Genomic DNA, 144,179 nt, shown 5'->3' with positions numbered 1-144,179 from the left:
GTAGAAAAAAAAGAAAGAAAAACATCTTGACCGAAATATAAAATTATATTTTTGCAGTATTTTGTATACCATAGAAATGAATATCTCACAGGAGTCCATGGCCTTAGTTTTGGCTCTTTTTATTACCCTTTTTGTTTTTTTTCATTGCACACTAGCATCTCTTTCAAGTATATGAACATGCAAGAGAGGAGAATTTCAATTATAGCTATGAGGTTTTAATTTTCTTTTTTTATGCACTATTTTACAATTTGGTGCAAATGTCCAGATCTCGGACAACAACCACATTGAAACTAGGTTCACACTAGGGGTATTTATTGCAGCACATTTTTCTAAGGCTGTATCCACATGGATAAGTGATTTCACTTCGATTTTCCTGAGTGTGCAATGAAACGCGTCATTTGAAGCAGAACTGCACCCATGTGAAGAAAGTGCATATGGTTCCAATAGTAAAATGCTTTAAAGATGGATCACACTTGCTTGAAACTCGCATAGCATACTAGTGCGTTGTGTTTTTTTTTTCATGCACCCATAGACAGTAATGGATTATTGAACAAACATGCAATATCTTTTGTAACTTGGACTATGGGTCAGTGTCAGAGACAAAAATCACTAGTGTGAATTAACCCATTCAAATAAATAGCTTCTTTTCCCATACAAGTTATATTCATCTTGGAATTGGACAGAACTATAGCAGGAAAATCACCCACATGAATACAGGCTTATTAGTATTTATGCTTTAGTTCTCCATTTTTTACACATTTATAGCTGTGCTTTTGCTATGCTGTGTTTTTTCGGTGTATGAGTTTTAGTCTTATATGGGACTTTTCACATGAGCAGAATTAGTCTGCAGCATGCATTGCAAACCATGGTAATTTCCAAAATCCACACTGCACAGAGCACATTTTGATGCAGAAATGAAAATTGCTTAATACTGCCAGCAATTCTGCATCAAAATCCACAATGAGACTTGCAGGTTTTAGATCAGAATTTGCAGAAATGAATTAAGGTGTGGATTTGAGTGCGTAAGGTGGACTAATTCTGACCCATTCGAAAGCACCCAAAAGAGTGACTGGTATCAAAGTTAGGATCAATAGTAATGTAAGCTGCACCACTAGGGTTGCTCTCTCACTGGCTTTAGTAAAAAGTGCGTTCAACAGCATTTTTAACGCACCCCATCATTGCAATGGGTGATGTGGTGCGTTTAAAAATTGCTGAAGGACACTTAAACAGACAGCATTTGAAAAGTGCTGCATTTCTAACACTCGTCTAAGAAACGTCATTGAAATCAATGGAGGCATTTTACAGCGTGTTGAGCGGACGTTTCAAATGCCCGCTAAAATGCTATAAAAAACGCCTGTGTGAGAGCAGCCTTTAAAGCTGGATTCACATATGTCAGTTGTGTTTAGCCAGTTTGTTATATGACTGAGCAGACACAACTCATAACCTTTTCGTGCACCTTGGCACTAGTCTGGCGGCCATAATCAGACTTAACCAAAGAGAAAAATGCTGCATGTATAGTTCTTCTGTCACAGCCGTTTGCCATCACACTCAAAATAAAAGAAAATATAAAATTGAAGTTTATAAAAAGATGCAAACTTATATCATTTTATGCTTCAGATCTTCATTCAGTTGGAATCAATGCTTGCATGATTTATTATATTTCATTTTAGTCATTCGCTTCAAAGTTACATGACATAAATGTTGTAGCTACCAATAAAATGCCATGGAGTATTATACTTCTTACTGTGAAATGGGACGTTGACCTCGTATCCTCCTAATTTATCCTCTTCTCACTTTGCCCAATAGGTGAGTTCATAGTTTAGGCTGTAATTTGACTACTGTCCGTAAAAATTGTGTGTGTGGTTGTGACGGTGGGGGAACCCAATTACGATGGGTTTCTTAACCTAGTTCTAAATATTGTTACTGTGGTTTAGAAATCCTCTTCTCTGATTACTGTCCTGCATAACGGGTTCATTTTAGACAATTTTCAGAAAATAATAAAATATACTTGCAAGGAAATAAATGTTGTAGAGTATTATAATAGAACACCAATCATGGCCTCAAGCCTCATGCCCGATAACATTCAGAAATATGGTGAAAATAGAAATTAAATTTGAACACAAAATGGATATACAGTGTAGTTTCTGCTAACAGGTCCATATTACTTTGCTTCAGTAGTCTTTACGCTTTTTGTTTTGGTGCATTTTCAGGCATATATTCTACTTCATATTGCAAATAAAACCGAGATCCAAAATATGCATCTATACTACAGACCACTTTTTTCAGGCTCCATTGATTTTTATAGTGAAATTGTTGCTATAATATGTCAGTCGAAAACTTAGTTATACTGACTTTATGTGGAAAAACGCCAAAGCATATGAACATATGAATTCCCCAACTAACCAAGAGCAGATTCCCATTTGTTTGCAGTATGGTTTTTTTTTGCTTTGTTAACAGGTAAAGCTGATTGAAAAACTAAAGACAAATTGACATTAGTATTAGAGATGAGCGAGCGTACTCGTTAAGGCAAAATACTCGAGCGAGTATTGCCATTTTCGAGTACATGTCCACTCATGCCAAAAGATTCGGGGTCCAGCGCGGCGGGGGAGAGCAGGGAGGAGCAGGGGGGAGATCTCTCTCTCTCTCCCCGCTCCCCTATAATCACTCCCGTAACTCACCGCCCACCCCTGCCGGCCCACGAATCTTTTCTCACGAGCGGGCATGTACTCGAAATGGCAATACTCACTCGAGTATTTTCCCTTAACGAGTACGCTCGCTCATCTCTAATTAGTATGCATCAGTTTTTCAGTTACACAACTATTGACCCCAGTGATGTAAAATATATACAGATCACGCCAAATCTTGTATTAAAAACGCTGATCATTTCATATCTGATGCATATTGGCAACAGTTTGAGTCCCATCAAAAAGCATTCATCATAAGTATAACTATTACTGGCTCAGAGCATGAATCTGTACATTTACAGAAAACAAAAGAATAACTAGTCAAAATATCCACAACTTGCTTTATACTTTTGCTCTGATTAGGATGCGCCCCCACCAGGTTTAGATTAAGGTCAAATTGCGGGTCCGGATTCCGCCTGTGGAATCGCGCACTGAATCCAGCCCTGACCACAGCAGGTGACCTGTGTACTTGTCATCTTCAGGCTGCTCTGTACTGAGGATGGTCCGCATGGCTTGCTGCCGAACATACACACTACAAATTTTCTTTAAACTCCTGCTTTTCCCGCGGAATCCGCGGCCCATCCACAATGTCACTTGCAGACTAGCCACAGGTCAGACGGTTTCCATTGACTTCAATGGAAGCTGTCTGTGCAGGAACCGCAGAGGAATAGAGCATGCTGCGCTTTTTCATCTGCAAGTGGAAACCGCAATTGGTTTCCGCTTGTGTGCATGAAGAATCCGCAATTGGTTTCCGCTCATGTGCATGAAGAATCATTTTTTCATATCATGCTACAGAGGGTTATTGCTGCCGAATCGGGAGGCGGACGCGCACTCCGGATTCCACAGCAAAAATCTGCACATGTGCATGAGGCCTGAAAGAAAAAAAATAAGTATGTGCTATATAAATGTGTAAAATAAATACTGCACAAAAATTGTACCATGTAAGCAATGTAAGTTTACACTTTTTGCTTACACCGACACAGAGAGAATGAATATTTATAAAAGAGTGCTTAGAGCAGCACTGTACTAGTGTAGTATGTCTCCACTGGAAGTATGGGTTGGACTGCCTCAGCTACAGGTAACGCTCAGGTCAAGGTCAAAAGCTTCCCATTGGCTCCCGCACACACACCTTCTCCGCACAGCCATGCCCACCTCTTGACCTGAGCCTCCAAAGCTCACTCAGCTCGGCATTTTCTCCTCGTCCGTCCGTTCCTCCATTCGTCTTGCCCTTCATTGCCCGGCAGCAGCAGCTGCATCCCGTATGGGGCTCCACGGCTCCCTTCCTTCCCTAACAAAGCCGCCGCAGTGTTTACCTTGAGGATGATGCCGCCACCCATGTCCTTGCCTTCCCGGTAATCCTCCTTGCAGGCGCCCCCGCTGCCACTGGTGGTTGTGTTACAAGAGGCCCTTCTATCATGCCTCTCCTCCTGCCCGGCCAGCAGCTCTCCCTGCCCCTGTTTCCACCATCTGTGATTTGTTAACTCCTGGCTAGCAATGAGGCCAGTAAGCATCCTCACTGCTAACTGGGAGTTATCAATCATAGATGGCAGAAGAAGGAGGGAGAGCCGCTGGCCAGGCAGGAGGAGAGGCACGAGAGAAGAGCCTCTTGTAACACAACCACTGGGGGCAGTGGTGGCCAAGAATATTGAGGTGTCAGCCCCAAAACTAGAGAGAGCAGATATTACATATAGGCTACTAGTGGAGCATGTCTCCACTGGCATGCTCACCAGAAGGTGTGTGTGCGGGAGCCAATGGGAAGCTTTTGGGCATGATCTGGGCATTACCTGTAGCAGAGGCAGCCTGACCCATACTTCTGGTGGAGACATACTGCACTAGTACTGAGCATCACTTTAAAGAAGGTTTAAGAACGATAATATTGATGGTGGGGGTCTGATGTTTAGCACCCCCACTAATCAGCTGTTTGTTAGAGTCACTGTGCACCTGCCAGTGGTGCTGTGTGATGAAATTAGCACAGCTTCCAACATAGTGCAATGGTTCTGCATGATACTGCAAGCTCAGTCTCCTGTAAAGTGAATGGGACTGAACTTGAAGTACCATTATAGCCCACTACACAGTATATGGAGCTGTGCTAGGTCTGGCATGCAGCTGATCAGCAGGTAAACAGGCATTGGACTCCCACAGAACTGATATTGATGACACAAATTATGATTCCTCTACTTGGACCATGTATGTGTTCCTTTATTTAGAAGTAAAGTCTGTGCAGACATTCTAACATAAGTATGCACAGAGGAACATAGCAGATTACACTATATAGACAAAAGTATTTGGACACTGCAGAAAATCAGCAAATATGCAACTACTGAGTTTGCCGAACAGTATGCTGGGAAGGCCATGGGTAAAATAAAAAGCTGCTCATTTTGTAATAACTTTTTTCATTCATCCGATCGAGCGCTTGTGGGACGGACTGGAGCGACGGGTACAACACTGCCACCCACGCCCATCCTCACAACAATCTCTTCTCACAGCCTTGCATGAGGAATGGCGAGCTCTTCCTGCCCAGACTTACAAAGAACTTGTGGAAAGTATGCCTCGACGTGTTACAGCTGTAATACAAGCAAAAGGAGGGCCGACACGTTACTAAATAGAAGAATAAAGCACTGTTTCTGAAAAACATGCAGTGACCAAATACTGTTGTCCATGTAGTGTATATTCATTGTTAAGCTTTCCTGACATTTGAACTGACTGTTTTGCTAAGATTCTTAAAGGGAGCCTGTCGCTAAGACAGACCTACGATAAGAACACATACGTATGACATTCCTGATAGTAATATTGACTATATTGGTGGGTACAACGACACACACTGAACAGTCCACAATGGGCCAAACAAAGAACTTCTTTTGTGAATCACATGGTTCATTAAATGGTCCTTCTCAACCAGTCGACAGCTCTGAAAAAGGTCATGTGATGCTGTCTGTGGCTCCTGCTTCTGAATAGTTGCAAAGTGTACAATTGTTAAGTATGTGTAATTATAGCCAGTAGTACAACTCTAAGGCCACATTACACGCAGCATAAATGCTCTGGAAATTCCACAGCATTTACAGTCCAAGCCATGTAGAGGGGATTTCTAAAATCTCCTGCACATTGAGTGGAAATTTCCACAGTGAATTCGCAGTGTTTTTGAAAAACGCTGTAGATTCTAAATCTACTTTTCTGTGTATTTCAAGCCTTGAAATTCTAGGGTTAAAATTCGCAGCCAAATCTGCACTATTTAGGAATATATTTGGCCACTATAAATTTCCAGCGTATTTGCTGTGGGAGGTCCACTATGAAAAGCCCGCAATGAATGCACTTAGTATGCCTTTATAGGGATATTATACTGATCTCCATATAGGTCTGCCATGGTGGCATGATGACTTTTTAAATAGGACTGGTTAGTTCTCTTGATATGTCTGTTTATATACATACTGTATCTGTATTTCCCATTAAAAATATACAAATTAAGGAGCATTCTTCTCTTCTCTGTCGCTTCTTTTTTATTCCTTCAAAAAGTGTATGAATACATTAAAAACTTGAAACTTCCATTGTCCTGGTCATTTTGGGCATGTACACTGTTTCCCCGAATGTAAGACCTACTCCTAAAATAAACCCTAGCCTGATTTTTGTGGAGTCTTGAAATATAAGCCCTACCCCAAAAATAACCCCTAGTTACACTACATTAGGAAAAAATCCATTACCTAGCAGGCTTGGTCCAGGTCCCTCCTGCTACTTGATTAGAGGTTCAGCGCGGTTTGGCGCAATTGCTTCAGTTCTGGATAAACCAATCATAGCCATCGCATTGGTTCATCCAGTGCTGCATTGATTGGCTGAGCAGTGGTCAAAGAACCAATGACAGCTATCACTTCCTGGAGGCGGGATTTTGAATCCCGTAACCAGGAAGTGATGTTGTATGAGCGGCCAAGGACTGTTGGAAGTGCATCAGAGCTGTGGAGAGCATTGGGAGGGACCTGAACCAAGCCTGCTAGGTAAGTGCTATAAGACCTCCCTTGAAAATAAGACCCAGTGCTTCTTTTGTGGCAAAAATGAATATAAGACAGGGTATTATTTTTACGTGGAAACACAGTATCTACACACTCTGATAGTATCCAATCAGTGCTGACAGTGTAAGACTCTTCAGAAACACACCCTATTAGGGGAATGCTAACACCAAATTGTCTCTTTACTCATATATTTGCAGAAAGGATAACAGCAACCAAAATTCTAAGGAAAGAAGCTCCAGAATGTTTATTTTCTGTGGAATTCAATATTTACTGAGAAAGACATGTTAGGAGAGCTGATGGGTCCTCCTTAGGGACCACTCTAGTATTATTTTTTTCCTTCATTGTGTAGCTATCCCCTCAGTATATATAAGTTCGTTAGTGTTACCTTGGTTAATTCTTTCTTTCTGTCCGAAACTCCTGGTCTTTTTCTCCTTAAATAGTAATGTGATCTCAATTCTGACGAGCTCAGATCTACTTGGGGTTACGCTGTCCGAAACTAGTCAATTTTGCATTCTGTGTGATGCTGTTACATGAACGCTACCACAGAAACTGCCTAAAAGGGAACACAGGCACTCCTATCATATTTACTGATGATGATCACACAGATCACACAGGCATGGTATAGCCTCTATCTAATGCTGTGCTTATGCATCATGGGATTGATTTGAAAGGGAACGTAAAAAAATCGGACTCTCAAGATGGAGCCTGATAAGCATCAGACATGAAACTGCACTGCAGGGAAATGGCTGTAATATACAGAGGAGACCTCTAGAGTTTGTCAAGCAATCAAGTGAGGGAACAGGTATAGAAAAATGTGTTTACTCCTCCTCACTATGCTTATCGGCCTAAAGGACACTGCTCTCTCCTGGTTTTCCTCCTACCTATCTGACCGCTGATTCAGTGTCTCCTTTGCTGGCTCTACCTCCCCTCCTCTTCCCCTTGCTGTTGGGGTCTCCCAGGGCTCGGTCCTCGGCCCCCTCCTTTTCTCTATCTACTCAGCCCCTATTGGACAAACCATCAGGAGTTTTGGCCTCCAATACCACCTCTTTGCTGACAATACCCAGCTATACACCTCTTCTCGTGACATTTCTGCACCTTTTCACCAAAACATCACCAACTGTCTGTCCGCTGTCTCTAACACCATGTCCTCTCTCTACCTAAAATTAAACCTCTCTAAAACTGACCTAGTGGTGTTTCCACCCTCCACTAACCGACCTCATCCTGACATTTCCATCTCAGTGTGTGGCGCCACCATAACTCCCAGGCAGCACGCCCGCTGCCTTGGGGTCATTTTCGACACTGATCTCTCCTTTACCCCCTACATCCAATCTGTGGCCCAAACATGTCAGCTGTACCTCAAGAACATCGCAAAAATCTGCTCTTTTCTCCCCGTGGACACGCTAAAAAAGCTTATTGTTGCCTTCATCCACTCTCGGCTCGATTATTGCAACTCGCTGCTGATCGGCCTCCCCTGCACCAGGCTCTACCCTGTCCAATCCATCCTGAATGCGGCTGCCAGGCTCATCTTCCTGTCCAGCCGTTACTTGGACGCCTCTGCCCTGTGCCAGTCACTGCACTGGCTGCCCATCAAATACAGAATTCAATTTAAACTCACTACCTTCATTCATAAAGCCCTCTACAGCGCAGCACCCCCCTATATTGCCTCCCTCATCTCAATCCATCACCCAGCTCGGGCTCTCCGCTCTGTTAACGAAACTAGACTGCCCGCCCTTCTAATTCAAACCTCCCATTCCCGCCTCCAAGACTTCTCCAGAGCAGCACCGGTCCTCTGGAACGCACTTCAAAAGCCTATCTGGGCAATCCAGGACTCACAGAACTTCAGGCGTGCTCTAAAAATGCACCGCATTCCCTAAACAAACCCCTCTGTACTCCACCTGATAACATGCTCCCTGACCTATTGACTGCAATCCCTGCTAGCCATCATCAACTGCCCCTGCAGTCATACCGATTCTGCCATCACACGGCCAAATGTCTGACCCCACTCTCCACCTCGCTATACCGTGCACATCTACAGCCCCTTTACCTTCTGTATCACCCCATTACTTGTAGTATGTAAGCTCGTTGGAGCAGGACCCCCACCCCTATTGTATCAATCAACTGATTACTATGTAATCGTGGTTCTGTAATTTTTGCACTTTTGTCTTTCTGTATTCTCCCTGTCTATGTAGGCGCTGTGGAATATGTTGACGCTATACAAATAAAAATTATTATTATAATTTTTGCCTTAGTGGCCTTTAAATAGGTTGTACTAAGATTAGCTCTTATCACCGATCCTGAGAATAGGGGTCCTTTTTCCCTCATTCTCCTCATTGCGGGCTTTCTACTCTCCCCACAGTGAAGAGAAGATTGAATGAAGCTATGGCTACGCATACACATATGCTTAATCTATTCATTTTTAATAGGATTGCCAGACATAGCGGAGTACAAGCGCTCAGCTATTTCCAGCATCCCTATTGAAACAAAAAGAGCAGCAGTCACATGTGCGTGGTCACGCCTCCATTCATTCTGATGTCTCTGTGGGTGGGAGAAGTGACCCCCACAGTAACAAAAAGAGGGAGACACGGAACCCCCATTCTCGGGATTGGTGGGGATCTCAGCGGTGAGATCTCCAACAATCACACTTTTATCACCTATACTGTAGGATAGGTGATAAAACTGTATCTTGGTACCGGAACCCACCCACTAATGGAGTTGCCTAACCAGACTATAAGGCTTGCGCAAATAGGTACCCAACAGGCGAGCATAATCCACTACCCGGACCACCCACACCCCATCTCCCCCCCCCCCCATCCCCCTATGGGCTTCTAGGAGCCTTACCCTTGTTTAACTTTTTGCTTTCATTGTATGTTTCTTGGTTTTGTTCTGTTCCACCTCGCGGTCCCCTACCCTGAGGTGGGACCGACTTCTGTTATTTAAAAGAAAAAGACTGGACGGAGGCAAGCCAGCAACGAACTCCACGGAGGGGAGGTGGTGGAGTGGGAGAAGGGGCGCATCAATAAGTATGTATACGTATCCACTGTACCACTTTATGTGATGCTTCTATGGCTTAATTATTGTAACATGCTTGTCCGTCCAAATAAACACTTATTTCTGAAAAAAAAAAATGTATCTTGGGAATACCCCTTTAGGCCTCATGTCCACGGGGAAATTATATTTAGCTAATCCGCATGTGAAAAAACGCAAATCCGCATCCCATGGAAAAGCATTGACCATCCACAGTTAATTAAATAGCCACAGATGGTATTTTAAGTGATTTGTGGATTTCACGCACGTGAAAAAAACGCGACATGCTCTATTTTACTGCGGATCACGCGTGTGGGAGCTCATAGAGCTCATATCACAATTGATCTCCCGCATGAAAAAAAAGAGCATATAGAGCATCCGCAGCAGAAATCCGCGCGGGCCTGACTTTCCCCATGGACATGAGGCCTTAAGCTTTGTGCATGTGTCCTTATCTATCACCTTTAGTAATGGTCAAAGGAAACAGGAATGTGTAGATTAACTCAACATAAACAGCAAGTGATGTCTGTTATGTAGTGAAGGACTCATGTAATAATGTAGCAGCCTACTTAACAATAGACTATCTCATTGAACTTTATATTTAGCCACTTCTCATTGCTCTGTGCTGAGTCTTCAAAATTATATTGTTTGGCTTTTAGTGAAGACAGACTTGTAACTCTGTATAGTTAAATTACAATCAATGGCCACATTATTATTGGCACCCACCTAGTAGCACATTGCACCTCCTTTGATCTTCAGAGCTACAGCAGTTCCTCATGGCATAGATTTTACTATGTGCTGAAGTCATTCTGCAGGAATATTGGGCCATGCAGGCAGGAAAGCTTCTTGTAGTTGCCACAAAGTACATGACATGCTCTGAAAAGCTGAGAGTTAGGGTTCTGAATTCATCTGACCAAGTGATATTTCTCCACTGCTCAGGAGTCCAGTTTTTTTTGCTGTTTTGCCCACTAGAGTCTTGCCTTAAAGTTTCTCTTAGACAAATATGGCACTTGAATTGTCCACCTGCTTTTATAGTCCACCTGTGCTAAGAAACAATGAACTGCATGTTTGGATACGTTAATTGGATCACCAGTATTGTACTCTGCTATAATTTGCTTGACTGTCCAGCACCTCCTTAGCAGAACAATTCTTGACATCCTCCTCTGACCCCTTTTGTTGACTGGTTGCCTACATAGGCAGGATCCTCCTTCACTGGATGATCCTCCTCTATCACACCATTCCCATTACACTCTCTACTGTGTTGCAATAGGAAAACCCACAAGGTTGGCAGTTGGCCCCTGCTAGTCTAGCACCAATGACCAGCTCAAAGTCACTCAGCTTGCTTGATTTTTCCATTCAAATGTGGATTCACACTGAAACTGACACGAAAAACCCGATCACTTGATTTTATGCTGCATTCAGGGAATCTCCAATCGTGAAAGGGATGATGTTTCTCATAAAGTGGCCATTCAGTGTATATGTCCTCCTTAGGCTTCCTGTTCACGGGTGATATTTCATTGCATAACCCCGCAGCGATAATCCACACGCGGGTAATGCAATAAACGCTTTCCATAGGATAACTGGAAAGCGCAGCCCGATGTCCACAAGCAAAAAATCGTGGAGATTTTCCGTTCACATATAAAAATTTGTGTGACTTTCCAATTTTAACTATCAAGCCAGAGCCGTCTAGCAATTTAAGGGAATACTTGGAGTTGTATGCAACTGAGTGAGCCGCTACAATCAGAAAGTTGTGCTATAAAAAGTTTCCATGTAGCCCCAGTCTGATTTATATCGCTTGACTCACTGATGCACCTGATTAAGTATTCACCAGTCTATACAGTATAGTGGTAATTAGAGATGAGCGAGCGTACTCGCTAAGGAAAATTACTCGAGCGAGTACTGCCATTTTCGAGTACATGCCCGATTATCTCAAAAGATTCGGGGGCTGCCGGGGGGCGTCGGGGGAGAGTGAGGAGGAGATCTCTCACCCCCCCCCCTCCCGCTCCCCCGTGCTCACTCCAGCAACTCACCGCTCACCCCCGCTGGCCGCCGAATCTTTTGAGACGAGCGGGCATGTACTCGAAAATGGCAATACTCGCTTGAGTAATTTGCCTTAACGAGTACGCTCGCTCATCTCTAGTGGTAATTTGTAAGCGATGTACCTATTATTCTCTCAAATGTGACAAAAATTAATCTGAAATGTCTATTATCATTATCTATTTAGCGCTCTCCACTTTCATAGCTCCTTATGACATAGCACAAAATTAGGGTAAAACATTGGCGGAATTAATCAACATCTGAGCACCACTCTATTGGCATAAAAAGTTACACGCTATATTTGCAGTAAAATTTGTGACTTCTCTTTCCTCTCACTATTTTTAAAGAGTAGCAAGAAAAGTGGCCAAGGTTAACTGGAAGGGGGTGGAGCCAGCAAGTTTCTGACAGATTTAGCATTATTAAAGACAGAAAATTGCATACATTGTCGCACAAAACTATGTGTGTTTATAACAGGCATAGATTTCATTTTTTGTCTTTATAACAGTCCAAGATGTTCCACATTTATTAAAGGGGTTGCCTAGGACCATCACTAGTCTTTTTTCTATTGATGACCTGTCCATAGGATAAGTCATCAATAGATGATGTGGGGGGGGGGGCAATGCTCGGATCCTCACCAGTCATCCACTGTCGCCATGGAAAGCACAGAAAACAGGTGACACCAACCGTGTAGTCTGCTTCTCAATGAATTCAATGGCAGCTATTCCTGCAATACAAACCAGGCTGCTGCTTTATGGTCAGCGCAATCTGCTTCCTGCTCTTTCCACAGTGACAGCAGTGCGAGTAATCAGCTGAGCAGCGGGGACCTGTGCGGCGGACCCCCACCAATCATCTATTGATGATCTATCCTGAGGACAGGTCATCAATCCAAAAAAAATCCAAAAAGCCCCGCCTCTTAATAACTTTTTGTGCATTTCACACCAATGAGCTTCAGTTTAATATTGGCATGTGAAATAGCAGTCTTAATAAATCTTCTCTGGTGTTTCTATTACAAAGAAATATCGGTTTACAAGATACTTTTGGAAGAAAACCTTCTCATACGAACATATATATAAACATAAATCTATAAGGAACACAGAATATATAAGAGTTCGAGGAATTCACATAAATGGCGTAGTCCATCTCTCCTTTCTGCTTATCCTGCAATTTGATGCACCAAATGCCCCCTAATGATCAGCAGAAGACAAATTTATATGTGAATTGTTTAAAAATATGCTCATCTTAACTTACAACAAGAGGACATCATGGCCGTGGCCGTATTACAACTCTGTACAACCTCTGATTTGCATGTAGCCATAATACGGCACCCATTGACTTCTATGGGGCCTACTATACCTCTGTATATTTCTGATTTTATGGAGGCATATGAAGTTTTCTTCCTGTATTCTGTGTAAATGCAGCTGCAAAAAAAAAGGATTATAGTAAGCATTGCTTCTAGGGGAAGATAACCTTTTAAAAAGGTACCATCCAAAACACTATACTATAGCATATAAAGGGCCTATGTCTTCATAATATGAAGTTGCAAAGATTTTGAACAGCCTCCTGCATATGTCTCTACCATGTACGGTATATGAAGACTTATTGTTAGGTTTATAGTACCAAAATGATCATATTTAGGTCCACCCACATAATAAACCATATTACAGCCTCATCCCTTTCTTCCCTTTTGTTTTTTCCTTATGAGTTCCTCTTGTGTTCCCCCACTCGTTACTCTCATTTATGGTTCTCTAATGTTTATTCTGACTTATCTGATTAGGAGTTGCAGTAATTGAAGAAGTGAAAATTGGCACATTACTTTTAATTTACTTTGTATGTTTATTAGACATCTGGCAATGTTACTCCTGATTTATCAGTTCAATCTACTTAAACCATAGGGGCAATAGGCATCCCTGTCCCATGATTATGCTACCTGTGGTATGGGCAACAGAAACCTGATGACAGAATGCCTTTAAAAATATTAATTGTAATCTGCATAAGTATTGCTAAATAAGCAAACCAGTTATCTCCCACTGGAGTTACATCTTTCATTCACTCATATGATACATTCTCTACACTGTTCACAATTATGTCTGCACTGTGCACAAAGTGAGAAAAGGACATTCCGTCCAGAATTTCACTGCGGCAAATCTGCTTGAGGCCGCTAATCCCGGGATTAGCCAGCCATGTGGACGAGATTTCTGAGAAATCTCGTCCACACGAGACGACGAATCCGTCGCAGCGAAGCCGGCACTGCGGCGCGGAATGGCCGGCCGCAGCAAGTCCATTTTTTTTTCCCATTGCGGCCACGCTCTCCTCTATGGGAGCGCCGGCTGCAATGGAAAAGCTTGCGGCCGAGCCGCTCCAAAACCTGCAGCTAAGTGAAATCTATTGTTTTTCTGCTGTGGCCAAACCGTGAGATTTTCGCCGGGAATACACCCTGTGTGAGCCCAGCCCTAATGGGACATTAGTAGATGTCCAGTGTAAACGTGCGGTAATCCAATGGAAAACAATGCTTGTTTATTGTTGATAACATCTTTATGTGACCTATTTGTTTGTCGGCAGCGCATTCTCTTGTGTAAACAGGAAAACACTTAAAAACCATATAACTGCAAGTATAAAGGACTTGCTATATGAACAATTAGCGCTTGTTACAGGCAAGTTATCTATTCATGTAAAAGGACCCTTAATGTCATAAATAGGCTATTTTCTGCATAAGGGTATTATGGCTTGCCAAGTTATTACCTATCTTATGCCCCTTTTACACGAGCCGATTCTCGTTTGAACGAGCGAGTAACGTCACCGCTAATTCATTTTCAGTTGTTCGCGCTCATGCAGAATGTTTAGACAGGCAGATCATTGTTGTGAATTGTTCACTTCTCTCTCAGTGCTTCACATTCCTGTGTACAACACCGAGCGGGGAGCATTTATACGTAACGAGAAGTGAGCGAGCCATCGATGATTTTTATGCAGTCTGAAGCCGAGTGAAACGAAAAGTCAACAAAAATTGCATGATGGTTCGCATTTAGATTTTACGATTATCGCGCACTTTCGAGCATTTTTTGAGTGAGAATTGCTACGTGTATATGGGCCTTAGCTCTGTAGCTGAATACTTCTATAAAAAAAATCTGCTGTTTCCTGTAAAGGCTCAATCAGCCAGGAAGAGATTAGTTTACTTCCACTATGGCTTTCCCGATGATCACTGCCTTATCTCACATATGTCCGGGTCTGATAACCACCAGAAACATTTCCATACATTTGAGTTTATGATACTGTCTGATCTGTTTATACACTATTCTTATATACATTCTATTAGATTTAGTGTCCTTTGACCCATATAGACAACTGCAACATTCATGGTCAGGTCCCAAGTTCTCAGATGATAATGGGACATATGAGACCTATGACCAGACAATGTCTCCTGAAGCTAATAGAGCAGCAGATCACTTACTGCTTCACTTTATTACCTTGTTTAGGTTATTCGTTAAATAGCCTATTAGTCACTGTTGGTGAAATTGCCTCGGTGTCCAATGATAAAAGACACATTCACCCTCATTCCCGATTAATGCCCAGTGTTTAGGTGCCCAGCTACCAAACAACAAATGATAAATTGCTTGTCACTCCTTTGTTGCATCCTTCATGCAGGCCCAAAAATGCAAATTTTCCAGCAACGTATTTCCTTGTGTAAAAGGTGTATTTGCCACCGATAATAAAGGTTTATTCGCGCAGCTGTATTTTCTGTCCATGAGCTGTCCATATATTCCACAGACTGCACACAGACTCATAATAGTCAGTAAGGCTATTCACATGACTGTTTATGTCACATAAATTGATGACTTTTGGGGAAAAAAATTACTGTATGTCTTATTCGTATCTGTTTTCACAGATAGGCCATGCAGTGTATGGGCCTCCAAGAAAATCTGACAACAGACGGATGGCACATCTGCATGCTGTTTGATTTTTGTGGCCAATTTGCTGGACCGAGCACAACAACGTCCGTGTGAATAAGCCATATTGCAAACTGAGTCATACAAACTATTGCCTGAATCATCATTCATACAAGCCACAACACAATTATTGCAGCAGGTAAATGTAAAATCAATGAGTAATATCATCATTACTTGCTATATCATCTATCAGTTGCCATTGCAGGCACTAATTTGCATGTGTTAAAGAACACCTAACTCTCTGCTGCATATAGTTTAGCAAAGTTCATGCAACGATCACTGAGGTCCTCATCTCCCATAAAATATACTGGAAAATCATCCAGATTGGACATCCTATGGTCAGCATCAAATGTGGGTCCAAGAGCTCTGACTCCCATCCAGTTGACATGCAAAGTCAGCCAAACGAGAGGCAACCATCTGTACACAGTACTGCTTTGGAGTTTTTGCTCCTCATCAGTCATGAGAAAGGTTCTGTTTGGCTGAGTGAGATGCCTTTGAAGCGGCTCTTGCGGTTTGGCTGAGATCCCTAATCATATTTCTTTAAAGCTCTTTAATGGACCAGACATTGACTTATAGGGTAGCTGGCTATAGGTGGCACCAGAGAGAGTTTTCTTGCTTTGGGAGGAGAGCTCATTTACATGTCTTCACCCAGGGAGTATTGCAAATGATTCCCTACACCAGCTGTATCTCCTCAAGAAGAACCAGTATCATCCAAAGCTGTGTTAGAGCCTTCAGCCCTTATGACAAGCTGTCTTTTATTGCATATCTACTTGATTTGTCATAATATGCATAAGGACAGTAGTTGTTCATGGAACAAGTGCTTTTAGTCTCTTTCAATATGGAAAAAAGTGAAATTACATTACAATGATGACAGTATAATCTTCACATAGTGCCAACATAGCACACAACACTTTGCAATCAGGATAATGTATTTAGAGAGAGAAAATCTATTTTATAAACAGATCAAAAGAACAAGTAAGTAAATGAAATACAAGAGTAGATTTCTTCCCAACTTTTGGCTCGCCGATATAAAATGCAAGCAGTAGAGACATGACCAGCATGCTTTGAGCTTCATCAGGGCGATGCTGTATATAAAAAGGTTTATACTCAGCTTTCAAAAATGACTCCAATTTCACCTTCTGTGTGGTAGACCATGCTCATTCATTTATGGTGATCTGCAATGCCCGTCTATATACAAATGTCTGGAACACACGTTTTCTACTGAAAAATGTCTTTTCAAGGATCTTGAAAACCACACAACAGTTTTAGAAGGATGGTTTGGGAAATCATATGGGGGTATTATTAATTTGTTGTGTTAGTAACAGAATCATTTTCACTTTTTGAATTCACTTCTATTTTCAGGACCTAAAATAAGTTGAATTAGTTTGTTGGATTCTGTAAAAGTGATCACCATCTGTCAAAGGAACATTTATTATGTTTTAGAGACCGTAACCTATAATAACAAAAACAAATCCCCAACTTTATAGTGAAGGTAGCTTTATGCATTTGTGACCGCCTTAATTTTTATGTTGCTTTTCAATATCAACAACATTTCCCATAGTATTTAGAAAGATATCTGTGTGTTAAAAGCTGAGTTCACACTTGCGTTTTTTAGCAGAACTGTATAAAATGGAAATGAATGGAAAGCATTCTTCCTGGTTTTTCGGCGATACGTAAAACGGATCCATCAAAAAATGAAATGTATGCTGCTTTCCATTCATTTCTGTTTCATTTCCATTTTTCAGCAATTTTAATGGATCCATTTTTGTACTGTTTGGCTTGTTTATCTTTCCATCCCTTCCGGATGAAAATTGAATGCTTTCCTTTTTTTTACTCTCCCATTGACTACAATGTAAAAAAAAAAGGATCAGCATTTGCTTAGTTCTTCGAACTGGAAACAAAAGCGCAGCAGCCTGCACTTTTATTCCAGTTTAAAAAACGGAATATAGACGGAAAATTGAGAAACTGATTGAAACTGAAGGCCTTCCATTTCAATGCATTTCTATAGGTAGGAAAAATGAAACATTTTCTTTCCGTTTTGCTGCTCCCACGATGGAACAGCTAGACGGAGATCAAAAACGCTAGTGTGAAATTGCCCTTATCCACTGAATCCAGCTTCACTCGCCGTGCATTAGTGACAACACCCATACTGGTTTATAGCTACTAAGCCATGAAAACATTGAAGTTGAAAGGTCCGTCTGACTCTTCTACCTGAGTATAATTGAACATGAGCAGCACATTTAGCCATTCAGGTAACTTCCTGAGAATATTCCTAAATATTTGCTCTATGACAAACTTAAAAAGAAAAGCCCAATTTATGGCAGATAATAAATCCTCAGAACAGCGACCCATTTAAATGCTTTACCATGATATGTTTACTGAAAAAAGGGCATGTCCACTTCTTTGCATGAAACAACTCTTGTTTGACACTAGGACTAATTTTTTTTTTCGTTTTTACAACTGATCTAAACTGACAAGAAACTTATACTAACATTATATCAGTTTACATCAACTTTCAAACCACTTTTTGGATCCGGTTGTATTTACAGCACCCAAAGATGCAGCATGGAATTGAGTAAGGGTTTTTTGTGATCCAGTAAAAATATAGAGTGACTAAACTGATAAAGTTGGTTCAAGTTTCTATTCAACTTTCCTCACCAGATTACAGCACTATTCTACCCAATATACAGCAATGGAAACCTGAGAGATGCGTTATGAGACAATCAGAGAGAAGTAAAAGAGACCCGACATGGCTCCTCTAAAAATGGAAGTCATGAACCTAGTGTGAACAGAGGCATCGATCTGAAATAAATTAAATCTGTTAGGGTCCGTCTACACGGGCATTTTCATGTATGTTTCATGTATGCAAGAAACGTACATGAAAAACGTGTAAAAATGTATTTTTAAAATCGTATGCGCAATATATGTTTTGATATGCCTTAATCCACCTTGATCTGATTCTGATAAAAAGCACATAGATACTTTTCACTACAAACTCTTTTTTTCTTAATAAAATTTCGTAATTCAATATTTATTTCCTTTAAGGCATTTGATCACAAAAAATGTATACATTAAGTGCATGGAGACGTACAGTCATACGTTTCCCTGCATGTTCCATTGACTGTAGTGTAAAAAAAAAGTACACGTTTCCAATATACTTTTGGGGGACAGTAAAGCATAGTAGGTTACGCTTTTCAATTGCACAAAAAAATGCACAGAAATATACGGTATGCCTTAATAAATGTAGTCAAACACATGCATTGTTTGACTATGTTTATCCCACTAGGGTATCCCACATAGGGTACTATGGGTCCGTTATATGCTACATTTTTATCCTTTTCGTTTGAGTAAAGTGTTTGCGTTTCACAGATAAAAACATGACAGTGCGAATGGTCCCCTACAGCAAAATTACCTCCATGGTTTTAAAGGACAACTTCTCACATGGTGGAAACGCTGCAGAATTTATGCAGAAATTCCACAGTGTTTACAGTACGAGCTATGTAAAGGGGATCTAAGAAATCTACTATGTTTGGTGAAAACACTGCAGATTGTAAAATCGCAGCATGTCTATTTGTGCTGTGGAATAGTGCTGCGAAATGTAATCCTTGAAATTAAAGGGTTAAATTACACAGCTTTTTCACAAGTAAAAACATGACTAAATGATGCATTTTTGGTAACTGTGAAATTCTTGTGGTATCACTCATGGTATTCTTTTATGGAATGCCCGCAGAGATTCTGCTATATGAGAAGGTGGCCTAAAACTAGCATGAAGCAGTCATCATGTTAATTAAATTACTGTTGATACAATGAAATCAGGGAACATTGTAATTTAGCAAAATTATTGAAAACATTAATATATATATCTGTGTGTGGGTGTGTGGGTGTATATATATATACACCGTGTTTCCCCGAAAATAAGACAGTGTCTTATATTAATTTTTGTTCAAAAAGGTTTAACTTTTTTACATGTATAGCTGCCTGGACACTATTTAAATTGACTTTTTAAATGAACTGTTAGCAGGGCTTAATTTTGGAGTAGGGCTTATATTTCAAGCATCCTCAAAAAGCCTGAAAAATCATTTTGCATCCTCAAAAATTCTGGAAAATCATGCTATGTCTTATTTTCAGGGTGTGTCTTATTTTCAGGGAAACAGGGTATATATATATATATATATATATATGTGTGTGTGTGTATATATATATATATATATATGTGTGTGTGTGTGTAGAATCTTTTCTGTCTTGTAATTGTAAATTCTATAAATGTAATTGTACACTGAATCTATTGAACATTTTGCTCTACTAGTCTCAATCATGGTATGCTACTGATCATAGCAATAATTGCACAGTGTAAATGCAGAAAAAAAGATCAATGATAAAACATTTATCATTGATTTTAATTGTTCGTTGATATGTGATAATTCTTATTTGCTGTATACTTTAGGTGTTCATTATCTGTTCATGTACCTTGCTGCTACCATCAATCTTGGAGGTTTGAACGTTCTTGGTGTATAATAGACGTTTTACAGAGAGGGTTATAATGATGCTTGCATGTAGAAGAATCGTATGTAATATATTAGGATCCTTTGAAGTTGTGGAAAATATCTAAGACGTTTTATGTTGATTTTCATTCGGCATAGTATGGTGACTTGTATTTGGTAATCTGTGGACAATAATTGACTCGTGAACAATTTGATCTTGGGCTGTCAGATAATCCAGCGTGTAGAAACCATTCTCAGAATTGCAATTAGTTTTTTCCTTAATGGGACATTGATGAAACAGTGGTGCTCGGATCAGAAAAGTTTGAACCAATTATTGCTTAAACAATGTGTATTTATTCTGTGTCATTATGGAAGGAATTCATTTCTGTAAATGTTTACCCTATTATTTTACTCATTACTGCGGAGACTGGAGTAAACTCTGCATAACATTATGCCTGCATTGAAGAAAACACAAGGATATACTTACACAATTACTTCTTCATACATTGCTATTGCTTATATTAATATTACCAAAAAAAAAGTACTTTTCCAGTTCTCTGGTAGAACGAAATATCAGTGTGTATGTATTCATCATGTGTTTGTGACTACAGCCTTGGTTTTTCCAATTCCAATTGAAAACACACAGAGACATCTAGCGGTGAAATTTTGAGTTGCAACACCGAGAATCACCTTGTGAAAGGAAAAGCTACACTCTTCATATCGGATATGTTATTACGTGCTAAAAATTCAAATCATTTATAATTTTTCCCCCTGCAGTAGAAGTTGACACGTGCTGTATTGTTTCCTTACTAAATCTAAAACATTCATAACCTTTACAGAATATAAAGGTGCTTCAATAAAGTAATAAACATTTGAGGATAATAATAGTTGTTATGTTAAAAACTCTTATATAAAAACTGACTACAGTATTATGGAGGTGAAACCGTTACTGCCTAATCAGAAAAAAGTATATATGGAAGCTTTAGAGGCTGCATAATGCCCCTTCATCAGCCTAAAGTCAGAATGTAGCTGAGGAAACATTTATACGCAATAGATCAGATACACGATGTGATTAATTTGCTTTTCAAAAAGGCAGGATAACAAATTACAGGAAAAGCACAGTATTTAAATGATGATAAACTAGAGGTATAGGACTAAAGATTGTGTATTAAATGAAAGGGGAAGAGGTGATGATTAGGAAATCGCAAAAAAAAAGGTTGATGCGTGTGAAGTGTCCAGATATTAGGGAAATAGTATAATTAATTCATTCTAGACCTGGAGAGTCTGAGCTTTTTTACATCACTCTTTTTTTTACAGGACCTTATAAAACTATAGAGCTTATTCAAGGATGTACCTTATACTCAACTTCATTGCGAAAACAGTGTGTAGCGCCAATAATATTGTACATGACAAAAATAAAGTAGAAACAAAAAGTATAGCATTGGAAAAAATAATAGTTCCACCACAAATTAGTTGCAATAATTAGATTAACTCTATTAATTGTATATTAATAAATAAAATATGTATACCAGATACATACAAGGCATAGCAAAATAACAGCAATGGCTTTAGTGACTTTGCATCTGTCACTGTAGAGTTTTTATGTGTATTCTATAATTATAGTACTCAGTGCATTCACGAATGCTGCAAAAGAATATGACACCAACATATTTTCCGTCAATTACTTACACAAAGACGTGCTTTGAGGTAGAGACCATTTTCAATTAAGCGAACAAATGTAGTTTTATAACTTATAATTTACACATCGTTTCTATGTATTAACTGTAAATCATAGAAAACTCAAACGTTTCGGGGTTGGAAAAAGAGTTTTGAAGTTTGAAACAGATGTATGTTTTGTGCAAAAGCAGTTACTTATGGAAAGCTGTAAGCATTAGTACCAGTAACTCTTCGTTCTATGCAACTATACTCCATACATTATACCCCCGTGTAGTTTATATTCTTAATGTGGTTTAAGGGGTTTAGTAGTGCTAACGTGTGTGTGTAATGTTGCATAAACATTTTAGCTTTCGTTAACAGGGGGAGACGTTTGCCTTGTATTCGATACATAGAGACTAAAAGAGTATGTATGTGTGTGTTTCAATTTTCCAGAGGTAGAAAACCTCCCTGGATCCAGCTATGAACTCATTGCTTCTCTGTGTTTGCTTTTTGCTTGTGGTATTCGGCTCTGACTGCATATTTCACCAACTAAATATTGAAATTAAGAAAACTGCATTTTAACCATGAACAGGATATTGCAGGGTCTGAGGGACAATCTGTAGCACAAATCGACATGAAGGAATATGTATCATGTACTTCTAGACAAACCTAACGAAGCAGCTCTGATTGCATATAACTTCTCACTTAATAAATCTGGAAATTTCATTAAACTACTTTTGTGAAGAAGGAAGGCAATGGTTACAGCCTGTGCTCAGCCTGTAGATAGTTGGATGGATGGTTAGATAGATTTAATGTATAATATGTTATATTTTTTAATAACAACAAACTGTAACAATATCAATCTTCAGTTTTACCTTGTTCCAAGCCACGTGACCTTACATAATCATCACTCAATTACCTATGAAAGCATGCCATACCAATTAGACTGGAATGTGGGTTAATTCCTTAAACAATGCTGCAATTTGCACTGGATGACACAAACTGATACTTGCATTGCTTCCGCTCTGTAAAGTCTCAGTGCTTCAAAAATTAAGTGCCCAATATCATAATTTAATTTGTTGTGTATGATTTTTATTCTTTTCTTTTTCTCATGTTTGCAAAGAGGATCACAGCATTACAGAAGAGATCCATAAACATATTGCTGTTTTATTTAAATAATTCCAGACACATACAGCACAACGCTTCGCCAAGGTTACCTTTATCAAGCATATTTTTTGTCTATTTTTCTCATGAATATTGAGGTAATTTACAATGTATTTAGATAATTTTTGTGAACAATGACTTCTTTAACTGACCATTTAGGGTGCTGGATGTGAAGTACATGTGCAAGGTGCACTGCAGAGGATTTCCGCTCTCCCCCAATGAGGAGGAGGATGCTTGGAATATGGGATCATAATAAAACTTGGGAGAAAGAAATAAAGAACAGAACATAAGATGGAAACCCCAGAACCTCTAGAAAGCAGACAAGTGGGTTGATTGCTCTCTGGGTTTAATTCCATTCTGAGACCACGTGGTTGAGAGTAACCAATGCAGCTACTCAGAGCTACTGCAAACAGATCTGTAAAATGACTCCCCCCACCCCTCCCAATCTGAAGTTAGTTTTTATAAACGTTACCACAATGATCTAACCTGCTTGAAGGGATAACAATTTCCACTATGCCCCGCTCTGGATTGATGCAAGAGTGATGTGCAAAGCTCTGAGCAAACGCAATCAGTGGGAGATGGAAGGATTGAGAGGGGGAGAGGGCTCTTCTAGTAACCAGTGCCGGAATTTCCTCTCTTCTCCCGCTGTGTTTGGCACTCCCTCCAGCAGAACAGTCTCGGGATTAGCCTACCCTGGCCCTGAGAGATCCACATCTACTCGATCGGAGGCCACCAAAGAAGGACCGACCTGTCCAGCTTCTACTGGGCCCTCAGCCCCCTCTCTTGGATATGGTTACCACTTTGGAAACGGATATTACAGTTGTCGCATGTCTCATGGTGTAGGTCTGCAGCAAACCCCTTTAAAGTCCACCAGCCATGCCTCCATAGGAAGTTTTCCAGTGGAGAAATACATGGACGTGTCTAGTCTGGCGAGTACCAGTGTTCCCAGCAGTGAGGTGCCTTCAAGGGCCAAGGAAGTATCTTATTTTCAGGGCTACACCAACCCCTATCAGCATGTGCCTGGATACTTAGATATGGTATCAACGTTTGGCTCTGGGGAGCCCAGACATGAGACCTACATATCAATGGAGGGCTATCAGTCATGGACTTTGGCTAATGGCTGGAACGGTCAAGTTTATTGTCCAAAGGACCAGCCTCAAGCCCCTCACTTCTGGAAGTCGTCCTTTCCAGGTATGTGTAAGTGAATGTGGTGTGATGGCTTCTGTGTGCTGTATTGAGTTGTGCTTTTTTTGCTTGCTCTTTTGTAAACAAAACTACTTTCACAGCAAGGGCTATATATACATTTATGCAAGCTGTGCCCACCTCCTCATTATACAATGGTATACACAAGTAGTGTAAACTCCTCTCTGTCCCTTGTATACTTATCCTCTCTGAGCATGTATATATAATTCTATTCTTCCATATTTACAAGTATCCATAATGATATTTAGTTTCTCCATCTGTACAAGTAGTGTAATCCCATAATTACAGTCTATTCTTCCATATCTGCAAGTATGTATAGCCATAATTATATTCTATTCTTCTATTTGTAGAATTAGTGTTTACACTTATTTTCTTTGTAAGTTGTATTTATTTAGTACATACTTGTAGGTTTAGTATATACAGTACTCCTATTGGTGTAACCTAAGTTATGCTTATTTGCTGTATACTCTTTTTGTATTCTATTATTACTTGTTAGTGTACATACGTTAGCTTAGTCTAATATTACTTATTTAGTGTTATGTTTACTTACACTTTATATTTTAATATTACTTGTTAGTGTATGTTTAGTAGTGTACTCTATTATGTCTTATGTTAGTTTAGTGTGTTCTCCAAGTAAATTCTATGAACATTTCTGTTCTTTTAGAGCATACTTCTTTTAAGTGTATGCTGCTATCACATGTGCACATTTTCTTCATACAGTGTATTTTATTATCACTTGTGTACAAACAGTGCATACTCCTTGTTAATATATTACTTTAACACCTCTGTATTGGTAATGCAGACTTCTCATTTTCTTTCAATCTCACTACCTCACTACTGTAGTAGTGATGCACATTCTAGTTTATTCTATTATTACTCCTGTACAGTAGTGAGCATTCCGTGTAATCCTCGATTATCATACAAGTAGTGTATACTCTTTCTGTAGTAGCACTGTGCAGTATTGCTATGTAGTACTATATAGCAATACTATATACACTTATTATGTCCTAATATCACTCCTGCACCAGTAGTGTATAATGCTCAGTGTACTAGATTACTACATTTCTGTACAAACAGTGCATATTTGCAAGTGCTTTCAATGCACTGGTATATGTGTGGTGTATAGTTATAATTGTATGATGTTATAAGTGGTATACGAGGAGCTCATAGTCACAACTGTATTCTATTATCTTTGTTATACACCTTATGTATAGTGTTATTACAACTGAACAATACGTGTATACTCCTGATGTATTCTATGACCTCTGCTATACGATTTTTGTATTCCTTTATCATTCCTGTACAATAAGGGTACACACCTTATGTATACTATATCACTGGTATACACCTTATGTACCTTTTGTACGAGATTTGTATATTGTTCGATATATTCTGTTTAAGATTTGTGTTTTATCAATCCTATAAATACAAACATTGTAAGTATAGCTATTAGGAACACTTTAATTGAGAACTTTTATAATATTGATTAGCATTTGTGTTCTTGTGATGGGAAATTTCTTTAATCCACTTTTATTGTTTCCCTCTTTATAGGAGATGTCGCCCTAAACCAACCAGATATGTGTGTGTATAGACGTGGGAGGAAGAAGAGGGTGCCTTACACCAAGCTGCAATTGAAAGAACTAGAAAACGAATATGCCATTAACAAGTTCATTAACAAGGACAAGAGGCGGAGGATATCAGCAGCCACCAACCTTTCTGAAAGACAGGTCACCATATGGTTCCAGAACAGGAGAGTAAAGGACAAAAAAATAGTATCCAAACTAAAGGACAACATATCCTGATCATCAACAAAGCACTTTTTACTGTACGTTCACAGGAATCAATGTCACTATGTCTGCGAGGTTTTTGATTCATCCTTCATGGCCTCATATACTTTAACATGTCATATTTTTCCTTTTTTCCCTCAGTCGGTTTCAAACTCCTGGTTTCGGTCCAGCACTACTTGCATGGACAATCTGGTGTCTGCTCTTGAGTTTTTTTTGTAAATTATTGTATTGATCACGAATGTTATATGTTGTCCATCAGTCTATACTGTTCTGTCTCAGGAAACGTGTTAACAAAAAATAATCTACTATTCAGGATATCACCCCTATGAAGTTATAAATGCATGTTTTATGTCGCTGTATATTCTAGTGCCTTTCAATAATTATATAGGGGTTTTCATTGCCACCAAAGACTTTGTACAGTTATGTTTTTTTCATCATCCTCATTTGGTCTATTTAATTAAAATATAATTAAATTACATGAGTTCAAACAGTATTTAAAACCATAATAAAAAAAACGTAATGGTGTCATAGGTCACATGGGCATTTTCAGCAATATTTTGTAGATTTACCTACATTCTCCTCTTGATGCTACATCAATACCTGATGACATTTGTGTATACATAAAATGGAAAAAAATCCTATTTTTCTATAAAAATATTTTTCTTGACCAGGAATATTTATTGTTGACGCCTCCCTTGACGTTTATGAACTATGCAATTATTGTTGTATACATTTCACACATTGGATAACTTATGAGTAATGATTTTTTTCAGTTCTAAATCTTTCTGACTACACCAATATATAGCATTAAATGCAAGATGTTCATTACATTAATGTTGATAATGCAGCTGCTGTCATAGTCTCTGCATTAAAGAATTAACTTTGTGGCACTTGTATCGTTTTCAATATACTTTCCAAATGAATACATTGAACATTTACTATTGTGACCTTTGTGTTAAATAAAAACTGTATTTCAGTTTGTTTAATAAAATTGTACAATTCTTTTTAGTATTTTGTAAGATTACATTATTTCCAGTATTTATTTCTTTACATATTTTGACCAAGATTCATACATATTGTTGTATGTAGTTAAATAAGTACAACAGTTATGGCAATAAAACATTTTGCTGACAAGGGTTGCTGGGTTTTGTAGTGCTATGGGTTGCTTTAATGAACATGTTGTACAATATAAACAATAACATAAACATGTCAGGGTTTCAGTATTTGGTTTTAAAGTTTAACTGTAAGAGAAAAGCAAAAAATAGCTTGCTAGCCAAAACAATCTCAGTAATGTTAAATACCCTTGCATAAAAAAAGCTAAAGTATTATAGAGGTGATACCTTTATTTGGTAACCAGAAAAATTATACATGCAAGCTTTCGTGGCTACTTATCAGGCTAGCTATTGAAGGAGCATCAGGCTAGCTATTGAAAGAGCATTCAGTGGCCTCAAAAGATTGCATTTTTCTGTTAACCAGAAAAATCATATATGCAAGCTTTATATATGCAAAATGATATATGCAAATTATATATGCAAGCTTTTGAAACTACCTAATTCACAGGCAGTAGGTAGCCTCGAAAGCTTGCATATATAATATTTTTCTGGTTAGCCAATAAAGGTATTACCTCTAACTATACTTCTGTCTTTTTTATAAGAGTGTTTATCATTATTGTAAAAGAAAGAAAAACAAGGAAAAATGTTTCTTTGATGGCACCCTTTGGTTATATGGAATGCACAGTGGTGCAAAGGGAAAAAAAGCAAATATAAAAAAAACGCATACTTGTAGTTAGAATCTATTTCAGCATCAAGCCGCTTGTGTGAACCTAGTCTTATACCTTGAAGTTGTACATTGCAGTTGTTATAAGCCGAGTAGCTGTCTTTGTGGGTGGAGGACATGACAATGGAAGGGGATTTGTTTCAAAAACAAGTCTGTGACTGAGGCAGGAGACAAGCTACTAGGAGGTATTTATCCCCGGGCTAAACTTGTGTAATAAACCTCACCAGATAATGAAAGAGAAAATACTGCTCTCTGCTAGGAGGCCCAGCTTTATATTCCCTTCTGTGCTTTGATAATTGAAGAATGGAAAGATCCCAGTGCTCGTTCTTTCCTTTTGTTTTATGTGTATCAGATCTTTCTTGTAGAATATTAATTTCCAGTACTTAAATACACAAATATACAGGAACGCAAAATGATAACCGATGAGAGTGTAAAGCATTGCCGAGCAAGATAACTAGTGGATGCCTAAGAATACGACAGTTTTTGTTGATTTATCCAGGATTTAGCTTATATTTTCACGTATGTATTTATTTTTTCGCCTCTACTCAAATTCAATTGCTAGGCTCAGTTCCATCCCTGATTTTACAAAGCAGGGTGGAAAGAAAGTGATGATTACATGATCTATGGTTTTGGACGATGGCCACAACAATTCACATAGTTTGCATTATTTGTAGCACCAAAGGTTTTCCGGAGTCGAATTTTGCGTGTAGTAGTCTTGCCTGGCTGTGGACAACGCTTGGAGCAATGCTTTTTTAGTTGGGTTTAAGTGTGTGCAGGGATATACGTTATCTAGAGCTATGTAAAGTATACATATAGAGTAGCGCTGTACAATCCATAGAAGCATTCATATATACACACAAAAATATTATCATACATACAGATCAGTTTGCAGGAGAGGAGTGTAGTGGCACAGTAAGTACAATACTTGCCTTTCAGAGAGGTCTAGACACATCTCAATAACTGTTGATTTACAAACAATATTGCAAATCACTAGACAGCTGTAAAGCTAGTGTGGAAATGTACCTGCCTATAGTGTACTCCAAGGGTCCATGTGCAAAGTGCAAACGACAGAACATGCAAGCAATGGCTATATATATATATATATATATATATATATATATATATATATATATATATATATATATATGTTATGAGACAGGTTGCATGACCCCAATATACTACTGGTCAAGAGAATGTACATAGAACAATTAACCTGGCAAATATACAGCGTTTGAGAGTTTGGCAATCTGTACAGATAACACATTGCAGTTTCAAAATCTCTTTAAAGCATTCTGAAGCTTGATGAAAAGCCACGTTGCATGGCAAGGACATTGTGATTCTCCACTGCAAAGATGTTCTTTCAAATACAATGTTAATTAGTTCACTTTATGGAGTATAAAATACTACAAGAAATGCAACTTCCTCTGTTTATAGTATACATGACTGTGGTATATAAAATACATTATTACATTAGCTATTGCCCTGTATTTATTTCCAGATACTTTTAAGTCACTCTGTATCTGGCAAAAATCAACCCTTTTGGGTGAAAAACCTCTTCAGATATTCTGGTGAGATAGATCAGCTGTTTGCCCAGTAATATCTCATATGATGTAAGTGTATGTAATATGCATATATGTTTTTCATCACCATGCAAAAAATAAGCCAAAAAAGCCATAATCAAACAGAGTGATGTCATTTATTTTTAGTGAATAATTTGCTATGCGATGTATTACTACAATCTTTAAGTCTAAATTGATGCCCTTGACCTTGCAGAATGAGATCTGTATTTATTCTTTACATATTGAAGGCTACTTGGCCTTGAAACTGAACCTGGCACTTCTGCAGCAGACAATAAACACTTCATGGCAGTATATATAAAAATCATATTAGTATACATAGATTTCCTAACTAACATCGCTTACTATTATTATTGGTTTTCATACAATTATAATTTTGGGGAAAATGCATCCAGCGGTCTCACCATCTGCAGATACGCCAAAAATGTAAATTGAACTCTGGAATTTGAAGTAGAGCGGTACAGAAACTGCGAACTGTGGAATCATTCCGCCACCTGCTGGATGCACTGTGTAATTACATTTTTTGTTTTACAAAATATGTCCTTGTTCGTGCAATACCTTCCTGTTATAATAATTTCATTACAAGTCTACAAACGTAGCTTCAGTTGCATATCGTGGGCTTTTTTTCCTAAAAACAATCTCTACCAGCTTTATCGTGCATACATGAATAGCAAGTGCAAATATCTTAGAAGCATTGAATCTTATACGCCTTGAATTCTTCAGTTTCCCTTATTGTTGAAATTCTCTTCATCTGTATCATTGTACTTGATTTCTCTGTAAATATACAGAGCTGTGAAAAAATCTAGATACCGCCAAAGTTGTAATCAAGTTTAGTATTCGTGTTTCTGCCATGGAAATGTTTACATATTTAAAATTAGCAGTATGTCTATTAAGGGGGTTATTTAAATATGTATTTTATCATCGAAACTGCCAATCAGTGAACAGTATTAATATGATTCACATGTATAACTAGTAGCGGCTATAAGGAATTCCGATATTTCAAACCGAACAATTGAATTGAAAACACCGAAGCTTTAAAGAAAATAAGACACTTGTACGGTGATAGATAAGTCAATATACACATTAATCTTATCTATTTATCGTCTATCTATATACAGTATGGAGTATCTATTCATTACTGGTCTATCTATTTAATAGCTAATCTATGTATCTATTTTTATATAAATATATTAATTCATCCACCTCTATTTGACTGTCCATCCATCCATTTTCCTCTCCCAATAATAATATCTTTATATAGAGCCATCAGGTTTTTCAGCATTTTACAATTAAGAGGGTATATGTACAGACATCATTAACATTTCTAACAAGAGGCGTCATGGTCCTGTTCACAAAAACTTACTATCTAGAAAAGGCATTATCTAGCTACTTATGCCTGGAATATATCTATCGCATTATGTCATATATATGTTTCTATATATTTAGTATTCATCTATCTTTGTCGTTTACAGTTTCCCACGTTTAATGCTTAAATTAAATAGATAAATACATCATTTTACTATTAATAGCGTTGTTGTTATTATTATCTATTTAAGTTGCTCCATAATTGTTCCAATGGCACTGTGTAATGTGAAATAAAAAGGTGAATAGATACATACCGAAAACAATGTGCATACACAGATGAGCAGACTACACGCCTGTCTGTCTATGTATCTGTCTAACTATTTATCGAACATATACCTTTTATATTAATCTATCCGTCCATCTATCGTAAAATATACATTTCTAATATGTATCTATAATGATATATAACTTTCTAATCTGTCCATCTATTATACAATCATAAAGTATATCTAATCTCTTCTGTCTGTCTATCTATCTATCTATCTATCTATCTATCTATCTATCTATCTATCTATCTGTTTCTATTTATTTGTCCATTGATCTCACGTCTATCAGTCTCGAATGAATACATATATATAAGACTGCTAGACACGAGATCAATGAATAAATAAATAAATACAGATAGATAGATAGATAGTACATTACAGAATCTGGAGGCGGCCAAGTGAAATTGAATCCTTTAGTGGATTCCAGAAGTCATTTTCAGAGGGCGGTCTTTGTTCCATAAACCTTCCTATTAGGTGGTTCATCTTCCTTTATTTCCTGGGTTATTTTAAGGAATTGAGGGCTTAAATATGGAAAGGCTCGTGTGCCATCTTCTGTCGCCCACATGGCTCACACTTTATATGTTGACACGTGCTAAATTCCATACATGTCATTTTCTTAAGTATGTTTCTTACCATTGCTACATTTGCCCAGATAGACGGAGTGTCTATTAGGAAGGCCCATTCGTTCTGCAGAAATTGGATCATAGCTGGAGAGAACATTATTAGGAGCTTCTGGAAGATAATGCAGCTGTCTGGAACTATCATGTGGTCGCTCTTATCAACTATGGGAAAAGAAAACAAATTGATTTTCTTTAAGAAGCGAACTGAATACTGAACTTTGAGTTTTATATATGGAGGGATTAATATAACTGACCATAAACAAAGATATACGATGGAAAAAAATACAGGAAAACGATTTGAATAAGATGTCTGCTTGGGTCTAGTGCTTTGTTTGCGCTGAATGCAGTGAGTCTAAAGGAGAACGCCAGGAATGCAGTCCACTTGAACGTGACTGGACAGCAGCCATCACAGGACCATGCCTTTGGCCTTTATATAAGGACATGCTGTAAAATGGAAAACAAATGTTGTTTCCCCATCATACGAGTGTCATATTCTTAACCATATACATCTGTGGCTAAATGTATCACATATAGCTACACTAACATGTATATAAACATTTTTTCCTGTTATTCTTAATATTTTCAATGTCTAGTCTTTGTCTTGTTTTATGTCCATTCAGTCTGAGAGCTCCCTACCCCCACTACACTCCGAGCCTCCTTAAGGAATATATAGAGACAATAGTAAAAAGAAAGAAAGACAGGAAGAAAAGACAAAAAAGAAGAAATAAGTAAATAAAAATGGGAGTCCAACTAGATTATTGATAGAATTTGATGTACAGATCGAGCACTCATGAATCGTTCATTAATATGTTTAATTTGTGCATATGATAACTTGTAGTAAGATTTACCTTTATAGGACCAAAAATAACACATCACGATTTCTAAATTGTCTGCCAAATGACAAACTCAATTCTGCCCAAAGTGCCAAACTTTGATGAGTGATAACGTGGTTATTTGTCGATCTATCGTCAATTTATGTAGGACGTGTCGTAGATGCAAAACATTTTAAAGATAGTCAAGTTTCCACTTTCTCTATCTCAAAATGTTCACAAACCAACACTTCTAATAAATATTTGATTTAAATATGTCAGTTAGCAAGGTATAGTTGTCTAGATAGATAGATTGATAGACAGATAGATAGATCCCTGTAATGAACACGCACAATAAATAAATAGTAGTATAAAAGTTTAACTTAATTATGTTCTTTATAGTTTCCTTGGAAATCAAGCAGAGCTGTTCGGATAAGGATTGTTTTGATTAATTTGCAAAACGTAAGAAAGAGATTATATGTAAATAAGGACTATTTTAGGAAATATTTTTATATACCATTTTACAAAATGTTTTTATATGCCACACAAACTTAGTCTAATCTCCTGAAGAAGATAAGATTAAGTTTGTGTGGTATATAAAAACAAAAATACAGTTTCATACATAAGATATACTGTATGTGTGTGTCTCTTGGTGAGATCATAGTCATATATAGTCCCTATTACAGCCAGTGTAGTGCTTCCCTAAGCCCTTGTAATTAAAACTGGCAGAGTGCTTGGTCTGTCATTAGTACATACACAGAGGTAGTTGTGTCCCATTGACTTTCCCTTTGCCGTTGCACTTGGTAAACAGTTAAATGGTTTTACCATGTGAAAGTTCAGTGTGGGTGTTGTGTTCAACTTCAGCTACAATAAGCTAAGTGTTGTCTCCGAAAAGCCTGTTGTCTTTGCTGTCTCGAGCGCCTTGTAGTTTCATAAATGGTCTAGTCCCCTTGTGCAAGACTACTAGAGCCCTTAGAAAAAAATAACTGTATATATATATATATATATATATGCATATATATATATATATATATATATAAAAACATGTGTGCATACATATATCTTTTTAGAATAAACTTGAGTGTATGTATATGTATATATATATATATATATATATATATATATATACATGTATACACACACTCAGACTCATGTATGATTTTATGTGTATATGTACATACAATATATATGTGTGCAAATTTAACTATCTGTGTATTTATTTGTGCATATACACATATATGTGCATACACACAAATAAATACATGTTAGACATGCCGACACACACACACACACACACATACATTCACTTATAAATACGCCTATGTATATGATACACAAACATACCAACTGACAAATACGATTGCAAGTGCAATTGGAACTCACATCTATTTAACTACTGTACGTGTGTGTATGTGCATGCAGGTATCACACTACTCCATCAACGTTTTCCATGATTTACATTGTAGAATAGTATGTACTCTTATAATAATTAAATCCTTAGATAATCTTCGTATTTCACATTTTCATGGCGCAACTATAGTCTATATATAGATAGCGCAGATTTTGTGAAGAGTAAATAATAATAATACTATTAATGATATAATAGAGAATAACATTTATCTCCCAGTTAAGTAATTCTGACTGCTTAGTGTGTTCAATATAGCAAAGTACAAACAAATGTACAATTGTATTTACAAATACTGTTTTTATGTCGATCAGTGACTATTATTTCAGAAGACAGATATATGATGGATAGCTAGGTATATAGTGTTTTCTTGCATTTTAGATAATATGTATAAAGTTGTGGGAATAGATGGATAAAATAATATAATGAGAGATTAGTAGACTGTGGCCAATAGTAGAGAAAGTCAGGCAGAACTAGTCTAGACTGTGTACAAGCCTTAGCACTTGGGGGCAGCCTGGCAAATGGTGGAAGTTGCATGTAGTGTACAGCTGCTGGTCTCCACATATGTTTAAGTGGTAGAAGGCATGGTGGCAGTGGCAGCTAAACAAGCAGAAGCCCTAGATTGTGAGCAGGAAGGGGGAAGCTTTTCTTGCAGAACTGTGGTGCAATAAATGAAATGACTCACAATCTCTTCTCCAGTCAGTTTTTACGAGAGCAGCCAGACAGCGTCTGTTCACGTTCTGCAGATACTGGGGGCGCCATAACAAAGTTAAGGTCAAGTTAGTGTCTTATCTTGGGTGGCACAAACTAAAAGCTCCCTATCTCCTTTACCCCTATAATATATATGCTAGTATACACACACTCATACATACTATTGTTGTCTGCCAGCACTTGTAATAATATTGATGCATCACTAGCAGCCAGGAAAATGTCACTGAGACCTATATACCTGCTCAGTGAGAGAATGCTTACAGAAGTTACATCAAGACATCTAAAGGTAACGTGTTTACTCCTGTACTGTTTTTATATCTTGTATGTATGTATGTTCTATGTGTCACACATGGGTTCATAATGGAGAGTTCATATGAAGCTGCGTGCATGTTTGTCTTGTGGCGCTGCTTCCTCTGCAAGTACACAGCCATAATGGAAAATACACATCATGTACACACTGGGGCACCAGGAGAAGCTTTCATTAGATTTGGTCTGAGTTTGATCGTTAGGCACACGATTCACTGGTGTATTAGGGTCATTGTGTAATCATGAGTGTCAATTAACTATAATGTTTGTAATTAAAAATTAAAGCACTCTGTCTACCTAGGCTGTGTACTAGTATATGTAGAATATATGTATTATATGTATGTGTGTATGTATGTGTGTATATCTGTATGTATGTACATATGTGTGTGTGTGTGATTCTACAATACTAGAGCAAGCTTATTTACGTCGAACTGTTTTGAAACAGTTTTTTAAATGTCTTAAGAATATTGATTTGTGGAATCTTAGTACTTTTACATGTGTTTGTGTATGTCTCTGATGTACGTAGCATGTATTGAGTGTATATTTATGTATACATGTATTTATATGGTACATATAGCGCAAATATAAAGCCACAAGTCTCATCAAGGCTGCGTTTGTGTGTAATATAGCGAATATTTTATTCACATTCTAACAATCTAGCTATAATATATATATGGACACAGCAGCTATATATCCATCTAAATATACTGTATCAGTGTATATATCCTTATGCCTATGCAAGATCTATGTACATAATATGCATCTACTCCCCTATTTGATAGATATTTATATACACTATTTATAAATGTGTGTTAGCGGTATATCTATCTATCTATCTATCTATCTCATATCTATCTATCTATCTATCTATCTATCTATCTATCTATCTATCTATCTATCTATCTATCCTTGACTGCCTAAAGCTGGATATCCATTTCAGGTTAACATTGGCCACCATTAAGTTAATCAGTTGTATCTTGAATTGTTGTACGATCAATCTGTCTATGGACATAGCAAATCTCTGTAGTATATCTACACAAAATCGGACTGCATAGATATTTATGTATGCAATGCAATGTTTATCTGATAGAATATATTTTTTTCTATACAAATGTATGTTCTTAATATTATCTATCTATCTATCTATCTATCTATCTATCTATCTATCTATCTATCTATCTATCTATCTATCTATCCATCCATTCATCCATCCTATGTCGAGGTGTCTTTTTGTGTGGCTAAACTTGATAAACATGATTCAAGGACGCATGTAGCATGTTGAAAATTCTCAGTATCTCAAGATATTTGTATACTGATGCATTTAATCATCATTATTGTATGTAGATTTTAGAAGAGTAAGATGTTTAAAAGTGTAGCATGTACAGAATAATGTGTGCTACACATGTAGTCTGCAGAGCTGTTGGTTTCTGTTCTAAAGGCCAAACCTGGCATGTATACATGGAATATTAATTGTGGACGATTCTTCGATTCTTTTTAGACAACATATATAACATTACCTCTCTAAAGTCTGTTTTATATATATATATATATATATATATATATATATATACATATATAATGTGTGTGCATATGTATATATCAGACTACACACACATATATATTTATTTAGTTATTTATTTATTTATATACACACACACACACACGCATACATATTTTGCCACGGATTTTCGAATCTTGATTGTATTTAATATCTATGCCATGTCAAGTAATTTACCCATTTTACCCACTTTTCACAATAATACGTGGATATCCATTGGGTTTTGACTATGAAAGGCTACGTATGAAAAATAATGATTGTATGTATGTGAAAGCATACATACATTGTTGTTAGTGTATCTGATTTTTTATGATCTATCAGATTTGTAGATTATGTGTTTTTGAGTCGCCAAAATCAGGGTTCTGGGTAAACATGTGTCTACATATGCTCTACACTATACTTATGCCATACACTATACACATATCACGAATATATTCTTTGTTTTGCTATAAGATACATGAAGCAAAGTGTATAAAATGTTCTAGATGCTCTGTTGCATAACACTTGTAAACATGTATCCTGACATAAAATCACTACACACACATACATACACACATACATGCATGTATACATACATACATACATACATACATGTGTACATTATACCCAGACGAGGTGCCATGGTGTTCCATGCTAGAGGGGCTTGAGCTTATATCTTTACTTTTTTGCATCTATTTGGCTTAAAGCATTTGCTAATATAAGAACATGTATCTGGTTCTTTAACGTTGTCATACAACAATACTTGTTTTTCGTAAATATATAAAATTATAATACTGTGTATAAAATACTATATAATATAGTGTATGAATATATGAAGTGTGATGTTTCTAGCCTTATATAGCTATGATACATATTTAGCTAAACAGCACTAACTTTACCACGCTATATCCTTTTAAATGATCTTTGGACACAATGAGCTCTCTATCTAAGGCTGTGTAAAGACTGGAGTAGAAATAAATGTATATTTGTGTGGCAGAGCACACACAGTGTAAGATCAGAGTGTTGCACCTTTGTGTAGTGTGGAGGGATGTTGCATTCTGCAGGCTTCTTATAGATATCAGGACATTGTACATGGGGATCACGTGACGCAATTACCACTAGAATCAATCAAGATGAATTGCACGTCAGCAGCACGTTCAGGCTTTTTTCTTTAGTTGATGCTGTCCAAGCCCCTCTTGAGCAATACATGGATCTTGTTCAATGCAGTGAAATCTCCTTGTTGCTTTCAATCGCAAAAGGGGAGAAGAGATGACTGAGTTTGAGAATTGCAACAACAGTGCAACACCCAACATGTATCTGCCTGGCTGTGCTGCTGCTGCTTACTATGTCTCTCCATCGGATTTCTCCAGCAAGTCTTCGTTCCTATCCCAGTCCTCCTCCTGTCCTATGACTTTCTCCTATTCCTCCAATTTAACTCATCATGTGCAACCTGTAAGAGAAGTGGCATTCAGGGAGTATGGCAGCAAGTGGCAATACAGGGGCAGCTACCCTTCTTATTACCCCAGTGAGGATGTCATGCACAGGGACCTCATCCAGCCTTCGAACAGGAGATCGGATATGTTATTCAAATCGGACTCGGTGTGCAACCACCATGGACCCTCCAGTGCCACATCCAACTTCTACGGCACAGTAGGGAGGAATGGCATCCTACCTCAGGGTTTTGACCAGTTCTATGATGCCAACCAAAGCTCTTCCTACCAAGTGGATATGGAGGAGCAGCCTGCAAAGTCGGAGCTCAAAACCTCCAACCCAAATAGCAAAGTGACCTCTGCACAGGACAAGAAAGTGACAAGCCAAAATAGCCCCGATTCCCCTTCTCCAGGGGGGGAGGCTGCAACAGACAAGAGCAACACTTCAGGTAGGCATCAACTGGGGGCAAGAGTACAAGGCCAGCACTTTGTCAGCCTCCTTTTTTATGTGCTATTTTATAAGCATTCAAGGGTTTTATATATCCTATAAGGTTCCCTTTACCGCTGTAAAGAGTGTGTTTACGACAGGGAACTAATTTAAGATGAGGATGGTCTATTGTTGAGCATTTTCTATTATGTTATCATGTTTTGTTGATCACCCTCCCACCACCATTACTAGTCAAGTGACATAAAATACATTAGTATGGATTGTAGTGTTCAATAGCTCTCATATTTGCAATACCTATATTCCTATTTATCAATGTCCATGGTCGTGTGAGTACATGTACAATATATATATATATATATATATATATATATATATATATATTTATATATATACACTGTATTTTGATACAATGTATCTTTAATCATATGCATAATATATATATATGTGTGTATATATAGGTATATATCATGCATATGATTAAAGATAGCGTGATATATATATATATATATATATATATATATATATATACATATAGTTAGTTAGTGTTCCTGTATCATTGTTATGTCCTTCAATTATATAATTATATTCGGCAGCTTCCCAGCGACTTAGGAAAAAGAGATGCCCCTATAGCAAGTACCAGATTCGGGAGCTGGAGCGGGAATTTTTCTTCAATGTCTACATCAACAAGGAGAAGAGGTTACAACTGTCCAGGATGCTCAACCTTACTGATCGCCAAGTCAAGATCTGGTTCCAGAACCGAAGGATGAAAGAAAAAAAACTCAATAGGGATCGACTGCAATATTTCACTGGGAACCCCCTTTTTTAAGAGGAGACTGCACAATTTATACTGAACCAAGATACTTGTGGATCCTTATTAACATTGTACTTGGACCATGATATCTTGAGGATTTCCAAACCTCTGGAGGATGCCTTCGTGGTAAGGAAAGGGTCTACAAAAACGTCACTTACACAATGCAGCCAATGGTGTGTTTTTTTTTTCTTTTCTCCCCTTCCCTGAATCTATAACACTGTTTATACAGTATTTTAGACTGACTGCAAACAACTAGGGTGGCTCTCAGCTCCAGTGACTACAATGACTACAATACACATTTACTTTTAAACGAATGCAGCTTTATCACACATACATATATGTACTTACATATATATGTATGTCTACATGTGCACGACAATGATGTTCTATTGTGAAAATTGTTTTATGGTAAATCGGTGTTACCTTGGACACATTGCATGAGTTCCAATGTCTCAGAGGTCTTTAAATATATATGTCAGTCATTTATTACATTATATATAACCCCATCTGTACATATTTATTAAATTTTCAATGTTATTTTTTAACCAACCTGAATACGTTTTCTATGACTATAGCCTCATTTTTTCCATAGCAAGTTAACACGGAATACATGCACGTTATGAGGCACAACTCTAGCAATTTATCTCAGTTTCTACAACGATTCTGCCCATTTTTATGTCGAGTTGAGTTAGGATTGTGACATTTGGTGTATTTTAGGATCAAAAGTCAGGGATCTGGGCAATTTCTTTATCTGAAGAATTTGGTAGGGGCTTATTCCATTCCAGTTTATATAGCGTGACCTACTGGGCTGTTTACAAAACCTTGAACTGTCTAGACAACACAATAAAAGTAGGGGATCCAAGCACTATAATTGGTTTATATTAGACACCTTCTGGTGGGCTAAAAGCGATTTCCGCAAAGTGCAATAAAGGAAGAAGTGAGAAAGGAGGCTGTTTTCTTCAATGGCACTCAGTGGGCGTTATTATCCTGGCACAGAACTCAGGCAGACAAGGACTGAGGAACAGACCCACAAAAAAGGAACTGAGAACAAAGACACAGAGAAAAATATATTGTTAAAAGAAAAAATTCCTTCAATTTGGGGGGAAAAAACCTAAGCAGTTGCCTTTGAACTTCCAAAATGTCAAGGTCATCACCTTTCACCTTACCAAATAATTAAATACCCTAAAGCTCTCTTATTATTTTTCCTAGCTGCCACCCAGTAGTGTGCATTGAAATATCTAGATATTTTATTATAGGAGAAGTAAATTACGTAAACAACATTATCCCTTCCTTCCACTTCTCCTTCCTTCCCCTCCATACCATTATTTTCTCTTTTCTTCTTTTTTCTTTCTTTCTTTCTTTCTTTCTTTCTTTCTTTCTTTTTTCTTTCTTTCTTTCTTTTCTCTCACATGTTTCTTAATTGAAATGAGGTTAATTGTGAACTATTTGCCCATGTCATAAAATCTGAGTGATATTCCTCTACATTGTTCCAGATCCCCCATAACACCGTTTTAGCTGTTCGTAGTATAGTAAGATTTTTTTTTACATTAAAACAACAAAATGTTTATTTTCGTTAACTGAAATTACATACAGCTAGTAATGTTATTACTATATGTCAATAGCAATACAAGACTAAATCATTATAATTAATGACAGGCTTATGAATTAAACGTGTTTATTGCAGGGATAAATGTAGACTATGGAAAAACAATGCCATTTCTTGGTATATTTCTTTAGTTACCTTTTTTAAAAACACAATTCTTACACCTTGCGCTTCACTGCAGTCACAGAAATATAAATGCCGCATTGTGTGCTATATCTCAAATGTCCACAAGAGGGCGACTGTTGCACTGCAAATAGCTAAATTGTTGCAGCTGAAAGCGCAGCATTGTCTATAAATTAGAACCCAAGTCACATAAGGATTCTAGATTCTTCTTCATAGCAACAGTTCTGTTGAAATATAGGTTTAAGTAATAAGTATATCGATACCTGTGCTACGACCACATGGTGAACTTTGAAATAATACCCAATAGAAGAGACAAGAAAATATTATATTACAAATATACCTAGTCATAGAAAAACTGCTGCGATCATTCATCCTATGAAAAGAATATGCTCATAGAACAAATATTTCCATAGGTTGTGTGTACATTTATATAGGGAGCTGTCAATATGTCTGCTATTTAAGAAGAATAAAAAAACTTACTAAGGACTGCAGGGAGTTTATAGTATATAATCTCCTAGAAGCAGTGCTAGAGGATAAGACTTTTGTACTAAGGTATTTATGACTAGATATATACCGCAGGCTGAAAGAAACAATGTTTAGTATTTTCCTCTGAAGTAATACCAACAGAATTCCAAAGTCACCAATACTTAAGTATAATTATAATGGTTCTGTTAGCTCTGTTACGAATATTTTGCGTAAAGAAAAATAATAGTGGATACAGAAACAGTTTTACTCACATTTTACTGTAGATATTGCTGTGTGAGCATAGATTTATAAAATAGCTTAAGTTGGGCTTCACTTAACAAACAAGGTATGCACACAAATATATATCCATGTGTGTGTGTGTGTATATAACAAATCCCCCCCTTTGCTATAATATATTTGACTAAATACTCATTACTAAACACTTACCATATATTTATCTTTACTGTCATATACCATATATACTATATGTCTCTGCTACCATAATCCTGTCTAAATAGATGTGTGTGCATGAATATATATATATATATATATATATATATATATATATATATATATATATATATATATATATACACACAATGCGTGTGTGTGTGTATGTGTGTATATATATATATATATATATATATATGTGTGTGTGTGTGTACGCATGCAGATACATACACATATATAGTCACACATCTATTTATATAGAACTAGTAGACAAATATAGTAAACCACTGGCAGGGAGGAATTTGTTAGTCCCTGCACTTCATGCCAAAAAAAGGGTATACTTAAAATAAAAGGTAACAAAAAAGATATATTATCAATCTTTGTCTCCTATATTTATCCATCGGTTTTTTTATTCACCTAATGTTTATCGTATGTATCTATGTGTGTGTGCTTCTCTGCTTAACACACATATTTTCTATCTATCTATCTATCTATCTATCTATCTATCTATCTCTTTCTACCTATCTGTGTTTCTCTACCTAACACACACAGTTTATCTTTCTAATCTTCTAATATTTTAATTTGACAACCTGTAAAACATATACATGTATATGCATGCCAATGTGATCGCTTTATATCTCTGTGTATATCTATTTTCTGTCTCTCGTTCCGTCTTCTATTTATTACCTACCTGTACAGTAATACAACAAGTCTCCGAAACATGAATATTTTCTTATTTCCTTATGAGAAATAAGTTGACCCTTAGAAAGACATCTGTCCCTGGTAGGAATATTTGGTGCTATTTGGGAACTTATTCCGTTCATTTGCACCCCATGCTACATCAACCATTTGCTTATGAATGGAGTGTAAAATATTCTAATATATTCTATTCCTGGTACAATATCTTGAAATTGCAGTCTTATATATATTAACAATTATAAAGTTAATTGAATTATAAGGTATGTAGGCAATCTGTTTAAGGCTTATTAAGCTCTATTGTTTTGATCACTGAGAATTGCCAATATCTCATCTAAGCTAACTAACTAACTCTGTCTAGGAATAATAATATACAGTTAGGTAGCTTTGAAGATAAGGATACCGCGAATTTTATAATGTCACAGCTATTTGTGCCATAACCACTTTCACAGGCTGATTACAGCATTGACTGTATCACGCATATGTAATATATTACATAAATATTTGTACAGGTGTATGAGGTATACATCTATTTTATATATATATATATATATATATATATATATATATATATATATATATATATATATACTTATCTCACACAGACCTATGCAGGTAGACGCTCCATATGCACACGATCGCTAGATAGATAGATGGATAGATAGATAGATAGATAGATAGATAGATAGATAGATAGATAGATAGATAGATAGATAGATAGATAGATAGATAGATAGATAGATAAAATATATTCAGGATGTTAATTAGCTTTGCATTGCTATATTCAGAAATGTATACACCACGGCAACAGTTTATTGCAAACATATATATTTAATAATGAAGCAATCAATACACTGACATGTGAACACCGTTGAGATAACTGTTCTTAAGTTTAGCATTTTTTTCTATGACTTTAATAGGATTGAAATGTAATACTTGATGTGTTAAGGAAGGAGCCAGGACACTGTTTTAGTTATAAACAAACTTTTCGTTTTTAGTTTATTGTACAAAAATGTTCCTTCTTAAACATGACAGACAAACTTTGTGCCCTGTGTACTGTAGATAGCTTAGGGTAGAACAGTAATAGGTCTAATAATTAGGTGATTGGTAGCTGCATAACATGTCCCAATGCTCTCTGTAAATCATTAAGTTATTCTGCGATATATAACAATATACAATCGTCTCATATTGGGAGATATGACATCAAGGTTCATGATCTAAAAAAGATTAAGGAATAGTTAGTCTTTTCTATACAGCAGAAAGAAAATGTAACCTTGTAGGGAAATATGTATTTTTACCCCACTATACAATGAGCAAAACAAGTCCCAGCTCTTTATTTTCCATATTGCAGTTGATATCCCGCGTGAGCATGTATGAATGTGTAAATATATATATACAACTTATGTACAACTGCAGTTGCTAAAGCCTGTGTGCTGTTTCATGGCTAGTATGCAGACATTTCTACACAAACAGACACATATATATTCAAACATGCATATATATATATATATATATATATATATATATATATATATATATATATGATGTATATGCTCAGACACACAGACAGGCAAAGACACTACACACACAAACACTCACACATACACACACACACACACACACATATATATATATACATATATATATATACACACACATATGTAATATAAATGTGTGAGTGTTTGTGTGTGTAGTGTCTTTGCCTCTCTGTGTGTCTGAGCATATACATCATATATATATATGTGTGTGTTTGTGTAGAAATGTCTGCATACAAGCCATAACACAGCACACAGGCTTTAGCAATTGCAGTTGTAAAAGGCAGTGGCTCTTAACCTGACAATGATGTTGTATTTGAACAGCTGCGAGAGGCTTCCATTTTATCAAAGGTCTGTCTCATTGCCACAAACCCAGACATTTTATTGTTTTAACTGCATAGGAAATAAAATGCCTGCGAAAAAGGGGGTCTTAAAAGAGCAATGGCTCCTGGAATTCCCTTATTCTAAACAACTTCTAATAACACTCTTAATTTGAACTAACTTTTTTGTTCACCATTGAATATGTGTATGTGTGCATGTGTATGTGTTGTAAATACCCTATATATAGCATGTACTGACTATGGATAGTAATCTGGTAACTTGTTATAGTATACTCTGGTAGAAATTTTAAAGACAAACTTCTAAATGAAAAAAAGTAATGCTGGGTTTCTTCCACTTGACAATTTATATTAAAATAAGACAAATAATCCCCTTTTTCTTGCAGTCAAATAATGAAAATCAATTAGATCATTTTCAATAATTCATATGACGAATTCCATTATGCTAAATTTTACCTATTAATCTTCCCCTTTACTAAGTTTCGATTGATTTGTTAATAAAATATATGCTCTTGTATGGTACCAATGGGTATAACTCTTTAAAAAACAGTAACACAGGCAAAAAAAAGAGAAGAAGCAACTATCCAAGGAATGCAGATGAGATCAGTATTGATCGTCCTGATTCTTTTTAATATGAATTAATAAATTGCACAACCTTTTACACCTTCCAAGTTGTCAAAAATGAAGGCTTTTACCTAATCCATAAATAATAAGGAAAACAACAACGTATTTCTCTGCATCATGATGATAATTCTACTACTATTGCTGCTAACAATAATTAATATCATTGCATAAAATCATGGAAATATTGTTACTTGGAGCATTGTGCCAACTTTAAGGGGCATCACAGGACATTGTGTGTGAACTCTGTGTTCTGGCTTTGCCTCCCCATAGTGACTGTCTTTAATTCTCTTTGCCTTGAAGTAATGGGAGTTCTTTAGGTCAGCTGCACACTCTTTGATTTGAATATAAAGCATTAAAGAAAGGGACTGGTGATTTCAATTGCATTACTGTATGTTTCTACTGGGTGACGATGATATCAAAGCTGTGAATGAGATCTGCTGTATGTTACCATTACATTTAAAGCGCAGAACTGTCAGTGTTTCAGTGTAAAAAGGATCATCTTGTAGGTATATAAAAAATAACCTTAAATCAGCGCAGTGCACCAGGGCTGCTGCCATAGGAGAGCTGCTGGGCAGCACTTTCACTATGGCTTTGTAGATGTCGCTGTTGACCACAGTTGAACAGCAGCCCAGGCTGCCCAAGCACCATGTGACCTGCAGGGAGGTAGCAGCTCAAGGCCATTTTCAATTCTCATTGGCTTACTTGTCATGTGGTTGTGCAGAGGCATCCACAATTACACAGGGAATGTTTTCCTAGAGATGTCAGCCTACAAAGGACACAATCTCTCTTCTTCAAATTCCTCCCCAAAATGTCCTTTCCAAACAGCTCTCCTGCTGCAAATACTTTTTTAGTAGATTCTTTGATCAGTGCCTGTAGAAGTGACAGTTTCTATTCTAACAACGCCAGCATGTACATGCCACCTAACTCAGACATTGGGACTTATGGGATGCAAACCTGTGGACTGCTACCATCTCTGGCAAAAAGAGAAGTCAATCACCAAAACATGGGTATGAATGTACATCCCTATATACCTCAAGTAGACAGTTGGACAGATCCGAACAGGTCTTGCAGAATAGAGCAACCTGTTACACAACAGATCCCCACTTGTTCCTTTCCTACAAATATTAAGGAAGAGACCAATTGCTGCATGTATTCTGATAAGCGATCAAAAGTCATTTCTTCAGAGGTGCCACCATACCAGAGGCTGGTCTCTGAGAACTGTTCTGTTGACAACTCTGAGGTTCCTGTCCCAGGATATTTTAGGCTGAGCCAGACTTACGCCGGTGGGAAACCCCAAGAGTACAATAATAACCAAGAAACCAGTTCATCCTTAATGTTACAGCTAAACCCCCGCGGCAGCTCCAAACCTCAGCTATCTTCTCCTCATCAGATGGATAAGAAAATGAATGAAAACCCGGGCAGCCAAGAGTCTTCCAAAGTCCCCTCAGTGGAAAGTCCAGAGTCCAAGGCTGCCCTGCAGGAGGACAGGAGCTGCCTGGCTGAGGTGTCTGTGTCCAGCCCTGAAGTCCAAGACAAGGAAAGTAAAGGTCGGTATCATTACAAAGAAGTTTTATAAAGCATTGATTGCATGCTGTAGTAGTAACTAGTACACGCCAGCACCATAAAACACTGTGTAAAATACTAGCATTGCCTCCCATAACATTTAATGGTAACTACATGTCAAGAAGGAACTGCCCTGTTTTTTTACTCAGGTATTTAAAAATAACATATCCCCAGCATACATCATCATGTATGAACATCAACCCAACACATCTCATGCACGTCCAGTATTAAGTGTCCATTATCAATGTCTATTACTACAGACGCTAAAGTTGTGCGGAATTTAATCTCCCTCCATTATTTTTAAAGGGTTAATTCTAAGGATAGTAGCAGGAACATATCACTTTATTCCATTTTAGGGTGAGGACAATATTATTCAGATTGTATCTATTATAAAACAGATACATTCTATAAAGTTATTATAATAGAAAAGACTGCTAATAATAATAGGTTATTACATTTAATAAACCCATTTTCAAGCTAATAGACAATCAGCAATTCTAGTGACACTTCCAATGGACACTGAATATATGCTTTTTGATTATTTGTCTGATAAATCTGACATCTAAGCTTTGGTATAATACATACATTTTAGCATTTCAGTTATTATATATTCTATATTAGATATCAGTATGGGCACTGAATACGATGAAGCTTGGAATTAAAGAGGGAGTCTTTTGTATTACTGTTTTTCTGTCCTTTGTGCGCTTAAATATGTGTACACCTTGATTGCTTTTACATTTTTTTTGTTGTGTGTCTGTGTATATTTTTTCTGTTCTATATAGTTTTATTTTATATAGATATGTGCTTATATAGACATATTCATGCATGTATTACTTTTCACATCTATCTATGCACACATATGTACGTATATATGAATGTGCACATATAACAAAACTTTCTATCTACCCTCTCTCTTTCTTTCTGTCTACCTATCTGAACATGCAAAAATAGCTTGAAGAGATATAATATATTGCTCTCTCTCTCTCTATATATATATATATGTATATATATATATATATATATCTTGATGTAAGAAGATCATGACAGACATTTTTAGAAGGGTCATTGTCAAGTCTGTTCATTGTAGAGACAGGGCATTCTGGGGGTGTTTTTTCTAATTTATTTATTTATTTGTTTTGTTTTGTTTCATCACAATAGAGGAAATCAAGTCTGATACTCCAACCAGCAATTGGTTAACTGCAAAGAGTGGCAGGAAGAAGAGGTGCCCGTACACAAAACACCAGACACTGGAGTTAGAGAAAGAATTCTTGTTTAATATGTATCTGACTCGAGAGCGCCGCCTAGAGATCAGTAAGAGCGTCAACCTCACTGACAGGCAGGTCAAAATCTGGTTTCAAAATCGCAGAATGAAGCTTAAGAAGATGAGTAGAGAGAACCGAATTCGTGAACTGACCGCCAATCTGACTTTTTCTTAAAAGCAACCATTGCTCCCCAGTAGGAGAGACTGTGAACACCCCACATCCCATCCATTTCCTGTGATCTAGAATGTGATTCCTCATTTTATAGTGCTGCAAGTGTCTCTATGTATTTTCATGGATATATAAACAATAATAAAGTTCTAGCACATGTAATTTATTATTATTATTTTCACCGTATGGCAGGGTAAAAAAATGAAGAAAGTTTATTATTTGGTCTTAAATTATTGGGACTGGTCAAACACATCCAAACAATGTGAGTTTTTCATGTTTTTTCTAAGGAATAGTCTTTTTGCGTGTTACTTTATGGACCTCAGCATTTTAATCTTCATGTTTATTCTTATTGACTTTTTGGGACAAAAAAGCACATTTTCTGTAAATGTCTCTGCTCCAAATAACCGAGAATCTGTTCGTCAATGTGTAGTTTATTTGAGTCGTATTCCTAGTAGAACTTTTCTTGTGATATGTGGCAATATCATTGAGACAGCTCTGTGTCCATATTGTGCATGTTCTTTGCATGTCTTATGCAATAAACTGTCTGAACGCTCAGTGTTCTCGGTTTCTTTATATTTGATAGCTGTCTATAGCTACTTTATTGAATATGGTGAAGGCATTCAGTGTTGGTATTGTCCAGCGTGCTGAGGGTTGTAACCATAATGGTTATTTCTGTAGATAAACGTATTCATGTGTTTCCTCTCACACATTACACTCAAAAGATTGTACTAATATAAAGTAGTATAAGGCTGCTATAAAAGTACTTCCAGGTAAGTAACTTGAAAATAATTAAATAAAACACTTTCTGTAAGGCTGCTTTCACACAACAGTATTTTGGTCATTGTTTTGCTTCAGTATTTGTACGTCCAAACCAGGATGGGTCCAAAATACACATTAGATGCAAATCTTTCAAATATTTTTTTTTCTCTGTAGGCTCCACTCCTGGTTTTTGCTTCTAAATACTGACGCAAAATACTGACCAGAATACCGTGGTGTGAAAGCACCCTAATAAGCCAAGTTAGCTTTCATGGGGAGGAAATAATACAACAAGAGATATAGATAGATAGATAGATAGATAGATAGATAGATAGATAGATAGATAGATAGATAGATAGATAGATAGATAGGATTAAAGTGAGTGGCAAAACAGCATAAATAACAATCATAAAAATTAACTCAAAACCTAGAATGGATTATCATACTTAATAGTACAATATCTTTCTTGATAATGCTCCTAAAATACTAAAATATCTGTAGGAATTTTAAGTCTGGCGAGTGGCGACACTTCAATTACTGGGCAATATTATGTGTGCGTTTGTGTATATGTTGTAATTGTGCTATTATGCCGAAAACCTTGTGAACAGAGACTTAAATGAATGGATAAACAGTACAGGAATAATTATGCATCTTTTTGCTGCTCCTGCAGCAGCTCTTCTTTAAATTCTAAATATGTGCATGTATATGTATGTGTGTGCATTAATTTCTACAAACGAGCTGTAAAAATGTGCATTGCTGAAATGCCCATTGTGCGTTACAATTCCATTCTATACCAAACACAGCAAATTAGAAACCTCTATGTATCTCTGTATTGATCTCATCTCCCTGGCTAATATGATATATACATGGGAGGAGACAGGAATTTTTCATCCTACTGCATTCTCCTCATATCCGAGAACCACAATAGCTTAGGAGAAGGACTTTATAACAGGACTTTACAGCATGCATCTCCTTTCGTGTAAATTGTGGACACTGCCCGGAGTGTTGTTTTTTTTTTACATTTGTTGTTTCCAAACATGGCTGTTTATGACAGAACTGCATAGACCCTCTGTAGCTTCAGATAAACTCCCTTTTATTTCAGGAAACAGCCCCAATAAAGTGCCCAAAAGAACATCACAGCCCCACTTAACGCTGAGTTTAAAAATTCTTTATAGCTGAGATCCTCAGTGACTGCGATTAAATCCTAGTTACTCCTCCAGTGTTTCATGTAACAGTAAAACTAGTTCAATAAAAAGGGAATCTCAGATTTCCCTTCCCTGTCTAACTATCTTGATTCTGTTTCATAAGAAGCAAATATTGTATGCGTGTGTTGTATATGTGTATTTAATGTGGGTGTTTGTGTATACTAAATAAAAAGAAAAACGATTAATGGCATATTATTGAGCAAAACAATAGCAGAGTCCAGTAGCAGATGATTTCAACAGAGGTTTTAATGTTCTTCTTTAGACCATTTGATTACAGGGCACATTAATGTATAATCAAATGCACCTCATAAAATTTTTATTGAATCCCATAAAAATCATGATAGTTCTCTTCCACCTGTTTTTAAAAACACTATGAAGGTTTTATGCATTTCACACATTACAGCCTGAAATGGTCTCTTCTATGTAAATATGAACTGTTGCAGAAGGAGAGGGCAACAACATTGTGCTGCTGCTTCCTCCTCTCTCTCTTTCTCTCTCGTTCTCTATAATTTCATGATAGCTTCTTGTTTGTGGCTAGTAAAACAAGTTTTATACCCATAGGTCAATAATCAGAACATGCTTCCCCTAGTTCTCCTGTGAGGGTCCCCACAGTTTAAAGGGTAATTAAACAAATTCAGCAAAGTGATTAAAAATGAATGGCAGGGAGAGCAGAGCTGAGGAAGAAATAGTCCCTGGTAACCCTGCTCTACTGGTTAACCAGAAGCTGCGCTTTTACGCACAAAGGTGGCATCAGCCCATACCCCTCCCCTGTGCGTTTCCTTCCATATATCTCCGCATAGTTACACTTTTATTTTTAATTGTATGTGTTTTTAATCACATCAGTCCCGTTAAGCGGATTGATTTACTCTGTATTGGTAAATATGATCACGTGGAGCCCACAACCAATGGAAGGAGGATGCAGCCTGCAAAATACTATGATTGTTCTCAGGGAGGGTATTACATACAGTTAAGAGTGTAACCTTTTATATGACTGAGAGGGGAGCCTAAAATGTCCTCCAGTGGTACCATAAGTAACTACTATGTGGATTCTCTCATAGGACATGAGAATGAAGAGGTATATGGTGCTAGATTCTCCCAAGGAGGTCTCACGACGACCTCTAGGCCACCGCCAGGTGTTGGGGATACTTCAGACTTCTCTTCTTGCAGCTTTGCGTCAAAATCCAGCGTGTTCCCTGCGTCTTGGTCTACGGTGCACCCTCAACCCTCTCCAGGAATGACTGGGATCTATCACCCTTACATGGGCCAGTCCCACCTAGGCTCAGAAAGCAGCAGATATACTGTGCGCTCCTGGCTGGAGCCCATCACCAGCACTGCATCCTCCTTCTCTGGATTTCACCCCAACGGGCGCAGCTATGGAATCAAACCTGAAAGCGCACCTAAAAGGACCGAGTGCTCCTCATTTGACTCCCAGGGAATCAGTCTGCCAGAATACCCATGTAATTCCTTTACAGAGAGCCCAGAGAAGCCTCCACCTAAAGACAATACCGATACTGCTACTGCTGCCGCTCCCAGCGAGGAACCAGAAAACACTGAGCTTAAAGAAGAGAAGCAGCAGCCACAACAGCAACAACAGAATCAACAAATTGACCCAAGTAAGTACTAAAAAACAGTTAGGGAAAGAAATTGCTGTTTGATTTATAGCCCAAACCTGCAAGGCTCTAAATGTGCAAAACTGATAGTTTTACTAACCTATAAAACCGTCTAGACGGCCAGCATATAGCCCAAGCTGCAACAAGAGGCTATAAAATGATTCTATTACTCACATAACCACCTAAGATCAAGACATCATTGCTACTGTAAACACTCCGGTTGCATTAAGACTATTTTTATGATAATTCTTTGTAAAAGTGCACTGACAAACTAGGTCATCCCAATGCAAACCCATTCTCATCTAATTCCAACCTCAGCCTGTTACTTTCTATTCCTCACTTTCAGATAATCCTGCTGCCAACTGGATCCACGCTCGATCTACTAGGAAGAAGAGATGTCCCTACACCAAATACCAGACTCTGGAGCTAGAAAAGGAATTCCTCTTCAATATGTACCTGACAAGGGATCGTCGCTATGAAGTAGCTAGAATATTAAACCTCACAGAGAGACAGGTCAAAATCTGGTTTCAGAACAGAAGGATGAAGATGAAGAAAATGAACAAGGAAAAAGGCAACAAGGACCAATAACAACCTCATGGGATACGCACTGAATCATCTCTGTATTATCTGGAACACTGAAATATATATATTTAGGTCTTTTTCTTGGAGATAGATGTAAATGTGTTGTGTATTTTGCAAACTTGGTTGTCAGTGCGCATCTGAAGATGCAACATTTTTTGGGACTCTTTCTGATTGAATAATATTGTGATTGCACGCTAGACATTACAGGTAGGTATTGCGAACATTTCTGAAGCATCTTATGGATCTGTAGGAAGTAGTGTAGTTCCTTAATATTAGCAGTAAAAGAAATGTAGGCTTCCATTGGTTGAAGTCGGTAATAATACAGTGTCTATAGCCTACACAGCAGATCTATTAGAGACAGAATTCTTGTCACTGAAAGAATATTCAGTCTGCATGTGATGTGACACTAATATACATTTTATTAGTGTAAACAAATAAGGCGCATGCATAACTAGATTGTTTTAGCAAAGGCCTAGGATTCAGTTTACAAAACGGTTATTTTATGCTAGGATTTTATTTCTGTATTCATATTATTATTATTTTTAACTTGCATTTTTAATTGATAACGAAAAAACTGAATATTGATAATTTAAGGAATTTTCTAAATTAAATTAAATACAACAGATACCATGGAGACAACATGATTAGTTTACTGTATGTGGGAATCATGTGTATTCGCATTTGTGTTTAGAGCTAGAGGTTTTATACTTGTGTTTAGATTACGAAACCGACTTAAAAATAATTTAATTGCAGCAGAGAATTCAGGGATACTACACACAGCAAGTGGATGCTGTCACCCGACGAATGTACCCACTTCTTTGTCACAGGGCGGCATTTTTTCAGCTAGTTTCCTATAGTCACAATAGGCTAATAGACCTTTCAACAAATATATATATATATATATTTGTGTGTGTGTGTGTATATATATATATACATATATATATATATATATATACATATATATATATATATATATGTATATAGATATATATACTTTGTGGGTCTTTTTGACTATTGCACATCCAAATATGTTGTTTTGCCTGAGAAACGAACATTAAGCACTAAAATAAAAGCTATCGATATCTGGTTATGAATTATGTTTACATTGAATTGTAGCGTACATGCCTATGTTTGGACAATCTGAAATTCTAAAGGAAAAAATAAAGTTTTTGTCCTTGTCTAATAAGGTGTTGTATATAGAATGATTCCATTGCCCGCTATATACGTCTAATTCTTTTAAAGCAGGAAGAGCCGTGGTGTAATAAAGTCATTTGAACGGCTAGACGTCTGGACTTAATGGTTTTATGGTAGTCCAGAACGCTTTTTTCTATTCAAAGGGTCTTATTTAGATGTTTGTGTCACTTCAAAACAAAAAAACATTCTGGGAAACTTGGACTATTCTTTGACTGGTCCAGATGTTAAGAAACAACACCACGTTTAAGGATAAGTAAACGAATTCACATTCAAATGCGAGAAGGCCTCTAAATATGATAGCAAACACTGAACTGAAATTTCGATATTGCTGCGTATCTTTATTTCAAATGATTTTCTTTTCTGTAGCAACTTTTTATTACGTTAGTCATCTTTCGATATCTAGAATTTGTGCTACTAGCTGTAAGGGATGCCACAAGAAATCACTCTATAGCCTCTGAAAACATGAAGTCGCAATTATTTGGGGTATTTTAATGTTCACATTTGTAGGGTAATAGCTCTCAAATCTACACATTGTGCTGTTTATAATATTGAAATTGAAATATACACAAAGGATTTCAGTGTTGTAAAGCTACAAGATCATGGTGTATATATATATATATATATATATATATATATATATATATATATATATATATATGTGTGTGTGTGTGTGTGTGTGTGTGTTCATGCTAGTGAGCCAGAGGTATTTATCCTATTTACAATACCCTGATCTCGCTCAGACATTAATGAGATGATGGCCAGTGTGGACCAGAGTTCATTTCGCGTTCACTGTCTTGATCCAGATTCTGGTTTACAAAAGAAAAAAAACTAGTGAAAGCACAGAACTCGTGGCATATGGCTTGAAACTTCGTCATTTGAAAGTTATAAAAATGACAGGGTTTGCAGCGTTATTCCTGCAATTCTGATACCAGCAATAACTTCAATTGCTGTGAAATAAACATTTATGGTAAGATAAACAAATTTATGACATGCCAGAACACTACGTGACCGCTAGGTAGCGCCCTTACTCCATTTGTTATAGTGGAGCTGTCATGTTCCGTTCATTAATGTCACTACACAATGCCTTTCAGAACTGCTCAATAATCTAATCTACTAAAGATGCCTTATATTTACATGAAAATAAAGATATTACAGATCTTATATAAAAATTTTAACGAGTGGCTAATCTACACACACTCACACACACATATATAGAAGTGTATATGTGCTGTGACATAACTGCTGGTTACATAGAACTTTTACAACATACATGGTATTATTCACATTATATTCATGTAGCATAGCCAGCATAAACTACATCACAACCATTACATGACTAGTGTTACCTACATAGTAACTATACCATATTACTAGCATACCTGCTGCATTCTACATAATATCGCATCATGTGACATAACTACCATAACTTATATCATAAGTATATGACATAGCTGGTATTATTAGCAGCATAATTGTAACTAAGCAGCTGCTAGTAGTATCTGCATAACGCCTTTGCGATTAAACGTGTATTACGTCTTTATAGCTATGTGATATTATTTGCATTACCTACATCATAACTTTGACACATAATCTACATCCTAATCATACATATGCAAAATGCTTTTGTGATGTAACTAACATTACTTCTTCAAAGCTCTGTGACATCATTATCATTGCCTACATCATAACTATGACACATAGCTGGTGTTATCTGTTATGTAACTGGGAATAATACTAACCATGTGACATAACTTGCATAATCTACATCATAACTGTACAGCTGCTATTGTTATATGCATAATTCCTTTGTGAGGTAATTAGCATTACTTCTTTGCAGCTATTTGACATCACTAGCATTCCCTGCATCATAACTATGACGCATAGCTGGTGCTATCTCCTGTTTAACTGGAAATAATCTACTTGAAAACTATGTGACATTAGTTTATGTACTTCGTAGCGTTTTGCTAAAACTATCATTGCCTGCATTATAAATAGGTCCCATAAGTTACACTGCCTAATTCTACCTGATGACTTTCACACAATGCTTGCTCTACATAGCTTAGCTTCATCGTAACCCTACCTACGTTATTACTTTGTAGCATAACTAGTATTATCTGTACTTTAACTATATGACATTATTATACCATAACTATATGGCTCAACTAGTAATGTCGATATTGTAGGTACATGACATAGCTATCAATTTTTACATTATAGCTATATCTCACAGGGAATTAGCTATGCTATAACTACATGGCATTACTAGCGTTATCTCCATTATAAATTGATGCCATAACTTGTGCTATGTACATTATAACTTCATGCCATAACTAGCATTAGCATTTTAAAAAACCTGCATAACAAAGATAGCGTTGCAACGTGTTCGCCAGAAAAATCTCAGAAATGTCAAATACTCTTGTATAAAAAGGCAAAACTATTACAGAGGTGATATCTTTATTGGCTAACCAGAAAAAATATCTGCAAACTTTCGTAGCTACTATGCCCCTTCATCAGAAGTCAGATTACAGCAGAGGAAACACTTGTGTATATAATCTGACCTAGTCTGATGAAGAGGCATTAGGCAGCCTTGAAAGCTTGCATATATTCTTTTTCTGGTTAGCCAATAAATGTATAATGCTTTTGTCTTTTTAACAAGAGTATTTAACATTACCTTTTAAAACTAAAAGGCACAGCTAGTGTTATCTGCTTTATAACTAAATGTCCTTACTTGTATTATTACAACTATATGACAGAACTACGTGCATTATGCTATATGGTACAATAACAGTACCTTCAGTCTAAGTATGTGACGTATCTAGTATCATCTGCCCTATAACTATGGTGTATTGCAACATGGCCTAGCTAGTATTCTGAAATACAACTATGTGCCATAGTTAATATTAGCTACATGATACTTATATGGTATAAGTAGTACTATCTGCAATTATGATAGCTGGCTTATCTTCATCATAACTGAAATGCATACAGTATTTTATATAATATGTATACCTTATGCAAAGCACTGTAGGAACAACCTTTATGAAATAAACCAGATAGTATCATCCCATAGAAAACCACATCACATATGTGTTTGTGCCTTTATTTGCACTAATACATAAGAAATAACACACTGTAAATCATTTCTAGGTTGATTCTTATGCATAATTCACTATTTTAAGCTCTCCTAGTTTTCTGTCAAGGGCTAATGATGGGAAATATATTCAGAGGCATGAATTTCATTTAGTATCAATTAACCTGTAAGTTCCAGCCAAGCGTTCAACGAGTCAAGGGTAAATGCTCATTGTATTTGCAAATGTGTGTTTTTTTTGTTTTTTTTTTGGCTTTCAGGTTTTAATTATCTACAAAATGTATAAAATATAAAGCCCATGTAGATGACTTATACATGTGGAAAGAGTCTCAATAATATCCATCCATTTCCATGCTCTTAGTTTTGGATGATGAAAGCGAAAGATATTTTAACACAATAAAGAAAAAAGTCCTTTGTGTTTTGCAGCCTTAGCGCATGGATCTTGTTCTGCGATCACTGCATCCTGCACAAAAACTTCGCGGTTATCCCTCCGCCTTCTCGCTAATCACGCTGCCCACTGGTTTGTGGAATGCATCTACTTCTCTGATGGGGGTGTTTGGTGCCTCAGGAGTGGTAAATGTAAACTAGAGCCAAAGATCTACTAAACTATTATATGAAGTTTTTTTGTGCTATGTGCCTAGTAGGAAATGGCAAAGGCAGTGAGGCAAGACTTGCAAGAAGTGTGGCTCATTATCCCATAGTGATCGGTAGAGTGCAGTGGGATTGCTGCTATGAGTAGTAGGATTGCAGGGCTGTAGGAAAAGGGCAGTCACTTTTTCACTGAGCTTTTTTTCCCTTTCTTCTTACTGTCTCCTGATCTAACCCAGATGAGTTCCTATTTTGTAAATCCGCTCTACTCCAAATACAAAGCAGGAGATGCCATAAATCCGGCTTACTACGACTGTCATTTTGCCCAAGATGTTAGCAGCAGGCACTCTCTGGTATTTAGTGCCAGTCCAAGTCTCCAGCATCCCAATCAGGACTTCTACCACCCTGGGAACCCAACAACAGGCATCCCGAACCCTGCAGGCTATCAGCAGGCTCCTTGTGGGATTACTTGTCATGGTGACCCCACTAAATTTTACGGATACGATAACTTACAGAGACAGCAGATTTTTACGACACATCAAGAGGCCGAGCTGGTCCAATATCCTGACTGTAAATCGTCCAGTGGTAATATTGGAGGGGATCCAGAACACTTAAATCAGAACTCTTCTGCTTCTCAAATGTTCCCCTGGATGAGACCACAAGGTTGGCTGCAGTAAAATCTTTCAACTTACCATGTAACTAGAATAGCACTAATAAAATGCACTAAGGTCACCCAACTTCTAGTTTACACTTTGCAAGTATATACTGTAACTATATGAATAGAGAAGCAGATAGATGAAAGTATAACTGCCTCCATCTACTTTTAATGAGGCTTCTCAAGTTGTATTTACTTGCATTTAGCTCTGTGTGTATTGTTTTTATTACTTATGTGCCTTTCTTCTATATATTTACATATTCTATAGTCGTATCATTTTATTTAGCAATAAGTTATTCCTATATTGATATATTCATACGCGTTTTCATGTTTTATTTTATCATATGGTTTATAACATTATTACTTTTACTGCCATTGCTATGGATACTTGGGTTATTTATGTTTTTGTTTTGCCCTGTTTATAACACTACAGTCAGGGTTTCCTCCTAGGTTTATTTATCAGTTATTTACGATTTGGGCGTCTGTTGAACCCTATAAAATCTTTTACGACCCTTTAGGTCCACGAATTGCCCATACATAGCCCTTATGAGTGCATAAAGGCGTTGTTGGTGATATCCAGTAATGTTACATAAATAAAATTGCGAGGCTACTCTGGGTGAAAAGACATTGAAATCTGCATGTTTTTTTTGCTTTGTTTTCATTAGTAGTCCCTGGTAGAAGGAGAGGGAGACAGACATACAGCCGATTCCAAACGCTGGAGCTGGAAAAGGAGTTTTTATTTAACCCTTACCTAACCAGGAAGAGGCGAATTGAGGTTTCTCATGCACTAGGACTGACTGAAAGACAGGTCAAAATTTGGTTTCAAAACAGAAGAATGAAATGGAAAAAGGAGAATAATAAAGAGAAATTCCCAGTCTCCTCTCAAGAGGGCAAAGAACAAGCAAAGGAAGAAGCAGAAGTAGACAGAGGAGGAGATACTAATTGACTTCCCTGTTTGAGACTTGTCATATATTAAATTCTGTGTGGAGTACACAATTATGTAATTCAAGCATAATCTACAAATCTGCACAAATCACGATGGAAATAAAACTACCTATTTTGGCATCCAGCAGCACTAAAAGAGATTTCTCAGTACTATGGAACTACAACTTCTGAGTTGTCATGCTGGAAGTTGTAGTTCCACAAACACTGCGGAGTATGGCACTGCTGTAAACCTGTGTGTCCTTATATTTGAGTCACATTCACTAGCTATAAAAATAAGAAAATAGCACAATGTAGGAACTATGCCATTACCATTTTTAAAAGTAATTACAGACCATAATAAATATTTTAATTATGAATGTTGAAAAATAAGTAATCTATATCTATATATTTATTAAAAATAGAGAGGTTTACCAATCAGAATCATGTGCACTCTTTAATAATCTAGTAAATTTGTTAAAATATTTAATATCCACTATGAATTGATATTTGTATTTTTATATTTTTGCAATAGTGAAAATCAGGAATAGAGGTATAAGTCTATGTTTATTAAAATTGCATGTAAATTAAATTTTATAAAAACCTAAATAACAATGGGCATGCATTTTTTCCTTGATCGTAATTGTTTAGGCCTCAATGCACACTATGATGTTGTACCTGTGTGGAGACAATGTCAATGGGGCAATACACACACGTGCCTTTATAGGGGTGTTTGTAGTCTGCAAACAACCTGATTCATCAGCTGTCCTATGACGTCTCTATATATAAATGTATATAGCCTGGTTCATACTGTTGTGTCAGGCCAGTTGTTTTCTACACCTGTCCTGCGTCCATAAGGCTGGGTTTATATATTGGTTGTGTCTCACAGTGATGTCCGGGTCACAACTGATGTCACCTGACACAAAACTGGGGCATTAGTTGTGACCCGGACATCACTGTGAGATCTATTTATATGGATTATGTACGATTAATATAGAAGATAATAAAATATTATAGACAACGAAAATAACAATACAAATACAGTAACATTACAAAGTATATTGATAGGTGTAGAGAAAATGATTCATATTTCTTCTTCTCTATCTCATATGCATCCATCTTGTATCTACCTTGCTATATTTTTGCATCTATCTGTATCCTATCTATCTATCTATCTATCTATATATCTATCTATTATCTATCTGTCTATCTATCCATCTATCTATCGCTACTTCATATGTATCCATCTAGTATCTATGTATGTTTATCTTGTTATGAGTTTTTCAAGCTATCTCCTTTTTCTTTGTCTGCCTCACTACATTTTCTGAATACTCTATGCATACGCCCCTCTCTCTCCCCCTCTCTCTTCCTCTTGCCTTGTGTATCCTCTCAATATAGATATATTTGTCTACATCCTAAGTAAGGGTAGGGAGTGTAAAGAGCTGTTGTCGTCGATAGGCTTTTGCCTCTAATATATAATATACAAATAAAACATCTGAAGGAAAAGCAGGTATATCTAAACAACGTGAAGGTAAACAGATCACTGGATCCAAGCTTGACAAAGAATGGCAATTCTTCCTTTAGTAAAATTTATATCATCCGCTATCTTGTCTAGTGGTCTTTCTACTCAGTATATAAACCATACACACACTATACTATGTTCTGTCTAAAATGAATAAGAATTGGTGTTATAATACTATAAATAGATGCATATATTATGCCTCCTTTGTAGCAAATACAATTTTATTATCAATCATATTGTTGATGTGCAGAATCCATTCTTCGGACAATTTCCTATGCAAAATCGATGGACTGTTGATTCAAAAAATGTCATAATGATATAAAGAAAATAAAACTTTTCTGTAAAACAGTATAATGTATGGTCGTATTACTACTCCCGATTACAGCTATAAAATAAACTGGGAACTATGTTGTGAATGTTCTATTTATGTGCTTGGAGTGAACAGAGCTCTCTTATGGCTTTCATACACTTAGGCCTCGTGAATGAGAATGAGAAGAAACCCAATATAGACCCATTAATGTAATCCTATTATAAACTTAATAAATGTAACAGGACTGGGACCATAAAACGCATAACACACGTGCTGTATAGCAATATATATTATTAAACTGTAGCATTGCTATGAACAAAGACTGAGTGCCACATTTAAAATGCTATATTTCCAAGTTGGTTAGTTCTGTAGAATTAACTTGGTTCCGGTACTTAAATCGTCTAATCACCGATGTATGTATATATGTCTAATCACCGATGTATGTGTGTACACATATACACACATACATCGGTGATTAGACTATTTAAGGATCGGAACCAATTAATACACACATATACATGCACACATGCATTATTGTGCAAGGGTTAAAGGCAGGTGCGGAAAAAGTATGTTAAGTGGGAATGCTTTCAGAGTAGGAGTGTTAAAAGTTTTATTTGTCAAATAACAATGTGAATAAAAAGGAAATCTAAATCAAAACAATATTTGGTGTGACCACCATTTGCCTTTAAAACAGCATCAATTCTTCTAGGTACACTTGCACACAGTTTTTGAAGGAACTCGGCAGAGAGGTTGTTCAAAACATGTGGAGAACTAACCACAGATCTTCTGTGGATGTAGACTTGCTCAAATCTTTCTTTATCTGCATGTAATACCAGGCAGACTGGATGATGTTGAGATCAGGGCTCTCTCGGGGCCATATCATCACTTCCAGGACTCCTTGTTCTTCTTTACGCTGAAGATAGTTCCTAATGACATTGGCTGCGTGTTTGGGGTCGTTGTCCTGCTGCAGAAAAAATTTGGAGCCAATCAGATGCCTTCTACTTATGAAGAAATTCTTACATTGCAGCATTTTTTCTGACCCTGCTGAAATATATGCATAATTTTTATTCAGCCACATAACATATATTGATAATATGTGCGATTTATGTTTGTGCAATATCAGCAAGTAGATAAAAGTAAGTAAATAAATATAGTCTGTTTTTTTTTAGAAATATTACTACTCTTATTACGACTACTACTACTTTTACTACTACTACTACTACTACCACTACTAGTATTAAACCTAGATGTTTAGTAGTTATGCACACATCTAATCACCTAGGACACTTATATTACAATATTTTTGTATTTCTGCAGGTATTATTATTGTTTTTCGAGTTGTTCGCTATTTTGCAGTCGTGTAAAAAAAAAGTCAAGTTAATTTATTTATTTTATATACCTATTTTTTAATAACTCATCTATTTATTAATTTCACACAAGACATGCCACTAAAACAATTGTTATATTTACAGACCATTCTTTGATCTTAATTTATGTAACACTATAGTTACCCAGAATTTAAAAGAATCATTATGTGGTCAAGTTATGTGTTAAGGAGTGACGATTATTCAAAGGTCATTTTAATCACGGGTCAAAAAGATATATATATATATATACTTGTGCGTGTGTGTATACACATGTACACAAGTCAAGGACAAATGTACAACATATGCGTCCAATAGAACATAAAACACCACATATAGAGACATGGGGTCCTTTCTTTTTATTCTGTTGTCTCTATTTACATTTTATCTTATGATTTCTGTAGGACGGGTATAGCAAATCCAAGTAGTGTTTTACTTGCTGCCTAGTGCCAGACTGTGCTTTCTAACGTCTCACTGCATAGTGACAGTTTAGTTTATGAGGACCTTGTATGTGAAATAAATATATAAAATACAGGATTATATAATAATACAAACAGCAGCTCCTCAAGATCACAGCCAGTAAATATTAAATGTGTTTATGCCCTTGTTAAATGATTATAGCAGCGCCCTGCGTTCGGGATTTAGTTACATTTCTATGAATCTGGGGAAAGCCTGGCTTATACACGAGCCAAAAAAATGGCGCCGGTTGGCAATATGTCCAAAAATCCGCAAGGAATTGCAGTAAATTCCTTTTTTGTTTGAAGAAAATTTACAACTTGGTAATAGCCCTTGTTATGACCTCCCTGGCTCCTCCATTGGCTGCTGCTGGTCACATGGAGCCTGTGAGATTCTTCATGGCCTTTTGCCTGGGTTCCCTGGATGATTTTTGCTGCCTTCTGCCTTTAGAGAGTCTCAAACCTTCTTTTTGTAACCTTTGTCTCAGATGAGGTGCATGTTAGTATTATGTATGATTCTGAGCAGATCCCCCTCCCTTTATTTTATCTCCTGCTTCCTGTTGTGGTTTGTTTTATGCTGCTGATCCCTTCCCAGAGTCACCAGCACCAGTGAATGATCAGTCTGATGCTCCTTCCCACTGAGGAAGTTTCTCTACTGGTGCAATAGAGAAGGAATCTGGAAAAGCTTTCACAACTAGATTTTAGTCTGCTAACCACTAAAATGCCACATGGATTACAGCTCCATTCCTTTCCCTGCCTGCCTGCATGTGCTCAGCAAGGGTAAGTGCTGTATGCTATTTATGTACAATTCATCCATCCATCTGTACAACTGCTATTGCTTTATATCCAGCCAAGCTATAGCATTTACCCATATCAACCTTTTACACTTAGGCACAGGACTTCTGTACTTTATGTAGATAACAGCTTCACAGCTCACCGAACATGCAGTCACACAATATGCAGAGAGGGGTATACTAATCGATACAATGAACTGAGCATTGCTGGGTAGTTTCTATCATTAAACCGCGATGATAAAATCAGCAACTGATCTGTGTTCAGTAGAAGGCAATATATATATATTTCTTGAATGCACGATAAAGCTGATCCCTTACCTGCATGACTGCATGACTAGTGATAATGATAGACCACTGGGGTGGTCTGCTTGTTCGAAAATGCGCATATGCTTCCCAATCTATGTGTACACATATGTTGTATTAATATAGAGATAAATGCTATGAAATGTGATAGATATATGGCTTATGAGCTAAAACGTTCTATCTATCTATCTATCTATCTATCTATCTATCTATCTATCTATCTATCTATCTATCTATCTATCTATCTATCTATCTATCCATCTCAATTTAATGTGAAAATTTATACACATTGATGTTGCATTGCATTGTGTTGTGTTTCAGTCTATAAAAGGCATATGATAATAACATGTATAATTACATGCTCAGGGATGCTTTACGATACCTGTTGGCAGGGTGTTTTTATTATTAATTCAGTTGCTGAAATGAATCTGCAATTTTTCTTCTTTTGATACAATATAGTGGCTAGTATTCGTGTAAACGAAAACAATCTGTTCTATATTGATTGAGGGTAGAAAATGTATCTCCTCAAACATCTGCAATCTCAATGTTTTAAGCAGTGACAGTCTAGACGTGTCTGGAAAAATGGGAATGCAACCTGCTCATTTTATAATACGAGAATAATGTCGATTTAAGTGCTTAAATACATCCACTTGTATGCATTTTTTGCATATCGTTTCATTGTAATTGACTTTTCAAAGGTAGAAGTGTGTTGCTATATTTTTCATTCTGCCTACCTGTCTGTCTGTCTGTATGTCTGTCTATCTATCTATCTATGTTTATTTTCCCTGTATATAATTCATATAGTAGAGTGATGTGTAATAAAATGTTATCTTACATGATACAGTGTTGGTTTCAGTGTGTAGTGTAGTAATATTGTGTTATTAGCTAGTGAAGGTTGTGCTGCAGGAAAAGCAGAACAAAGAAAGTATTTCAGCCTTGTTTGTCAGACAGCTGGGAAAGGTATTTACTGCTCCTCTGCACTGCGGCAGAACAGAGCAGCTGGCAGCATCACAGGAAATAGAGGAAGTTCAAGAGAAAAGGAAGCCTCCATTCATACTGGTGGCGATGAGGTGCAATCAGCAATAAAGCACTTCACAAAGTAGACAAAGGAATTTACCAATTTTACTCACACTGCAAATCTCCTGAAAGGGGCAATATGGGCAATAAGAAGTGTCATTACATCCCGTTTCTATAGTCACGTACACTAGCAACCTCTAATTGCTTCCTTTTATCCCATTGTTCAATACATTTACTTCAGTTACATAAAACCAGTAAAGGAGGTAGACTACAATAGATTTTTAAAGACAACCCAGTGGCTAAATAGATATGAGATACTGCATAGATTTATAGGCATGACTGGATGGATGGATGGATGGATAGATGGATGGATGGATGGATGGATCGATGGATGGATAGATAGATAGATAGATAGATAGATAGATAGATAGATAGATAGATAGATAGATAGATAGATAGATAGACAAATAGCATACAAGATAAGATAGATAAGTAGCATAAAATAAAATAAATTAAAACATTACATACGATCTCTGCTCACAAAACTGTAAAGTCACTGCACAGTTTTTATGCAATGCCACGTTGTAGCCACAATTTGTTGGCTTGCCTCATCTGGACTGCTGGAATGTTGGTATAAAAATGTGTGTATTCTATATGCTGCTATTGAAATGTGTAAAATATAAACACAAGCAATGCTTCGGTGGTGGATAGTATGTAGATAGATAATATATATGTATGGTTTCATAATTTTTTTTTACATATTTAAGAATGGGCTAAAATGGATAGAAGATGTATCCATTTTGTGTCTGCATACCTGTGTTCATACGACATACATACATATAATTTGTCTGTATGTTAACAAAACACTAGATAGGTAGATTTAAAAACGACATGAATTAAAAGGATTATAGTCAGATAAAGTAGTTTGAAACAGACATCATTTTTTCAAGCAACAATTAAGATTTTGATAATAAACAAATATTAAATGTTGCAAGATAAATATAATAGAACAATGAGAATACAAATGGCTAATTTCTCCCCTAACAGTTTCTGCTGATTATTTTATGTATGACTTCATTAAAACTTGAAAATAAATGACCAAATGTATCACATGACATATTTTTGGAGTTACCCTTTATGGGTGTGTGTGTCGTTGTGTGTGTGTGTGTGTGTGTGTGTGTGGGGAGTATATAACAGGTAATGTATCTAGCGTCAAGTGACTATAACCTTATTGGGGTTCTATAGTGAGGGTCTGTGGTGCTCGCTTCATCTTTATACGTACAAACAGCCTAGCCAGAATGTAGCAGCAGATTTAGGTCTGCAGGTATGCTTTGTCCATTGTTCCCTCTAGCAGACTAATGAAAAAAATGACCACCGCAGCTATTGCTCCAGTTGAGGCTTCTGTTACTGAACAGTGAAGCATTGGAACATGTCTTCTGCGTTTTTGCTATGTGCAAATAGCATACAGCACTGCTCATTTTGTGCAGCTGGGGGTCAAAATGAATTCCCACTGAAAACAGTTTAATATAAATATATATATATATATATATATATATATATATATATATATATATATATATATACACACACACACACAATGTACTCCATATTCTGCATAGGGTGTTTGGGGGATGAGAGTGATGATGCCATTGGTGACACAGATGGAATCATTTTTGTATTTATCATTTTATTTTTTAAACAAACATAAACAAAGCATATGCTATACTATACTATGTGAATGAATCCTGATTAGAGTGCATTCATACTTGCAGTACATTCATTTTTTGGAGTACGTGTCACCAATATGAAACTTGAACTGATGCCAAAGTGCATAATTTTACATGAGTCTTTATGAATTCAGTCATGATGATTTTTTTTACAGCATGTGTCATGGTCAAGTTTTTATTTTATTATTCAGTGTAAAAATAAGCCTAAAACACCAAATAAATTCAAGCTTCCTGTAGATTTTTTCACTGTGGACTTTTGAAAAATTGACAATCTGTGTTTGGCTACTATAGGCACACAGGCTTAACACATTTGTTTGAATTCCTCTCTCTTGTATAATACAAGGGCATACATTCCAAAGAGTTTCTCTTATGTTTTCTACAAAGGCCCCAAGAAAAAGTAACCCCAGATCAGGTTGAATATTGGCAATGGGTGATGTGACAAGGAAGGAGGTCTGTGAGACAAGAAGGGTCTCTATTCAGATTTGTTTTTACAGTTCTCCCCCCCCCCCCCCCACACACAACCCTCTGGATCCTTGTATAAATTTATCACAATGTACTAAGCACATATCATACTTACTGTAGAACCAACCCTTAACATGAAAACCCATAAATCAATCTAACAGAGCTTAAAGTTTTACCTTAAGAGGATGTTAAGATGCCTTTACTGTAGTGGGTATTGCAGTTGCTGTAATTAAGACCATCTGAGCTACAGATTTGACTCAAAAGCAGATCACAGTGTTGTATCCCCTGCGCTCTAGTCTGTAGATAATCATCAATCCCTATGTTGACATTATGGAATTTTCAAAGTTTAACTGATCTCTTTAGTATCGTAGCTGTGTGTATAATAACCAGGATTTCCTTTACAGAACACAACTATCACTGAAGAATGTTTATCACGTATATAGTAATAGTTTGCATACAATCCTCACTGGATAATAGATGTCTATCCTGACAGAGTAAAATATAAACAGATTTTTCTCCTGTCAACCAGGTGTTTGAATCACTGCCAGAAAACTTCCTTTTTCACTAGATCAAAGTTTCTAATTTAAATCTGACTTTTACCACATCTATCTATCTCATATCTATCTATCTATCTATCTATCTATCTATCTATCTATCTATCTATCTATCTATCTATCTCATATCTATCTATCTATCTATCTATCTCATATCTATCTATCTATCTATCTCATATCTATCTATCTATCTATCTATCTATCTATCTCATATCTATCTATCTATCTATCTATCTATCTATCTATCTATCTATCTCATATCTATCTCATCTATCTATCTATCTATCTATCTATCTATCTATCTATCTATCTATCTATCTATCTATCTATCCCATATCTATCTATCTCATCTATCTATCTATCTATCTATCTATCTATCTATCTATCTCATATCTATCTATCTATCTATCTATCTATCTCATATCTATCTTATCTATCTATCTATCTATCTATCTATCTATCTATGTATCTATCTCATATCTATCTGTCTATCTATCTCATCTATCTATCTATCTATCTATCTATCTATCTCATATCTATCTATCTATCTCATATCTATCTTATCTATCTATCTATCTATCTATCTCATATCTATCTATCTATCTATCTATCTATCTATCTATCTCATATCTATCTATCTATGTATCTCATATCTATCTATCTATCTCATATCTATCTATCTATCTATCTCATATCTATATATATATCTATCTATCTATGTATCTATCTATCTATCTCCTATCTATCTATCTATCTATCTATCTATCTATCTATCTATCTCATATCTATCTCATCTATCTATCTATCCCATATCTATCTATCTCATATCTATCTATCTATCTATCTATCTCATATCTATCTATCTATCTCATATCTATCTTATCTACCTATCTATCTATCTATGTATCTATCTCATATCTATCTCATATCTATCTGTCTATCTATCTATCTATCTATCTATCTATCTTATCTATCTATCTATCTATCTATCTATCTATCTCATATCTATCTATCTATCTCATATCTATCTTATCTATCTATATATCTCATATCTATCTATCTATCTATCTCATATCTATCTATCTATTTATCTATCTATCTCATATCTATCTATCTATCTATCTATCTATCTCATATCTATCTATCTATCTCATATCTATCTATTTATCTATCTATTTATCTATCTATCTATTTATCTATCTATCTCATATCTATCTATCTATCTATCTATCTATCTATCTATCTATCTATCTATCTATCTCATCTATCTATCTATCTATCTATCTATCTATCTATCTATCTATCTATCTATCTATCTATCTATCTATCTATCTATCTATCTCATCTATCTATCTATCTATTTCATATCTATCTCATCTATCTATCTATCTATCTATCTATCTATCTATCTATCTATCTATCTATCTATCTATCTATCTATCTCATATCTATATCTATCTATCTATTTCATATCTATTTCATATCTATCTCATCTATCTATCCATCTCCTATCTATCTATCTATCTATCTATCTATCTCATATCTATCTTATCTATCTATCTATCTATCTCATATCTATCTTATCTATCTATCTATCTATCTCATATCTATCTATTTATCCATCTATTTATCTATCTATCTATCTATCTCATATCTATCTATCTCTCTCATATCTATCTATCTATGGTATCTATCTAATCTTATATGTAATTTATCTCTCTCTATTAATCTATATTTTTCTATTCTCATATGTCATTATTATTTGACTGGCTGTGTATATATGGACGTCCATTTCAGATTAGCATTGCCTACTTTGCTGATCAGTTGTATGTCAGATTGTTTGTATGATCAACATGCTGAACTGAATGGAGAAATCAGGAGCATGTTTATGAAAAAAAAAGCTAAATTTCACCGATACAAACTTCAAACCAACTAATCAGTCATACTATGCATACAAAGTTTCAATGGACAACCTGGAGAAAAAAATCCAAAAAGAGCTTTTTGACAGAGATTCTTGGGTCATCAGTAGAGATGAGCGAACGTGCTCTTTTAGAGAAATTACTCGATCGAGCATCGCTTTTTTTCGAGTAATTGCCTAATCGGGTGAAAAGATTTGAGGGGTGAGCGGGGGGTTGCGGGGGGAGTTGGGGGGGGGGAGAGAGAGAGCTCCACCCTGTTCCCCCCTGCCACCCCCCCGCTCCACCCCGCTGCCCCAACCCCCCAGCGCCCCGAATTTTTTCTTCCGAGTAGGCGGTTACTCGAAAAAAGCGATGCTCGATCGAGTAGTTGCCCTAAACGAGCACGTTCGCCCATCTCTAGTCATCAGCCATTACAAGTGATTGTTTGCGTATATGTCCTAAATTGGTCATTAAAAGAAGACTTGTGAGCTTTCTTGAAATGTCTGTTTTAGTAATTGCATTCCAATCCCTCATAATAGAAGAATTCTGGAGCACCTTTTCTTATAACGCTCTGTTGTGCTGCTGTTCTTCTGTTGTCCTGCTTAGAAATTTAAGAATTGACAGCTGGGTGTTACCAGTTGGGATATATCCATAGAGTCTGACATTATTCAATCAGAACTGCGACTATCAGACTGTGCTGGGATATACCCACAACTGGTAAAACCCAATTGTCTTTTTATTCACACATTCCTAGGAGAAAGCACAGCAAAATCCAGAGTTCTATAAAAACATGGTCCAGAATTGTTATTTCATGTAGAATACCACTATTTTCTCTAACAGACATGCCAGAAAGGAGAGCTGACAGGTCGTCTTTAAAGAGGTTGTACAGGATATCTACATAGTTACACAGACCTGCAATGTTGGAGCCTCCACTTTTGGCCTGGTTTTGACATTGGGTTATGTGGTATGGCCCCTGTCTTTTTGCCCATCACACTATTAGGGGCTTGGTTGTTCACCTCATCATATTACCACAACCAACCCTCTTCACTGTTAATGGCCAATGCAGAGACAGAGAAAGGGGCTGATTTAGTATTTAAGATGAGTGGAACAGCCAGCTCCATTGATGATGAAGCAGGCACAGAGAGAGGGGCCATGCCATGTGATCCAGTGTCAGAATCGGGCCTGGAAATGGAGGTTTAGACACTGGGTCCATGTTAGTATTTATTCTCCCTAGGTTTTTAACTAATATGTATGGCCAGTTTATCAGCAATTTACACAATATGACTACTTGTGAATTCATTAATTCCAACCACATCTACTAATACCACTGCTGGTAAATAACATGATTGTTTTGAAATCATGAAGTTAATCAGACATGCTAAAAAACGTGATTCTCGGACAAGGAAAGCAATGAATCTTTTTCAGTTTCCAACGTATTAAAAAAATCAATTAACAATTATTTTAATAGTTTGATCACATTTAAAATGTAACTGTGCAATATCAAACTAAAACAAGTAGTACAATGACATATACATCTTAGAGAATAGTAATCAATTACTGAACTCATTTTGACTATCTCCAAATTCATTTTCAATTGAATACACACAAAAGGTAATTGGTTGAAAGTTCACATAAAAGGTAGATTGTAGTATTGCAGTTCTAGTTACACTTGCACAAAGTTTTTGAAGGAACTCAACAGGAAGGTTATTCCAAACATCTTAGAGAACTAACACAGATTTTCTGTGGATGTCGGTTTGCTCAAATCCTTCAGTCTCTTCATGTAACCCTAGAAAGACTGGATGATGTTGAGATCAGAGCTCTGTAGGGCTGTATCATCACTTCCAGGACTCCTTGTTCTTCTTTATGCTGAAAATAGTTCTTAATGACATTAGCTGTAGGTTTGGGGTCGTTGTCCTGATGCAGAATAAATTTAGAGCCAATCAGACGCCTCCCTGATAGTATTGCATGATGGATAAGTATCTGCCTTTATTTTTCAGCATTGAGGATACCATTAATCTTGACCATATTCCTAATTCTATTTGCTGAAATGCAGCCCCAAACATGCTAGGAACCTCCACCATGCTTCACTGCTGCCTGCAGACATTCATCCTTGTACGACTCTTCAGCTCTTCGATGAACAAACTGCTTTCTGTTACAGTCAAACATTTCAATTCCAGAGCACCTGTTGCCATTTTTCTGCACCCCAGATCTTGTGTTTTTGCACATAGTTCAGTCATTTGACCTTGTTTTTACATTGAAAGTAGGGCTTTTTGGCCACAATTCTTCCATGAAGGCCACTTCTGGCCAAACGTCTCTGAACAGTAGATGGGTGTTCCTAGATATCTCTGGTTTCTGATAGTTTTGAGCTGATGCAACTGCTGGACATTTTCTGATTTCGAAAGGAAATAAGCATGAGGTGTCTTTCATCTGATGCTCTAAGTTTTCTTGTCTGACTATGGTGTCTGCAATTCTCTTGAAATCTTTGCCTGGGAAAGACCTTGCTTATGCAGTATAACTACCTTGTTGCTGTGCTCAGTCTTGTCATAGCATATGACCTGTGACTTAAACCTGTCTTCAACAAGCTTACCTTTGTAGCAGAGTTGCTCAGCCAGTTTTAAGCCTCCTACACAGCTGTTTCTATTTCAGTTAATGACTGTTCTTCTTTAACCTACATAAGAAAAGGATGATCATTATCACTTGTTGGTATAATTGGTTAATCATACACCTGACTGTAAAGGCACTTTTACGCACAACGATGATTGCTCAAAATTCGCTCAAAAGCCATCTTTTGAGCAATAATCGTTGTGCGTAAATGTGTGCCCATCGTGCACTTTTCGTCCATTGCTGACTTCATGGCCGCATGAAATCCATGTCCCTCAGGACGATATGATAAGACGGACCCCACGCTGTGTTCTCCGTGGGCAGTGCTGATAACAGCTGATAACATTCTTTAACAGCTGCTGTCCCACTGGAGAACAATAGTGAAGTATTTAGAGAACAGATCACCTGCTGTTCTCTAAATGCTTGCAATGAAGTACTAAAGGGCTGATTTAGCCCAGTAGTACCTATGCAAAATGATCGCTCAAAGCTGTGAGCTTCTGACAAATTTTGAGCGATCATCGGTGTGTGTAAATGTACCTTAATCCTACAAAATCCCTGACTTTGTCAAGTGTACCTAGAAGAATTGATGTTGCTTTGAAGGCAAAGGGAGGTCACACCAAATATTTATTTGATTTATATTTCTCTTTTGTTCATTCACTTTAAATCAACAAAAATGAACACATCTATTTTTGAAAGCATTCTTATTTGTAGAATTTTTCCCCAACTGTCTAAAACCTTTGCACAGTACTTAATAATGCATTCCCCTTGAGTTGCTGCTATGAGTGGTCACACAAAGCTTCTAGAAGAACTATCCCTTCATAATGGAAATCCCAAAACTACAAAGCTATGCCTGCTGGGTTCAGAATATATAGAGACAGTTATAGTGTGGGACTAAAGCCCCATTTACACGCAAAGATGATTGCTCAAAATTTGTTTAAAAGACAGCTTGAATGACAGTTTGAGCTATCATTTTGCATAAACTACTAATGGGCATTAATGTCCATTAGTAGCTTATTAGCTTCATTTGCATGTAAATGAAGCTCCCTTCGCTGTATGCAGATAATAGCGGGTGGTCTGCTATCTGCATACAGATCAATTGTTCTCCCACTGGACAGCAGCTGAAAACAATGTTATCAGCGCTCCTGTGGAGAATCACAGAGTGCGGTCCCTGCTATCAGCTGACTGGCCAAAGAATGGTTTTTATGCTGAACTAAAAAGCATTGCTCAGCTGAAAAGCTAATGATGGTAGCATTTACACGCAATGATTATCACTCAAAAGACATCTTTGAATGAATTTTAAGCAATAATCACTATGTGTAAATGGGCCTTAACCAAAAATTTGTTTAAAAAAAAAAAAGCTCACATCAATCTGAGCTTCCTGTGTGGAAATCAAATGCATGAAATCTTTGTTAATGCTATGGTTATTTTTGAGTTATACAATTTGAGTATTTTTAGCATCTTAATTTACAACAAATTATGCTTCTGTGTTGATGCCCTTTTGAATTTTTTTGGCCTGGGAATGATTCATTAGTCTTACCACTCCAAGAACCATAAGTTCAGTTGAGATTAAGTTACCCAATAACTTCATTAGTCTCTGGAGTCTTGTGTTCGTAACTCATTCCGAAACAGGTTACCCTAGCAAGACAATCAACTTTTGTTTAGCGGTTGTTCCATACCTCCCAACGTTTGTATCTGTAATCGGGGAACGAATTTAAGTCTTTCCCCCATGCAGCCGAGAAAACCCACAAACCACATAGAGACTCCCCACTTTTACACAAATGTACCTAAGGACCACCCACTTTTAGGTCCATTTTGTGGGATAGTTGCCAGGTCCAGCTCTCCATTGTAAAGCCGAACCACATGGGTCCAGCTGGAAATCCTGGCGATCACATGTAAACGTCAGAGGTTCCAGCAGTAAGACCAATTATGATCAGCTCAGCAACACAGCAGGAAACATATAATATTAAATAGCACCCAATAAAATGAATGAGTGGTATGTAATACATGGTTGTCCAAAGTCTTCAAAAACAAGAGCTGCTCTTTGAACTGACTTTTTGCACTAACTAATAGAGGCAGGTACCAAGTGAAGGACAACTCTCTATTATGTTCCTATGGCCTATTATGATACATGAACCATGCTTGTCTTGATGGGACATCCCTTTAAAGTGATTGTCCAGGGTTAGAAACACAGCACCACCCTTGTTCACGAATTGTGTCTGGTATTGCAGCTCAGCTCCCATTCACTTCAATGGAGCTGAGCTGCAATACCACACACAACCCTATGGACAAAGGTGGTACTCTGTTTGGAAGAAAGCAGCCATGTTTTTCTAACCTTAGAAAACCCTTTAAGGGGCAGATTCAATATGTTACAACTTTAAAACTGGAATAAGGGAGTGCTTAAAGCTGAAAAGACTTAAGATACTTTTTTAATGTTATCAGGGTTGGGGAGTGAGTGGCAAGTTTTAGATTTGCATTTTTCTGTTTTTTAAACACTGTTTTCTTCACCCATTTTCTACATTGATTTTGGGTTGCCAGCTGCTGCTCTCCAATCTTAGGGATATAAGGATACAAAGTTTCCCAGGACTTTGGGTGCAAGCGGACTGGTCTCTTTCTGGGGCATCCTTGCTTGCGCCAGGTGAGCTTCCAGCCATTTGACCTCACTAATAATTTTAGATCTTGCTCCATATTTATTAAGGCGCTATTCAATTGATATTACTTTTAGATTTAAGACATTTATCAATGTCTATAGAAATAATTTTTTTTTAATCAAAAGAAGTGACGTGTAGTTAGGAAGGAACATTTAACTAAAAAACGAATGATAAAAGGAATAGAGGATATACTTCCCCTCACTGCTTCTCATTCTCTTTCGGGGACATGCAGAAAACCCTGTTAATTTCCTATTGTTATCTTCACTCTCTGGAGGGAGTGGGGATAAGTCAAGGGGTGTGGCTTAAGGAACTTTCTGTCTGACTGCAGACAGAGAAGGGAGGCTTCTGCTGCAGCCAGTTGTCTTACATCCAGAGGCAAGATTATGAAGGGAAGGAGGTGGAAATGGCTGATCTGCTGGTCTTATAGAAAATATTTATTTCTATTCAGTAATTCTTAGTTTTAACTGCAACATTAGACAAAATAGAAGCAAGGATTAGCAGGAGCTAAAGGCAGGTTCTGCTAGGATATTTTTGGGAAAATTTTCTATGTTTGGTGTTTTTTAAGACAGGTCTGACAACTTAAATACAAGGTCTAACCACCAAAATAAATGCAAGTTAATTTAGTTAAACCTTCAATATGTTAACATATTATGATTGTATTAATCCACAATATGTATTTATTCTACACATTAGCTATTGTCTATGTACTGGTCTCTCAAACGTTTCCACCTCTTGTCTTCAGTTTATTCGGAGGGTATACAAGAAACATTACACCTTATTTATGAAAATTAATTCAAACAAATATTAGAAGAAAAGTCACTGTCAAGACTGTTCAGGATGTACTGATGTGAGGGGTTCAGGCAAATAGGAGGCTCAAACTCACATGTGAGTTGCCTTCCATTCGTTAACCCTTATTTAGTCTATGGTAGCCCCAAATATTCACTTTTGTAATTAAAGTGACATTCTGGGACTATTACTCAGAACAGGGCATCAATAGTTGATCGGCAGGGGTCTACTGCTTTGGATCCCCACCTATTAGCTGATCACTTAGCCCACTGTCAGTGCAAAGGACTGGATGTCATCATCAGTGGTTAGGACCAGAAGTATAATAGATGCCTTCACTCCCATTGAAATCAATGGGAGCATTGCCTCCTAAACCACTTCCGGCTCTGACTGCAAAGAAAAGCCAGATGTGTAATAGGTGGCAATGTGGCATCACTCCTATTAATTTTAATGGAAGCGAAGCTGCCTATTACACTTCTGTCCATTGATGATGACGTTTGGACCTGCTGCACTGACAGTGGGTCAAAGGAACAGCTGATTGATGGGGATCCCAAGTGGTGGACCCGCATCGATTAACTATTGATGACCTATCCTGAAGATAGGTCATCAATAGTAAAGGTCCAAGAATACCTCTTTAATAGTCAATAATGTGCAAAATTGGTTCCTAATATGGTGCCCTTCACTTTACATAAGGGTAAATGTATAGCCCCCAATTAGTATTCTGTTCTCTCTCCCACTTGGACCCACTAAATATATTGTATGGGCTTGCAAAGTTGCATAAAAATCATATTAATTGTACTTAATATGATTTGAGTACTTTAAAAAACAGTAAGTAGGTCATTATGCCACTGAATGTATGCAAAAAATCATAAGATGTGGGAATTTAGACCACATGAACTAGGAGGCCCTATAGTGTGTAAGGTTTGGGGACGTAAACCATTTGCATTATGGAACCCAACTATTTCTGATAGTGGCTTAAGTTAGAAGTATTAACTGCACCAACGGATAAAGCCTTTTATAACACAGATGAGAAGTGTAAAGTAACTTTCTTAGTTACTTAGTCATCTCTTCTACTTCTTGTCTGTACTAGTTGCCATACACAAAGCACAGATATTACACCATACTTTACCACATTCCCACATTCTGTTCCAACCAAATCATGCACATTACCCTTGAACAGCAGAGAATGCTGCCTTTGTTATATGGAATGTATCACAAGCTGGGTCGTTGGGTGAAGATTTCATCCAAAGCTCTTCAATAAACTTTATTGCCATAGTTCAAAGAACCTTGTTAAATGAGATTGAAAAAAAAAATTAAAGTGCCTAAGTAAGTTTGTTGAATATGCTCTTATACACCAGGGAGTTCAGTATATAGCAAACTCCCAGTCTATACACAATTTTGGAATAATCACATTTTTACAGGCTTACACTAATATGACTAGAAACTTGAACTGTTATTGGAGCATAGTAGTGCAAGATCAGGTTCAGTTCCTTTCATTTACGCAAAAGTTGGAAGGAAGGTTATGGCACAACAGATCCCGCAGTTTTCAATGGGAATCAGTTGTGCCCTTAACAGCAAACACATTTTGAAACAGCAGCCTTCCTAGATAGTAATGTTGCATGCTACATTTCTGTTCAGCGGGCCTTGGAGCCATTGATTTTGATTCTCTATACAGTACATATGGATCCCATTCAGCAGAGAGAGAGAGTTCACCCCCACCTGATAGACCCTAATAATTCAAGGACTCACTGACCCAGCTGTGATGTTTTGACAACAGCAGACTTTGTAAATCCAGAAAGTTTCAGATAAAATAAAGTCACATTGAAACTCTCTTCTAACTTTGTTTTTAGTTGGAATGTTAAAGGGCAATCCTTGTATGATGCTTTTATACTTTGATTGACCACCTGCATAAGACACACCCATTAGGGGAAAATGAGGGTTTTACTGTACAATTGCAGGTTGTAACTGTGCTTGCTCAAAAACATTTTTCCAACAAGACAAGTGGTGTAGAACTTAATTTATTAGTACTGTAGTACTTGGTGTAACTAAATATCCATATGTTTTTACAGAAGCTTGCACAGAGTTTGTATGTTCTCCCCATGTTTCCTCCAGATACTATGGTTTCCTCCTACACTCTAAAAAACATATTGATAGGTGAATTTAAATTGTGGGCTTCAATGGGGCCAGGAAACAACATATACGATGATGATCTCTTTACAGCACTGTGAAATATGCATGTACTATGTAAATAAGTAACAAGAAATAACTAAACAAGCTCAAATTACAAATGTGATACTCTTTTACATATAAAAATGCTGTAACTGTGTGCACAAACACATAGAAAGACCCAGCTTGCATTGATCACTGTGGCTTATTTCACAGCCGAACCCTTGTGACTTTTTTATGGCCCACATAAGATCCACAAAAGTTTTCTTAGTTATGAATTCAACTATTAAGCTCAGCTTCACACAAGCATATGGGCATTTGCGCGCACATGAGCACCATGTTTTCGCAGGACGTACGTGTTTTTTTCGCGCGTGCATTAGTGTATCTTACTGTACTTCTCCATGCACAAGGCATGTGCATTTGCACGTGCTGAAAAAAGCACCAATGCTCCCAGCCATTTAAATTTCTAATAGAGTCCAATGAGTTCAAGATATGTTCTTTTTCCTGCGCAATTAAGCAGTGTTTCATGCATCATTTAGAGTGTTGTGTGTGCTTTTGCACATTTCCATTGACTGCTATGGGGACCTTTGGTGTACAAATGTGCAGGAAACAGAGAATGTGTGTTTTTTTTTGCATTTATGAAATGTGCAGGAAAAATACACTTATGTGAATGAACCCATTGAAGTCAATGTGTTCTATTCACTGCATATTGCGCATGCAAATGTTGCATGCACAAATACGCCCGTATAAAGCCAGCCTAAAGCAAGCCAACATCTAGGTCTATTGAATTAAGTTCTCATATCTGTTCTTCTGTGGATGGGGAATGGTTGGAAAAATGAAGCAAACCCTTGAGTTAAGTCAAAGATGAACAGAGAGGCTCATGTGCCTTTGTTTTATGGTGTAGTTCCCTTCTGTGCCCATAGGAAGGCGCTGTTGGACAAGTCTCTTGTATTCTGTGAATTAGTGTGTGACTTGCCCTTTGGTTAACCTGAAGATGGGGGGGAAGGATGAGGAGCACGTGATCTCAGCTAATGTCCTATATTCATTATCTTTAAGACTCATGCAAGACTCAGCCAAGTATTTTAATCTTTTAAGCATCAGTTAAACCGCTCAATGAAAATTGTAGGAGAAGCTTCTTCTTCTATCTACTGTACTGTGTTACAATGCAAAGATATACTGTATAATTGTGTATGATAGATAGCTGAAAATGCAGCTCTGCTGCTGACAAGAATTAATGAACTAGTTAAATAATGCACCTGCTTTGCCTATTTGGAGAGTTGTCCTCAAACATGAAGACATACATTAATCCCCATACCTTTCATAGGGAATAATAACCTTCATTTACTAAAAGATTTTCTGTATAGAGCAAAGAGGGAGAGTAAAAGCTGCAAGCACTGCTGAGACCTGTGAACTTGCTATGCATGCAATAAAATATACAGTATACTATTAAATCAAGCCTGATTAAGGGGCATTAAATTACTTCAAAAGCTGCATATATACATTTTCTGCTTATCCAATAAAGGTATCACCTCCATAATACTTTTGTATTTTTTATATAAGATAATGTAATATTACAACTCTTAAATCACAAAGGAAGCCCCCACTATGATTATGTGTGCATATATATATATATATATATATATATATATATATATATGCAAATTCATGAAGGCCACTAAAGTTTGACCCAATTAAAGCTGTTTGCATTATAGGAAAACGTATGTAAAAATATTACAATATTCATATTCACAAACCCATTGCAGAACAAATGCATTAAGTTATTTAAGAAATAACTATAAAAGAATGAATGATCTGCCTCAAACTTGAGCATAAACTGTTTAGAGTTCATCAAAAAGTCTAAAGTCAAATTATAAAGGGTAATGACTGCATCAAAATGAGGATTTCAGATCTAGGGTATTTTAGATACCAGAGGTAGATATTTCCTTGGATCTTAATTGGGATGCATTTTCAGTCTCACATATGGTGCTTCTGGATTGTGTGATAAATTGTGCTTCTTCTGCATCCTGGGGTCTCCTCCTTCACACTTTCCCTTCCAAATTCATTCTTGTGAAACCTTAAGGAAAAAAAGTATTCACACTATTTTGTTTTATGACGTTATAAGCCAGCCTCCAAAGTTCAAAGCTCTTCTCACTTACAGAAGCTGTGAACAGTTTGCTGGCTTGTAAATTACAAGTGACACCAAAAGCTCTAAATAAATATTTAAGTTTCCTTGGGATAGCGTCCATTTGCCACTTCAGTAAGGACTACGATTCTGTTAAGGCTGAGTTCTTCCTCAGATTGCTATCTTCAATATTGCTGATAAGTCCTGTATTCAACAAAGAAAAGATAACATAAGAAACAAAAACAACACAGAAACTTGTGTATTTTTATAAGGTACCCATCATGTGATCTTTAGAAAATAGTACCAAATAAAATGAACTAATTAACAAATTAAGGATTCATAGCAAAAACAAAATCTATCTATCTATCTATCTATCTATCTATCTATCTATCTATCTATCTATCTATCTATCTAATCATCTCTGGCTTCTAGCTTTTGTGTATCACGGTTCCCCTCTATAGACTGGGCTTTGTACGACCTGTACTGCAGTATAACTTTCACTTTTTAAATATTCCTTCTTTTATTTGGTGTTACTATTAGAGGCTTCTGGGAATCTCAATCTAGTGAATAGAAGTTTAAAGCTGATGGTTATTTATGGTTCCATTGAGATGAGTCGTGAGTGGCTGGATCAGAACACGTGATTCCAATAAACTTTGTTTTATGGCTTGAGAGTTGACAAGCTAAAATATAATTCCCACCATAAATTAGTTTAACAGCATACAAGTGCAGATGCGTTGTGTTCCTGCATGTAGTAATAAGGATCAGTGTTTAGAAAGGATCATTCTGCCTGGATCTCCTAGCACTGAAGCCTTTCTATCTGCTGGATCCACTTTACAAGAAGAAGAAAAAGGAAAAGAATACAAAGTAAGTGATTCTCAATGTAATTTTGTGCTTGATGGGGGAGCAGGAGCAGGGGGACATACACGTGTTTGTGACGGTCATGCTTTACTTTACCATGAAATACATTACCCCAAATGGGGCAAGTTATGTTTCTATATAATATATAGGTTCTACCTACAGAATCTGTCGTCATGTTTGAGCACGTTCATTTCAACTATGAACTTGGGGGTTATTTGTGGAACCAAACGAATCAGAGCCATGAAATTTATGATGTTATTATATTCGTTTATGTTCGTTTATATTAACATTACTATGCCAATGACATAAACACGTATGTAATTGGAATATTTCACTAAATGTCTTGTTTTGTTTGGTTTGCAACAGGTTACACATAATGGAACGACATATTGGGTAAGTACACGGCCCTTATACATTTATAGATATCCTGCACTTGTGTCAGTGTAATTTATCATAGTTCTATCTACTGCAAAGTGTATCAGTGTAATATTATGTATCAATGTGATTCATGTATCAGTTATTTCTGTTTATAACTCTGATCTTGTTGTATGGCATTATATAATGTTGGGGGTTCCAGATTGTGGGTATTAAATGACTAGTAATTTAACATGTAAATGAGCTTGGTTGGAGTTTATATCATGCCATATGGCTGGAATATTTGATGGGTGTACAGTATTGACTGGAAGTGATGTAATTAGATTGAAGACTTTTATTGATTCTGGAGATTTTCCAGGTGTCTGTCTTATTGGGGTTTGGATGAATATAAGTCATTGCCTGTTGGTTTGTTGTACTGTATAGCGCCTCCCACAGTTAGGAGTGATGATATACAGTATAGTACAGACTCATAGCAGGAATTTTATGTGAATAGATGATGTCTTGTGCTTGATTAAGTGCATAAGTGGTAGGCTAATAATCTTTGCAGTCTTTATACGCCTTTATAATAGGATTAGAAAATGTGTGAGACTTTATACTACATTGCAATGCGATCAGAGCGTTTGCTTCGTATTAATGCAACATATATAGATTGTATCAACCTGTCTAAAAGGTATTGACTAAGCAGTGATATTTAATATACGAAATTCGTTTCTTTCTTCTTCTATCACTTAATGAAAGCAGTTATCTAAAAGATTTCCCTGTAAATATCAATATTAAGAAAAGTTTCTGCTGTTAAAAAATAATGCAAATATAAATATATAATAGTAATATATTAAAATATAGAATAGTAATATGTTCCCTTTTAAATACTTATTTATGCGTTTATTTATTGTCCTTTTGTCCTCATCTGACTTTTGTATCTCATATCTTCATCAGTGACAGGAAATTAATCTTATTACATAAAACATTGAATAATATAGTTTTTGTATGAATTAGGCCCCAGAAAAAGAAGTTAGATCAAAAGCAGCTCTATGGGCAGTGGAGCAGGAGGTGAATATTTAACGCTTTTGTTCATCAATAACACTGTGGCTTTGACCTGTCTGAGCAAGTCTTCCCATAAGGTGAAATGCAGGTCACATCGTCTAACTAATATGAAAATGTCAGCTCCAAGCTAGCTCTTCTTTACTAAAAATCATCATATATAAAATTCTAGAGAAATACTTGAAACTCAATACATGATGTCACACATTTATTGAATCCACATTTCAGTTTTGCATCTAGTCCTTTATAAGGTGATATATTATCAATACATAATGTGCAAAATAATGGGTCTTCCTTTGAAGGCATCACAGCTATAAACATCTTGTACATGCTTCCATAAATATTTTGTATTATAGACAATAAGTCTATAGATGTAAGAAGAAATCAGGGTTGTGAGAAAACATTAATAGATAAATAAACAGATAGCAGATGCATTGATAATTAGATAATAAATGTGTGTGTAGAAAGATAATTAAAGTTGATAGAAAGATAGATGATATAGATACTGTAGATGTGCTCACATATAGTAGTTTATTATACGTAAAAAACATTTGCTTCAAATTACATCAGAGTGAAGTAAAAGAAAACCTAAAATATTTAAAATAAATAGATATAATGAAAAATAGTTATTCAGGCACTTACTCTACAAGAATGAAGCTGGGCTCATATTTGGAGGAATCCATGGTTGGATTTTTGAGACATTTTGCCTTTTGGAGAGGGGAGGACACTGAGTTTGCACATGGATCAAGAACAAATCATGAACTTTTGTCCTCTGCTGTGTGACTGTCGAGCTCTAAAAATAATGAAACTTTGGGATATGTTTGCTAATGCCCTCTGACCTGCTCTTCACCATAAACGCTACCACACTCATTTCTGCGCATAGTGCAAAGATTGGCTGCTCACAAGACTGGTATGTAATACTCCATGTGTATTTATATTCGTATTATTATATAATTATTTTTACTGAACTACTGTGACTCTTTCACCCACTGATGTTCCATAGTGAGGCAATAATATAGTTTAATTGGAGTTGTTTTATTAGATTTTAGATATAATTTATATCTTTGGCTATATTCACATTTTGCATCAAATGGTATCATTGTATGCCTTCTGGGTACCTTTGATTTCATATAATATAAATAGACATATGTGTTCGTCTTGGTGACTTACATTAGGATAACCAAATGTTTCTTGAATAAATACAACAACATAATAATATCACGTTGAGTTGTGCTAAATGAAAACTCAACTCTGCTGCATTGACAACCTTAACTCTGCTACATTTGCATATGTTACTTGTTTATATTTATATTTTTACAAGTATTTTTTTGTTTCATTGTTTGTCTTTCGGGTGTTTTTATGCTTGTAAAACAAATAATGTCATTTCTTTAAAAGAAATTACAGTTTTGGAATTAAATATGGTCGTTATGGATTTTTTTTTTGTCATAATAATATAGGATCACCTTATGTCCTTTTGCACTTTCTTTTCTCATACCTGCCATCATCCTAGTCATATAAGTGACTCATAGGTGATTCCTATGAAAACACTGCTCTACTAGATAGAAGGACTGTCTATACGTTGTCTATATGTACCCTGTAGAACCGAATTTGTGTGGTGTTTACATAGTCACAGATTCGATTCTAGGGGAATATATGGTCGATGCAAAAACTTCGAATCCACCTACAATAGTTACAGCACCGACATGATAATTAGTAGTCACCCACATTCATATATCCATTCTTCATTAATATGTACTTAATATTTCTTCTTTGGTCACATCTATCCATATATATATATATATATATATATATATATATATATATATATATATATATATATATATATATATATATATATATATATATATCTGCCACCGTCAGATATACACAATCCCGTTACATATGTGTATATATATATATATATATATATATATATATATACACACAAACACACACACACACACACACACACATATGTATATATATATGAGCTTAGTGTATTTATCCCATTTCATAAACTATCTACCCTATTGTATTTTTGCTATCTGACCTCATAGTATGTATTTTATCTACCGTCTATTCTTTTACATTTTTATATTCATCATCTAGCCCCTATTATAGCTATATATACATCTAACCTCTATGCATGTTTGTAGCTCATTTCATTTCTATACATTTGTATGCTGTATAATCATTATTTTCACTTACAAAGTTGCATCATTTAAACAACATTGATTTATTGTAGACGGATTTATGCTCCAATTCTCTCCTACAAGTTACAAAAAGAGCCTTTAATATAAAATGATATTTTGAGGAATCTCGGTGGCTATAAAATAATTGCCTCGTTTTATTGAACCTTGTGAAACGTAAACCACAAGTTACTGATTATCTAATTTATTTTCAACCTGACTAGATTCTGGTAACTTTTAGATGACCCCTTGAAAGACAAAGGCAAGACAGGTCTATTGTACATATTATAGAGCCCCTGATGCCCCCTGACAACATAAGAGCTTTCTCCTCTCCCTCCTCACATTAGATCCCAGCAATAACTACACAGGTTTTTCTGTTTTAAAACTTGAGATTATGGCAAACATTTTTTCAAATGTGAGTTATCAGTGCAAAAAATTATTTTTTTATGCAATAGACACTATATGCAGTTCTATGATAAGGATCAGGGAAGAACTTCTCCTATGAAGACGTGCAATGTGTGATTAAGAACAGAAGAGATGGAATGTTCATAATGATCCAATTAAATCAATATTATTTTGTTATTTTCTGAAAATTATGAGCTACAATTAAAATCCAGTGATAAAGTTCCTGCCCTGTGATTGGCTGGCCTGATCACATGGCCTCCTAACTTTATTCAGTTGACAGCAAGTAGGAGGGCTCTATGGAGGCAAGAAAAAAAAGACAAGAGCAGAAAAATTAGTATTTTCTATCCTGAGAAATTAATGGCCATGAGTTCTTATATGGTAAACTCTAAATATGTGGATCCTAAATTCCCTCCATGCGAGGAGTATGTGCAGAGCAGCTACCTAGCAGAGCAAGCCCCTGATTTCTACAGCTCCCAGCAGGGCTCTGACTATCACCAGCATCCAGCTATCTACACCTCCCGGCCAAACTACAGCGATGAGTCCTCCTTCAGTTGTAGCCACCATGCACAAGGTTCTTCTGCATTGCAGCCCCGGGGTCACCATGGGCAAGAACCACAGAACACTTATTCTGCTCCTGAGGACCCCTGCCAAGCATCTTCCCAGATCTCCAAACCCTGCAGTCAACAGCAGCACCCTAAAAATGGAAGTCTTTCCAAGCAGCCTGCAATAGTGTACCCCTGGATGAAAAAAGTCCATTGCAACTCAGGTAAGCAGCAACTCCTTCCTTAAACACAATATAATTCAATGGAAGCAGGCGAGGAAGCTGCTGAAAATATTATTTATGGCCATTTAAGCCCAGGAAGCCATTACACTCATCATAAATTTTTATGGTTGAGGGAATAGGCCATGTGGCTTTGTTGTTTGTACTGAGGAGCAAACTCCATCCAGTGTGCATGCGTTAAGCTAAGTATATGTGTATATATATATATCTATATATACAGTTATATATAGTGTCGCATGGATCTATGTATTCTTAGGTGGTGTAGCATTTTCTCTATATACTTATATATAACGTAGCATTGTGTGCGGGTTTATAATGCGATATATAGTGATTCTGGATACTTTAGATTTCACGAAGTTGCATATTTTCGTTCCTTTGTTTCAGTCAACCCAAATTACACGGGAGGAGAACCCAAGCGCTCCAGGACTGCATACACCAGGCAGCAAGTTCTGGAACTGGAAAAAGAATTTCATTTTAACAGGTATCTCACCAGACGTCGCAGGATAGAGATCGCACACAGTTTGTGCCTCTCCGAGCGCCAGATAAAAATCTGGTTCCAGAACAGGAGGATGAAATGGAAGAAAGACCACAAGTTGCCCAATACAAAGGGAAGATCTTCATCTGCTTCTTCTCAGCACATACAAACTCTTAAGGAACACCAGACTGACCTCACCTCTTTATAGGAAGCAATGCAGATTATTATTATTTTTTATTGTTATTTTTTGAGCTGTAATGACATAAAATATTGCCAGGACTTCCTATGTTCAGCAGTGTAAACCCATAAGAGGACTAGAATGCTCACACACCTACCAAGAATGTCTCCTCCATAGAAATTCTGGACATCATAAACTGTGAGGACATGTTTCTTTTTGTTGTTCACACCAAGAGGATCCTACAATGGAAATATGTTTTAGGTAAATCTGTCTGTATGTGTTGTCTGATAGCACAGGGCAGCAGTGGGTTAAAAAAGGAAATGGGAGAGGTAAAATATAAATGTGGAGACCATATGGGAAAGCTCTGCCATGATTTCGTTGTTTCTTCTTTGTTACTGCCAGTATTATAAGTCACACGATACCAAATTACAGGAAAATTATTATTATGAAATAAACGGGTTATTTTATTTGTAAAGTGTATTCATTTATTTATTTAAAGGGGAGCTGATCTCATAAAACACACGAAAACTAAGCATAATAAAATAGTAAGAATAATACAACAACCACAAAGCCAAATATACACAAAGGAGAATTGTTCTCATTTCTAGTGTGAAGGGAGGACTCTCGCTCTGACTGTTCTATATATTTATGGTTGGGATTACAGTGGGATACCTGCTTGAAGGTAATAAAGAAATAGGATTTTAGTTTGTAGACAAAATGTAATTTTGGGTTTTAAATAAATAAGAGAAATTTGATAAATGTGATATTTTTATGGAAAAAAATCCACAGGAAAAATAAAAAAGTCATAGTAAACTGTACAACTTCATGTAGCAAATTCTGTTTGATTTTTTTTATTTTCTGTAGCAACATAAACTTACAAGAAATAAAAAGTCTTCTATGATATACATTGTAGACTGAGTCTTCCTTAAGGTAGAAAAGGCAAGTTTGTCCATTGTAAAATATTTATCTTCAAACATGCAAAACAAATGTATTTTATGTTCCATTTTTTAGGTAATTTTTTTTAATGAAACCATGTAACAAATTTGTGAATATTTAGATATTACTGAGGAATTCACCATTACAAACAGCAGCAACAAAAGTACCATAGATGGAGATTCTTTTCTCATTCTCAACAGAGTAGCAAATTGTCTTTTTTATTTCCTTTTAATTAAAAATCAAATATTGAAACATGTTTGGATTTGTTACATTTTTTCCAATGACAAGAGAAATTTGAGCCATTTTATTACAGCATTTTGTGCCACTGTATAATCACAGTAGCTGTATGCATACAATATAAATAGAGGCACAAGACAGGAAACTAATTGTACAGGGGGCATGTGAGGAATCCTTATCTGGATCATATAGTATTTTCTGTTACATCTGTAAAACACGGACAGGAAGATATAAGGAAACTCTTTGTTTGCTCCTGTTCTGGAAATCTGGATTCACGGGCTGCTGATAGCTATAGATAACATTGCAGATGTCTCATCCATGTAGTAGAGGACCATCATTGTCCCTATGACAGATCATACAGTGGAAAAGCAGCTTCACGTTGAGAGGGTGAAAAGGTATTTTTACTGAAGTTCTGCTTAGCCAAAAATCATAGGTTCATCCTGAGGACAAATTTTCTGTGCGATTAGTTGTATTTCAGCCGGGAGATCTGACCTCTAAACCCTTGACCTCTTGGACCTTAACTCCCTAGTTTTGGCATAGCAACCTTTCTGGATTTACTACGTATAAAGGATTTCTTTGTACATATTTTAGCCTGATAAAGGGGATCCACCAGGTGTACAGTTACAATACCATGATCAATAAGAAATCTAACTATCTATCTCTCTATGAATTCATTTGCGCAAGAGAGAATATGTTCACTTAATTTTCTATCAATGTAAATATCTAATATAAGAACATCAGTAAGTTTCCTGTTCCTTCTCATAAATGCTACAATCAAGAAAATAGATGAAAATTTATTTCCAATAATATTTTGAAATTCGCCCGAAATTATACAGATGAAGTAGGGGGAAGGGGACATCATAAAGAAGTGGGCTGGGCGAACTCCTTCTGCACATATGTAGTATGGCTATGTAGACAGTATACAAGTAGGTGTACTCCATACACACACATACTTATTTATTTATGACCCTGACAATTCAATTAATATTTCCTCATACAGATTGTTGCCTTTACTTATTTTTCTCTTTTTTGTGGCACTAAGCAAACAAAAGAGTATGAAAAGTGTCTCATCAGTCTGTATTTACTGATTTTTCTGTCTATCACACCTGCACTGTACTGTCAATAGATAGGGATCTCACATCACATCCACCATTTCGTGAGATATGAAGGGATAATGACTTAAGGAATCCTTTAATCAAAGAAACAAGTATACAGTAGAGAAGAGTGGTAATTAAAATGAGTGACTCACCTAGGAGTCATTTTATATATGTGTGTATATATATATATATATATATATATATATATATATATATATATATATATATTCCAATGTACTTTAGGCTCTATCAGCTCATGACCACAGAATATTTCATTGTTTGCATTATATACCATACTCGCACTATGATCCATAGTGTGTCGTCAGACAGTACTCAGATATATAGGTATCAGTTTAGACCCATAGTCAGGACATATTATATATATATATATATATATATATATATATATATATACATACACACACATGTAGTGTGTACTGTACATATTTATTGTGTATGTGTTTATGTATTAAGCAGCTGTGGCTGTGTGCTGTCTAGTGGCTCCTCCTCTGCTACTAACAATACATCAATAAAATAGTGTGTATTATATCACCACTAGTCGTTATGGAAAAGAATGAAGGGAAGGCTGAGTCAATAGCAAACAGCTCCCACTGTACAGTACAGTAAATCAGGAAGAATCCCTGAATGCAAAGCCTCACATCTTCCCTGCCATCTTCCACCAAGAGGCTCCTGCATTGATTTACTAGTAAACATAGAGGAGGCATCAGCATCAGCAGCACAGGGGGCTCTAGAAATGTTCCTTACATGTTCAATATCAAAGTGGATGCAAGATGCCAAGAATAGGTTTCTTCAACTCCTGACCCACGTGATCCAGCAAATAATTAATTCAGCACGTCCCTTAAGAAACACAGCGTCGTCATTAATTTGCCAAGCAAAGGACTCTATCAGACTTGAAAACTGAAGAGATCCCAAGAATATTATATACAAAGAGAGCAGACTGTATACTCTGCACTATCTCTGTCCTATAGCTGAGGAGAGCAGATCTGTGCTGCTGGTGGGTATGTCTCTGTTATCACCATTATTATTACTATTTCTATTTATTATTACTATTATTTTCTTTCTTCTCTAATAGCAGAACTTGGCTGTCATCATAGGTTTGATAAATAGGAGTCTTTGCCTGTTCCTTGCAGTAGTCAGGAGATGTAGTGACCTTTGTTTCACAATGCTTAGGGTTTATAAGAAAATTAGGATGATATATGCAACTGTTCCTTGAGTCCTGCTTTGGGGAAAGCCTAAGCAGTAAAGGGAATTGAATGGATTTACTTTAGATTTGTATGAGGGCTCAGATTTAGTGCAAGCCTTGAGTCTTCCAGGGAACAATACTGAACTGTCAGGGCATCTGCTGCCTTTTCTAAAGACACTGAGAAAGGGGCCCTGAACTTCTTTTCATGGCTGGGTCGTAAATTTTACCTTGCGTCATAATAATAGAATTGGGGAGAAAGCTGAAATGTTACCCAAGGCAAACGTTACAGCACATAATGATTTCCGAGTGTCCGCCATAGTCATTACTATTACACTTAAAGTGGTTCATTTTCTGCTGGACACCGCCATTTATTCCCACCATTTGCTGCAATCTATAATAGTAAATGGATATTTACTGATCTAGCTCTGGATCCCAATAGAGAGAGACAGACAGCAGAATAGATATCTTCCCTGATTCCCCACATTCCTCACATTACGACTACTTTCACATAGCAGTGTTTTGCTTCAGTATTTATGAGCAAAAACCAGGAATGAGTCCAGTAAACAGAAGAGTTGAAATCTTTCCATTATACTTTTCTAAGTAGGTTCCATTCTTGAATTTGGCTTACAAATACTGATGCAAAATAGTGACCCAAATACTGCAGTATGAAAGTGGCCTTAATAACACTGTCCATTCGGATATATAACTGATAAATCACATCTATAGCGAATAGTGAATTTTATTAAATTAACAAATGTTCATTGATTTCTATATTTTGCTGTTTGTTGGGTTGTACCTTAAGCAACCATAGATTTTTAAATATTATTATTATTTGCATTGGGACATCTTTCATCGGATATTATAATAACACATACATTAAAATAAAATTTTATTTAGTTTATATTCACTTTTGATCATTTATGCAGTAACAGGATTATTTATCCTGGGCAGAAAATATAAATATATGTATAAAGGAATAATACAATAATAATATCTTTAGAGTTCAGAATACAAAATGTCAGCGCTTGTAATAATAACATTTATTTCCTAACTGTAGACGTGGAGGTTTTATCAGTTGACAATGGGCCAAGTTGTTGTTATAAATCATAGTAAGTAAAGGGTTCTAGGCTGTTGGGGGCGGTTGAGGGGTGTAAATCTCGCAGTTTTATTGCCCTGTGCACATTATGCTGCGGTTCATTTGCTGTGGATCTTCTTGCTTGAATTGGATTGTGTAAAGTTACATTCTCTCCATCAGGCAGGAGAAAACAGCACTTTATTTTGGGTCCTCAGCTGGAAGCAGTTGTTGTAGCCTCTGAGTCTGTGCGGCTCTTTTATCATCACCATTGATGCAATGTTGTTGTTGTTGTTGTTGATTTTTATATACACTCATTTTTTTAAAATGGAAATATTTTAAATAATCTGCCAAACAGGGCAATGATGAAGAGTTTTCCTTGTCTTGTATATATGGTTGTATACAATGTGGAACAATAATATCTTTATTATAACATTTTTAATTTGCCGTTGCTCTTTAAACATAGTAAATAGACATCGACACAATCACTTAATTGATTTTATTAATACATTTACATACAATGCGAATCAAAATCAGCGAAGAAGTCCTCATTCCCATGTCATATCCACTGGTTGTGGTCACATATGATCCATTCCATTGGTTGATTGCAACAATTATTATTTTTTGTTGCTATATTGGGGTACAGATCAATGAACATTTTGCATAGGGGTTTGAAATTCTGTGCAGTGATTTGGTTGGCAAAGTTGGCACATCCCTGTATCCCCTGTACCGCGATGTGGCATGTCCTGTTGTATATATTGGCGTCAAACAACAATCGGAAGAGGTGAGAGATGAAGGCAGATTGGGATTGGACTGGAAATCTATAGGTTATATACAAACCCATACATAGCTGCAGGGTTTAGGATAGTGATCACGTGAACAAATAGGTTTAAATCTTAAGGCAGAGCCTGTACTTGAAGTGATTATAAAGGGGACATTACCAACATCACCAACCTAGAAATGGCTCCTCATTAAAAAACCCTTACAATGGAGACTCTCTATTAATTTGGCCAAGTTGTTTGATTTCAAACACTATGAGAGAAGATCATTGCCCTGACTGTAATTGGTAGGTGAGTGCTAGCCCATTGCCTCTCTATGGGAATACTGTGCTGTGCTGCTACTGTAGGTGGAAATGTCTGCAAATCCGCAAGATCAGGGTTAGGACAGAATCTTCCACACACACAAAGGGTGAAGGATACATCTTAGCTCCATCCAACAACCAACCATAGAAACTGGAGAAGCCCATGGTTATGATAAATTGATACGCAGGTAAGATCTTGCATGACAATCCATAGTCTTTGTATCAAGCTTTACTAGTGCTCAGATTTATTGTGTTTTCAGCATTTTTTAGGCATAGGGGACTTTGACAGGACTGCACAAATAAGCCTTTTATCATGATTAATCCAGGTCTGTGCAATGTGCACATATGTACTGTACAGAGCATTGGGTACCAGTGATTTAATTGTATGCCTATGTGTTAGAATATGACAGTATATAACACATATAACTAAGATACTTTTAAATAAATAGAAATAAATTTGCCTTTTTACCTCTTGCAAAGAAAGATTGAACACTATATTAACACAGTGTCTTGGGCTATTGGACTTGCAAGAGACAATCTGATTTATATATATTTACAGTCAATTTAATGGTAATATTATATCTATAGGTGGAGGGTTTCCAAAACAATGCAGGAATATAGTAAAATTATAGTGATATATTTGGGGTTTTTAATTTTAGTTTACTGTAGCAATCGTCATTAAAATACGCATTTACAGGAGCCTCCTCAAATTTGAAGGTATTCAATTCTGCTCTCTACTTTGTTAGTGTTTGCTAAATTGCACCTCCAATGTTTCTTTCTGGATGTTTTCTGTGTAGCCCTTACTGGTATCAGCAAATAGTATGGGGATATATAGATTAAAAAAAGGATGAGTACCATTTCTGTTTACATATTATATTTGATTCCAGCATAGTTGGAGCTCATAATTCCTAGAATTGCTGTTTATTATGTGGATGCCACCTACTTATAACCACATACAGTATATACATTCCTTAGACCGAATCGAAAATAGTTGATTAAATAAAGGCCTTAGCAACCCAAATGCCATCTCATGTTGCCTAACGTGTATTAACACCAGCGTGGGTGGACAAATCCAACATTTTTACACAAATCAGTAGTCCTTTCTGTGCATTGTTTGCCCTGCAGCCGTTACCAGGCCAGCATAAATCACATTGAAGCAGACCCTTTTCTTTTAATTTTGGTGAACCTGCGCCCACACAATGTTATTAATATACAAATAATTAACTGCGTTCCATCTTTAACACTTCTTTACAGTTTTTCGGCAATCACCAGGATCGTATACGATTGGAATTGTACAATTAAATCACAGATCTGGAATATATTTATCTACACACACTTTAAACACACAGAGAGAACTAGGAATTTACATGTAGGAGGTTGGGATGATGGAGCAACAGATGATACAGCCTACCATATTATTTATTATTATTTACAATTTGATGTGATTTATTATTGTTTACTTCTAGAAATACATTTGGTTACAATAAACAAGTTTAATAATAAAATGAACATAGGCTTCTGCCCACCTGAATTGGGAATATCTTCTGTTTTGGTACTGGCCCCTACCAGGGACCCACATAGTTCCCATTCTTTTCTAATCCTCATATACAAGCCGCACTACTGTACAGTTACTTTACCTTGTTTCATGGGGTGTTTGAGATGAGATAATGAGGATTTGCAGGAAAGTTGTTAGCACTATTCTGCTAGAAGCTACTGCTCAGTGCTCACTTGGTTGTTCATTAAGTGGTGAGTTATTACTATACAAGCCAAAGGTCATTGGAATGGCTTATGGTAGCTGAATTTGTCTCTTATGTGGCCTAGCTTGTCTTTGTGTGGGATCCTTAAAGCTACTTAATCAAGAAAAATATACATTTTCTAAGAGCTATACCCTGCATGGTTACCTGTAACAGTCATCTAGGTATTTAGAAATTGAGATCTAGGACTTCCATGCTCTGTAATTCTATAATTAATATATGTGATATGTTCAATGTACACAGACAACTTTGCTACCGATATTTGAACCAAGTAAAAAACTATCATTTTACATTCTATTTACTATTTGATGTTAATTCATATTTACAAACATTCAGCTTTCTATATATATTATATATATACACACAATGTTTATTGTTTTGCAAGACTGTAATCTATTGTTAATCTGCACGCATTGCCCATATATAAATACATCATATACATTACATTGCAATTCTAATATTTTACAGTTGCCTATGTGGGATTTGCAGGAATAAGGAAAGAGGGCGCCATCTAAAGAAAGTCAGATACAAGACCTGAGCCTTGAACGCCAAGGTAAGTCCCTGACTACAATTGCGATTGAATATAAATGATGTATAATATGCTATAATGACGCAACTATAGCGGCGCCCTGCAGGCTACACAGCGGTGGAGCTGCAATAGCGCACTAGTATACAATGCAATGCATGTATACTCAGTATGTCGGTATATCAGCAAAAATTCTTACTAGATAGGAATAACCGGGAATCATGAAATCTTCTGCAGAAAGATCCTTCATTCCCCTGTAAAACGGCCCTGACACCGCATTTTTAATTTTTGATACGATCTTCCTATTTTACAATCTGCAGAACAAAATAACCATAAAAGTAGCGACAACATTGATAATAATATAAACATCTCCGAATATTGTATATTTGAGCTCACAATATTTGCAGTTACAGCGCGAATATAAAATATTAGCCCGTACCCCCGAGGAAGCAAATATATTTCCAAAGAAAGGATAAAATATTCTGTCGGTGATATAATGATATCTTCCACCCTATTTGGGGCGTCACATACATGTGGAGAGCATCCCATTAGATCCATTAGGCTGAAGATGAATGAAGACTCCATTATGAGACCAGAAGTTTAATCCAAGTTTTGCCCTATTATTTTATCCATTCTGATTTATGATTTTTTTGTGCAATCCAGGAAAAGGAGGTAACTTTGTGCGTGTCCTGGTAAAGTGCTGGCAGAGTTCTAGTTACACACAGGGCTCGGGGCAGCTTTTATAATTCTGCTCTACAGGCCTTTAAAAAGGAAAAATTTGCGGAGTAGGGGATTCTTTTCTGTCTTCCTCCTACGCTTGGCCTGTTTTACATTTGTGAAACTTCTCGGGATCTTTCCCCCCCTTAGTAAAACACCAGCAAGTCATAAATTTCTCTCCAAACCCCAATGACAGGTGCATTGATATGCACTGTGTGGAGCAGCCTGGTTAATAATCAAAAGACTCCTGCTACTTATATTGAATAAATCTCATATTTAATGCAAAATATTTCCCATATATTTTAGTGTTAATTTTGATTATTAGATTTCATTGGAGGAAAGATTTAGTCTTTGACCTAACTTGCAGTCTATGCAAAACGTAGAAAACTGGACCCCCTCTTTGAATGCGGAATAAAAAAACAAAACATTTAATATTCTCTCACTATGGTGCTGCAAGGAGAAGGAAAGTAATGTCTGAGATCTGAAAAGGCCCTCTGTGCAATGGTTATATATCAGCTTATGTAATACTATAAGATTTCTATAGATTCATTATATTGCTCATATTATATATGTATGTTGATTTCAGTAGTGTATTTATTTATACTATAGGCTTCTGCTTTTTAATCTGTATTTTGCTTGTGGTGTTAAAGAAGAAGCACAATGCATTTGCCCATTGTCCAAGTGATTTATTGCACATTGCTCCTTATTTAGGTTCAAGCAGAGTTCAGTAACAGTTGGATCTTTCTGAACAAGAATAAGCCTCTTGCCAGTCTGTTACTAAATATGATTCTATGGAAGAATCCATGTATTGTTGGTGTTGTGTAGACAATACAGCAGGAAGCTGTGCAGAGCTGATAGCATCACATTTCCAATGCAATCAATTCATACCCCTCACTATCGAAGTTCACTTTCATTTATTCCACAATATCTAACCACATTGGATGTATGATGGCAGCTAGAATTATATTTTCTTTTAGAATATATCCCAATATTACAATGTGACCATGCAGATCACATTGACTCAGTGTTGTTATAAACAGATATATATCCCCTGGAGATAATCAGAATATTGTACTTATCAGTTTATTGTGGAATATTATTGTACACCGACTGGGCTTGTAATCAGAATAGCAAATAATAAATTGTGACCTTAATTTTTAAGGTAAAAATTAGAATTAAACCTGTGACAAGTACAAAGCTGGCTTGGCACTATTGAAAGAGTCACTAAATAAAAGGTAAATTAGACTCTGTATCATCTGGAAGTAACTTAGTATAATGTAAAGGGGAGCTTGCATTATGCTTTACAGTTTGATGTGATTAAACTATACTGTTTGTATAATTGCTTTCCATTTTCTTTCAATCGTTATGCTAATATGGACAAGATAATAAATCTTCTGTATATTGGCAATGGTGCTACTATTAAAACAATTACTGTCACAACATGCAGGCTGCTTGTACCTTGCAGTGAAAATACACAACACACACAGTTTAGCTCAAATCTCTCATAAAAAGAACTCAAATAATTTAATTTTTCAAAAGCTGACATTGCATTTTCCCCCCAAATGGATCAAACAGAAAAATGTTGAATAGAAGTAGTTATATTTTAACTGGCCAGTTTCAAGGCCTGGCTCACAATGGACATAGAGGTTTTTTTTCTGCTAGTTTTTCAGGTTCTGAATGCAGTTCAATCCATCAAGTTAGATGCAGCTCACCCAAGCTGCAGGGTGGAGGGGCAAGTTAATCTTTATCCAAATTTTCTAAGGCAAGTCAAGCCTGGGCACTGAGAAATATTGTAGAAACATATTCTCTGTCTATGAAGTGATGTGTGTTTGATCACACTGCAGAGAAGAGGTTTAACAGTTGTTGAAGGAAGCAGAGACAAATATTAATACCCCAAGCAAAACCATTTGATCCACTACAATGTGTGTACATGTAATACTTCCAGTTTGGATTTGGAGACTCCAAAGCCACAAGTAAAACTCTCAATTGGGACTGAGCCTTAAACTAGAAGACTGTTGAAAGCTGCATGCTATAATATACAAAGACAACATATGCTACATTGCACACATATATAATACATACTATAATACACACATATTTAAACCAGGCTATCATACACATACATATACTACGAGCCTTGATACATGCACATATATGATGCATGCTACAATACACAGGCAATACATTCAAAAAGTAAACATATACACAATACTTGTTAGAACAAATACAATGCATGATATAATGCACACATATATAAAACATGCTATAATACACATGGATATACTACAATCCTTGCTGCAGACACAATGCACACAAACATACATACATATAGTATATAATACTTATTATAAAACAAAATATATGATATAATACACACATATGATATATGCATTAATAACAACGTTTTCAGTACACACTGTAATACACACCTTTACTATATCCAATCATACACACATATTATGCATATGTTTATATACACTCGCATATAATACATGCTATTATACACATATTACATGCAATGATACAACTATTTAACACATGCTATAATTCACACAAAAATAATACATGCCATAAAAGAAACATGATAACAATGAGGCCTTGCGAATAAACCATAATAAGGACCATTATGTAGATAGCTCAAGTACAATTTTATACCTATGTTACATATGTTCTAATGATAACATATCAGAAGAGTTTCTGGTTAAATATATCTAGAAGGTGAATTTGCATAAAAAATGGAAACCCATCCAAACACAGTGGATAATGTGTGCATCAAGGAATCTATGCTTTGATTAGATTTATGGAATTCCTGTTTTCTTTTTTTTAGGGTTAAGACTGAGAAGACTGGACAGAAGAGGTCAATGCTTATTGATAAGGGTGCAGAGTCCCTATTACTCAGAGACAGCAGGATGCAGAAGACAGCCTACTATGAAAACTCTGGACTTTTTGGGGGTTACACCTATGCCAAACCTGAATCATACAGTTATAGCTCCAGTCATCAAACTTACTCCCAATCTGCTCTAGAGAATGATTATCCAGGTTCAGCATGTTCCATTCAACCATCTGCTATCAGGCCCCCAAACCATAAAACTAGTGACATTAGTGGCAGCTGCATGAGGACATCTTCTAATCAGAATGCCAGCCAGAACACCAATATGAATGACCAAACTCACCAGGCTCCATCTCTGCCTCCCTCTTCTCCTAGCCAGGGCAATACCTCAACACAAAAAAAGAGTAAATCCTCTGGCTCATCTAATTCCTCTCAACCAACTATGACCAAGCAAATATTCCCTTGGATGAAGGAATCAAGACAAAATGCCAAACAGAAGAATACTAGCAGCACTCCTCCAGGTATATAACTCAATGGCCAATATCTTGTGGAAGCAACTTGTAATCAGCTCAACAGATTATGATGTTTTCGGTGGATGACTGTATACAAAAAACTGGATCTATAAACCAAATGCATAAAATAACACAATCCATTGGTATTCTATTAATTGCATAATATGGTCAGGATATCTCATAAAAAATATTTGAAGAAAGAGAAAATAGTAATGCATATGGAAATTGCAATTATTTCTATGGAAGGAGAAAGAATGTGAAGGCCATGTGATGTAGTGCCCAAGACAACAAGGCCAATACTAATCCCATCTTTGTGCAATATAAACTACTCATATATTTGTACAAGGGGGGAAATACTGAGGTGGAACAAAAATGAGGGACTGTGGGGAGGAACTTGAAGGCAGGACAAATATAGACATATATAGAAAATAACAACCATGTGCCATTATTTTAGGCCTCAGTCAGATGGGCGTTTTATGTGCGCATGTTACTTGCGTTTGCGATCCGCATCTATATAGAACCAATGCTTTTTAATGGCAGCGAATACATGTCCGAATTTTACATGCGCATAAAATTTCGCACCTACCAAAGATAGAACAAATAGGTGGCAATGGACATGGTCACGCGTTTTTTTAAATGCGCACAGTGCGATCTTTTTTACACGTGAATAAACGCACATCAAAACACCCGTCTGACTGAGCCCTTAGTCAGTCTATCTATCTATCTATCTATCTATCTATCTATCTATCTATCTATCTATCTATCTATCTATCTATCTATCTATCTATCTATTATCATAGCCTATTGCATTGTTAAACCAAAATTTGCTTTCAGACAAGCATATATAGTCAGAAAATTCCAAAAACTGTCCTTCACTTTTGTGAAAATATCATTGATTAGGGATCCGCAATTATGTATGCCTACAAAGTGGTTCTGTATATAAATAACTTTATTGGAAGTAATCAGAATTCTGCCAGTTGGTGCAACAGTTTAATTTTATTATTAATATGCTGATGTATGTGTAATATTTCCCTAAGATAAATTAATAATTCTTGCATGTGCACAATTTAGTTTATTACATGTATCAACATACATTCTCCAATAATGTAAAGCCTGACTATGCCTTAGAGCAAATTTAGTAAATGAATGAGAAAAAAGGCTGATGGTTACAAATGGTTAACTATTAACCCTTACAGAAGGAATGCTCTGTAGCCAGCACAATGCATAGTTTATAATTTGGCATCCCGACTGCAGGATTTGCTGCTCTGTGGACTTGTGTTGTGAAGTATTTGCTGATGGAAGTAAAATGATTGTTATATTCATTGGAGTTAATGAATTTGTGTTTTTGATTCTGAACCCAGGAGACAACTGCGAGGAGAAGAGCCCGACAGGACCCTCGTCTAAAAGAGTGCGCACAGCTTATACCAGTGCGCAACTAGTGGAGCTGGAGAAGGAGTTCCACTTTAACCGGTACCTTTGTCGCCCACGCAGAGTGGAAATGGCCAATTTGCTGAACCTGACCGAACGCCAGATCAAGATCTGGTTCCAGAACCGCAGGATGAAATACAAGAAGGACCAGAAAGCTAAAGGGATCATGCATTCTCCAGCAGGACAATCTCCAGATCGCAGCCCTCCACTTAGTGGCTCCAGCCACATAGGATACTCAAGTCAACTGCCCACCGTTAATAGCCTCAGCTATGACGCTCCCTCACCAACATCATTTGCCAAATCCCAGCAAAACATGTATGGCCTGGCAGCTTACACGGCTCCCCTGAGCAGTTGCCTACCCCAGCAGAAAAGGTACCCTGGTGCAGAGTATGAGCACCACCCCATGCAGAGCAACAGCGGCTTTGCCAATCCCAATTTACAAGGCAGCCCTGTTTATGTTGGAGGGAACTTTGTGGATTCCATGCCAGCTTCTGGTCCTATGTTTAATGTGGGTCACCTCTCTCACCCATCATCTGCCAGTGTGGACTACAGCTGCGCTGCACAGATTCCAGGCAACCATCACCATGGACCTTGTGACCCACATCCCACATATACAGACCTAACTTCTCATCATACGACTCAGGGAAGGATGCCAGAAGCACCCAAGCTAACGCATTTGTAACTATCACACGTGGGATGAAGAGAAAGAGAGAAGATAACTGTTGTTCTCCTTTTAATTACCTCAATTTTTCTGCAAGAACATTGTTAGGATCCTTATTGTGAGTGCCAACTGCTATAAGGAATGTCTTATCATGAAGCAGCTTTATGTCCATGAGAAGGAACCTTATAAGTATTCTTAAAGCATGACAGTGCAATAAACTGCAAAGTAAGGCACAATATAGACTATTAATGATGTACTTGAAGGTAAGTCTAGATTAGCATTAGCCAGAGTCATGCAGTTTTTTTATTATTTTTCTTTCTTTTTGTACCAAATTGTAATGATGGGGAAATAACTTGCATATGAGATTTTTATTTATGAATTATTTAGTGATGTTGGAATTGCATTCAGCTATGTGGCACCTATTTATTATTATTATTATTATTTTAGACGCAACACAACTTTTTTTGTACCATGAATTATTAATTATTTATCCTTGTCTTATTGTATTTATGTGAATATGTGGAATTTTTCGCTCTCTAAAAACTTGGAAGAATGATTTAAGTCCATTGTGCTACATGATTATTTCCACTATTAGGTGAGAGATTAGTCCCAATGATCAGTAGTGACTGTGGCTGGTGTGTCTAGTTTATGTAATGGGTTAATTAAAGGCAGAAAATACAATGTAGTGAATCACAACGGGCATCTGACATTTTGAAAAGTTATTATTTTGTTATTATTTGTCTAGATCCATTCCAGCAGTATTTAGAATAAACTATATCTGAAATGTTGTTTCAATAGACAAGGCAACTAGAGGGTGGCAGAATTATGCCCGACACTAGCTGCAATATAGGATCATGATTTTTTTTCACTATCAATGCACCTAATACCATCCTTAATGTTTTCTGTCCTGTGAGTTTTCCATCCCAGAGTGTTTGCAAATTGCAATAACCCGTTCACTGCTCGGTTCATAGTTTTTTGTGGCTTTCATTGTAATTCTTTGTATATTAGATGTACATTTGAAATTCAAGGGGTTATCAATTTAAAAAAAAGAATAATAATTAAAAAAAAAGAAAAAAATGACAATCACCATGAAAAAAAACAAAAAAAAAACTAAACAAAACGTATGATGAGAGCCCATTGTTTTTCAGCGTTAAAGGGCTTTCACACAATGGCAATTGGTTTACAGGGTACGGCCCATAGTAGGGTTAATAAATAATAAAATTATTAATGATAGAAAGGATTTATTTTATTTATGGACATTGGCTGATGTGGAGATGAATGAGGAGCCCGCAGTTATTATTAGGAGTCATCATTTTGTACTCAGAGTGATCCTCTTCCTACGCATTCCTGTTTGTTTGGAGAACACGACTCCTACTCCTGAGCTGTGACAACAGATCACATTCCCTCCTCCTAGGAAAGATCTGACCCTTAATGTTCTGCAAATAAGGAAAACACAGACTGAGAGCACTCGAAAATGAACGAAAATGAACCCGCCAGAGCCAAGGAGTCCAAATTGCAGGGAAAGCACAGCAATGAGCATTACTGTACAGTTATTGTCCCAATAAAATCCATTTACAATTCTGACTGCGAATATTCTGTGTCTTGTTCTTATTATTTCAATTGATTCTGAGTAAATTGGAAACGTTCTAATTCACCCATTGTTTGTCAGAGAAGCCTACAATAACAGTCAGTGGATTAATGCTTTGTTAGTGTGTTGTAATGACAGATAGGTGGCCGAGAAACATATATTTACCATTATTGCATAATATTATAGATAGATAGATTTATGGATAAATAGATACAAGTAGTAAATGATAGTGAATACATACTATTATAGCTATATATAGCTGCACACGTGCTTCTATTGAAGGAATAAAAAGTCATTGGTAAGAATGTGCTAAAGCTGAGTTTTTAATTTGGCAATGGTAATAGCATGTGTTTTCTGTGATGTTGCATGGGACTCTATAGGATTCATAGATGCCTAAAAGGAAATAAAAGGCAATTTATCTATTTTTGCAGACTATTCCTAGAAGCATATATGCAGACTCAGAAATGTTGGTTTATACAGTATGCAGGCAAAATTGAAGTAATACAATACAGTATATAATTTCCACAGGGTTACTCATTTATCTCTTTCCCTCACTCTCCATATCTATCTATCTATCTATCTATCTATCTATCTATCTATCTATCTATCTATCTATCTATCTATCTATCTATCTATCTATCTATCTATCTATCTCATATCTATCTATCTATCTATCTATCTATCTATCTATCTATCTATCTATCTATCTAATAGTTATTGATGCTCTTTATCTAAAAAATGTGATTTAATGAACACAAGGATTCATCCTAGGGCTACTTTTACATGTCAGTATTTGAGTCAGTGTTTTGCATCAGTAAGCTAAAATCAAGAATGGAACCTACAGAGAGAAATTATAAGGCTAGTTTCAGATGAGCATATGAAAACACAACCATAATACAGATCTGTATTATGGATGTGTTTCAAGAGACTTTACATCTATATGTTATCAATTTTTAATCCATATTTGCCTCCGTATTTTTATTATTTGCTATTGGGTCAATACTGATCTGTATTTGCCCAACAGAGAAGAATACAGATATGAAAGCAAATAAACAAAAAATAGTGCGTGCTGCGTTTTTGAAAAATGTCCATAAAATATGGCCAGGTGATTAGCCCTTTAGATTTATATTAAATTTGTATTACAGTACCATCAACACAGACCTAATAAGAAGCAAAAATTACACTCATTTGGAAATGGCATAGTGGAAAGATTTACCCCTTTTCTGTTTTAGGACCTTTTCCTGACTTTGGCTTACAAATACTGATGCAAAACACTGATACAAACACCGCTGTGTGAAAGTGGCCAAAGGACCTTTCAGACTGGACTAAATTGTCCTCAGCATGCAATGCAGATGCAGATTTTCTCAAGTAGTGTGGATTTTGTTACGATTTTATACACAGAATGTGTTCTGCTGGACATTTTTCAGAATTTCTTGCGTTTTTTTTACGCAGGCTTTAACTACATAATTACATCTCCTGTATGTTAGAAAGCGACAACAACAATTCTGCAAAATGTCCTTAATTCCTCAGCAGAAAGTTTTTTCCGCTGCAGAATTTAATCTTACGGTTTTGAAGATCTTAACAGGTACGGAATTTAAGCCCCTAGGTATAACATTGTAATGCAGAACTGTCCACGCAGACTAATTCCGTCCTGTGTGAAAGGTCCCTTAGAAGGACTCAGGTTACAAGATCTCTCAAATAAAAAAACATCTTATAAGAAACTGCAAAATGCGTAAGAAACCAAGAAATGTAAATGTGAAGAGAGAAAATAGGTTAAGTGTATGCAGCAGCAGTACATGTGCCAGGCATAATGCAACATTGTGTCCTGATTTTGCAGTTAATTAAAACTTCTTTTCCTGCCAGAGGGTTCAGCTCTCACTCTTGGCCCTTGCAGCAATGAATTGGTTAAATAAGTTAGAGGCTCTGCTGATTACAGCTATGTGAAAGCTCCATGTTTCCTCATCTCAGCATCTCTCCCTGTACTATGTGCAATAACATCCTACACACTACAAGGGCAAACAATGCGGTGTGTGGGAGAGGAGCCCTCCCTACCAGTCAATTGATTAACTATACCATCCCAACCACAAATGGCCATACCTACAATGTATGACAGTCAACAAACAGGATTAAATACCCACTTTACCATTAATCATGTGTTGTACAGCTGCTATACCTAAACCACACACACACACTCATCCTCATTACCATTGACTGTACTGTAGATCACTGTACCCCTATTTTGCAGTTTCCTTACACCCCTTGTCATTACTCACAGCTAGTTAGTATTTACTTAATAGATACATGTAAATCTATTGCTCCAGTATTTAATGGTCTATAACACCAGACATTCTGCAGTGCAGCTGCCGAGGACTTTAAGTGCTTTTCAACATAATCAATTCAAACAGGGTTAAGAAAAGAAAAAGCAAAGATTGATTTATTTTATTGGGCTGCTAAAGAAACCTCAGAATTAACCATTTTAGGCCCAGCAATAATAAATGAACCCCATCAACCATTGTCTTCTAGGGAAAGTCTATGGATTTTCATATCTAAGATTCACTGGAGAGATAATTCTTTTTAGGAAAGATGTAGTAGCAGAAAAAAATGCAATGTCCTGCTGTTTGCCTCAGCGACATGTGCATGTTCTTCAGTACCATAGCACAGATGCTTGCAGCAAGCTCTATTCAATTGTATCATATTGCTGGGAGCAGAGCACACCTCCCTGGTAGCCATTTTGAGATAATGCTTCTGTAAAGGGTCCCATTATATTCCTACAGCTTCCAGCCCCCCCTCCTTTTTTTTTTGCATTGGATGGGTATAGCAATCCAGAGGACAATAGCTGATCCCTCACTTTAACACATGGAGCTCTTCAGTGTTGTGGCTGGAGGAAGCTGATTAGCAATTATTAATTCCTGGAAATTGTAGGGATACTAGCGATTAAATAGAATTTAAGAATCACCTATCTGATCCCAGGCCTGAACATTGTCATGAAGTGGAAGCCTTCAAAATTTGCCTATTGTATGGTACAAGTAGTTCTGGAATCGCTTTGTTTTGTGTTGTGGTTTAGCCAAGGTCTCCTTGTCAGAGATACATTTACTTTGTTTATTTATTTATGATTATGTGCTACATTATATACAGTGTTTTTACACCTAGTAACCTAGTACATAGCATTTATCAAGGATCACTATAAAGGGTGAAAATGGGCTCCTTTAATACACAAACAGGTCACTTTCAGATGAAAGTATACTAGCTTCATATTTGGTCCATGTTTTGCTGACTGCAATACAGAGCTAATGTAAATCTATGTATCTATTAACATGGCTGTGATTTCCACGGCGGTTTTTTAAAACTGCAGCATGACCTATTTTTCCTATACTTGTCTCCGTATTGCTACTCTTTTCTATTGGGCAAATACAGATCAGTATTTGCCTAGTAGAAAATAAAATATATTGAGGCAAATGCAGATCAAGTACTAATGAAATACTGTTGACATACAGTTGTAATGTCATCTGTAATACAGATGACATTACAACTGTGGTGATCCGTATTACGGATGTGCTATAATATGTTCATCTGAAACTGGCCACTCCCACATGTTCGGATGGTGCCGATCTGAGGATTCATTATAAGAACCCACAACAAAAGCAAAAGTCCAAACTTACAACAACTAAATGTGAAAGTGCACATAAGCAATGGCTGCGACAATCCCAGTAACAAACACACACTTCAGCACTCATGCACACTTAATATCTGCACAAAACTGAATAACTGTTGTTAATACAAACCACATAAAAATGCAATAAATTGATCAAATTATGTGGGCTCATCCGCCACGTCCAGGCAAACCTTAATGGATGGGTTCCTGGCTGCATAGACACGTTTCTTTGGACTAAAAAGCCTTAACATGGATGGAAAAGCTGGATACTTGGCTATATACTATCACTTAAGCATCTGGGACAGATGGGTAAATGGAGTGCATGACACATGCAGGCAGCCACTCTTACACAAATGCAATACATACATAAAACAAAAGTCTGTACTTCCAACAAATAAATTAAAGGTGAAGGTGCATGTAAACCATGGCTGCGCCAATCCCAGTAAGGGCGGTTTCAGATGACCGTATGCATAATTACGCACTCATCAGCGCAACATATTTGCACAGTGGACGACTTTGTTTTGTTTGCGCATAGTACTGAAGTTTTTGCGCATGCAGGGCCTGTTCACATGTGCATGCAAAGCCCCCTTGCCCCGATTTAATGAGGTCCAAATGTGTTGTTTTCCCTGTGGTTTTGCGCAGTGTTTCACGCATCCTCTTGCATTTTGCGCACCTCCGATAGACTTTTATTGGGCCATTGGTGAGTAAATATGTAGGAAAATAGAGCAGATCCTATTTCTTTGCGCTTGCAAAAAATGTTAATGAGAACGAACGCATTGATATCAATGGGTTCTATTCTTGGCATATTGCGCATGCAAGTTTTGAGTGTGGAAAAATGTGCAAATACGTTCGTCTGAAGCTGCCCTAACAAGCACACGCACACATTTAATATCTGCACAAAACCGCACAACAGTTTTCTGCAAATATTTAAGTGCATTATAAGGACCCAACTGTGTTAAGCACGGCAATCAAAAATCAGCTACCTCTTCAAATGTTATACATTCCACCAGACACTGAACAAGTGTACATTATAGAATGGCAACATGCTATGTAGGGATACATCTAAATAATAGGAAATCATTTGCACAGCAGTAGTGAGGCATTAGAAATGATTTAGATAATCTTTGCCAGCACTGAACCAATAGGGCCAGCAGTGCACTAGCTGTAGATAAGATGCCCTGATTTACAACACATGGCTGAGAAGAAGTATTCTAGCATCCTATCCATATGAAGTGATGATATTCAGAAAACTCTACTGCCAGTGACTGGAATGAGAGGAATGAAATGAGGACGGCAAACACTTTGGAGCAGGATTATAAATGAAGTGCCTTGTATATTTATTAGGAGACCTCGCCCAGGTAAGTAAAAGTGCTCATAGCAATTAAACTAATGGTTATAAATTACAAGTTGAGCCATAAATCAACTACATGAGAGGTATCTCCAGGAAGACTCGTTTGGTGTCCAACATGGTAAATAAAGTGAGTGATCCCCACTTCTCAGGTCTATTATTATTAGTTTATGGGGTCTGCAATGTCAATCTGATCCCCTATGTAAGGATTTTTTTCCCCAAAACAACATGTTCTTCATGAATTACATGCTAGGATGTTCAGACAAAGGCACACATTTCCTCCAAGTCATATTTTATTAGGATCATCCATTCTGCTGACTACATGAATATAAAATAATTAGAGGGCTTTCACAAGGGCGGAATTAGCTCGCATTACCCACAGCCTCTGGGCGGATTTTAATGCAGAATTCCATATGACTTAATTCTTTCATAAAATCCGCAGATAAACCGGTGGGTTCCTTAGCAGCAGATTAAGGCTCAATTCACATGGGTGAGCGGAAAATCGGGCATGAAACGTGGCCCGATATTGCGCTCGGGAACGTGCGATTTCCCTGTGGATGCGAGGCATGTTTGTGCTAAAACTGCCTTGTATTCCTTCAGGAAAGTAGGTTCAGCAAGTGCTTCCCATTGTTTTCAATGGGAAACCTTGCATGACATTACCTTAGCAAGCACCTCACATGCTGTGCAATGTTTTTGCCAGCCCCTTCATAAAGAATGGGCGAGGCGTTTTGAGCGAATGTCGTGATGCACAAAATAAAAATTACTAATGTCTATGACCCAATTCAAAAGAATGGGGTTCATATTCGCTGCACAAAACCATGGGGAAAAGAATATATCTGGACTTCATTAAATAAATATACTTTTAAATCAGGGCAAGGATGTATTGCGTGCATATGAACAGGCCCTGCGTGCACAAAAAAGTACAGTTCTATACGCCAATACGCACGCAAATCAATCTCAAACGCTGCGCAAATATGTTGTGCTGAGGCGACCGTATTTGTGCATAAGCTCACCTGCAGCCGCCCTTTGCCTGTCTTTTGGTGCATATTGCGGGTTAATTCTTCCTGTGTGAAAGCACCCAAAAGGACCTTTCACAAGGGACAGTGGATTCTGCAACAACATTGCAGAATATGCCATTCTGGAATTCTGCACCAAAATCTGCACTGCTAACTGTTGATTTAGAGGTCAAATTGCTAACAGGGTTCGGGTATTTTCACTTCTGCATCAAAATCCGCACGTTAGGAGTGCAGGTTTTTGTTGCAGAATATTTTGCAGTAAGGACCTTCTACACAGGTGGAATTAGTCTGCAAAGTGCCCCACAAAATGCGGTAAATGCTGAGCTCCTTGGTGTAGAATTGAAAATGGCTTTAGGGTGCTTTTTGAGCAGAATTATTCCACATGAACATTTTGCAATGTGAGGTTGCAGAATTCTGCATCAAAATCCATTGGTGTAAATGTGGATTTTATTGCTGAATTGTTGCAATTTTCATTCTGCATAAAAATCCGCATGTTATTCATTGCAGATTTTGGTGTTGAATATTTCCCATGAGTACAGATTCACAACCTTCTTGCGGAATAATTCCACCCATGTGAAAGCATCCTTAGGCTTCCTACACGGGGCGAGCATAATATCAGGCAGTGATACTCGGCCTGATATTGCGCTCGTGAACGTGTGATGTACCTGTGAATGCGAGGTGTTTTTCAGGCAACCCCCCCCCCCCCACATCAGTGAAGTTCTAATCCTCTTGCACATGTTTCCTGCGCGATAGAGGAGCAGAAGTGATTCCTCTTGAGTTCAATGGGAAACCTTACATCAGACTTGCATGCACATCGCACGACATGTTAGAGCCATGCGAGGCATTAAACCTTCCATTGAAATCAATGGGCGATGCACTGTGGAAGAAGTTGGCGCTATACAAAAAAAGATTATTATTCTGAGGAATGCGAAAAGTCAGAACATGTTTGTGATGCGGTGCAGGAAAACAAATTGCTCATGTATATGACTCCATTCAAAAGAATGGGGTTCATATTCGTGCGAGTTTAGTGCGTCTCACAGTGCATGAATCTTACGTAATTTTATCGGCCATTTGAAACTGACCTTAATCTGCCTTCAATTCTGCATCAAAATCTGCAGTTCGACCCACGGATCTTGATGCGGACTTTTGCCGCAGCAACTTAAACTGTGTCTTGAGACGCATGCTGGTGGAGTACCGTATATACTCGAGTATTAGCCGACCCGAGTATAAGCCGAGTCAATAGGTTTTACCACAAAAAACTGGGAAAACTTATTGACTCGAGTATAAGCCTAGCTACACTCGAGTATATACTGGGTAAAAAAATAACCTCCATACTCACCTCCCAGCCGGCGTCTGTGTCTGTGCAACAAGCTGCGTGAATTCTCCCCGCTATCATCCCTGCCGTCCTCTCTGCTCAGCTCTGTCATCTCTGTCAGCACTGCGTAAGTAAGCGCTGGTTGAGTGCCAGCCAATAACAGCCGGCAGTCGATCCAATTACAGCGCTTACTTACACAGCGCTGACGGCGGGGGATTTGAAAGCCGAGCAGAGAGTTGACAGCGGGGAGAATTCTAAAGCAGCTTGCGATTGGCTGTGAATGATCGAGCGCTGGATGTGATTGGCTGGCGCTCGACCCAATCATAGCGTTCAAGGCGGGGGATGACAGAGCCGAGCAGAGAGGACGGTGGGGGATGACAGCGGGGAGATTTCCAGCAGCTTACCGCACTGCCGCCGGGAACACAGGAATTCAAGTAGCTTGCCGCACCACCGCCGAGTACACAGACGCCGGCTGGGAAGTGAGTATGGAGGTTTTCTTTTTTTTTTACAAACCCTTCCCTGACTCGAGTATAAGCCGAGGGGGGCTTTTTCAGCACAAAAAAATGTGCTGAAAAACTAGGCTTATACTCGAGTATACATGGTAATCCTGCCTGTGTGAAAAGTCCCTTAGTCTATTGGCTATACAGGCTGTATCTTATGTATAGGAAGATAATGTCAGTATACTATGGTTGTGTTTACCTTGGCCTCTAATGTAGGCACTTCTACTCTGTATACTTTTGTTAAGCTTGACTATAGCTACAAAAAGGTCACCTCACTGTTATGAAAGTTTTGGATTATTTTTGTGATTTTACTAATCATTAAGAAAGGGGCATACAGAAAAAGATATTTCTCATGAGATGAATGTTATTTCTTATGGAAAGCATTTCTTGTGAGAAATGTTGTACATTGACATTATTTTGTAACATGTATTTTCTGTAACAACATGTAACCACATTTATCATGTTTGGCTTTATTCTGTGTCACTTACTTTATTTCTTCGCCGTTTTTGGAGGTGTGATGGTTTTGGTTGAGTTCTGTGGCTTACATTTTATACCAGCCTGCCTGTGGCATGCCACAAAGATTTCCTTTGCAGCCTTTCAAAAAGTTCCATTTTATTAATATGGTTGAATTATTAACTCCGCTCATGATCACTACCAATTACATGAGATTAAACACAATAAAGCTTGCCATAGACATTAGAGAGCTGTAGGTCAAAGCTTATTCAGCCTACAGCTATTTCCTCTTTACCCCCTTACACATGCATGCTTGACTTGGCAAAGTAGGCTTGTGTTCTACACGACAAACTAAGGAGTAAGCAACAGCTAGACACCTCTAGCGGAGGTTTATCTCCCTAAGAACAAAAGGAAGGGGCATGTTGAAATTGAATACCTTGATTTATCTATCCCATATCTGCCATCAGGGTAGAGTATTTTGTAAGGATGTGCCAACAAGGTGGATGCCCTACCCTGATGAGTGGATGTAGAGGCTTGTATGTAACTGAATGAAACAGGAAAACCTAGTGCATGGCGCAACCTTCCAATAAAAATACTCATAACTGATCAATGAAGGACAATGTTTTTTTATTCATTAAAACACCAGCAATAAAACGCATTACAAGGTGAGTAGCCTCTTCATCAGTCCAACTGAAGACAACAATGAGATTCCTACACCCGGTTGGCAGCACCTCCTTTCAACTTCCATCAAAAATGAATGCTCATGTATCCATTTGAACCCTATAAATATTTTCACGCACCAACTTTGGATCGCTCCACCCATTTTTTGGTGTAGGGTAGGGATATTCCCATACATGTTAGAACATTGATAACAATAATTTATGGGCACACATTGCATGTAGTTATTTTTATTGAAAAAAACACAAAACAGTGCTTCATAAATGTGGGTCATAGCATTTACCAAAACTTATACAGAATTCTGAAGTATTCTGAACAAGAAAACAATCAGAACTAGATAAAATCATCATCATTGACCGTTTGGATAAGACATAATGAACTTTAGATGTATTGCTAGCTTTGAAGCCTGTTCACACTAGTGTTGTTTTGGGGGGTTTTGAGTATTGTTTTTATCTTATTTATCTTGACTTTATGTTCACATAAGCACTGAGTCAGATTTTTAATTACAATTTTTGATCCTGACTGAACCAATACAAACTCATGTATTTTTGCATCCCATATAAATGAATGGTATGTGTGAGGAGTTTGTTTTGCTTACATTTTTGGACAAACATACATAAGAAGTAGTGATGAGCGAGCATACTCGCTAAGGGCAATTGCTAGAGCGAGCATTGCCCTTAGCGAGTACCTACCCGCTCGAGAGACAAGGTTCGGCTGCCGGCGGCGGGCAGGAAGCGGCGTAGAAGAGCGGGGAGGAACAGAGGGGAGATCTCTCTCTCCCCCCCGCTCCCTCCTGCTCACTGCCGCAACTCACCTGTCACCCGCGTCGGCACCCGAACCTTCTTTGGCGAGCGGGTAGATACTCGCTAAGGACAATGCTCGATCGAGCCATTGTCCTTAGCGAGTATGCTCGCTCATCTCTAATGAGAAGAGACATAAGTACAAACAGTTCAGTCAGGGTCTTTTTTTCATACAGGATCTAAATGGAAACATCTAAAAGATGGAAAGAAAACTAATGCAAGCACATGCCATTTACAAAAAAGAAAAAAGTTGTATACAGTGTTAGTCAGTAGAGCAAAATGTGATTGTTCTCAGCAAGAGAAACCAGGTAAACTTGTAGATATGACACCTTTAAATGGCTAACAGAAACATGTTGTTATAGCGAGCTTTCGAACCTACTTAGGGTCCTTCATCAGGAAAAATAGAATAGATCTGAAGACGCATACATATATATATACATATACACATGAAAAGGCACAGACATGGTGTGATTAATTTGCACTAAAAACTATACCAGAGCAGAATGAGCAGAGTCTTAAATACTTAATTAGTCCACTGATAAGGGACATGAAAGTTTTATTGGCTCTAAATTGGTGTTTGGGGGTCACCAGGCCTGTGTGTTATCTCTGTTATAAATTTCTCATAATTGCCAGTCACGCATGAATCCTCTTGAAAAATTTATTCCTGTGTTGAAAGTGTTAAAGATGGTTATAAACTTGTACTCCCAAATTCCTTTATGACGTACAGATTTGAAGTTGCCTTCTAATATAGTAACTTACATATATTCTATATTGTGTCCGTGACTAGAAAAATGCTCAGCCGCAGCTAATTCTGTACTTCTCTCTTTAATTGTATGGCGATGAGATCTCATCATCGTTTTTAGTTTTTGTCCTGTTTCTCCAACATAGAGAGCCCGACAACATTGGATGTGGAAAATGAGAATGTCCTCGGGATCTTATAGTCCTGCTGTGTGTTGGGGATGCGTATCCTGTCCGCAGTCAGTACATGTGAGCAGGTCTTACAGCTCCTTACATTGCAGGTCTAAGTTCCTTTTTGTGTGTCAGCGCAGGAATATGGTTTTCAAATGGTCATCCTTGTGAAGGGTATAATGGAGTTTCCTTGCAGTTTTCCTTAGTACCTCTAGCTGCAGATTGTAAATCACTACTAGAGGTACATGACCTTTTCCTTCCTTCTCTGTGTATTGGAGTAGTTGTTTTCTGGATATCCTGGTGGCTCTGGTGATTTGGTCATCAATTGAGGTGGTATGGTGGCCCTGATTTAAAAAGGTTCTTTTCAGATGCTGTAAATGTTCATCTATGTCTGCTGGGTTGGAGCAAATCTGGTTGTATCCGATGGCCTGGCTGTAGACAATAGACTTTGTCTACTGATGTCTTTAGGATGGAAACTGTCCCATCTGAGGTATGTGAGCCAATCAATCGGTTTTTGGTATAGGGATGTCTGTATTGAATTGTTTGAAATTTTTATGGTGGTGTCCAAAAAGTTAATTTCTATATACGAGTAGCTTAATGTCAGGTTTATGGTGGGGTGGAATGCATTGAATCTCTCATGGAATTTTATTAGTTCTTGTTGAGTGTTGGTCCAGATGATTATGATGTCATCAATGTACCGGAAGTGGGCCAATGGTTTGCGGGAGCAGGACGCCAGAAAGTCACTCTTCAGTGTTGCCATGAAAAGGTTGGCATATTGCCGTGCCATTTTACTGCCCATGGAGGTTTTGGTGAGTTGCAGGTATATCTCTTTGCCAAATGAGAAATAATTGTGTGTGAGTTACTATATTAAAAGGCAATTTCAAAGCTCTATGTTATAAAAGAATTTGGGAGTACAAGTTTATAAGCATCTTTGACACGTTCAGCACAGGCCTAAATTTTTCAAGAGGGTTCATGCGTGACTGGCGATTATGAGAAATTTATAGCAGAGAGAACACATGGGCCTGGTGACCCCCAACACCAATTCAAAGACCATAAAACTTTCACATTCCTTATCAGTGGACTAATTATGCATTTAAGGTTCTGCTCATTCTGTTCTGGTATTGTTTTTAGTGCAAATTAATCACACTGTGTCTGTGTCTTTTCATGTGTATATGTATATATATGTATGCGTCTTCAGATCTATTCTATTATGTCTGATGAAAGACCCTAAGTAGGTTTGAAAGCTTGCTATAACATCATGTTTTTTGTTAGCCATTAAAAGGTATCATATCTACAAGAGTACTTGGCTTCTCTTGCTGAGAATAATCACATTATGCCATATACAGGGACGCTCCAGTGTAAACACATTTTTCCATCCCTGCATCCCTCACTTGATTGTCTGTCACACTCTGGAGGTCTCCAATGTATATTACAATTACTTCCATGCAGCACAGCATCATCTTGATTTTTAGATTTCTCTCTTCTTTATGCTGTGTTAGCAATCCTATAATACATCAGTACAGCATCACATGACCAGCTAGAGCCAGTACATCTCTGCCTGCTGGCAGGACAGTGTGATTATTATTACCCTCTATAGTCTCCTAAATAAGCTTAACACCATACGTATACAATCTGACAATGAGGATCTGTCACTTCCTCATTATAACTCTGTGACAGGAGCCTCTAATCACTGGCAGTAACTGTGATAGAAGTTTCTGTCACATTTCCCTGTGAAGAGACTGTGTGGTACAGTCCATGCATTTTCATTATAAGTTCTGATGACTGAAATAGTGATTTATTGAGAGAACCGGGTGACAAGTAATTTCCAGGTGGTTACAATGAGATCACATGACCCACCAGAAGAGAAGAATTCCAGGAATTTTCACGTAGAAAGTAATAGTTAAATAAGGCAACACTAGCGGATTTATTTACACTGGGCAACTAGTTACATAATGAAGAACATTTTTCACTGTCGTGGCCCTTTAATGCATCAGTTATCTAATCAGTTTAGATTAGTTAAACAAATATATACAAAAAGATTCATTCGTAAATCTGTAAAAAAAAAACATAAGAAAAGTGAAAATGCATATAGTCTAGACCATTCACTGTAATAGTATTCTGGATGTGTAGTCTTCACCAACCCCTGTTTCAAGGGGTTTTTGTCATTAACGCAAAACTATGTCCCCCAGCTGTTCCCTGCCTAAATTAACAGATGAGGGTATAATCAGCACTGGCAGAGACTGGAACTTATGGGTAGATGGGCTGGGCGGAAGCACGTAACTGCTGCAGCCAATCAAAAGCCACAGCATCACCGTTATCGCTCCTGGCATCAGTGCTTATATCCTGGTTGCCATGTTGCTAGGAGTTTGTGGACGTGATAATGCGACCTCTTATTGGCCGCAGCGGTCACATGCTTCTGCCCAGCCAATCTATCCGGAAGTCACCACTGGTGGCAGCACCAGTTGTCAGCTGCGTCCCAGGGCCCTAGGAGAGGTAAGTACACCCTTCTTTGTTATTTTAGGCAGTGCCCAGCTGGGGAACGGGGTTTTGTTTTAATGACAAAACCTCTTTAAACAATCTGGCTGTATACTCTGGACATATAACAATCCACAGCAAATGAACTTTGCATAAATGCACCTGAAATCTAGGTTTCCCTGTATCTTTCCCTAATCTTTTTCTGAAGCTAACCCTAACACCAGACACCACTGTTCCTATGTATCCCTAAAGATCCCCTAACAGAAAGCCTATCTGTAACACTGACCCTGACAAAAAATGAGACCCATGACAAGGAAACCATATTGAGCAGAACCTAAAGGCCCTTTTACAGGCAACAATTATCGCACAAAATTCATCCAAACGGACGAAAAAAAAAAGATAATCGTTACGTGAATGCAGACATTGTGCACTTTTCGTTTGAATTATGGATTTAAGTTTACAGATAGCATGGGTCCTAGGTAGAGATGAGCGAACCTACTAGTTTCGAGTAATTACTCGATCGAGCACTGTGATTTTCGAGTACTTCCGTACTCAGGTGAAAAGATTCGGAGGGCGCCGGGGGGCGGGGGGAGGCGTGGAGGAGCGGGGGGTAGCAGCGGGGAACAGGGGGGAGCCCTCTCTCTCTCCCCCCCACTCCCCACTGCAACCCCCCACTCACCCACGGCGCCCCCTGAATCTTTTCGCCCGAGTACGGAAGTACTCGAAAATCGTGGTGCTCAGGCGAAAAAGGGGCATGGCCGAGTACGCTCGCTCATCTCTAGTCCTAGGGCATATGCGTCAGGACTACCATACCGTCGCCCCTTTGCCCTCCCTCCCCATCGCAAGCTCACCTGTCTTCTCCGTCCTGTCCTGCCTCCTCCCATTGATGGCTATGGACAAGGGGCAGGGAGAGGGCGGGGGCCTAGCTCCGCCTGTATCCCACCCCTTGTTCACAGCTCTGCCCCGTGCCCTGCCCGCTTCCATTGCAGAAAGCCAGCAGGGTGGAGAAGACAGGTGAGCCTGCATGGGGGGAGGAGAGCAGAGGGAGGGTGTTTAGCAGCCATGCTGCTAAACTCCCTCCCATCTGCGGCTGCTGCCATGGGCTCCCGTACGAGTCCATGCAGTGGCTAGCATATTGCAGCCTAAAAGATAGTTCCAGGAGTATCTTTTGGGCCTGACGTAAAAACGCCCGGCGCTATATTGGGCTGGCCAGGCGCTTTTACATCTCAGGAATACAGCCATGTGATCTGATGCATTGGAATCCAATGCATCAGATCCCAGTGTATATCAGCTGGCCGTGAAAATGGCCGGCTGATATACGCTCATGTGAAAGAAGCCTCAAGCAGTATTTGACAATATCTAACCACAGGCTGAACGGACAGGTGGTCTGTAACTGCCATAGGCTTGAATGGAGACAGCCATCAGTATATGCATGATCGCCTCTCCATGCAGTCTGTAGTTTGCCTGGTAAAATGGGTGTCAGGGGACTCCTGTACTTATGATGGGTCGATCCTTCACCTAACAGGCATTTAGGGCACATCTTATGAATATGCCATAAAATGCCATAAATGTGTGAGATGGGAACAATCCTTTAATATGTTGATAAATGGGCTGCATGCTCTGGACTCCACATTTCTTCACATTTATTTTGTGTCATACTCAGATTGAAACATGAGCGAGGCTATTGCTCTCTGTTTCACAAAATTTAAGCATAATTGCCACTCAATTAAAAGCATGTTATAATTGGAGTAATTGCTTCTTAATCACTAAGTAGCACATCAGGGCAACAATCATTTATTTTTCTCTAACATTAATGTATATGTATATTGATTTAGTAGGAAGTGCAGTGATACAAATTACAATCACAATGTACTTTTTGTTCCTGGAAATAGCAACAGAGGACCCCAAACTGCTCATGATCAACTGGGACTTCATTCCCTGCAGAACATCTTGCATACAAACGCAATTTAATCATTATTCAGCGCCTGGGTTGAAGGTTGCAGCAGATAGTACTATAAATTAACAACTCTGGATGCCCTGAGGCGGGCGCAGGCAGCACCCATCTCTTGGGTGAACGCGTTTTGCTTGCAGCATGTGATCCTTAATGGAATATCTGAAGTCACCCGGGTACATTTATTGATGTATTGCAATCCATAAAATGACATAAGTCTATAAAATAATTGGCACTGCTAATAGTGCTGTATTTCGGAATGTATTTTGTTCTTCACTGGGATTGTCAGCCTCTCGGCATGGATATCGGTGGCATATTGTTAGGATACGCCACCTATTTCCAAAAGGAGGGATCGGACCACTGTTACTCCCGCAGATCACTAAGAAAAATGGCAGCTGCATAAGGAGTGAACTGCGACTCTTTGTCTCCTGTCCACGCTGCCTGCTCTGCTTATTTTGCTGTGACACCATTATGTGCCAGATTCACTCATCTTTCTTCAGTGGCTTCATGATTGGCCCATTATAGTCATTGACCAACCATATGGCTGCCTGGAAAAAGCAAAGCTGTGGCAGCAAGTGACAAAAAGATATGTTGCCTTCCTAATGAGGCTGCTACTACCCTGTTTCCCTGAAAATAAGACATACCCTGAAAATAAGACATAGCATGATTTTCCAGAATTTTTGAGGATGCAAATTGATTTTTCAGGCTTTTTGAGGATGCTTGAAATATAAGCCCTACTCCAAAATTAAGCCCTGCTAACAGTTAATTAAAAAAGTCAATTTAAATAGTGTCCAGGCAGCCATACATGTAAAAAAGTTAAACCTTTTTGAACAAAAATTAATATAAGACACTGTCTTATTTTTGGGGAAACACGGTATGCTCTAGAGCCGTGGTTGGACCCCTGTTGATTGGATATTATTGGCGTGTCCTAGCAATATGCCAGCAATGTCTATGCTTAGGCAATCCATTTATTATAATTTCTTACAATTATACACAATATTTTACCACACAAAACTCCACATATTATAGAAATATTTCGGAGAATGGGCAAAATTTTCAACATTTCCTTAATGTTTCCATTATTCCAAGCATCCACGTAAATCATAAGACGGGACTTCAATACTTTTCTTTGCTGAACTGCACCACCGCTTCTTTCCAACCAGCTTCAGATCTCCATATTGCTATTTTAACTGGTTCCCGGTAAGTGCAAAACTACGTCTCCCACAATGCCCCACTGCCGATTACTGACCATTGAGCATTTATAACTGTGCAAACTGTGTTGTCATTACAGAAATTGAAGGCACTGAGCATGCCTGACCAGTAAAATAGCAAAGCATACAGATTGTAATCACTGGATACCAATGGAGAACTTAGCAAGGGAGATCACAGGTAGAGGAATATCTCTGCAGCTTTGTAAGGCAAGTTATAACATTATATTGCAAAATGACATGTTATCTTCTTATGAAGCATATAACATTCATTTTGAGTCATCGGAATACCTCTTTAACTATTGGCTAAACTTGTTGCAGTTCTAATCGTTCATATAATCCTGGACCCGCCTGATGCTGCCAACTACCGACCCCTCTCAAACCTCCCCTTCATCTCCAAATTACTAGAACTCCTGGTCTACTCCTGCCTCACACGCTTTCTCTCTGACAACTCACTCCTCGACCCCCTCCAGTCTGGTTTCCGCTCTCTACACTCGACCGAAACTGCCCCCACAAAAGTATTAAATGACCTGATGACGGCAAAGTCGAGAGGTGACTACTTCCTATTAATCCTCCTTGACCTCTATGTTGCATTTGACACTGTCGATCATGACCTCCTTCTCACTATGCTGCACTCTATTGGCCTAAAGGACACTGCTCTTTCCTGGTTCTCCTCCTACCTCTCTGACCGCTCTTTCAGTGTCTCCTTTGCTGGTTCTATCTCCTCTCCACTTCCTCTCACTGTCGGGGTCCCCCAGGGCTTGGTCCCTGCTCCCCTTCTCTTCTCTATCTATACTGCCCCAATTGGACAAACCATCCACAAATTCGAACTCCAATATCATCTCTTCGCTGAGGACACCCAACTATACACCTCCTCTCGTGAGATCTCTGAACCATTCCTCCAAAATATCACCAACTGTTTGTCCGCTGTCTCCAATACTATGTCCTCCCTTTTTCTCAAACGTAACCTCTCTAAAACTGAACTCGTCTTTCCACCTTCCAACCGACCTCCCCTCAACATCTCCATTCCAGTGTCTGGCACCATCATAACTACCAGACAGCATGCCCGCTGCCTTGGGGTCTCACTGGACTCTGACCTCTCCTTTACCCCCCCCCCACATCCAATCTCTGGTCCAAACATGCCACATGCACCTCAGGAATATTGCTAAAATCCAGCCGTTCCTCAGCATGGACACGCTAAAGACACTCGTGGCCGCTCTCATCCACTCCCGACTTGACTACTGCAACTCACTACTCATCGGCCTCCCCCACAGCAGACTCGCTCCACTCCAATCCATACTAAATGCGGCAGCTAGGCTCATTTTTCTATCCAGTCGTTACTCAGACGCCTCTGCACTATGCCAGTCACTGCATTGGCTACCCATTCACTGCAGAACTAAATTTAAACTCCTCAACCTCACCCACTAAGCTCTGCATGGTGCTGTGCCACCATACACCGCCTCCCTCCTGTCAGTATACCACCCAGCCCGCTCACTCCGATCTGCTAACACACTCAGACTAAAAACCCCTGTAATACGAATCTCACATGCTCGCCTCCAGTACTTCACCAGAGCAGCACCCATCCTCTAGAATGCTCTACTTCAAGGCATCCGGACAATTCTCGATGCACGAAATTTCAGACGTGCCTTGAAAACGCACCTCTTCAGGGAAGCATAGCAAATCCCCTGACCTAGTCCCCTGCCCCTCCCTATGGCTCCCCACACCTTCCACCCTGCCTATCACATACAACCTCCACTCCTGCACCTTCCTACTGCCTCACCCTGTTTGCTTTCTAATAACTGATTTAAACATGAAATCCCCTACTGCCTGTGTTCCCCATGCCTCGCTCCCCCCTTCCACCTCCTGCATCACCCCCACCCCATTTGTTTCAAACTGTATGTACCTCGCATTGTAATTGTTGTATTGTTTTGCATTTATCTCATGCTTGAAAGCGCTGCAGAATAAGTTGGTGCTATACAAATAAAGATTATTATTATTATATAATTCACTGCACTATGTAACCCATACTGTGTCTCTGATTTAATATTCTACATTGCAGAGGTTTTCTCCCCTAGAAGTATTGCTGAAGAAGGATACAGTACTGGCAGTACCGATCCAGGACCTTTCCCAATTCCTCACTATACGAGTCCAGCATCCAAAAAGCGGGCCCACAGCCGAGGAAATAGCGAGGTAGATTGAGGCCTTGTCACGGGGCTCTACCATCTCCGTCCCTGGGGGTAACTTGGGACGCGTCCAAGTTACTGCTGGAGGAGTTTCACAGGGTAACCCAAGTAGTGGTTTACCTTGAGGTCCTTTTGTCACTTGTTTCGTCCTCTGCATATGGATAGTTGAATAAAGTAGTCCACACACAAGGAAAACGTTTTGGAGCAAAACTGGGAACAGTCAATAAGGGAATAAGCTCATTTATTTGTAACAAAGGTTAACAGTCCAAACAGTTTACATAAGCCATCAGAACATATCTCAGTCCATAACAGAAGCTTGAGCCAAAACAATTTGCTCAACAGTCCACTTTCCTAAGGGCAACATTTGTCTTCTGCAATAGGCCTGTTGACTAACTTTTTGTTTACACACTTAGTGTTCCTGTTGAGGCTAGTCTCACTTACGGTTCTGTTGTGCGGGAGTTGCTGCTACTACTGACCAATGCGATGCTGCAGGATGGGCTGGGGTCAGGAGTGTTGCTCTCTGCACCATTCTCCACTCTCAGTCTTCTGCTTCTCCTGAGCTGTTTGGATCATTTTCCTCCTTCCTCCAGCAGTGCTGATAACAGATCTCTAAGTGTTCCTCACAGTCCAGCACTTAACCAAGCTTGACCACTCTTTGTCCTCCAGGCACCCTTTCTTGCAGTCAGCAGCCTCCTCTTCTTCAGCTCTGCATCTGCTTTGCTTGCTATTTAGCATGAAATTACCCTATTCATATCAAGACATTCAACAATTACAATTAGTCCAGTGAGTATACTCGGTTCTGCTGCATGAAAATGTGGTGTAAACCTTGATGCACATTGCAATTTTGTTGCAATTTTTGTTGCATTTTTTCAGTCCATCTTCATGGCAACTTTAACCCTTATGGGCAAGTACCTTACATATGTCTAATCAATTACAAGAAGAATGTGCATTACGCTATAAAATGATTGCTACTAACAAGACATAACATTATCAGCACATGAGAGGAAACACTTTGGGTTTTAATGTTCGGAACATTTTCTTACCCGGTTGTAGCATAAATATATTCCTTGTGATTGATGCTGCTTAATCAGGATATGCAATTTTCTGAGAAATTATCTCAGTTGTGCCCATTAACAGTCTCTAATTATCCATGGACACAAAGAATCTCCGTTATACATTTTTGTGAGGCTGTGTTTGTCTGTGTTTGTCTGGCAATTACACAACTATCTCTGAAGTAGAAGGAGCTTGTGAAATTCTAAAATGTGTTACTTCTTGTGGAGCGCCTCTGTAGCTTAACCGGTCACCACTATCTCAACTCTAAAACTAACTTCACTGGCTGGCATGGAATGAAAAATCAATGACTTTGCACACCCTCTTTTTTCCTAGTGAGCCCATGTGCCTTTGCAATTAGCTTTCAAAGTTATCCTGTACCATATGTAAATCAGCGGAGAAGAGTCATCTGGCCAAGAAGAGTCACACTGACTCATGAGTTCCTGAGCTAACCACATACCTTTACTCCTAACCCTTTCCAATCCAATTTGTATCCTGGTTTTCCTAGGGGGCTCACTCTTTTTCTGCAATTATACAATGACGCTATATGCTGGCTAAAGCCAGTACTGCATGAGGTGACACATTGGATAGGCTCCGACAGCAGAGAGGCTGGCAATATACAGTAAGAGAACCCCGATGGACGTCTTCCAACATCGGAGCTGTACAGCCTTAAATCATCATGTCTTCATGGTGCAGATATTGATGCGGAATTTGATGTGGATTTTGGTGCACATTTTCTGCTACATGTAGAAGCACCCAAACAGAGAAGTGAAACTCCGAAGCCCAATCTGTAATAGGGCTCCCACCTACCATGTTTCATTAAAATACCGGTGTCTTCTTACATGGCATAAGGGCCTTTAGGACCCCTCAGACTCCGGGGCCCTCTACACTCACTATAGTTATTACCCTGTTTGTCTAATAGCAATAAAATACATTGCCAAGTGGCCACTGTTTTTTTCCATGGAAATCCTATTTTCTACATGTTCTGAAGCCCTCTTCCTCCCATTTGTCAATGACCATAATCACACTCGCTACAAGTTGGCAACATGTTCAAATTCTGTGTTAGGGTATGTGAATGTAATAGGGGTCTTCTCTTTTATCCAGAGCAGAGAAGCGTTAGACAGAATGACTTTTAGGCCTCCTTCACATGAGTGTATGCGCATTTGCATAAAGAGACCTACCTCTGGAGAACCGCAGCGCGACTATGCCTTAGGGCTTATCCAGGCGACCATATTTACGCAGGTATTTCGTCACATTAAAAAAAAAAAAAAAATTGCCCATAAAACGCGACCATGCGAAGCATTCGATTTCAATGGGTTTATTCAGACGATCGATTTTTTTGTCGCATAAAATAATTTCGCAAGGAAAATGAAGAACTATGCAGCCTATCTTTCAACGTGATAAGCAGCAAGCTCTCATAGACTTCTACATCAGCAGGAAGAAAGGGAGGGGGAGGGAGTCACACTGCGTACAACGTTGGGAAAATATGGCAGCTGGCCCTAATTAAGCATTAATTTTCATTCCAAGCATTTTCTTTGGTTTGTTGTTTGCCATCACTTCTGCATATTTTTGAACATACACGCAGCAGCGCCCCGTGTGAATGGCTTGGAATACGTGAATAATGAACGAGACGCGATCAAGTCATATCTTCTTCGTGCGATTATATGGTATGTACGGGCAAATGTAAAACGCATTTGGTCAGAGCCGCGATCTTTATTTGCGTATTTCAAGCCGTTCACAATGTAATAAAACACGCAAAAGTGATAGAAACCAATGATCACTATAAAATGCTCAGAATGACCAATAATGCCTAATTAGGGTGAGCGGTCTACTTTTCCCAGAGCTGTACGCAGGGTAACTCCCCCGGCTTCCTTTTTTCCAGCTGCCATAGAAGTCTATGGGCGCTTGCTGTGTATCACGTCGAATGATATGGCAAGACCAATTTTTTTTACACGCCATATGAAAAGGGTGACCGAAAACGGTCTCGTAGGTCCTATTTTTTCCCGCACGATTTTTTTTTAACCCTTTGCAATCCAATTTTGGATTCAGGGTTTTCCTAGGGGGCTTTCTCTTTCTGCCATTACACAATGATGCCATCTGCTGGCTAGAGCCAGTACTGTGGTATAGTACATGCTGGAGAAGCCCCCAACAACAGAGCAGCCAGTAATATACAGTAATAATACCCTGCCGGACATCTTCTGACATCGGAGCTGTACAGCCTCCAATCAGAATGTCTTTAGACGTCAGACAGTGGATTGGAAAGGGTTAATGTGGCAAAAAATCGTTTGTCTGATTTAACCCACTGAAATCCAATGCTTTGCATGGTCGCATTTTGTGGGTGATTTTTTTTTTATGCACGGAAATGCCTGCGTAAATGCGGTCGTCTGAATAAGCCCTTAAATGCAGGGTAATGAAGCAATGTGTAATGCTACATTACCCTGTGATGGTGTTGCACGAGAACACCATCACAGAGTAATGTACTACCCTGACCGATTATAACTGCTACCTCTACACCCCCTGTAACTATGCCCCTAACTGTAATCCCCCAAATCTGCTATTAGGGACTAAAGGCCCATCTAGACAGAACGATTATTACTCAAAATTTGCTCAAAAGCCATCTTTTGAGCGGTAATCATTGCGTCTAAACGTGTGGCCATCGTGCACTTTTTTCGTGCACTATTCATTTATCGGTGATTTCTAGCAAGCTAGAAATCCCAATGACTCTTATCAGTGCTGCACGCTGATGTTCTCAGCAGGCGGCGCTGATAGCATTTTTAGTTGGTATCCCGCTGGCAGTTCTCAGCGGGACACCAGCTGAAAGCTACGAGAACAAAGCAGCTGTTTACATATACAAAACAGCTGCTTTGTTCTTGGAGCTATCACAGCGGTATTCAGCTCCACCTGCATAACTCTTAAGTAGCTAATTAGCTACGTAGAGTTATGTAATGATGATCGCTCAAAACTGTCACTCAACTATCGTTTGTGGGATTTTTGAGTGACTATCTTTCAGTGTAAATGGGTCCTAAATTTTCAGTCCAATATATTGTTTTACTAACCTGCTAATTCTACTAATGTCAAATAAACCCCACAAACTCGAAAACAAAGCAAAATGCAATCTTTATCTGCCCATTACACTTAGCACAAGTTTGCATTTCATTCAAAGACTATTCATTCCCCTTTAAATCAGTGAATCTGCTTAGATGATTTTGATGACTGCAGGTCACTGATAGCAGAGCAGTACAGGTTACCCACCAAATGCATATACACTTTCAATAAATTAGCAGTTGAAGTAACTGCTGCAGTCCTGCCAGGGATCAGTGGGGTTCTATTAAGCCACCATCAATCATGCCATGTTCTCTCTATTCTCTACATCAGTCCCTCCTACTCCATAGCAGGCCCAGGCCAGCTGGGATTCGTCCAGGAACCACAGCAGAAGAGACCGCTACTACTGAGATTTCATTTTAATACACCATGGACAAAACAGATATTTCATTTATTAAAGATCATAAGGTTCCTAATTAGTTATCTATGTCACAAAGAAATAACAGGAGCTTATGACTGCTCGCATAATATGTACTAAGAGGCAAAAAAGACATACATACTATTCCATATATCAGTCAATGTTATAGACAAGTCTATGAATGCATTATAATATAATATGTACTAACTTCAAAAATATGACTTTGCCGCACCTGTCAAACTTCTACATTTCCCTGTTATAGACTAATCAGGATATTCTAATAAATATAAAGTGCACATAAAGGTTAATTTCTGTTATTATATTTCAAGTGATTCTCTTGAATGTTCAGAGAGGGCTCAGTCTTCTTATAAGACATTATTGAGCAACATGCTCCTATCTCTTTGAGAAGCAAAGGACATATTTGTCTCACTGCCGACAAATTCGATCAAATCATTTACGGTCCCAAAAGAGTTAAATAGGAACTCCGGGTATTTACTATTGATAATAATAATAAACTTTATTTGTATAGCGCCAACATATTCCGCAGCGCTTACATAGACGGGGAATACAGAAAGACAAAAAATACAAACATTACAGAACCACAGTTACATAGTAATCAGTTGATGGAAACAATAGGGGTGCGGGTCCTGCTCCAACGAGCTTACATACTACAAGTAATGGGGGGATACAGAAGGTAAAGGGGCTGGCAGTGTGCGCGGTATGGCGGGGTGGAGAGTGAGGGATTCTATACACATAGACAATGGTCAGACATTTAGCCGTGTGCCGGCGGAATCGGTATGACTGTAGGAGCGGTTTATGATGGCTAGCAGGGATTGCAGTCAACAGATCTGGGAGCATGTTATCAGGCGGAGTACAGAGGGGTTTGTTTAGGGAATGAAGTATGCCTCCCTGAAGAGGTGCGTTTTTAGAGCACGCCTGAAGTTCTGCGAGTCTTGGATTGCTCAGGTAGCCTTTGGTAGTGCGTTCCAGAGGACCGGTGCTGCTCTGGAGAAGTCTTGGAGGCGGGAATGAGAAGTTCGAATTAAAGGGGCTGTTACGGCACTCTGCCCCCCGAGCGCCAGTTGGGGTGCCCTGATCTCCTGCACCCCACTGTCCCTGCCTACTTGCCTCGGCCCTGGCTAACCCCAGGCGGACAACTGGGCGGCAGTCCCTGCACTGGCTAGGGACCTGGCGACTACCTGGATGGAACTACTAACCGGGGACAGAGTGCCGACAGAAGAGGCAGGTGAAACAGACCAACAAAACTACTAGGGAAACAAGGCTGGAGGTGTAGCTCACAGGCAAACGAAAGGAAACTGACAAGCAACTAGGACAGACTAGAATAGACCTGACTAGAGGCTAGCAGAACCAATAACTGGCAGTGAGTTCAGGTCACTGCCAGCCTTTTAACTAAAAGCCTCCGCCCCGGGGCGGAGAGTGGGAGGAGCCGACTCTCCCCCTGTTGCATAAGGGAGGTGGATGAGAGCGGGCGGCACCCTACGGGCAGACACGCCCACGCCGCAGCACGCTGGCTGCTCCACGCTGCTGCACGCTGGCTGCTCCACGCCGCCGGGAGATCCCTGACAGCACAGCTCCGGGACGCCGAAGCCGAGCTCGAGGTGGCGCGCGCCGGCCGCGGGACCCAGCGCCGCCCTGCATGGTAACATTACCCCCCCTCTGACGGGGGACCTCCGGGCCCCCGGAAACTCGACCAGGCTTATCTGGAAAACGACGGTGGAACCGCCGTACCAACACGGGAGCATGAACATCACATGCGGCCACCCAGGAATGATCTTCTGGTGGAAAACCCTTCCAGGCCACCAAGTATTGTAGGATTCCTCGACACCGACGAGAGTCCAGTATCTCCTGGACCTCGTATTCGACTTCATCCCGGACCAGGGTGGGCGGAGGGGGACCGGAGGTGGGTATCACCGAAGGGACAAAAGGTTTCAGCAGCGACTTATGGAATACCCTGTGAACCCTCCATGTGGTTGGCAACCCCAGCTCGTAGGCGAGTGGGTTCACCACACGTGTGATGGCAAACGGCCCCACGTAACGTGGCGCCAGCTTCAAGGACGGGACCCGTAATTTGAGATTTTTAGAAGACAGGTATACCTTCTGTCCCACCCTGTAAGGTTCAGACACAGACAGACTCTTCCCACTGCGCAACTGCATACGGACCCCCGCTGCCTCCAAGTTTCTCTGCACCTCTTTCCATACTCCCCGAAGCGTATCTGTGGCGTCATCCGCTGCCGGACAGAGCGACGGAGTAGGGATTGCTGTAAGGAAGCGAGGATGCTGACCGTATACACTAAAAAATGGGGACACCCCAGTAGAAGAACAAAGGCGGTTGTTTAGTGCAAACTCTGCCAACGGCAGGAACTCTGCCCACTGGTAAGCCTTTTCGCTGGCAAACAACCGTAAATATTGCACTAAGTCTTGGTTCTTCCGCTCAGTCTGACCATTAGTCTGCGGGTGGAACGCTGACGAGAAGGAAAGCGACGTTCCCAGGTTTCTGCAGAAGGCACGCCAAAACTGCGACACAAACTGAACCCCGCGATCAGATACAATATTTTGGGGAACCCCATGTAGGCGAATTATTTCCTTTACAAAAATCGTGGCAAATTCTTTTGCCGAGGGTAGCTTTTTTAACGCCACAAAATGTGCCATCTTTGAGAACCGGTCGACCACCACTAAGATAGTGGTGCATTTCTGGGATTCTGGTAGGTCAGTGATGAAATCTACTGATAAGTGAGACCAGGGACTGGAAGGAACCGGTAGTGGTCTCAGAGGACCCTCCGGAGGACGCCGCCGACTCTTATTGCGAGCACAGACCGAGCAACCCCTCACAAAGTTGCGGATCTCCTGAGACATGCCTGGCCACCAGAAGTATCGGGAGCAAAGCTCCAGGGTCCCCTGGAACCCTGGATGCCCGGCGAGAGCCGACGAGTGGGACTCATCCATGACTCTAGGGCGTAGGGTCTCTGGCACAAACCATCTGCCCTCCGGCACCCCTGACGGAGCGTCCTGCTGAGCATCCTGTAGTTGAGGGACGAAGTTAGACTCTAACACTGCCACCACCACGCCGGGGGCTAAGATATTCTCGGGAGTCATGGTCCCACTGTCTGGTACCCCGAAACTCCGTGATAGAGCATCCGCCTTCACGTTCTTCTCTCCGGGGATATATGTCACGACGAAGTTAAACCTGGCAAAGAACAACGCCCACCTGGCTTGACGAGCAGTGAGTCTTTTCGCATTGGCGAGATATACCAGATTCTTGTGATCAGTATATACGGTAATTGGGTGTCTAGCACCCTCAAGATGGTGTCGCCACTCTTCCAGAGCCCATTTGATAGCCAACAATTCCCGGTTACCCACGTCGTAGTTGCGCTCTGCTGAATTGAACTTTCGCGAAAAGAACGCACATGGGCTATAGCCAGACCTCCCACTGACTTCCTGCGACAATACTGCTCCTGTCCCCACTTCCGACGCGTCTACCTCAATAAAAAAGGGTAGTAGTGCGTCCGGCTGTATTAGCACCGGGGCAGTCGTGAATGCCTTTTTTAGACGGCTAAAGGCCTCAAGGGCTGCAGGCGACCACTTACCCAAGTCAGCCCCCTTCTTAGTCAGGTCGGTCAGAGGTTGAGCAATAACTGAGTAATTTCTAATGAATTTGCGGTAGAAATTTGCAAAACCTAAGAACCGCTGGAGAGCCTTGAGGTTGTCGGGTCTGACCCATTGGGAGATTGCTGCTACTTTATCAGACTCCATCTGAATCTCTGTGGGGGAAATTACATAACCAAGGAAGGATACTTGTTTAGAGCCAAATGTACATTTCTCTAATTTGACAAAAAGTTGATACTCGCGCAAACGGGTCAGGACCAACCTCAGGTGCCGCACATGTGAATCCCAGTCAGGTGAGTACACCAGGATGTCGTCCAGATAAATGACCAGAAATACCCCCAGGAAGTCGTGGAAGACTGCGTTCATAAAACCCTGAAACACAGCGGGGGCATTACAGAGTCCAAAAGGCATGACCAGACATTCAAAATGTCCTAACGGGGTGTTGAACGCTGTCTTCCATTCATCTCCCTCTCTGATGCGAATTAAATTGTAAGCCCCCCTTAAGTCCAGTTTGGAGAACCAGTGAGCCCCTACCACCTGATTCAACAAGTCAGGAATTAGGGGCAAGGAGCACTGGTTCTTCACAGTGATTTTATTCAAGGCCCGATAATCCACACAAGGCCTTAGTGTCCCGTCCTTCTTCTCTACAAAGAAGAGACCTGCCCCAGCCGGGGACCTGGACGGCCGGATATGTCGGTTGGCCAGAGCTTCCGAGACATAGGACTTGAGGGCTTCATGCTCACGTCCTGACAGATTGAAAATGGCTCCCTTAGGGATGGGACCGTCGGGAATCAGGTCGATACCACAGTCCCACTCCCTATGGGGGGGCAGAGCCTTAGACAGTCGTTTGGAGAATACATCTTGAAAGTCTGACAAATACTCCGGAATGAGCACCGTATCTGCGGAGCACACAGCTATGGTAGACAGGTGATTGTGACACGATGACCCCCAATGAGTCAATTCCCGGGTGGACCAATCAAATTGGGGGTTGTGCAGTGCCAACCAGGGCATACCAAGCACCACATCAACCGACATTTTTTCCATAACCAAGAAAGACAGTTCTTCCGAGTGGAGGACCCCTACCGTGAACTGTAATCTTGGGGTCCTCCATCGTACCAAGCCTGTAGAGAGAGAGGGGTAGCATCAATGCTGGTAAAATGAATTGGCGTCTTCAACGCCACAAATTCCGCCATCAGAGAACGGACAAAACCCAGACTTATCAAATTAGCGGCTGCTCCGGAATCAATAAACGCCCGCCCTGATCGGGAAAAATCCCCGAATCTAACATGACACGGTACCAAAAGTTTAGGAAGTACCTGAAGTCCTAGGCGATCCTCCCTGCAATCGCCTAGGACTCGGAGTTTTCCGCCGGTTCCGGCTGCGGGCGTTTGAGACCTCAGTGGGCAGGTTATCACCCGATGTCCAGCTTTCCCGCAGTAGAGGCAGAGACGATGCAACAAACGGATCCGGCGTCGCTCTTTGGGGTCCAGCGGGTCCACCTCCATCGGCTCGGGCGCAGAGACTGGTAAGGAGGAGGAGGGACCAGGGCCACTGACCTCCCTGACTCTACGGGTCTGCCTGTCCTGCTTCCTAGACCTGAGCCTCCTATCTGCTCTCACCGCTAGCTCCATAGCCTCCCTTAAGGACCCGGGAATGGGATGGGAAATTAGCAGGTCTTTAACTGCGTCCGAGAGGCTCTGCAGAAAAACGTCCTTCAGCGCGCTATCGTTCCATGTCGTATCCCCCGCATAGCGTCTGAAGTTGGAGCAATAATCCTCCACACACGACAACCCCTGCCGCAGCGCCAACAACCGTGAAACCGCCAACCCCGCTCGGTCCGGTTCGTCGAAGATACCCCCGAGTTCCTGAAAAAAGGAGTCCACGGACTGCAGGCAGGAGGAACCCTCGGGGATGGAGAAAGCCCATGTCTGTGCCGAGCCCCGCAGCAGGGACATTATCAGCCCGACCCTCTGAGCCTCCGACCCGGAAGAACGGGGACGCATGCGAAAAAACAGGCGACACGCCTGTCGGAAAACAAAAAACTTGTTCCTCTCCCCAGAAAACAACTCGGGAAGAGGGCACTTGGGTTCGGGGCTGGTTAAGGCATCCGACCCCTGCGACCCCCCCCGCTGCTCCTGGGCCACCATGCGGACGGATAAATCCTGGATCACAGGCACCAGGGCCTGCAGCTGGTTCGTGAGGGAACTGATCGCCTCCATGACAAAAACGGTTTTAAAAGGCCAGTTATTATGTTACGGCACTCTGCCCCCCGAGCGCCAGTTGGGGTGCCCTGATCTCCTGCACCCCACTGTCCCTGCCTACTTGCCTCGGCCCTGGCTAACCCCAGGCGGACAACTGGGCGGCAGTCCCTGCACTGGCTAGGGACCTGGCGACTACCTGGATGGAACTACTAACCGGGGACAGAGTGCCGACAGAAGAGGCAGGTGAAACAGACCAACAAAACTACTAGGGAAACAAGGCTGGAGGTGTAGCTCACAGGCAAACGAAAGGAAACTGACAAGCAACTAGGACAGACTAGAATAGACCTGACTAGAGGCTAGCAGAACCAATAACTGGCAGTGAGTTCAGGTCACTGCCAGCCTTTTAACTAAAAGCCTCCGCCCCGGGGCGGAGAGTGGGAGGAGCCGACTCTCCCCCTGTTGCATAAGGGAGGTGGATGAGAGCGGGCGGCACCCTACGGGCAGACACGCCCACGCCGCAGCACGCTGGCTGCTCCACGCTGCTGCACGCTGGCTGCTCCACGCCGCCGGGAGATCCCTGACAGCACAGCTCCGGGACGCCGAAGCCGAGCTCGAGGTGGCGCGCGCCGGCCGCGGGACCCAGCGCCGCCCTGCATGGTAACAGGGGCGCTCAGTCTGGTTTCGTTAGAAGAGCGGAGAGCCTGGGCTGGTTGATGGATTGAGATAAGGGAGGCAATATAGGGGGTGCTGCGTTATGGACGGCTTTGTGGATGAAGGTAGCGAGTTTAAATTGAATTCTGTATTTAACAGGCAGCCAGTGCAGTGACCGGCACAGGGCAGAGGCGTCCGAGTAGCGGCTGGACAGGAAGATGAGCCTGGCTGTCGCACTCAGGATGGATTGGAGAGGGTAGAGTCTGGTGCAGGGGAGGCCGATCAGCAACGAGTTGCAATAATCGAGCTGGGAGTGGACGAGGGCAACAGTAAGCGTTTTTAGCATGTCCACAGTGAGAAAAGAGCGTATTCTTGCAATGTTCTTGAGGTGCAGCTGACATGTTCGGGCGAGAGATTGGATGTAGAGGGTAAAACAGAGATCAGAGTCGAATGTGACTCCAAGGCAGTGGGCATGTTGTCTAGGAGTTATGGTGGCGCCACACACTGAGATGGAGATGTCAGGATGAGGTCGGTTAGTGGAGGGTGGAAATACCAGTAAGTCAGTTTTAGAGAGGTTTAGTTTTAGATAGAGAAAGGACATAGTGTTAGAGACACCGGACAGACAGTTGGTGATGTTTTGGAGGAAAGGTGCAGAGATGTCACGGGAAGAGGTGTATAAGAGGTGTCGTCAGCATACAGGTGGTATTAGAGGCCAAATCTCCTAAGGATAGGTCATCAATAGTTGTTTGGTGGGGATCTGCTGCTTCAGATCCCCACTGAACAGCTGATCCCTTGGCTAAATGTCAGCGCACTGTGGCCTGACATCTGCATCGGTGGTCAGGACAGGAAGTGTAATAGAAAGACTTCACTCCCACTGAAATTAATGGAAGGGATACCTTCTATTGTACCTCAGGCTTCTCATTGCAGTTATAGTTGGACGTGTAATAGGAGGCATCTTCCCCATTGATTTCAATGGAAGTGAAGCCAGCAATTATACTTCAAGCCCTGATCACTGATGCAGACAGCCAGCATAAATTTTCTGCTCCATATGTAGGAGATTTTAGAAATCTCCTCCACATGGCTTGTACTGTAAATGCAGTGGAAAAGTTCTATGTGTCCCAAACTATCTGGAAACACCAAGCAATAAAATTAAGTATTCCCTTCTGGTATGTGAAATTTTGCTCTAGTCATCAAGACCTAAACCGCCCTGGTCATGAAAGGGAGTAAAGTAACACCCCAAGCCTGTGCATTAGTATGCATTGGTAGTCTAAGGCTCTGCATGCTGCTCTCATTGGCCAGAGCTAGTCAATCAAAGCACTTGCAGTGTCCCAGAGTAATGATGCATATTAATGTAAAACCCCATTTACACACACAGATATCTTTCAAATCCTTGTTAGTACTTTATTAGCTTCATTTGCATGCAAATGAGCCTCTGATAGCTGTTGCAAAACTCAGCAGGATGTCTGAGCTCTGTAATTAGCTCCATTGTCCAGCAAAGGGCTCTCCATGGAGAATTCAGCACCATGGACAGCAGACACAGCTTGGGGTCCTGAGAACAGCTGTAACAATGTTATCAGCTGTAATCAGCTCTCCAAGGGTGGAACACAGTGTGCAGTCCTGCCTATCAGCTGTTCTGCTGAACCATGGTTTTCAAACAGAACTGAAAACCATAGTTCGGCCGAACAGTGAAAGATGGGCACATTTAGACACAATGATTATTGCTCAAAAGACAGCTTTTAAATGAATTTTGAGTGATAATCGTTGTGTCTAAATGGGCCTTAAGACACTGCAGCTGATTTAATTGACCAGTGCTGTCTACATGAGCCAGTCTTACAGTACAGTGTGAATCGAGTAGTCAACCAGAGCGATACAACCATTTTTGTTCCTCTAGGCCCAGAAGGGCACTTTAAAGGAATTGTCCACTTTTGACAATCCTTTTTGATAGAAGTGTCCAATCTCGATGTCCTGCTGATGGAAACCCCAGCAATCAGACGCAATCTGTCATGGAACTAGTAGCAACTGTCCAGTTCCCTGCAGCACTTCAACGTTGAAATGAAAGGGCTGCACATTTGTCATCCTGGGGTCTTCCATAGCAAGAGCCATTCTTTGTAGCTCATCTGTGTTCTGGCTTATAGAGAGAGTTATTACATTAATATAGAATATGAACAGGGAAGAACACGGGCATCATTATATGGTCATTGATAGATGGAAAAAAGGAGGCATCAGAATATGTAGAAATTAGAATAGCATTGGAAAATGCATAACAGCATTTGTCAAAAGCATTTTTATAATTTTAGCAGGGGCTTATTAAAAATGGGGAAAATGGACTTCTAACTCATTGTCTTTTTTTTGGTTTGCCTTGCTCTGGATCAACATAAGGGGGGGGGGGGGTGTAATAGGCTGAACTGAATGGACATATGTCTTCTTTCAGCCTTACATATTATGTTACTATGTATCTATTGGGGGGTTTAGGGGTAGTAGTCACATCTAGACTCTAGTATGTCTGGGGAGGCCCAAAAGCCTTAATACCACACAAGAATGCACTCATAATAGAAGTAACACATGGTAGGTGGAGGCAATATTACAGACTTGGCATTGGGGGTTAGAAAACTCAATTTATGCCTCAGTAAAAAAATTGGTTTTGTAAGTTTACATTCACTGTAAATCGAAATATGATTTTAGGATATGCATGATTAACAATTCCTTTTTGTGACTATCCAAATAAGGGAAAGGGGGGAAAATCACGCCAACTTATTCTGCAGCACTTTCAGGTAATTTATTTATTACCCCTGAGCAAGCTCATTTTACCTACCTCTGAAGAATGGAAGGCTGAGTCAACCTTGAGCTGGCTACCTGAACCATGTGGGGATTGTACTTGCAACCCTCAGGTCATGAGCGAGAGCTTAGGACTGCATACTGCTGCCTTAACACTCTGCACCACATGAGGTCCCTAAATTAAATGTTTTTATTGGTAAATGATGTACTTTATAATCACTTTAAGTCCGACTGCTGGGACTCCTTGGGATCATGAGAACAGCATACCTCGAATCCCCCAAGCGAATTGAGTGGCGGTGTGCATGCGTGATCACTGCTCCATTCACAGTCTATGGTGATAGTCAAACAACGGCTTGGCTATCTCCCATGGCAGTGAATGAAGAGGTGGTCACATATGTGCACTGCTGCACCATTCATTAGGGGGACTTATAGAGCACCGTTCTCATGATCCCTGGAGTCTCAGCAATTGGGCCCTAGCAATCATATATTTATCACCTATTTTGTAGATAGCTGATAAAATGTTTTTGGTAGTATTTCCCTTTAAGAATTACTTATTTTATAAGTAAGAAACCCGATAGTGACCTGCAGGGCTGAAAAAGTGTGGAATATTCTGCAGAGCCTTTGTGTATGTCAGCAGTTGATGACAACGTTGAAGGAATGTCTACAGTCATCATAATCTACAACAAACATATCACACATAAGGGGTGACGTTCCTTCTAGTTTGCAATACCCATCCATTTTAAGACCTTTAATTAGTTGCAGCCATAACCCTATTAAACAACTTTATGTTTCACATTACAAGATACGAGGAACTGTTTGAGTCAACAGTTCTGACAATATTTCTAGCGGTTTCATTTAGAATTGTGGTTAAAAGGCAAGAAAATTGCAGTAAAGTAAATTAGAAAACCTCATAAAAACAAGGAATTAGGAAAAAAATAAATATGCTGGGAATAATAACCAATGCAAGGGCAACCCCCTCCAAAACTGAACATTGCACCAGTTATTTCCTGTTCAGAAGTCTGAGGTCACTCTTGCATTTAATAAATTGTACATGAGCTGAGATGTCACCTCAATATGAAGATCAAGCTGAGACTCAAGCTGAGTGCTGGAGAAACATTGAGGATTCTGCTGAGAAGTGCTTGACATTGCTGGCAGAGAATTTTGTTGCATATTCTCCTTGGGATGTCCTGATACTTCCTGCTCAGTAGATGAAAGACTTGGATTTGAGCTACGCAAACATTACAGAGCGGGGTTCAAAGACAGCCAGATGTATCACAAGTATGAAGCATCTCTCTATGTATGTTACTTTAACTAAGCTTGAAGGTCTTGAATAGTGTTGAGTGAACCCAAATAGTAGAAACCTGTTTTGGGTTGAACTTTGCCAAAAGTTCAGTATGAAATAGAGATGAGCGAGCTTACTCGCTAAGGCAAACTACTCGAGCGAGTAGTGCCTTATTTGAGTACCTGCCCGCGGTGGGGGGCAAAGAGTGGCGGGGGAGAGCTCCCCCCTGCTCACTCCCACAACTCACCTGTCACCCGCGCCGGCAGCCAAATCTTTAGAGACAAGCGGGCAGGTACTCGAATAAGGCACTACTCGCTCGAGTAGTTTGCCTTAGCGAGTATGCTCACTCATCTCTAGTATGAAATGAACCCAAACCTCGGGCAGTTCACCTCAGGCTAACCCACTAACATGGATTTGGCTGAGATGAACCGCCCAAAGTTTAGCAAAGTACAATCTTCTTACTCTTCCCACTTCTTCTTCTTCTTCCTCTTCTTTTACCTATTCCTTCTTCTTTTACCTCTTCTTTTTCTTTTCAAAAGTACTCATCTACACTGCTAGGTGACCTGAGAGTGTTATACTGAGCTTTAATGGTTCTTAGACATTGTTATACACCAGTTTTAGGGGGATTGGTGAAGTTGCTGTCCAGTTTGAACTAATTCAGGCTGAATTAAATTTTTTGCCGAAATTCGGCAAACCGGCCGTACTGAACTTTTGAAAACTTTGCTCATCACTAGTCTTAAATCATATACATTTATCAGCCATTGTGTATATTCGGAACCAGTGATATAAGTAGAATAGAGCCTTCAGTATAATGTCTTCTGTTCTAATGCCTATTTCTCATAAAATCAAATAAATATTCTTAGAGTATACCTGTCACATTGAACATGCTGTCCTACAAAGAGGAAGTTAAGTGGAAGTAGCTGAGCAGATTCATAGATAGTTTTGTTGGAAAAGTTTCAGTATAACTTGAAGTTTATTGATTTACGTTCCTACTTATTCTGAGCTTAGGAGTCTAGTAGGTTGTCCCATCAGTGATTGACAGCTAAATTAGTATGAATATTTACACATGGAGAAGAGCAACATCTTATACATAATAGGTCTTCTGTTAATTTGTCTGATGGAAACAAGATTTTCTTGTTGAAATGTTTTCAATAGAGGTCCCTTGAAGTACCTGCCTACCAAGGGTCATTGCTACCAAATTTTGACACTCAGTGTAAAGAAGAAGACATACTTAGGCCTCATGTCGACTTGCGAATTCTAATTTAAAATCCGCAGCGTTTTCCCACATGCGGATCCACGCCCCATAGGGATGCATTAGACACCCGCAGGTAGTTAAATACCTGCGGATGTCATTTTCCCCTGCAGACGTGGATCCGCGTGCAGGAAAAAATCCGGACCATGCTCCATTTGGTGCGGGTCTCCCGCGCGGACGGCTCCCGCAGGCTTCTATTGAAGCCTATAGAAGCCGTCCAGATCCACGGGAGACCTAAAATCAGAATATACTCAACTGCTGCGGGCCGTGCGTGTCTTCCCTTCTTCCCGGACGGATCTTCTTGCTACGGCATAGCGGATGTGCCAGGCGCATGCGCGCAGTACGCTGCCGGCGTGCCGAGCACATCCGCCGGACGAAGAAAGAAGATTCGGCCGGGAAGAAGGGAAGACACGCACGGACGGCTGCAGGTGAGTATATTCTATTTTCAGCGCTCATGTCCGCGGGGCAGGAGGGACCCGCTGCGGATTCTCCATGGAGAATCCGTAGCGGGCCTGATTTTCCCCGTGGACATGAGGCCTTAGGAGGAAGTCAGACAAGCGTTTTTTTGCACTCAGCCATTCATTGAATTCAATGAATGGCTGAGCACTGTGACCAATCACAGGCAATGCTTACCTGTCATTCAATCAATGGCTGAACGCTGCCTATGATTGGCTGAGTGCTCAGCCAATCAGACTGGCACTTTCAAGAGGGGGGGATTTTAAAATCTCCCCCTCTTGAAAGTGCTTTAGATCAGAGTCGGGATTGCAGAAAGAAGACGCGCCGGAGCCCATACAGCACAGCTAGGTGAGTAATGTTTTTTTTCTACACCTGGGGATGATTTTCAGGGAAGGGCTTATATTTAAAGCCTTTCCCCTAAAATCACTACGGGGGTTGCCTGCATCCCATTGCTTTCAACGGGGCCGTCGGCAGCAGCGCTGGCCCCATTAAAAGCAATAGGCATGGAGCTATGGTCATGCGCATTTTGCTAATGCACAGAGCACCTTTTTTTGTGCACATAGCTTTGGACTTTGGATTCTGATGTGTTTTTGGGGAAGAAAGGAACAACAAGAGAGGTGTGTTTTTCTGCTAGAGAGACTCTTTCAGGTAAAGCTCTGGTTTGGAGCCGCTGTAATGACTAATTGTACTTTGTGTGGCAGCATTATTTGACAACTTAAAGAAGTTTTCTGGGCTTTTACCATTGATGACCCTCTGCAATTATCTGTTAGGAAGTCCTCAGTGACCAAGAGAACAGTGCACTTCGAACCCCACCAAGTGAACGCAGCAGCAGTGTGTGTGCGTAACTATTGCTCCATTTACTATCTATGAATATAGCCAAGTGCAACGCATATAATGAGCAGCGTAACACATAATCTCTATTAGGGCTTTTACCCACTAGCATGTTTTTTCGCTGCGATTTCGCTGTGTTTTTTTCAAATGTCAATGGGACTTTTTAATGTTAAATTTACATCGCACAAAAATCACAGCAACGCAAACTTGCGATTTTTGTGCGATGCGATTTTAACATTAGAAAGTCCAATTGACATTTGGAAAAAAAATGCAGCAAAATCGCAGTGAAAAAAAAAAGCTAGTGGGTACAAGCCCTATAAGGCACGGAACAGCGCCAAAGCCCATTATGATCTCTTTGATCCGCAGGTCTAGAATATTAGCTCTTCAATCTAGGACGTGCTTTTTCTTAATGCACAAGTCAGATATACACATTCTAATTGTTTGAGGAAGATTCGTGACTCGACTGAAACGTCACAATTGCTGTGGCTTGCTTTTAATAAACCACTTATTCGTGACCGTATAAAGATTCCTGGGTTTATTGTCTTTATTTGCAAGAAGGAGTAGCATGCTACATGTGCACCAATTTCAGGAGTGCCTTGCTTCCTTTAGGCTGAGCTCATACGAGTATATGATTACCATGTATTACGCGTGTGATATGTAGTAATTCGCAGGCAATCAAACACATTGCCATACGCAGTTCCGCTCACATTTGCGTGTAGCATTTGTCTAATACCAAAGCACAAAAAAGAATGCAACATGTTCTAATTTGCAGTGTATTATGCACGAGATAGCTCATTGTTCTTTATGGGTGCATATAATGCATATAGCGATGTTACAGTGCCACCATACTGACATAATGCACACAATGATATCACAGCAACAATGCACAAAATATGTCCCATTATAGGCATAATGCTTATACTGATATAACAGCATAGAAATAATGCAAAATGCGATGCCACTGAACTGAGATTCTGCACAATTTTATATTAAATTACCTGTAATGTTGTTGCTTCTTTGATGTGTCATTGATACACATTCTCTCTCTCTCACCTTTAGCAATGCTTTTGTAGCCTTTTCCAACTTCATGCATCTCTATAACACGTTCTGAGGTGCACTGAGAGTTGTTTGTATCAAGATATGGTTCACAATAACCAAGATTTGTCAGTAACCAGGCTGCATGTGCCTTTATTTAACAGGCAAAGCACTCATAAAACTCATACTTCCAATCTCATCTCCTTAAAAGGATTTTCTGAGATAGATCATTGTTATTTTTTTAGGCTGCCTAATAACAGAGCCTATAGTCACCTGTCCCAGCTCCCTGCGACTCCAGTGCTGACTCTACATTCACCTTGCTGGGTCTGTTTACAAGCTGCAGTCAGCCTGTAAACAGACACGGTGGAAAGAATGCTGGAACTCTAGTGACGCTGTATGGGAGAGTTTGGGCTCTTTTCCTTTTTTTTTTTTTTTTTACACGGGAGGCTTAAAAAAGATAATACTTTATGTCATACTTTAAATGAAACACTATTTGCCAACTAGCTTTTGAAAAAGTCATTAACAGAGATTCACTTACTTTTTCTGTGCCTAATAAAAGATATGAGTGGTAGAATTGTTTCTGCATTATTAGTTTTGTTAGGTATAGTTTGTCAATTGCCGACAGACATGAAACTTTAAATTGCTGCAATACGTCTGATCACTCCTCTGTGGGCTTGTTTGTGTGAACGATCCTATTAGCAACATGCCAGACAAAACTGGGCAAAAATAGTGTGAAAAAGACACACTGGGTGTGTGCAAATACTGGATGTTTGGCTGAATTCGGTCGATCAAGCCAAACATTTTGAGCCAATCACAGGCAAGATTTCTCTTCAGCATGGATGACAGTTTTACCAGCCAATAGTGTGCCGTCAATCAGAGACAGTTGCCCAAAATGGCCAATGCTGAGAATTGGGGTTGTTGGGGACTTATTGTAATTTTTTTAATTGATGACCTGTGCTCAGAACAGGTCATGAATAGAAGATTGGGTCCCTGCCAATTAGCTTATTCCTATGGACAGTGCAGAAAGGAGATTGCGCTGACTACAGAGCAGCGACCCGGCTTGGTATTGCAGGTGTAGTTCCTATTGAATTCAATGGATAATTCAATTTAGATAACAATCAGACCACATTTTTTAGTAATCAATGCAGAAATCCAGCCGATTCCAAAGGTTTCACTTTTCCTTCCATATGCGGAATCCGACCCTGTGCCCAGCCGGCACCCACGCGTACCTGTCATTCTGTAATCTTCTCTGTACTGCAGATGGTCCACACGGCGAGCAGTCGGACATGAGCAGTACAGATTTTAAAAAAACAAAAAAACTCTGCTTTCCCCACGTCATCGCCTAGCGATGATGAGGAATCTGCGACCTTTCTGCAATGGAGTCCGCTCAAAAATAGAATTTCTGCGATTTTTCCTCTGCGGGTGGAAAATCACAATTGATTTTTACAGAAAAAAAGCTATTTTCAATAGCATGTTATGGGCGGTATTTGCTGCAGAATCCGGAGGTGGACGCCCATTCCGGATTCTGCAAGGTGGTCTTACACTGTATATATCTATGTATTAGGCCTCATGTCCACGGGCGGGTCAGATTCGACATGTGGGAGCTTGCAGCAGAATCCGACCCTGCCCTCGGCTTACCTGTCCGGGTCTTCACTGCGGATGTGTGCGCAGTAGAGATCTTTCTTTTAAATCTCCTACTTACCCATGGAATCCGCTGCCTGTCCGCAATTCAATTGTGGACGGGCTGCGGATCGGATGGCTTGCATTGACTACAATGGAAGCCGTCCGTATGGGAACTGCAGCAAAATAGAGCATGCTGCGATTTGTTTTCCAGACCGAAAGGTCAGCAAAACAAAACCGCACGCTTTAATTCAGCTGTGGACGCCTTTGTCTCCCTATGGGCGACCTGAACTGTGGATCGTCCGCAATTCAAATTTGCCTGTGGACATTGGGCCTTACTTGCATGCATATATTATTAAAGAAATAACATAATAATAATGATTAAGTCCTGATCTGATGTTTACTGAGTGGTTTCATGTGAAATCTAAGTGATAAACTCCACATTGAAAACACTGACTTTCCCTGCCAGAAAGCTGTCTTGTTGCAATAAAATATTACAATCCGGAGGAATTGGATACATTAGCCACACAAAATACTTACTGCAGTCAAAAATAATAGAGCTCAATGGTCTCTGGAGATGTGTTATAAGCTGACCCGATCTCCTTGGTACTTACATGTTATTGTACAGTGATACAAGAAGAATAACAATGTATCCAGAGAGGAAGCTGAATAATTAATGGCAGTGCATCACTGTGTGATCCTTTCTACAGCTGCAGCAGAGTTCATTTTGTCACAGCTCAAATACCTATCAGGATATGTTAGGGCGGCTTCACACGGACGTATTTACACGCGCAATATGCAGAGGATGGAACGCATTCATTTCAATGGGTTCATCGTTATTTCCCTTTTTCTGTGCAGATTTCGCTTTCGCAGAAAACACACAGCGTGCTCTATTTTTCTGTGCATGTGCACAACAGGGGTCCCATAGAAGTCAATGGGAGGTGCGCAAATACATGCTTAATGCAAATGCGAAATATGTTGCATGAGGGTGCATTCGCACGAACATATATCGGCTTGGTTTTCACGCCGAGCCGATATATGTCGTCCTCGTGTGCAGGGGTGGGAGGATGGAAGAGCCAGGAGCAGGAACTGAGCTCTCGCCTCCTTTCCGCCCCTCTGCACTATTTGCAATGGGGAGGGGGCGTGGCTAATTCTCACAACTTAGCCCCGCCTCCTTTCATTGCAAATAGTACAGAGGGGTGGAGAGGAGGCAGAGAGGGGGCGGGAGCTCAGTTCCTGCTCCTGGCTCTTCCATCCTCCCCCCCCCCCCTGCACACGAGGACGACGTATATCGGCTCGGCGTAAAAACCGAGCCGATATACGTTCGTGTGAATGCAGCCTAATTCTGTGAAAAAGAGAGCACATCTAGACCTCATTAGGCTGAATAGCCTTTTAAGTCAGGGTGTGGTAGTGACCTGTGTGCAAAAAGCCCTGCGTGCGCAAAAAGTGCAGTAAAATGCGTATTCGTTCAATGCGCGAATATGTTGCGCTGAAGCAAGTGCAATTTTGCTTTTTGCTTATGTCTGTGCGAAGCTGCCCTTTGCCAGGGCCACTGTTTGGAAAATTGATCATAATGTGTACACGGGAATCTTAATCTGCACTCACACTTCAGTTAGGGCTATCAGTTATAATTCTGTCTCTATGTTCCAATTTTGAAAAACGAAAGCTTTCAGTTTGCTTCTGTTCCATTAGGTTTGTGTTCTTTAATGGAACCAATAGCGCAGTCTGCTGTGCTATTTCTTCAGTTTATTTCTGCTTTAATTCCATTTCTCTACTCTAAGGGCTTTTACCCACTAGCGTTTTTATTAACACTCCGATATCGCAGCGTTTTTTTCAATGGGACTTTTTAATGTTAAAATCGCATTGCACAAAAATTTGTGCTTTTGCAATTTTTGTGCGATGCTATTTCAACATTAGAAAGTCCCATTGAGAATCGCATGAAAAAAACACGCACGATAAACGCAAGTGTGCAGAAGTCCTTATTCAGTCATCAGTTTAGAAATAAACAGCCTTAGGGCTTATTCACAGGAGCGTATATCGGCCACTGTTTTCACGGCCGGCTGATGTATGCTACCATCTAAACTGTCTTATCCTTTCCTTCCCCCTCACCGGCTTACTGCCTCTCTCCTCTCCTCTGGCTTTTTGCAATGGAAGGGGGCAGGATGGGGGGGAATTTAGCTCCCATTGCAAACAGCCGGATGGGAGGAGAGAGACAGAGAGCCGGCGGGGGTTCAGGAAGGTGGAAGACAGCTCAGATGGTAGCATATATCGGCCGGATGTAAAAATGGCGGCCAGTATACTCTCGTACGAATGAGCCTTTCTAGTGTCAGGACACCAAAAAGGGGTCTTTAATATGGCACAAATGTGTGAATGGACCCTTGATGCTAGCACAAGTTGTCCCTTTAGGTCTAATTAAACACCCATACAGTGGCTATAAAAAGTCTACACATCCCGAAACCCATGTTTTTGTCATGCATAAAATGCAAAATGAAAAATCATTTCAAATGTATGTCCACCTCTAATGTGACCCGTTATCTGTACAATTCCATTAAAATACAAGCTGAAGTCTCTTAGGGTGGAAAGACAGAATTAACAAAATTTAACCCTATCTGCCTTTTCATTTCCCTAGTACACAATGCTCAATGAGTGCTAGGTACTAAAAAGTGAAACTGGAAGTATAACTTCCACTACACGAGCCAGCAGTCACGTGACCACCGGGATCCCCTGGCACAGCAAAACTACAGGGTCCCAGCAGACCCTGATCAGCTCTGCCAATGGTTATTGTCACTACAGGGGATGTTTTTCCCTGTAACTCAGGCTCCTATGGATGCTGCAGCTACAGTGGGAAACTATAAAATTAAAAAAAAAACAAAACATGTGAATGTCCCCCAGAGGTCTTATATGACGTCATGGGGGACATAGATAGTAAAAAAAATATTTTTACATACATAAGTAAAACAAATTACAGAATAAAATAAAAATATATACATGAGAAAGAAAATAACCCAAAGCCGATGCCAATCAAAACTGTCGCCGTATGCGCCCTGTAAACCAAAACCATACATACTATATATCAAACATATGTCCAAAACAAAATGAGGAACCCACTCCCATACTTTATTTTAGGGTAAATATACTAAATTTAAAAATATATATATAAATGTTTAAAAAAAATCATTTTTTAAAAACTTTTTACCCCCAATAAAATTAAAAAACTGAAAAAAAGGCAGTGAAAAGGATATTTAAAAAATAGCCCTATATGCCACGGAAGAAAAAATGCAGCAAAAATAATTTTGGCAGCTGTAGAAAAAAAAAGGGCAGTTAAACTACCACATGGGTAAAATCCCTAAAAGGTAACTGGTCCTTAAGGTACAAAACAGGCTGGTCCTTATGGGGTTAAAGTAATTCTGGTTTTCCCTTATATAAAGTTCAACTCTTCTAGATGGATTTTCCTGACATTTTTTTAGATGTATTTTTCAGTAAAAGCCGTAAAGCACTTACAGCACATCAAAAGGATCTGATTATTGAAAGGCATCAGTCAGGAGAAGGGGATCAAAAATTTCCAAGGCGTTACATATAGCATGGGACAAAGTGAGGACGGTCATCAAGAAGTGGATTACATTTAGCACAGTAGTGACATTAATAAGAACTGGATGAACTTCAAAAATTTATGAAAAGATCAGAAGAAAACTGGTCCGAGAGGCTGCCAAGGGGTAGGGAGGCAAGATGGAAGCTTTTTGTAACAAAGAAAATCATCCAAGCTCAGCTATGTTTTGCCAAAACTTACATCAAGTCTACCAAAAGCATGTGGGAGAGCGTGTTATGGTGTGAGGAGATCAAGGTTGAACTTTTTAGCCATAATTCCAAAAGGTATGTTTGGTGCAAAGCCAACATTGTGCATCACCAAGAGAACACCATACCCACAGTGAAGCATGGGGGAGATAGCTTTATCCTTTGGGGCTGTTTTACTGCTTCTACAACTGGGGCTTTATTCAAGGTGGAGGGAATTATGAACAGTTCTAAATATCAGTCAATTTTGGCAAAAAACCTTCAGGCCTCTGCTAAAAGTGGAAGATGAATAGCAATTTCACCTTTCAGCTCAACAATGACCCAAAGCACACCTATAAATCAACAAAAGAATGGCTTTGCCACAAGAAGCTTGAATTTTTGGAATGGCCCAGCCAGAACCCATACCTGAATCCCATATAAGGTTTGTCAGTTAACCTGAAGAGGGCACCACACAAGAGATGCCCTCGCAATCTGACATATTTCGAGCACTTTTGCAAGGAAGAATGGGCAAAGATTGCCAAATCAAGATGTGCCA

The 144,179-nt window shown here is 38.7% G+C and overlaps 7 protein-coding genes and 1 long non-coding RNA gene across 13 annotated transcripts; 7 read left to right on the top strand and 1 right to left on the bottom strand.

Moving 5' to 3' along the window:
- Positions 1-23,298: 23,298 nt before the first annotated feature.
- HOXD13 (homeobox D13) lies at positions 23,299-26,980 on the top strand. Its single transcript, XM_066577403.1, has 2 exons — positions 23,299-24,173; positions 25,737-26,980. Exons 1-2 carry the CDS (start codon positions 23,525-23,527, stop codon positions 25,985-25,987), a joined length of 900 nt encoding a protein of 299 aa, XP_066433500.1. The 5' UTR covers positions 23,299-23,524; the 3' UTR covers positions 25,988-26,980.
- Positions 26,981-29,448: 2,468 nt separating this feature from the next.
- On the bottom strand, positions 29,449-32,016 carry LOC136577501 (uncharacterized). The gene is made up of 3 exons (XR_010786501.1): positions 31,831-32,016; positions 31,590-31,738; positions 29,449-30,099 (listed from the first exon to the last, which is right to left on the bottom strand). It is a non-coding gene; the product is annotated as an uncharacterized lncRNA (long non-coding RNA).
- Positions 32,017-34,372: 2,356 nt separating this feature from the next.
- HOXD3 (homeobox D3) lies at positions 34,373-101,135 on the top strand. 5 transcript variants are annotated; one of them, XM_066575795.1, is made up of 5 exons: positions 34,373-34,787; positions 80,410-80,436; positions 93,337-93,421; positions 96,939-97,462; positions 98,815-101,135. In XM_066575795.1, the coding sequence occupies exons 4-5, from the start codon at positions 96,973-96,975 to the stop codon at positions 99,561-99,563; spliced, it is 1,239 nt and encodes a 412-aa protein (XP_066431892.1). In that variant the 5' UTR covers positions 34,373-34,787; positions 80,410-80,436; positions 93,337-93,421; positions 96,939-96,972; the 3' UTR covers positions 99,564-101,135. The 5 variants fall into 5 exon arrangements, with proteins under 5 accessions (XP_066431892.1, XP_066431890.1, XP_066431893.1 ...); XM_066575793.1 differs by lacking the exon at positions 34,373-34,787 and adding an exon at positions 62,536-62,890; XM_066575794.1 differs by lacking the exon at positions 34,373-34,787 and adding an exon at positions 80,012-80,049.
- HOXD11 (homeobox D11) lies at positions 37,241-46,336 on the top strand. Of its 2 annotated transcripts, XR_010786379.1 has the most exons (3): positions 37,241-38,223; positions 38,816-39,159; positions 46,258-46,336. XR_010786379.1 is itself a non-coding variant. In XM_066575799.1 (2 exons), exons 1-2 carry the CDS (start codon positions 37,614-37,616, stop codon positions 39,046-39,048), a joined length of 843 nt encoding a protein of 280 aa, XP_066431896.1. In that variant the 5' UTR covers positions 37,241-37,613; the 3' UTR covers positions 39,049-39,578. The 2 variants fall into 2 exon arrangements, 1 of the variants encoding a protein (XP_066431896.1); XM_066575799.1 differs by lacking the exon at positions 46,258-46,336 and having other exon boundaries at positions 38,816-39,578.
- HOXD10 (homeobox D10) lies at positions 45,035-48,415 on the top strand. The gene is made up of 2 exons (XM_066575798.1): positions 45,035-46,414; positions 47,589-48,415. The coding sequence occupies exons 1-2, from the start codon at positions 45,676-45,678 to the stop codon at positions 47,864-47,866; spliced, it is 1,017 nt and encodes a 338-aa protein (XP_066431895.1). The 5' UTR covers positions 45,035-45,675; the 3' UTR covers positions 47,867-48,415.
- HOXD9 (homeobox D9) lies at positions 50,779-52,927 on the top strand. Its single transcript, XM_066575792.1, has 2 exons — positions 50,779-51,434; positions 51,778-52,927. The coding sequence occupies exons 1-2, from the start codon at positions 50,831-50,833 to the stop codon at positions 52,017-52,019; spliced, it is 846 nt and encodes a 281-aa protein (XP_066431889.1). The 5' UTR covers positions 50,779-50,830; the 3' UTR covers positions 52,020-52,927.
- On the top strand, positions 56,823-60,281 carry HOXD8 (homeobox D8). Its single transcript, XM_066575801.1, has 2 exons — positions 56,823-57,546; positions 58,204-60,281. Exons 1-2 carry the CDS (start codon positions 57,123-57,125, stop codon positions 58,482-58,484), a joined length of 705 nt encoding a protein of 234 aa, XP_066431898.1. The 5' UTR covers positions 56,823-57,122; the 3' UTR covers positions 58,485-60,281.
- Positions 83,557-85,517, top strand: HOXD4 (homeobox D4). Its single transcript, XM_066575800.1, has 2 exons — positions 83,557-84,819; positions 85,219-85,517. Exons 1-2 carry the CDS (start codon positions 84,411-84,413, stop codon positions 85,515-85,517), a joined length of 708 nt encoding a protein of 235 aa, XP_066431897.1. The 5' UTR covers positions 83,557-84,410.
- Positions 101,136-144,179: the final 43,044 nt, after the last annotated feature.

Source organism: Eleutherodactylus coqui, chromosome 8 (genome assembly GCF_035609145.1).
Source record: "Eleutherodactylus coqui strain aEleCoq1 chromosome 8, aEleCoq1.hap1, whole genome shotgun sequence".
NCBI classification, from domain to species: Eukaryota; Metazoa; Chordata; class Amphibia; order Anura; family Eleutherodactylidae; genus Eleutherodactylus; species Eleutherodactylus coqui.
Note: the sequence above shows the minus strand (reverse complement) of the source record. Positions and strands in the feature narration are given on the sequence as shown.

Bases quoted from the DNA above. Each gene is read 5' to 3' on its own strand.
- HOXD13 (XM_066577403.1), top strand. From the start codon at position 23,525: ATGTGCAAAGCTCTGAGCAAACGCAATCAGTGGGAGATGGAAGGATTG. The intron at 24,174-25,736 runs GTATGTGTAAGT...CCCTCTTTATAG, and splicing joins CTGGAAGTCGTCCTTTCCAG to GAGATGTCGCCCTAAACCAA.
- HOXD11 (XM_066575799.1), top strand. From the start codon at position 37,614: ATGACTGAGTTTGAGAATTGCAACAACAGTGCAACACCCAACATGTAT. The intron at 38,224-38,815 runs GTAGGCATCAAC...TATATTCGGCAG, and splicing joins AGACAAGAGCAACACTTCAG to CTTCCCAGCGACTTAGGAAA.
- HOXD10 (XM_066575798.1), top strand. From the start codon at position 45,676: ATGTCCTTTCCAAACAGCTCTCCTGCTGCAAATACTTTTTTAGTAGAT. The intron at 46,415-47,588 runs GTCGGTATCATT...TCATCACAATAG, and splicing joins CCAAGACAAGGAAAGTAAAG to AGGAAATCAAGTCTGATACT.
- HOXD9 (XM_066575792.1), top strand. From the start codon at position 50,831: ATGTCCTCCAGTGGTACCATAAGTAACTACTATGTGGATTCTCTCATA. The intron at 51,435-51,777 runs GTAAGTACTAAA...CCTCACTTTCAG, and splicing joins GAATCAACAAATTGACCCAA to ATAATCCTGCTGCCAACTGG.
- HOXD8 (XM_066575801.1), top strand. From the start codon at position 57,123: ATGAGTTCCTATTTTGTAAATCCGCTCTACTCCAAATACAAAGCAGGA. The intron at 57,547-58,203 runs GTTGGCTGCAGT...TGTTTTCATTAG, and splicing joins CCCCTGGATGAGACCACAAG to TAGTCCCTGGTAGAAGGAGA.
- HOXD4 (XM_066575800.1), top strand. From the start codon at position 84,411: ATGGCCATGAGTTCTTATATGGTAAACTCTAAATATGTGGATCCTAAA. The intron at 84,820-85,218 runs GTAAGCAGCAAC...CCTTTGTTTCAG, and splicing joins AAAAGTCCATTGCAACTCAG to TCAACCCAAATTACACGGGA.
- HOXD3 (XM_066575795.1), top strand. From the start codon at position 96,973: ATGCTTATTGATAAGGGTGCAGAGTCCCTATTACTCAGAGACAGCAGG. The intron at 97,463-98,814 runs GTATATAACTCA...TTCTGAACCCAG, and splicing joins TACTAGCAGCACTCCTCCAG to GAGACAACTGCGAGGAGAAG.